The 141,708-nt window shown below is 34.2% G+C and overlaps 16 protein-coding genes, 1 non-coding gene and 2 pseudogenes across 19 annotated transcripts in view; 6 read left to right on the forward strand and 13 right to left on the reverse strand.

The window, feature by feature from the left end:
- Nucleotides 1-5,537: 5,537 nt before the first annotated feature.
- LOC120154101 (F-box protein At5g07610-like) lies at nt 5,538-26,302 on the reverse strand. The gene is made up of 2 exons (XM_039165928.1): nt 26,168-26,302; nt 5,538-6,892 (listed from the first exon to the last, which is right to left on the reverse strand). Exons 1-2 carry the CDS (start codon nt 26,300-26,302, stop codon nt 5,549-5,551), a joined length of 1,479 nt encoding a protein of 492 aa, XP_039021859.1. The 3' UTR covers nt 5,538-5,548.
- A 4,909-nt stretch (nt 26,303-31,211) lies between these two features.
- LOC120153904 (S-sulfo-L-cysteine synthase (O-acetyl-L-serine-dependent), chloroplastic-like) lies at nt 31,212-36,126 on the reverse strand. 2 transcript variants are annotated; one of them, XM_039165768.1, is made up of 10 exons: nt 35,876-35,967; nt 35,149-35,278; nt 34,841-34,898; nt 34,413-34,676; nt 34,167-34,304; nt 33,935-33,986; nt 33,780-33,829; nt 32,874-32,933; nt 32,519-32,599; nt 31,212-31,393 (listed from the first exon to the last, which is right to left on the reverse strand). In XM_039165768.1, the coding sequence occupies exons 2-10, from the start codon at nt 35,238-35,240 to the stop codon at nt 31,304-31,306; spliced, it is 885 nt and encodes a 294-aa protein (XP_039021699.1). In that variant the 5' UTR covers nt 35,241-35,278; nt 35,876-35,967; the 3' UTR covers nt 31,212-31,303. The 2 variants fall into 2 exon arrangements, with proteins under 2 accessions (XP_039021699.1, XP_039021698.1); XM_039165767.1 differs by having other exon boundaries at nt 31,213-31,393; nt 35,149-35,258; nt 35,876-36,126.
- Nucleotides 36,127-43,322: 7,196 nt separating this feature from the next.
- Nucleotides 43,323-54,214, forward strand: LOC120154102 (transcription factor MYB105-like). Its single transcript, XM_039165929.1, has 3 exons — nt 43,323-43,755; nt 43,844-43,969; nt 53,820-54,214. Exons 1-3 carry the CDS (start codon nt 43,326-43,328, stop codon nt 54,212-54,214), a joined length of 951 nt encoding a protein of 316 aa, XP_039021860.1. The 5' UTR covers nt 43,323-43,325.
- A 1,127-nt stretch (nt 54,215-55,341) lies between these two features.
- Nucleotides 55,342-60,077, reverse strand: LOC120154103 (annotated as a pseudogene).
- A 1,854-nt stretch (nt 60,078-61,931) lies between these two features.
- LOC120153659 (5-methyltetrahydropteroyltriglutamate--homocysteine methyltransferase-like) lies at nt 61,932-66,623 on the forward strand. Its single transcript, XM_039165570.1, has 12 exons — nt 61,932-62,082; nt 62,967-63,319; nt 63,431-63,518; nt 63,869-63,996; nt 64,087-64,478; nt 64,586-64,749; nt 64,911-64,991; nt 65,109-65,275; nt 65,364-65,469; nt 65,565-65,815; nt 65,935-66,136; nt 66,226-66,623. The coding sequence occupies exons 2-12, from the start codon at nt 62,970-62,972 to the stop codon at nt 66,592-66,594; spliced, it is 2,298 nt and encodes a 765-aa protein (XP_039021501.1). The 5' UTR covers nt 61,932-62,082; nt 62,967-62,969; the 3' UTR covers nt 66,595-66,623.
- A 6,526-nt stretch (nt 66,624-73,149) lies between these two features.
- On the forward strand, nt 73,150-78,820 carry LOC120153946 (double-stranded RNA-binding protein 1-like). 2 transcript variants are annotated; one of them, XM_039165806.1, is made up of 6 exons: nt 73,150-73,469; nt 75,105-75,233; nt 76,390-76,631; nt 76,755-76,974; nt 77,552-77,734; nt 78,435-78,820. In XM_039165806.1, exons 1-6 carry the CDS (start codon nt 73,241-73,243, stop codon nt 78,722-78,724), a joined length of 1,293 nt encoding a protein of 430 aa, XP_039021737.1. In that variant the 5' UTR covers nt 73,150-73,240; the 3' UTR covers nt 78,725-78,820. The 2 variants fall into 2 exon arrangements, with proteins under 2 accessions (XP_039021737.1, XP_039021738.1); XM_039165807.1 differs by having other exon boundaries at nt 76,390-76,625.
- Nucleotides 78,821-81,039: 2,219 nt separating this feature from the next.
- On the forward strand, nt 81,040-81,905 carry LOC120154104 (blue copper protein 1a-like). The gene is made up of 2 exons (XM_039165930.1): nt 81,040-81,202; nt 81,322-81,905. The coding sequence occupies exons 1-2, from the start codon at nt 81,040-81,042 to the stop codon at nt 81,903-81,905; spliced, it is 747 nt and encodes a 248-aa protein (XP_039021861.1).
- Nucleotides 81,906-83,315: 1,410 nt separating this feature from the next.
- LOC120153968 lies at nt 83,316-83,935 on the reverse strand. Its single transcript, XM_039165827.1, has 2 exons — nt 83,798-83,935; nt 83,316-83,729 (listed from the first exon to the last, which is right to left on the reverse strand). Exons 1-2 carry the CDS (start codon nt 83,883-83,885, stop codon nt 83,344-83,346), a joined length of 474 nt encoding a protein of 157 aa, XP_039021758.1. The 5' UTR covers nt 83,886-83,935; the 3' UTR covers nt 83,316-83,343.
- Nucleotides 83,936-84,430: 495 nt separating this feature from the next.
- Nucleotides 84,431-87,084, reverse strand: LOC120154105 (probable glycosyltransferase At5g03795). The gene is made up of 3 exons (XM_039165931.1): nt 86,717-87,084; nt 85,325-85,892; nt 84,431-84,926 (listed from the first exon to the last, which is right to left on the reverse strand). The coding sequence occupies exons 1-3, from the start codon at nt 87,039-87,041 to the stop codon at nt 84,431-84,433; spliced, it is 1,389 nt and encodes a 462-aa protein (XP_039021862.1). The 5' UTR covers nt 87,042-87,084.
- An 8,671-nt stretch (nt 87,085-95,755) lies between these two features.
- Nucleotides 95,756-96,453, reverse strand: LOC120154157 (gibberellin-regulated protein 9). The gene is made up of 4 exons (XM_039165968.1): nt 96,380-96,453; nt 96,247-96,297; nt 96,105-96,165; nt 95,756-96,020 (listed from the first exon to the last, which is right to left on the reverse strand). Exons 1-4 carry the CDS (start codon nt 96,422-96,424, stop codon nt 95,839-95,841), a joined length of 339 nt encoding a protein of 112 aa, XP_039021899.1. The 5' UTR covers nt 96,425-96,453; the 3' UTR covers nt 95,756-95,838.
- A 446-nt stretch (nt 96,454-96,899) lies between these two features.
- On the reverse strand, nt 96,900-99,178 carry LOC120154158 (annotated as a pseudogene).
- Nucleotides 99,179-100,129: 951 nt separating this feature from the next.
- Nucleotides 100,130-103,377, reverse strand: LOC120154156 (eukaryotic translation initiation factor NCBP-like). Its single transcript, XM_039165967.1, has 6 exons — nt 103,155-103,377; nt 102,086-102,181; nt 101,904-102,008; nt 101,706-101,783; nt 100,514-100,633; nt 100,130-100,421 (listed from the first exon to the last, which is right to left on the reverse strand). The coding sequence occupies exons 1-6, from the start codon at nt 103,317-103,319 to the stop codon at nt 100,290-100,292; spliced, it is 696 nt and encodes a 231-aa protein (XP_039021898.1). The 5' UTR covers nt 103,320-103,377; the 3' UTR covers nt 100,130-100,289.
- Nucleotides 103,378-106,024: 2,647 nt separating this feature from the next.
- Nucleotides 106,025-106,180, reverse strand: LOC120154239. Its single transcript, XR_005518865.1, has one exon. It is a non-coding gene; the product is annotated as a 5.8S ribosomal RNA (ribosomal RNA).
- Nucleotides 106,181-109,919: 3,739 nt separating this feature from the next.
- LOC120153982 (FRIGIDA-like protein 5) lies at nt 109,920-113,762 on the reverse strand. Its single transcript, XM_039165838.1, has 4 exons — nt 112,220-113,762; nt 111,104-111,673; nt 110,635-110,810; nt 109,920-110,558 (listed from the first exon to the last, which is right to left on the reverse strand). The coding sequence occupies exons 1-4, from the start codon at nt 113,619-113,621 to the stop codon at nt 109,956-109,958; spliced, it is 2,751 nt and encodes a 916-aa protein (XP_039021769.1). The 5' UTR covers nt 113,622-113,762; the 3' UTR covers nt 109,920-109,955.
- A 2,941-nt stretch (nt 113,763-116,703) lies between these two features.
- On the reverse strand, nt 116,704-118,830 carry LOC120153790 (trafficking protein particle complex subunit 6b-like). The gene is made up of 4 exons (XM_039165667.1): nt 118,660-118,830; nt 117,657-117,774; nt 117,361-117,580; nt 116,704-116,919 (listed from the first exon to the last, which is right to left on the reverse strand). The coding sequence occupies exons 1-4, from the start codon at nt 118,809-118,811 to the stop codon at nt 116,891-116,893; spliced, it is 519 nt and encodes a 172-aa protein (XP_039021598.1). The 5' UTR covers nt 118,812-118,830; the 3' UTR covers nt 116,704-116,890.
- A 4,556-nt stretch (nt 118,831-123,386) lies between these two features.
- Nucleotides 123,387-125,655, reverse strand: LOC120154107 (superoxide dismutase [Cu-Zn]-like). The gene is made up of 8 exons (XM_039165932.1): nt 125,582-125,655; nt 124,825-124,913; nt 124,637-124,738; nt 124,392-124,487; nt 124,188-124,219; nt 124,018-124,093; nt 123,565-123,618; nt 123,387-123,400 (listed from the first exon to the last, which is right to left on the reverse strand). Exons 2-8 carry the CDS (start codon nt 124,898-124,900, stop codon nt 123,387-123,389), a joined length of 450 nt encoding a protein of 149 aa, XP_039021863.1. The 5' UTR covers nt 124,901-124,913; nt 125,582-125,655.
- Nucleotides 125,656-129,272: 3,617 nt separating this feature from the next.
- On the forward strand, nt 129,273-129,812 carry LOC120154108 (disease resistance protein RGA2-like). The gene has a single exon (XM_039165933.1). The coding sequence runs from the start codon at nt 129,273-129,275 to the stop codon at nt 129,810-129,812; it is 540 nt and encodes a 179-aa protein (XP_039021864.1).
- A 3,747-nt stretch (nt 129,813-133,559) lies between these two features.
- LOC120154031 (acyl carrier protein 2, chloroplastic-like) lies at nt 133,560-135,757 on the reverse strand. Its single transcript, XM_039165887.1, has 4 exons — nt 135,611-135,757; nt 134,567-134,677; nt 134,005-134,127; nt 133,560-133,842 (listed from the first exon to the last, which is right to left on the reverse strand). The coding sequence occupies exons 1-4, from the start codon at nt 135,662-135,664 to the stop codon at nt 133,714-133,716; spliced, it is 417 nt and encodes a 138-aa protein (XP_039021818.1). The 5' UTR covers nt 135,665-135,757; the 3' UTR covers nt 133,560-133,713.
- Nucleotides 135,758-138,100: 2,343 nt separating this feature from the next.
- Nucleotides 138,101-141,708, forward strand: part of LOC120154109 (translation initiation factor eIF-2B subunit epsilon-like) — a gene marked incomplete at its 5' end in the record, with an annotated part of 7,942 nt that continues 4,334 nt past the window's right edge. Inside the window, 6 exons of the mRNA XM_039165934.1 lie at nt 138,101-138,245; nt 138,379-138,641; nt 139,385-139,514; nt 139,793-139,845; nt 140,075-140,335; nt 140,405-140,481. Coding sequence (XP_039021865.1) covers nt 138,101-138,245; nt 138,379-138,641; nt 139,385-139,514; nt 139,793-139,845; nt 140,075-140,335; nt 140,405-140,481 — 929 coding nt within the window. The remainder of the gene's footprint in view (nt 138,246-138,378; nt 138,642-139,384; nt 139,515-139,792; nt 139,846-140,074; nt 140,336-140,404; nt 140,482-141,708) is intronic.

Consider the following 141,708-nt stretch of genomic DNA (forward strand, 5'->3'; position numbering starts at 1 on the left):
TGATTGGTCTAAGTTATTGCTGGATGCAAGTGGACTTCAGGGTAGACACATACTTACATTGAAAATGGATTTTTGTTCATTTTACTGGCGTTCGTTAATTTATGTTCATGTTATGCAGAAAAAGATTATTATTAATATATTTGTATAAACCCTAAAAAATAGTTTTAGGTATACCACGGGTCAAAGGACTCATAATGAATTAGTGCATAATAAAGCTACTCTTGTCAGTATAATTGCCTCTTCTTCATTGAACTCGTACCCCAACCTTGGATCCACCAACTCCATCAAGTTTTCCTTTCGTTGTAGAACAAGAGCCTGGAGTAGATTGAGGAGATTTTAAAAAAACCTTAAAAGATTAAATTAATTAAAAGGATAAAAGCATTAATGAATTTGCAGAAGTTTAATGCACCTATGGATATTTATATGATACTCAAATTATAACTTGAAGCCTGGATTATATCTTTACCCGATCCTGAAGGCATTCATAATCCTCTTCTGGTCGATATTTAAGCGCAACGGTTTTATGCATATCAGCTTAGCTCATGTTTGAATGAGCAAGGGTTGGAGACTTTGATCTTATTTTTAAAGGTTATTGTTAAGAAGCTAAGTTTGTTATTTATTGTAACTAATTATCAGTTAGTTAGTTAGATTAGAAGTTGTATATATATATATTTGTAATATTCCTATTCATAATATACGAGGTATTATACATAATTGTTTAGCAAATTTAACATGGTATCAGTTTGGGTTTCTTCACTTGGGTTTCCTGTTTGGCCCATACCTCGCTAAAACTTTGTGGCCCGTTTATTTTAGCAGCAGTTCTCGTTTCCTCTTTGTGTCCAGTTTAGTTTTCTGCTTTCTCCCCAAATTGTTCTCTTAGGGTTCATGGCCATCACGGTTGATCCGAATCACCCCCTCTTTCTGCATCCTTCAGATACGCCGGGCGTTCAGTTGGTGTCACAACAGCTCACCGGTGTCGCGAATTACAGTTTGTGGAGCAGATCCATGCGCATCGCGCTTCTAGCCAAGAACAAGCTTGGTTTCGTCGATGGAAGCTGTCGAATGGATGATTATGAAGGACTGCTGCAGTCTCAATGGGAGCGCTGTAATGCTCTCGTGCTCTCGTGGAACTTGAACTCTGTTAGCCAAGATCTATCTGTTGGCATAGTGTTTGCTTCGAATGTCGAAGCCGTCTGGAAAGATCTCAAAGAGCGATTCGATAAAATTGATGGATCTAGGGTTTTTTTCCTACATCGCTCGATTGCAACTCTTGTACAAGGTGACTCTTCTGTCTCCGCCTATTTCACTCGTCTCAAACTTTTGTGGGACGAGTACACGGCACTTGTTCCCTTCTCCTTTTGTGACTGCGAGGCTGCTCAGCAGAATTCGATTCACATGGCTCAACAACGGTTGTTCCAGTTTCTGATGGGACTCAATGAAACTTATTCTGCAATTCGAATCCAACTTCTCATTATGAAGCCCTTGCCTACTGTAAATCAGGCATACTCCATGATTGTTCAGGAGGAGTTGCATCGAGCTCAATTGTCTGCCTCGCCCATTGAAGCCTCTGTGATGTTCACAACCGCTTCCAAAGGTAGTGAAAAAAGACGTTTTAGTGGAACGTGCGATTACTGTAAAATCAAGGGCCACAATCGTGATCGTTGCTACAGACTTATTGGCTTTCCACCAGACTTTAAATTCAACCGAAAAAAGATTTCTCAGGCTGACGTGGCAGTTAACTCTATGCCTGCCGTTGATGGAGAAGCTGAGAATGGCTCAATGGTTTCTCCTGCTGTCTCAGCAGTGCCTTCTTTCACATCTGAGCAGTATCGTCAAATCTTGGGTTTGCTGAGCAAAAGTTCAACCTTAGATTCCAGTGCGAATCTTGTAGGTAATGTTGATCGTAATTTACCTGCTTCCAGTAACTTTTGTGTTCGTTGGATAATAAATACTGGTGCCACTGATCACATTTTGTCTGTTTTCAAGAGCTTGCAATTTCCTGTTTTATGTCCTGCACATCGTTTTGTTCATCTACCTAATGGTCATACTGAAATTGTAACTCATACATGGTCTCATAGGTTAAATTCTGAACTAGTTCTTTCCAATGTCCTGTTTGTTCCCACTTTTTCTCATAATCTGATTTTTGTCTCTCGGCTTGCTAAAGATCATGCTTGTGTCATTTCCTTTTATCCTGACATTTGTATCTTGCAGGATCTTTGCAATGGCATGATCAAGGGGATTGGTAGAAGGTGTAATGGATTTTACATTTTTGAGTCTAAAGGAGCTACTGGTTTGGTTTCAAATTCTTTGGCTAGTACTGGGGATGTTTCTTGTGTTCATTCTATACATGATATTTCTGTTTCTAATAAAACTAGTCTTTGGCATGCTAGATTTGGGCATGCCTCTTTTTCTGCTATGAGAAAGCTTTCCTCTTATGTTTCTGATAAGTTTATTGTTAATTCTGTTCCCACTTGCAATGTTTGTCCTTTAGCAAAACAAACTAGGTTGTCGTTTCCTCTTAGTTCTACTCGATCCTCAACACCCTTTGAACTAATTCATATAGATCTATGGGGTCCTTATAGAATATCCACTCATAGTGGTCGTAGGTATTTCTTAAATATTGTTGATGATTGTACAAGAATGACTTGGGTTTATCTCTTGAGGGTTAAAAATGATGCTGTCGTGTTTCTTAAACAGTTTCTTTCATTTACTTCCACTCAATTTTCTTCTGTCACTAAAATTATTAGAAGTGACAATGGTACAAAATTTTTTAATTCTCATTGTTCTCCTTTTTTCTCTTCTCTTGGCATTTTGCACCAAAGTTCCTGTGTTCATACTCCACAGCAAAACGGAGTTGCAGAAAGAAAACATAGACATCTCTTAGAGGTAGCTAGGGCTTTACGTTTTCAGTCAAAAGTTCCTATTAAATTCTGGGGTGAATGTGTATTAACAGCTTGCTTCATTATAAACAGACTTCCTTCCTCTGTTTTACAATGGAAAACTCCTTACGAACTTCTTTATCATAAAATACCTGATATGTCTGTTCTGAAAGTTTTTGGTTGTATGTGTTATGCTACTGATCCTAAACCAACTGACAAATTTGCCCCTCGAGCCTTCCCTTCTGTTTTCATGGGTTATTCTAACACTCAAAAAGGTTATCTCTTATTTGATCTTATCTCTAAGAATTTTTTTGTAAATAGGGATGTTATTTTTCATGAACAAGTGTTTCCTTTTCACTTTCCTGTTCAAACAAGTTCTTTCTTTCCTTCTACTCCTTATATTCCTAATTCTGAGTTTTTAAACATTTCTTTTGGTCAGCAACTTGTTCCTGATGTCCCACCTGTTTTTCCTTCTAATATTGAACTTGGGCAATCATCACAACAGTTAGAAACTTCTATAGTTCCAGTAGCTCCAGTCTTGGTTAGAAAATCTACTAGGGTTCCTAAGCAACCTCAATAGTTAACTGATTTTATTTGCAATTATGTTTCCACCTCCAATTATCCCATTTTAGATTTTATTTCTTACAGTCATCTTTCTTGTGGTACACAATCTTTTGTTTCTTCTATTTCGAAATCTGTTGAACCTAAGTCTTACCATGAGGCCGTTCAACATCCTGAATGGGTACAGGCCATGAAGGATGAAATTCTTGCTCTTGAAACAAATAAAACCTGGTCAGTTGTTTCTTTGCCTCCTAGAAAAGTTCCCATTGGTTGTAAATGGGTTTATCGGATTAAGTACAATGTTGCTGGTGCTATAGAAAGATATAAAGCTCGTTTGGTGGCCAAGGGATATAGTCAAAAAGAGGGTGTGGATTATGTGGATACTTTCTCTCCAGTAGTTAAATTGGTTACTGTCCGTTTTCTTCTTACCATTGCTTCTGTGTTTGATTGGCCTCTGTTCCAGCTTGATGTCTACAATGCTTTTTTACAAGGTGATTTGTCTGAGGAAGTATATATGGAACTTCCTCTTGGTTTTTGCAGTCAGGGGGAGAATATGGTGTGTAGACTGCAAAAATCTCTTTATGGCTTGAAACAAGCATCTAGGCAATGGAATTTAAAGTTGACTGAGGCTCTTTTAGGGGCTGGTTATGAACAGAGTAAATTTGATTATTCTTTGTTCACAATGAGGAAGGATAAGAAGATTGTAGTTTTGTTGATTTATGTTGATGACTTGTTTATTACTGGCAATGATAGTTGTTTAATTAATTATTTGAAGATTCATTTGAACAAAAAATTTAAGATGAAGGATCTTGGTGAGTTGAAGTATTTTTTGGGGCTTGAGATTATGAGGTCAAAAGAAGGAATCTTAATTAATCAGCGCAAATATGCTCTTGAATTGATTGAGGAATCAGGAATGAGTGGTTCAAAGCCTGCAAGAACTCCTCTTGAGCAAAATGTTAGGCTTACTACAATAGAGTATGATGAGCTGTGCACAAAGGGAAGTAATGAAAACGATGAGCTATTAGTAGACAAGAGTATCTATCAGAGGCTTATTGGGAGACTTATTTACCTCACACATACCAGACCTGATATAACTTTTGCTGTGCACTACTTGAGTCAGTTTATACAACAACCTAAGGAGTCTCATTTACATTATGCATTGAGGATAGTGAGGTATATAAAAGGAAATCCTGGACAAGGGATAATGATGGACTCAGACAGCAGTTGTGAACTCAAGGCATATTGTGATTCAGATTGGGTTGCATGTCCTATTTCAAGAAGGTTTGTTTCTGGTTTTTGCATTAAGCTTGGAAATTCATTGATTTCATGGAAGTCTAAGAAGCAGAATGTCATAGCCAGATCATCTGCTGAAGCAGAATATAGAAGCATGGCTGTTACAACAACATAATTGACATGGTTGAATGGTTTAGCCAGAGAGCTTGGATTAGAAATAAATAATCCAATCAAGTTATATTGTGATAACAAGGCTGCCCTTCAGATTGCAGCAAATCCAGTTTATCATAAGCGCACAAAACACATAGAGATCGACTGTCACTTTATAAGGGAGAAGATACAAGAAGAACTTATCAAGACAGAGTTTGTTTCTTCTTCAGAATAGTTAGCAGATATTTTAACCAAAGCATTAGGAATACAACAACATAAATATCTTGTATCCAAATTTGGAGTAAAGGATATCTTCTACCCACCAACTTGAGGGGGAGTGTTAAGAAGCTAAGTTTGTTATTTCTGTTATTCAGTTGTAACTAATTATCAATTAGTTAGTTAGATAAGAAGTTGTATATATATATTTGTAATATTCCTATTCATAGGTATTATACAGAATTGTTTAGCAAATTTAACAGTTATTCATACCATTTTAGACGTATCATTACCACATAAGTTTGTTGTGGTGCTGGACAAAAGGATTTTTTTTATGTAGGGTGAGTGATTCATTTTGATTATTTATTAATTTGATTTTATAATTAACGACAGCAGATTTTCATTAAAATTTATATATATTTACAATTCTACACAAATGTACGAAGGACACTTATGTCACAGTTGCTTTAGTTTGTACGCAAATGTTTGGTTTTGGTATAACCAAAAAGTCATAAACAAGAGAGGTTCTCGAAGTATTGATAAGCATGGAATCGTTCGTGGTGTAGATGATCATCTTCTCCAAGATACAGCGACCCAATTTTGATACCCGGCCCGAGATCGTAAACCATTTTCCACGCCCCTTGCCTTAAATCAAAGCAAACTATTTTCCCATCGGCCCAAACCACCACCATCGGCTCATCTTCTTCCTCGGATCCAATCACACAAACGCCGGAGAATCCAGGACCGTACTCCACGCATCCTAATTCCAACTCCGGGAAAACTCTCACCGCATCCCCCAGATCCACACGTTTCTTCCAAATCCACTGAGAATAATCTCTTGCCATCTCGAAGATATCCATCTCTAAACAAACCGGCATACAATAAGTCACCGTGAGATACAGGACTCCTCTAGACTCCCCGAAATATCGACATTCCTCCAGCGCGTCCATCTGAACCGGCAACGCCATCGGCATTGTTTCTAAACATTCATTCTCCACATCGAAAAACAATGATTCGCTTCCGTATCCGCACCAATGAATCCTTCCATTACAGAAAACCCCATGGTTTAACTCTATGGGCTCTTCTTCGTCTACCTCGAAACTGATTACGGATAAATCCCAAGATCCGGTCTTTGATGAATATAAATCCAGATTGAGCTTACAGGGTTCCCTGTAACTTTCCCACACACAGATGATCTTGTAATTAGGTGATCTTAGAGGGTCAAAAGCTAAACTAACACAAAATCTGGAAAGGAAATTATAACACGAGTTACTAGGACAGTAAATCTTCCTGAATGATTTGGTCGTTGGATTGCAGATCAAGAAACTCCTTCTATACGATTCACAGATAAGCAATCCGTTGCAAGATTGGAGAATCTTGACATCGGAGTCGTTGATGTAATGAAAGAAAGGGACTTTACTGTAATGCTTCAAAGGGACAATGGAGAACTCAGAGGGAGGGGTGAAACGTTCACCTTTGAGGAGGAGAGCGGTGGGGGAGAGGAACCCATGGCGGTGGTGACGGCGGGTGTGGGATAAACAGAAGTCGGGGTCGGAAATGATGAACCGCCACTGCCTTGAAACGCACTTGAACTTGATGAGAGATTTGGTGGGTAACCCGAGGAGGATTAGAGTCAAAAGGTCTTGATTATGAGCAATCTTGTCAGCTGCTGAGACTGAGTCGAACACCATGGTAATCTTAATCTCCTTGAAGTTGTTGTTGCTATTTGCATAAGTCCAAAAAACGGATTTATAGAGGAGAAGATGATTTGATATTGACCCGTGTTTCAGCAGGATAAGAAAGCCATTAAAAATGGACTTCAGGTTTTGTCCGGCGTGATGCCTCCATGGGACCTGTTAGTTTCCAATGTTCATCTTATGTCATCTATTTTGTCGTTAAATATTTGACGTTTGGCCGACATTCTTGTTGTTCTTCATTCTTATCTACCAATTACACTGCTCTGTTCATTTTACTGCGTTTAAATTGCATAGTTTACTGTGCATATCCACAAGTTAATGTTCACCATTCATCCCAACTAGTCGTTTATACGAACAAGATGTAGTCCAAGTCGATGCCGACACCGTATGTGTGGATCATCTTACTTTTGTCTTCTTTTTCATCTATATGACTGTACTATGTTCTGACAAAATTTTGATAACATTAGAATAGATTTTGATAGTTTACATATTTGTATACCAAAAAAATATTTTAAAATATTATCTTACACTCCTAAAATTAAAAATAATTTAAAATTTATGTTTTTATTAAACATATGCTTCTCTATATTTGTATTATATATATTTTCTCCTCTCTTCTTTTAATTTTTTTTAAGTTCGTTTACATGGATGAAGTGGAAGAAAATATGGCATTATAATACGTATGTAACATTGAAAAGGAGGCTTTGCTCTTATATTTAAGGATGTACATTTGATCTAACCTCGATTTGATAAGGCTAATTTTTCTTAATAAAAAAATTGAATTTAGTTCGAGTTCATTTTATGCTTAAAATTTTTAATTTAACTTAATTTAATCATAAAAAATAGTATAATTGATTTTATATTTTTAGACATATTTGCTATAATATTTCTTTTTAAATATTATTTTAATTAGATATATATTTTACCTAATAAAAATTATATATATTAATATCGATGTAGTCAAATCTATTCATATTTTTATTGTAACATCCGCAATACCGGGTTAGTGACTAAATTGAAAAGTTTTAGAATTTGGTGACTAAAGTAGAAGAATGAAATAATTCAATGATTATTGGAAATATATGATGAAGATTATTTAGTAATTATTAAAGGAAATAAAGGGTAAAATGATCATTTAACCAGAAAGATTTTTATCTTTCTTTTAAGGTTATGAAAACGTGGAAAGGGTGAGAAGAAAAGAAAGATCTGGAGCTTGGGTTATCTCATTCCTCCTCTCTTCCCGTAAGCTCCATGGCAAAGGTAAGTTTAATTTCAGTTGGTTAATTCTTGAGTTTTAAGCTTAGTTTTGATTCTTGGGGTGCTAAGAAAGATTATTTAGAGATTAAAGTAGGTTGAAACTTCAAAATGGATGAGTTATGAATGATTAAATATGAAGAGTTTTTAAGTGAATTAGTGAAATATAAGGAGTTAATAGATTTTGAAGTTGAATTTGACTTGTCATATGGAAGAGTAAGAAGTTATAAGTGTTAGAATTAATTTTGGATAACATGGAAAAATTGGTATGATTCTTGAATGCTATGTGGAAGAGTGAATTTTTAAGTTGAAGAGATATTGAATGAAAATTTATTGGTTTAAGTATGTGTATAAAAGTTAGGAATATTAAAGGGAGTGAAGTATGAAGTGTTGAGCTGAAAATGAAGTGATTTTCGAGCTCAAAATGTGATTTCTGGGCAAGGGGAATCGGTACCCATTCAAGGGGAACCGATACCCCCTCAAACGAACCAGAATTTACAGAATGTCAAGGGGGAACCGATACTCCCACAGGAGGGAACCGATTCCACCCTAAAGGAAAATTGTGAATATGAGTTTAATAAGTTCGTTTAAGTCGCTAGTATCCAATTACAAGGTGTAGGTATCTAATGATTGCCTTAAAATGTACATTTATGTAGATTCTGCGCGTAAAGCAATTCCGGAACATTTGGCAAGTAAGATCGTTCAATGGAAAAATAAGAGATTGGAATTGACTAGTGAGGCAAAGGTGAGTGCATACTAGTGACATGTAGTGTTTAATGGAAATAAGACTTGCGATGAGTCTATTTCCTAGAGTAATATGCATGAAGTCATAGACATGATTATGTGTTGGTTATAACTATATGTGATTATATGTATTACATTGATTGTATGTATGCATGACTAAAGATAATGATATGCTTTGTATATGTTATATGGTTTATGTAAAACTTTATTATGTAATAATGGAAGAACATGGAATAAGTTATATGATAGAGTCATAAGAAATGAAATGAACATGAGAGAATAAGATAATCAAGTATAAGTCATATGATATGGTATAAGTGATTATACGAGAAATTTTAGGAGACTCTAAGAGAATAGTATAAATTCGAGGGCATAAATAAGGATACATAAGTTATATAGGGAATATTGATAAATTAAAGGAAACTATGGTTTATGTATTAGAGTGAAGAACTACAAAGTTTTATTAAAGAGTATTGTGGAAGTCATGAGAAATTGAACTAAATAAATAGATGATTTATGTGAGTGAAAAGGGAAAATGATATAAAATAAGTGGAAATTATTTATAGGATAGAATGATACTAATTAAACCTGTAATATAAACTTTATAAAGGAGTACTTGGGCAAAATCATTATATGATACAGTTATAGAATATTACTATACAAATTATATTAAAATAGTATATATGAGAAGAATATGAGTAAGTTTATAGGTTATTGATAGGACATATAAGAGTATATAAATGTATGATAATATGAAAAAGTGAACTAAGTTTAATGATGTTGAACCCTATGAGTAGAAGTTATGTGATTATAAGTAACATGATTATATGATCACAAGATATGATACATGATATGAGATATATGAAAGAGAAAATATATGTTATATGAAATATTATATGACTATGCGATTATATGAAAATGTTCTACGCGTAAGTGAACCATGTGTTTATATGTATATGGGATATGTGATTTCTATGACGATGAGCTATGTGAAAGAACTACATGACTATGTGTATATGTGAATGTATGTTAACATAAATATTAATGCCCATGTTATGTGTCATGAGAGCTAGGGGTATAGTTGGCATGCCAAGAGTCGAGGGTCTACGCGGTCCTTCGGGACATATATGTATTTTTTGGAACATGTGTGAAGTCTGGTGAGACACATACTTGATCCATGGCATATGTATATAATTCTTAAGGAATGATATGTGGTCATTCGGGAGATATATGTATTCTTTGGAACATGTGTGAAGTATGGTGAGACACATACTTGATCCCTAGTATATGTATATGATTCTTAAGGAATGATATGTGGTCCTTATGGACATTATTATATGGCACTACGGTACAATTCTACGCGGCACTCTGGTGCAATTCTACGTGGTACTTCGGTGCAATTAGACGAGCTGTGGTGACAACATAGTGCACAACCTATATAGACTCACATATCTATAGTTCTCACATGTGTACATGGGCTTTGAAAAGAGAACATAATTTGATATAATGATATGTGTATTTCTCGTGACATGGTAGAAGTGCATATATGTCATGGTGATATGAGATGCTATGCGTTTATGTATTATATGATTATAGAAATTAGTAATGTATTGTGGCATATTAATATATATATAATATGCTTATATTCATTATATGCTCATATGACGGAATTGAAGTAATGACAAGGGAATTAGTAAGGATAAACATGTTGGTGATATAAGAACAATGTATGTGATATATGTATATGATGTGTGATATGAATTGCATGATATGATATATGTGTGATAGGGGTTATGGTATCTGTTACATAATATACATGAATATATGTTGATGTATATGTAAATGAGTTGTATAATTTGATAGCATAAAACAGTCATGCATGATTAGTGGGTATGAATTCCATTAGATGTGTTTTCTTTATGCCTCACTAAGTCATCGACTTAGCGTGTGAGTGTTTTACACGCAGGTTACAAAAAGTGAATATAGAAGCTGTGAGGAGCAATTCAGGTCAGCATCTCCCTTACAAGTTTTCAGATCAGAAAATAGACGAGTTAAATGATTTTTGTTATTTTGAATATAGTTGGCATGTACTAATTGATTGAGTTAAATATGCTCTGATCGATTTTGGTTATTGTGGTCAAATTATGTAACTAAAATGCTTTTACTTTAATGAAAGTTTTAAATTTTCTTTGAATTTTGTCAAGAGTCAAGGTTTGAAAAGTCAATGTGACACCTCAGACTCGTATCCGGGTCGGGTACGGGTTGGGGGTGTTACATTTAATGGTATCAGAGCTACGGTTTAGTCGATTCTCGGCATAAACCGGAGTCTAGAGTGTCGTATAATGTATACATGCCAACAAAATAGAAAAAAATTTATGATATGAAATTGTAAGGAATATATTGTCTTGCTGATAGAATAAGTTTAATAGAATACAATAGAAATGTGATTATAAGAAATGACAAAGTGAATCGATAACTGACAAATCTGATGGTGATAGCAATTCACCTGCCTTGGCCAGGCAGGATGAAGAGCAGAAACCTCAGAAAGTGTCTTATAAGATTAAAGGTTGATTTCAGAAATTGAAATCATATTCGAATAGTTATAAAAGGTTCTCACTGTTTCGAATCAAAAAAGTGATACGGAGAAGTTTTTTTATAAAGTGAATAAGATAGAACATGGTGAGCAAGTGTCACCATAAGGACGTTAAAAGATTTAAGGATGTGGTTAGAATTTGTGGAGAGTTCAAGAATAAGTGCATCAGTGACAAGCGTATAAGATATATACAGTCAGAGTTGATGAGTTTGAAATAAAGGAATAGTACTTTGTATTAACAAGAATGTGGATAAAATAAGGGTTTGTATTTTGGATGGAAAGAGTTAGTGTTGGCTAACCAGATTATGTGATGAAAAAAGTATAGAATTTAATATTTTGAGATGTTGTCATGATAAGACAACCAAATATGAAATGGATCTGGATACAATTGTATATTTGGATCATAGTACTGTGGTATAGTAAAGGGAATAAGGATTTGTATATTTGAGTAAAACTGAGGATTGATAAGAAGAGTTTAGGAATGGGTCCATATCGATGATCAGTTTATAAGACAAAGTAAGTCAGAATGTTTAGTTGAACAACGGAAATTATAGGATGTATGAGAATGGAGGTGAAATTGACAAGTTAAGTAAACGAATTTTGAGATAATTTCAATTGGAAAGGATGTATGTGATTGGTTGATTAGGGTTTGTGTTCTAGATTGGACAGATGTTATTGATTAACTGTCAGAGTAAAAGTGATAGAGTTATAAGATTGGAAGAAAAGGTAAAGTTGAGTTAATCAATTATGATGTGAATCTGAATATAGTTGGGTATTCTGATCAGATAGCTATGATATAGAAAAGGAGATAAGTATTTGCATGGAATTTTAAGAAATGAAAATACAAGTATAAGAAATGATAAAGAACAAAGTTCTGTATAAGAAATAGGTTATCAAAGTTATGAGGATGCAATGAAGATTGGTATATAGCGATGAATATTGGTGATAAGACAAGAGTATGTGAACATGAAAGGAAATATATGATTTGTGTATAAGGAATAAATAAAGGAAGAATGGAATAAAGAAATGAAATGGGATTGAGTTAAAGGATCAGACACGATAAAGGTTATATGGAAGTGTATGTGATAATTTTGGATATACAAGTGAGAAAAGAGTGATTGGTGAGGTGAAAAGATTTTATAAAGTGTATGTTGAATCATATTTAAAGAAGATTTAAGGTCGTGTTCTTGGTTAAATGATGATGGAAAACGAATTTGGTTATTATTATAAGGTAGTTAGAGATGGATTTATGATGTTGATTGATGAAAATGAATTGAAGTTACTGGTTGTTGTTTAAGTGATAAGTGACATGATATGAATGTATAAAAGAAAAAGGTAATTGAAAAGTTAAAGGATTGAAAAGTATGTTTCCTGATGATGACAAGAAAGAGTAAGTAAATGAAGCAACATGAGAACATTAGAAGATATGTTTTATCAAAATGTTCAGTGAAAATTCGAGGGCGAATTTTCTTAAAAATGAGGGGATATTTGTAACATCCGCAATACCGGGTTAGTGACTAAATTGAAAAGTTTTAGAATTTGGTGACTAAAGTAGAAGAATGAAATAATTCAATGATTATTGGAAATATATGATGAAGGTTATTTAATAATTATTAAAGGAAATAAAGGGTAAAATGGTCATTTGACCAGAAAGATTTTTATCTTTGTTTTAAGGTTATAAAAACGTGGAAAGGGTGAGAAGAAAAGAAAGATCTGGAGCTTGGGTTATCTCCTTCCTCCTCTCTTCCCGTAAGCTCCATGGCAAAGGTAAGTCTAATTTCAGTTGGTTAATTCTTGAGTTTTAAACTTAGTTTTGATTCTTGGGGTGCTAAGAAAGATTATTTAGAGATTAAAGTAGGTTGAAACTTCAAAAAGGATGAGTTATGAAGGATTAAATATGAAGAGTTTTTAAGTGAATTAGTGAAATAGAAGGAGTTAATAGATTTTGAAGTTGAATTTGACTTGTCATATGGAAGAGTAAGAAGTTATAAGTGTTAGAATTAATTTTGGATAACATGGAAAAATTGGTATGATTCTTGAATGCTATGTGGAAGAGTGAATTTTTAAGTTGAAGAGATATTGAATGAAAATTTATTGGTTTAAGTATGTGTATGAAAGTTAGGAATATTAAAGGGAGTGAAGTATGAAGTGTTGAGCTGAAAATGAAGTGATTTTCGAGCTCAAAATGTGATTTATGGGAAAGGGGAATCGGTAACCATTCAAGGGGAACCGATATCCCCTCAAACGAACCAGAATTTACAGAATGTCAAGGGGGAACCGATACCCCCACAGGAGGGAACCGATTCCCCCTAAAGGAAAATTGTGAATATGGGTTTAATAAGTTCGTTTAAGTCGCTACTATCCAATTACAAGGTGTAGGTATCTAATGATTGCCTTAAAATGTACATTTATATAGATTCTGCGCGTAAAGCAATTCCGGAACATTTGGTAAGTAAGATCGATCAAGGGAAAAATAAGAGATTGGAATTGACTAGTGAGGCCAAGGTGAGTGCATACTAGTGACATGTAGTGTTTAATGGAAATAAGACTTGCGATGAGTCTATTTCCTAGAGTAATATGCATGAAGTCATAGACATGATTATGTGTTGGTTATAAATATATGTGATTATATGTATTACATTGATTGTATGTATGCATGACTAAAGATAATGATATGCTTTGTATATGCTATATGATTTATGTAAAACTTTATTATGTAATAATGGAAGAACATGAAATAAGTTATATGATAGAGTCATAAGAAATGAAATGAACATGAGAGAATAACATAATCAAGTATAAGTCATATGATATGGTATAAGCGATTATACGAGAAATGTTAGGAGACTCTAAGAGAATAGTATAAATTCGAGGGCATAAATAAGGATACATAAGTTATATAGGGAAGATTGATAAATTAAAGAAAACTATGGTTTATGTATTATAGTGAAGAACTACAAAGTTTTATTAAAGAGTATTGTGGAAGTCATGAGAAATTGAACTAAATAAATAGATGATTTATGTGAGTGAAAAGGGAAAATGATATAAAATAAAATTATTTATAGGATAGAATGATACTAATTAAACCTGTAATATAAACTTTATAAAGGAGTACTTGGGCAAAATCATTATATGATACAGTTATAGAATATTACTATACAAATTATATTAAAATAGTATATATATGAGAATATGAGTAAGTTTATAGGTTATTTATAGGACATATAAGAGTATATAAATGTATGATAATATAAAAAAGTGAACTAAGTTTAATGATGTTGAACCCTATGAGTAGAAGTTATGTGATTATAAGTAACATGATTATATGATCACAAGATATGATACATGATATGAGATATATGAAAGAGAAAATATATGTTATATGAAATATTATATGACTATGCGATTATATGAAAATGTTCTACGCGTAAGTGAACCATGTGTTTATATGTATATGAGATATGTGATTTATATGACGATGAGCTATGTGAAAGAACTACATGACTATGTGTATATGTGAATATATGTTAACATAAATATTAATGCCCATGTTATGTGTCATGAGAGCTAGGGGTATAGTTGGCATGCCAAGAGTCGAGGGTCTACGTGGTCCTTCGGGACATATATGTATTCTTTGGAACATGTGTGAAGTCTGGTGAGACACATACTTGATCCTTGGCATATGTATATGATTCTTAAGGAATGATATGTGGTCCTTCAGGACATATATGTATTCTTTGGAACAGGTGTGAAGTCTGGTGAGACACATACTTGATCCCTAGTATATGCATATGATTCTTAAGGAATGATATGTGGTCCTTATGGACATTATTATATAGCATTACGGTGCAATTCTACGCGGCACTCCGGTGCAATTCTACATGGCACTTCGGTGCAATTATACGAGCTGTGGTGACAACATAGTGCACAACCTCTATAGACTCACATATCTATAGTTTTCACGTGTGTACATGGGCTTTGAAAAGAGAACATAATTTGATATAATGATATGTGTATTTCTCGTGACATAGTAGAAGTGCATATATGTCATGGTGATATGAGATGCTATGCGTTTATGTATTATATGATTATAGAAATTAGTAATGTATTGTGGCATATTAATATATATAATATGTTTATATTCATTATATGCTCATATGACGGAATTGAAGTAATGACAAGGGAATTAGTAAGGATAAACAGGTTGGTGATATGAAAACAATGTATGTGATATATGTATATGATGTATGATATGAATTGCATGATATGATATATGTGTGATAGGGGTTATGGTATCTGTTACATAATATACATGAATATATGTTGATGTATATGTAAATGAGTTGTATAATTTGATAGCATAAAACAGTCATGCATGATTAGTGGGTATAAATTCCATTAGATGTGTTTTCTTTATGCCTCACTAAGTCATCGACTTAGCGTGTGAGTGTTTCATACGCAGGTTACAAAAAGTGAATATAGAAGCTGTGAGGAGCAATTCAGGTCAGCATCTCCCTTACAAGATTTCAGATCAGAAAATAGATGAGTTAAATGATTTTTGTTATTTTGAATATAGTTGGCATTTACTAATTGATTGAGTTAAATATGCTCTGATCGATTTTGGTTATTGTGGTCAAATTATGTAACTAAACTGCTTTTACTTTAATGAAAGTTTTAAATTTTCTTTGAATTTTGTCAAGAGTCAAAGTTTGAAAAGTCAATGTGACACCTATGACTCGTATCCGGGTCGGGTACGGGTTGAGGGTGTTACATTTATTTTGTTCGAATTTTTTCAGATGTGTTTTTAGCGTTTTCCTTGTATGATCATTCTAAGATCTTAAGTGGCTAGTTCCTGTCAATAATTATAAGAAACATCTTAATTGTGTAGTTATTGTACGCTTATAGTTATAAATTGTCATTGCAATTTTAAAAAATTTCTTTTCAATAAAACTAACCGTTTCTATTTACAATAAAATGTACAGGATTTGAGAGAAAAAGACTTCGATTTTAATTGTATCCTTCAGTAAATATTGGTAAGGTTGAATCTGAAGGGTATTGGAATTTTAATTCTCATTTTCTTTCTAAAGGCTGAGGACGCATTAACAGTTAAGTCGTTCAGATTATTAGGTGTTTATTCATGACGTGCCACATGAATATGTTAGAAAAAGATTACGCTTTATTTGGGAAATTTCATCACATCATATATCGAATATGATGCTTCTACTATATCACTTGGTTACAACTTGTTTATATAGATACCATATGATCACCTAACACACGAGAAAATTCTTTTCCATAAATGGTACTACATAATATTATGTTCACTTTAAATATGATTGTACTAAAACAGAACACATATCTTAAAATCCAACATCACATACAATACAAACAAATATGATTTTTCTGATATTTGTACAAGTGTCCATTTTATCCAATATTTTTTTCTAATATTTGTTACTAAAGACCCAAATTTATTGTTAGGGGCATACTCTTATAATTTATTTTTTCTAATATTTGTATAAGTGCCCATTTTTCCAATATTTTTCCAACATTTGTTATTAGAGGTCCAATTTTTTCAATACGTATTATCAGGGACTCAATTTTTTAACATTTGTTATTAAGAGCGTACTTTTAAAATCCAGTTTCTTTTCTAATATTTATTTGTTATTATGAGTCCAATTTTTTAGTACTTTTTATTAAAGGTCCAATTTTTTTTCAATATTTGTTATTATGAGCATACTCTTCAAATTTATTTTTTAAAATAGTTGTTATTAGAGACCTAATTTTACGCAAAATCATTCATATTTTCGATACGGGATTTGTTTTAAAAGCTATAAAGAGTTAAAGTTCGGTATAGAAATCAGATGATCAGATCAAACCGAAATTTTACGAAAATTTGAAGGATGTTAGATAATGGTTTGAAATATCATTTATATATTTTAGATCAGAGAAGTTTAACTTAGATCAGTGTAATTTTTTCAGATTTGGCCGAACAGTAGAATTTTAGTGACTAGAATGTAATTTTTGAAAATTACATGGCCAAAATAGAAAGTCAATGCCGAGTTGATTCATCTTTGACTAAGGGATGTTTTAATGGAAGATAATGCAATGGCATTTGGTAATTATCATGGTTCATTAACTACAATTTTGGGATTTCTCATTAATTGAATTTAAAATTCAATTATATTATTAAGACAAGTGCTTAGACTAATTAACACTAGAATAATCAAGACAATTAGAATATTTTCAGCTTGTTCTCTCTCTTGGATGAAACCACCATTGTTGCTAAGGTAAGAATTTTATTTTGATTTTTAAGCTACATGATTAATTTTTGGATCAAACTATTAGATAGAGAATTAATCTACATGAAATTATCTATCATTTGGTATAAATATTACATGGTGAAGATGCTTGTATGTTGAGATTGAAAAATAGGGTTTTGTGCTTTTGAAGAATTGATTAAGGATTTTTATGTTTTGGAGGTTGGAGATTAATTCTAAGGCATGTATGATAATTAAAATATTTGTACATGCTTATATAGTGGTCGGCCATTTCTAGGGTTTATTTAGATTGATTGATTTTGGTTTAAATTGATATTATGAAGGTTAGAATAACATAAATTTGTTGTGAAGAAGTTGAATTCATGCTTGAAATTGAAAGAAAATTAAGCTTTATTGTACTAAGGGTATTCGGCCATACAAGGAAAAGTTGGGGATTTTTTTTAAATTTCCTACGGTCTAGAATTGGTATTAAAAGTGTTCTATATGTTTTGGAGATTAATTTGGAGCCTTGAGAAAGTAGAAGGGCTAATTTACAAGTTTTGAAAATTGTGGATATTATTGCATAAATGTGATAGTTAAAGTATTCAAGGGTGAATTTTAATATTTGAAATGCTGGAAAAATAAGTTTTAGAAATTTTATTGGAACCAAATTGCAAATTTGGTAAACTTTGGGGTGGAATTTGAAAAGTCTTTGGAAATTGGGGATTTGATTGCAAATTATTAAATGTGAAAGTATCATTTGAGTAAAAATATGACTATGTTGGAAAATTTATTAATATGCTTATTTTTAGAGTTTGATTACAAGGTTGGAGCAATTTGCAAGTTTATTAAAGTAAGTGCTTGAAATTGAAAAGTCTAAGAAAGTTTAGGATGAAATTGCAAGTTTTTGAATGTTAAAGTATTGATTTGAGTATTTTGTTAAGGTGCTGGATTTTTTTTCAGTATTTAATGTGAAATGATCATAATAGTGAAGGGCTATTATGAATTTAATGGAAAAATTAAGGTGAATTTTTGAAAGAATTCATAATTAGTGGCTTGATTATGAGATTAGTAAAAAGTTGAAGGATGAATGATGAAAATATGATTTAGCTTGATATCGATTTTATTTTTATAGACTTTTATTTTATTAAATTTAGATTATGTTAGTTCGATACTAACATATAGTTGAATATTTTATGTTATTATATGACGTTGTCAGATCACGATAAACATAGCGATCCGAGCAATCTGAAAGGAAAGGAAAAGGCACGCGAGTAAAAATTTAGTATATAAAAGCTCGGTAGTGAGGCAAATGTGAGTGTAATTTATTTATTTAATTATTAAGATTGAAGATGACTTGTGATAAATCAACCTCATTTTATTTTCAAGTATGATTTATAACTTTTAATTATGGATGATTTCTATAGTATTTTCAATAAGTTTTATGAGTGATTTAAGGTATGAACTATCCAAGTGTGATTTTTATGATGATGAACTTTTAAGGTTTATAATTTTCAAACTTTGATTAATTAATGATTCTATTATGATATATAAGCTCATTGTATATTGCATTGAGAGTCATAGGTACATTTGACATGCCATTAAGTTGAATACATTTCAGTTAAGTTACGGTACATTCATGTACATTATGATCTGCACCGTTGGTGTTCATGTTATGATTGCACTTGGAGGGCATTATATGTTTCAGTTAAGATTGACACTGTGATGTACCCAGTGTGCACCTTATGTTCTACTCACGTGCATTGTGTTCTCATAAATATGCATTGAGCTATGAAAATGAATATGAAAGTTATGGATGACGTCAAGTTAACAGAAAGTATGATATGGTTATTTTATCTGATATTAATTATCAGGATCTTTATGAAATCATAAATTAAGATGAATTTCATGTCATAATAAAGAAATTGGCTTGAATAAGTCGGTTTGCAAGTTTAATTTTTATTTAAATTATTTTATTTAAATTATTTTATTTATATTTATGATATTTTCATGTTTTATCTCGCCTTAGCTTATTACTGCCTCACTAAGTTATACTTGGCGCATGATGTTTTTCATGCGTAGGTTCTGATAGAGATAAGAATAAGCAGTGAGGAGCCTCTCAAGTATCTTTTTGGAAGTCATATATATCATCAGTCAGTAAGACATCTACGATGTTACTTTTGACTTTTAGTGACATGTATAACTATGTTAGTAGTTTTATTTATCGGATTTGTTTTTAAATGGTTTGTAATAGTAAACTATGACTGTTTTATTTTGTCTAGACTAGTGTTATCAGTATTATGCACGAGTAGAATAGTTAGTATAATTCAAGAAATTCTAAATGATTTACGAAAAATACACTAAATTGTATAATCTCTGCTTGAAAAATGATTTTGTTTTCTACAACAAACTATTAATTTATAATTATAAGTTTTTTAAGGAAATAGAGTTAAAGGATTAAAATAGGAGTATTTTAAAATGAAACAAAATTTTAAGTATTTATGTTCCGTGAATGTTTGTCAATTTGATGTAACATTTATGACTCATATTTCGAGACGTATACGTGAATATTTGTCAAGTTGAGCATTAGAGTTATAGTCAATCTCCTCATATATCTTCAGTTGTTGAGGCTAAAACGTTAATATTTCGTTTATAGAACATGATCTTGGGTTACATAAGCCAATATAGAAATATCCAATTAATCAACGAGATAAAATTTGACGAGCGTACTTAAATACAAGTCTGTATCAAATTCATCTCTCTAATTATCTATTTTCTCAAGAAAAAAAATCATATGCCTTATCAATATTATTGGTTTACTCAATTTTTTAAAATGGCCCCTTGATACATGCATCACAAGGCTCACATCAAAGGAAGAAGTAATAACTCTTCCAAATGAGCCACTCGTCCAAGCATTGGAAAAGAAGATCAGAACAGAAGCAGACTTACGACGACTTTTTGAATGGGATCCTGATCTTATTTAGTCAAGATTTCTTTGATCAATAATACAACAAGAGTTTGTTTTTGCAAGTGCTGATTGCCTTGTGCCTTCAAAGCTTCTTCTCCTGGAGTTCTTTCAAGTTCTTGTGAGGGAGATTAATCTTCACACTCCAATTTGCCTTTTCATCGCGACTATGAGGGTTGGTTAGAGCCATATTATCGTGTTTGCCTTTTCATTGCGACTAGGAGGGCTCGATAGGACATTATCCATCGATTTTCCACATCCATCCACGCCATCAATCATCTTTACCGTTCACTTTCATAAGGGAGATCTTTGATTTCTTGGTTATTTTCTCTATTCTTAATTCCTTTATCTTTTGTTTATCTTATTTTAATCTTGTTTATTTTCTTGTTTCTAGCACTAAAAGAAACCCTAAAGAATCCTAGCTATTGCCGCCACCTTCCTCATTCATTCCTTATTGTTCTTCATCGAGTCTAGAGCTTTTCTAGGTTTGATTCTTCAACAAGAGCAACGTTCATCAACCCGTCACCGCTTCCCTATCAATTGGTATCAGATTTGGGCCGATTCTTGGAAAGAAGCAAGCAATCTTGTTTGTTCTTGCACACAACACCGTCAAGGTACCCCAACGGAGCTAGTTCAGAGAAGATTCATTGTTTCAGGTTATTTTTATTTAATTTTAATTTAGATTCAAATCCTTCTTGTTAGTTTGCTATTTTTTTCAAAAACACAAAAACAAAAAAGGCAAAAAAAACAAAAAAAGCTAAAATTTCAAAAAAAAATTGCAAACGAAGGTATTTAGGGCTTATTTTTTCCATATATCATATTAATCTTAAGTTTAATCTCTAGTCCAAAATTCACTTCAATCAGAGTTCATTAGAGCCTTCAAATACATCATTCAAGTTTTATCGGCAGATTCGGTCTAGAATATTGTCGAATTTCTTGAAAATTCTACAGGAGGAATTTTGTGGTGAAAATTTCCAGATTGAAACTTCATATATTTGATATCATTCACACAAAAAATCAGAATTTTTGGAGATCAAGAACAACTTCGAACAAAGCGATCAAGAAAAACAGATTGTTTGAGGACTCACCGTTTAACAGAGTCTACTGGATACTTCTGAAAGTATTTGGTTCTGAAATTTTACAGGTGATTTCTTGACGCATCGAAAGACATTCAAGAATTTTTCCATAATTTTTGGATACCGGTAACCCGCTCAAAAATGTTGCTCAAGTTGATCCAGCGTTTTCCAGGTTTTCTGGTTTGGTCCTTTTTTCTTTGACTCTTAGTGCTTTACGTTCTTTTGTTTTTTCTCTGTTATTGTTCTTTTGCATTATCTAACACATTATCTTCCTTGTGTTAGTAGGACTAAAGAGTTTGCATACTTCTTCCTTCTTTGCATTCTCGTTCTCTTGGAGTCTAACCTTTGTTTGGCCTCTTAGAACTTTTAAGTTTTTTCTTATCGCCTTTGCTAGTAATCAAACTCCGATACGAACTGTGGAAAACTACTTGGTAAAGTGAGTTTTAAAGAGTACAAGATTGGCTTACTTGCCTCTCGTTGTGTTACTTTCTTGGAGTGACTTGTGAGGTTTCTTGCTTTGTTGAATTTTCTTCCTTTTATTTTTATTTTACTTTAAAATTTTCTTTTGAGTGTTATGATTTCAGGATGGGCGACAATAACAACAAGACACTTACGGCTATCTTAGCCACACTTACCCGACTCACGACTCAAGTTGAAAGATTTGATGAAATCGTGAGAGAACGACAAAAACCACAACTGGATCTACCAAACCAGAATCCAAGACCAAACAATGCTGAACTTTTTGTACCCGGGTGAGAACAACCACGTTTTCAAGCACCCGAACTCTTTGCAAAACCAAAGTTCACGATCTCGTCTTTCAAAGGAGACAATGATCCAGACAGGTACATCGAATGGGAAGAAAAAGTTGCTCTCATGTTCGCATATCATGACTGCCCCCAAGCTAAACAAGTTCACCTCATCACCACACAATTCGAAGGATATGCTCGAACGTGGTGGATGCAAACAAGGAAAAAGATCCAGAACTTCCAAATTCCAACAATCACTTCTTGGACCGACCTTAACCAAACCATGAGGAAGCGATTCCTACCGACACATTATACACGTGAAGTTAAACTACGACTAGACCGACTTCGACAAGGTAGAAGTTCAGTTGAAGAGTACTATAAGGAGATGCAATCCTTACTCAATAGGGCTAACATAACCGAAAAAGAAGAGGTCACCGTGTCAAGATTCATCGTCGGCTTAAACTCAAACATCATTGATCTTCTTGATCTACAAGGGTACGAAAACCTTGAAGACGAACTAAAGAAAGCAATGACAATCGAAGCACAAATCCAAAGGAAATCTCGATTCAGTGAACATTACCAAGGTACTTCATCCTCTTATCAAGGTAATCCTTCAAATCCTTCCTCATCTTCTACTCCATCTTCTCAAAAAAAGCCAAGAGATGAAAAACCTGACAAGGAGAAAGAACAACTAGCAAAGAATGACACACTTCCAGTCCCTAAAGATCAAATGATAATTTGTGAGAAGGTAGGGAAAGCAAAAAAAGAAAAAGCTGAGAAAGAGGCAAAAACAAAAGAGGTCACTAGTTACAAAAGCCAAAAGAATAATGACCCATGGGAGGTGAGTGAACCTAATTGTGAGAAGAAAAGAGTGACTCAAAATCAATGTGTGAGCACAAAAGAATTGAGAGAGAACCTTATTTACAAACAGCCTTCCATCCTTATTCACTTTAGGGAATCAATTGTTTCGATCTCTAACATTAACAAGGATTTGCCTAGTGTGTTTTCATCTTTGTTACAGGATTTTCAAGAAGTGTTAGGTGATCCACCTAACGAATTACCACCGGAAAGAGGAAAACAACACCAAACCAATCTAATTCAAGGTTCCATCATACCTCGTCAAACATACAATATCGAAGAAACCAAAGAGTTAGATTTGTTACGAAAAGGCTACATCCAGGAAAGTCTTAGTTGTGATGTCATCTTAATGACGAAACAAGATTCGAACAACTCCAAAGGCTTTATATTTCGTGCACCGGGAATCCATGTAAATGATGAGAAAGTAAAAACAACACGAGACTGGCCCACACCATTTTCCATCGCTAAGAGTTGTCGAATAGTGCTAGGTGACCCTCCTGATGGGTTACCACCTGAAAGCCCTAATCACTATGCCATATCAATGAAGAGCCACCAGTTACTAGAGTCCAGAGATTCGAGGACGAATCCTTTTGAGAAGTGGGGGAATGATACATGCACCAGAGTCCATAATACATGCTTCTTTGGACTAATGTTTCTACTCGAACCTATTAGAAGAACAAAGTCTCGAAGATTCAAAGCATATCTATTCGGTAAGTATAATGTGAATAAATCATTAAACGATTCTAATGTTGCTCCCTTTAATGTTTCAGATTCGAGGTCGAATCTTTTTGAAGAAAGGGAGAATGATACATGCATCACAAGGCTCACATCAAAGGAAGAAGTAATAACTCTTCCAAATGAGCCACTCGTCCAAGCATTGGAAAAGAAGATCAGAACAGAAGCAGACTTACGACGACTTTTTGAATGGGATCCTGATCTTATTTAGTCAAGATTTCTTTGATCAATAATACAACAAGAGTTTGTTTTTGCAAGTGATGATTGCCTTGTGCCTTCGAAGCTTCTTCTCCTGGAGTTCTTTCAAGTTCTTGTGAGGGAGATTAATCTTCACACTCCAATTTGCCTTTTCATCGCGACTAGGAGGGTTGGTTAGAGCCATATTATCGTGTTTGCCTTTTCATTGCGACTAGGAGGGCTCGATAGGACATTATCCATCGATTTTCCACATCCATCCACGCCATCAATCATCTTTACCATTTACTTTCATAAGGGTGATCTTTGATTTCTTGGTTATTTTCTCTATTCTTAATTCCTTTATCTTTTGTTTATCTTATTTTAATCTTGTTTCTTTTCTTGTTTCTAGCACTAAAAGAAACCCTAAAGAATCCTAGCTATTGCCGCCACCTTCCTCATTCATTCCTTATTGTTCTTCATCGAGTCTAGAGCTTTTCTAGGTTTGATTCTTCAACAAGAGCAACGTTCATCAATCCGCCGCCGCTTCCCTATCACCCCTCCAATAAATATTGTTGAGTTTCGCCATTGTACATACACTCGAAAGAAAATATAAATTAAATCATATGCATTATCAATATTATTGGTTTACTCGATTTTTTATATTATTAAAAATAAAAATATTATTTTAATAATTTAAAATATAATAAATAATTATAAATATATTATTATAAAGTACATTAGTTTAATTATTTAAAAATATTAATAAATTCTGATCGAACAAGATCGGAGTTATAGATAGATACACGTGGGAGAAAAATTTTGAAAGCTTTGAAATGCAAAGACGTAGGTTCTTAATTCACATGTTCAAATAAAAACAAAAAATATTGTTGACAGCTACACAGGTTTGTGACTTCTAGAATCAGATGAAAGTTTTTATCAAAAATAAATTAATACAGCGAGTGAGAATTTTTTATACATAACTAATGGTTTGGTTGAAAGGATAATTAATTTGATATCGGTTAAATAGATATTGTGTTCGAGTTATTGCATATGTAAAAAAATTGATGGAAAACTCATTCACGAAAACCAAGTATCGACTTTGATCGGTTCTAATTAATCAGGACGAAATCTTGGAGCTAAAAGGATAATAAAAAAATAAAAATTGATAAAAATATTAGTTTCTAACATCATGTTTTACATAATTATCAATTAAAAAATGATAGATATTTGCACGAATCAAAGTGACTTCCGTGGTAAATAAATTGTTGTTATTCTTTGAGCATTCGGGTTCGAGCACTATAGGTACTAGGGATGTGAGCGATTAATGTCGAAATATTGAGAGTGTTCTTTGAACAGATATTAACATGTACTTACCCGAGATTATTAAAAAAAATAGATATTTGACTATTAGTTTGGCGGTTTACCTATATTTATAGATTAAATTATATCAGTATTGTATCTTTAATTATTTTTTATTTCATATTTGATATTACGAATACATTGAGATGAAGAAAATTAACGTATGAAGGTCTCTATCCCTTTGGTAGAACGAAGTGCATCTAGAAGATAAATTAATAATGGCAGATGACTCCCCCTTCCCCCAGGGAACTATATGTTAGGAATTATTAAACAGGCACTCAAATTTTTAATACAACTGAATTATATTACAAAACAGGATTATCATTAATTAAGATTTATATTAGGCTTAAATATACCAAAGCTGTCCAACGTATGTTTTTTGTTTCAATTTAGTGCATAATGTTTATTTCATTTCAAATTGGTAACTAATGTTTCATTTCGTTACTCATTTAGGTGCTCGGGCCATCAACATCGTTAATTTAGCCGTTAAATGACACGTGTCACAACTTGATAATTTTAAAATTTTTATTTAAAATTTAAATTTAAAATTACATATATTTTAAAAAAGAATTTTTTTTTGAAATAAATCCAAAATTTTGAAAACCTTCATTTTATTTCATAAACCCACGTCGGCCGTCGCCTTTTGCCGTCGACGAAGCTCTACCTGACCTCCCCTCCCCTCGATGACCAAACCCCCCATGAAATAGTGATTGATCGACTGTCGATCGGCTGTCGGAATTGTGTGGGATTGCGGGGTATAAAACGCTGATTCGTCATCTATGGGCCATCGATCAGTCATGATTTTATAGGGCTTTTGGTCGCGAGGGGAGAGGAGGTCTGGTGGAGCTTCGTCGACAGAAAAAGGCGATGGCCGACATGATTTTAAGGGTTGAAATGAAGGTTTTCAAAGTTTTGGATTTATTTCAAAATTTGTGTTTTCTTTTAATATATATATATATATAATTTTAATTTTAAATAATTTTTTTAAATTATCGGGTTGTGACACGTGTCATTTAACGATTAAAATGTCATTGACTGCCCGAGCACCTAAATGAGTAATCAAATGAAATGTTAGGCATTACACTGGAATAAAATAAATATTAGGTACTAAACTAGAATCAAAGGCATATGCTAGGTACCTTTTGTATATTTAAGCTTAATATTAACCCAACGTTTTGATTATGATTTACGACTTGAATACAACCATAAACAAAACAAAAACGACGTAGCACATAATCTGAACAAAACAGCAACAAAAAAAAGAGAGTAAAAGTTGAGCTTCCATTAGTATTTTTAATTACAGTAAACTGCCAAATTAGTCGCTTAACTTGTAGAACGTTCTCATTTTAATCACCTCAAAAACAAAATCTTTTGAATCTAACGAGCACCAACAAGAAAATAAGAAAACACCAGTTCATCTTCAAGTCAAACAGAACGAGTGGAAGCTTCTATTCGTATTATTTCTTGTGTTTTCATTTCTTTCTTCCAACCCTGAATTTGACAAAGTAGCAGATTTAGATGTCGTTTTTTTTATAAGTCTATATTTCCTGTTTGAATCAAAGCCAAAATCCCATCCTGAAATTCTCCAAAAAACACTTCCCTCATGTTTTATCCATTTCTCTGTGGAGCTTTCCATCACCAAGAAGAAGAAGAAGGTGATGAAATCTGGTCCACCAGCCCTGCTCGTTCACCGGGAAAATCAAAAAGAAAAAGGGACACCAAGAATCCCTATTCAACACGGGGACTCGACCAGTTTTCTGCACTTTTAGCAGAACTCGAGGAGAAAAGGCAGAAAATCTATTCACAAACGGGATCACAAAGCGTAGTTCGGTTCGTTTACAACAAGTCAAACGATTGTGTCCCGGTTGTGATAAACCTGCAAGACAACAACGAAGAGAAAACCAAGCAAGAAAACACCAAACGAAGGTACGTCTCTGAAGCCATTAATAAGGTTCAAACCCCATCAGAATCCGATAAAAACATCAACTTGAAGTCGAAGAAGACGACGAAGGAGAAGAGGTTTTCATGGAAGATTGTCCAGTCTCAGAATCTGAGAAAGCCGTCTTATTACATCCCAGTAATTATAATCCTGATTTTGTTGTTTTTGATGTTTGTTGGAAGACCAGTTGCAATATTGTGTACTTGTGTCGGATGGTATATAGTTCCTACAATCAACGGGGAAGCATCAAATTTAAAAAACGTCAATGAAAAAGAAAGATTATGTGAGAAGAGAGAGTGGAAATAAATTGGTTAGTGGGAAATTATCTTTCTCCAAAGAGTGATAAATCCGGCCACATAGGAATGGCTAAATCTGTTTTCTTTCTGATGTAATTTTGATTTTGTTTCACTGATGATGTAAATTAATCAGAGTTTGTAGTGTACGGAGTATTGACAGCAGCCTTGTGATTGTATAATTTATAGTGATATGAAGATTCTTGCATGGATATGACTTCTTTGCTAATGATTCTTGCATGGCTAAGCATACGAACATCGAAGAGTTTATTGTTATCGACTTAACTGGAAAAAAAAATCCAACTCAACCTAGCTGTACAAAAAAATCAAGTGGTTTAAGAATTTACTGGTACAAGTTCCTCTAGGAAAATCAAGAAAATAAGAATGACAACGATAACACTTAAGACTTGTAAGAGAGTGTTGAATATAATCTGGAAGCTTCAACTATGCCAGCTCAGCTAGTTAGTTAGTTGGGTCTAATAAACTTGAAGCAGTTACTGCCATCACTGTGTATATAGTCTGTAATGCTAAGTGTAAAAGTGAAGCAATCATAAACAAAGTTCTTCTTTCTATCTTTCTAATATGGTATCAGAGATAATGTCTTTAAGTTTGCTAGAGCCAATGATGTATTTTTTGAGTTTCATGAGACAAGGTGTTTGGTTAGAGATGAGAGCACTGGTGATGTGTTGCTTCGAGGGTAGGAGAGTGGAGGTTTGTCTCAGTTTGCTGCTGATCAAGACGTTGTTGGCTGTGGCAGTAGCGGTGCACGTGTGGAGATAAACTGCATTTTACGTTTTGATGCTTAAAAAAATGAAAGAAAGCAAACGTGAAGCTAGAGAACCAGAACTTTTCTTTTTTATTTCTGTTTTCAGACTTACAAAATGGGGGCCTTTACATTCCGCTTTTGATTGGCTTTTAGAGCCCCCAAATTACAAATGGTAATATTACAAGTTTAGTCTCTGGTTTTGTTCCCTATTTATTTTTAGGACAAAAATAGGGTATTACATCCTCTATTTCTATCTATTGAGAAATGGCTTCTGGATGAGAGTTCTTCAGGTCAAGTTGAAGAGATGAACCAGATGATGGAACATTCCACAATTTTCTAAGTCTTTTAATAATTACCCCTATTTTCCCTTTTTTTTAATCTTCTTATTTCACCTTCTTTTAGGATTTAGTTTAAAACCAACGCATATAATTACGTCCGTAACAAATATTATTACGATAGAATTAATAATACAAAGATTTAAACTTTTTTTATTCTAGTAATTGTATGATAATATTTATTTAAAAATAATTTTTAGCCATTTGATAGTGAATTAAACGCTTATATCTCTAATATTCATGATGTTTAAATTCGAGACTTCAAAAAATAACAATAACACTTTTATAACTGGGATTGTTTGATTTGTACCACAAAAATTTAAAATTAAGTAAAGAACAATTTCCATATTAATACTAAAAACATGTAGGGTTTTTTTTTCTCAAAATAATATATGTTATAGATATTCTCAATCATTTGACAATAAAAGCTCAATCACTCTGTTACAGTCGTTGATGTTCGAATTTATAATATCTAAGAACAACAACGATTAATTAAACCACGAAAATAAATTGATTCGTGCTATAGGTTGAGCATAATAATTTTGAAATAAGTAAATTAGACGGCCATGCGGTGTTCAATAATTGGAAGTAAAACTGAGTTTTAGTGTATATATGGAAGCAGAAATTGAGTTTAGAAACTATTTGATTTTTCATTATCCCCAACATTCAATCTTTTCCTTAAAATTTATTGCGCGAAAATAAACTAAATCTTTTAAAGACGTCTAAACACAGAGACAATGTACTTATTAACAAATTTTATACCTTCTTCGCAATATCTTATATCACTATCAAAAATATTATAAAGAATATAATATTTTAAATTATATATGATTTAAAATAATATAATTTTATTATATTTCGATCGTATTTATTTTTATGTTTTTTAACTTTAAATTATATTATTTTTAGAAAAAAATTTAAAAAAAATCTGTGATTTTTATGGATCTTTCTCGATGTGAGAATCCCGAAAGAGTTTTATTTAAGTTATAATTTTTTTAAAAAATGTTTAATTCAGACAGTGTAAATAATATTATATAAGAAAAATGTCATTTTATATATACATTTCTTAAATTACCTTTAAATATTTTTTAGAGTCCAAACAACATATATTCAAGTAAGATGAAATTGACTCAAACCACCGATTTTCTTAACGTTGAAACTAAAAAATGGATTAAAAAGATTTGAAAGGACAATTTTCACGAAAGACCTCGTTAAAAATTTCCCTTCATAACTGATATTTCGCCAAGGCTCGTATCATTAAATTTTCAATTAAATTCGATTTATTTCAAATTTCAAATAGATTTGAATCATCATATTTGGATCTATCTTATGAATTGTCCATCTAGCTCAATTGGTAGAGCGCAAGGCTCTTAACCTTGTGGTCGTGGGATTGAGTCAACAAAGATCTTTCACAGAAGTTGCTCTCAACCTAGCGTTAAGGTAGCCTATTACCCTATCTCCCCCTTATCCCATTACATATGGGAATAAGATCAGCTAATATTTGGATCTATCTTAAAACTCATATCAAATAAATCAATTCCAATAATCAGATTAAGGTCAGATGTAAAATGGGACTCTTCCATAGGTTTTTAATGTTCATTAATTTGTTAGGTTTGTACATACATACATACATATATATTTGCTTTTATGATCCTTTTAACTTGTTAGGTCTACTCTTTTATGTAACCCTCACATAAATAAACACTATTTTGCATTTCCTCCGTTATGAACTATTGGATCATTTCCTTTACCTGTGCAATATTTAAAGAGCTTTGAGATGTACTTTTAAATTGATGGAAAAATAAATAAAAACCTTTTATTTTTATTTTATTTATCTTGAAATGCCTTTGAGGTTACTTAATCTAAATGCAAAATGAAAGAGCTTATGAACAGATACATGACTTCTCAAGTACATATTTTACCCAAAATATGTGACAAGTTTCAACCAAGAATGGGGATGCAACAATAGACAAAGTGGGAAGAACCATGTTCTCACTTATCCAGCCAATGGGAAGGAAAAGGAAATTCCAGAACAAGGATTACTGAATTCATGATTTTTCAAACATCAATATCAGTCCCACATTCTCTACAGAATTACTAAATCCGGCAACCCGACTACGGTTTTCCCATCTTCAAATTGACTTGTTAACTCCGACATCATCGTACAATGGTATATAATCAACGTGGTACGCACAGCGTATGCCAAAGCATTCTGGTTAGCAGTACCATAACATGACAGAAGGATGACCAGGAAGTTGATTACCGAGAGAGATGATGTATGAACTCCTATGCTTTTAAGAAAATTGCACCTAAAAAACAATGGATAAAATATAAAGCAACAGTAACCGATCTTCGTACACAGATCGAAAAGTTAATGAAGAAAAGATATCTTCCTGACAATTAGTTTTCACAGGAAAGAAGAGAATAAAATCCCAAGGTTGACTGAATCTCCCAGTACCAATATATGCTATCTTGCTTCCATTTGTTGCACCTCTTCATATATAGAACGAAAAAGGACGGTTGGAATATACCTCTCACCAAAGCTCGGAAATATAACCTACATTGTAGCAAACCGTTGAAAGATATCTTAAAAAGGTAGTGTTCCAGTTATTCGTAGTTATCAATGAAACTAATGTTATGCAAGCTGACTGTTCAAGGTTTGAAGGTTTAACTGTATGCCGTCTGCCTCAATGCTAGGGTAAATGGGAAACAAGAGCTAAAGTTGGAAGCATATTTAGATCAGCGACTGGACTCTGCTTGCTTTCTAAGGAGCTTTAACGTGATTCCTATGTTGCTCAAACTCAGGTATAAGTGTCAAATAGAGGAATGTGTAGGACACAAGTATGTTCAATTTTTCTAAGTTTCTCAAAGAGGGTCCTTAGAGGGTCTTGTACCCTCGTCGAAGTATATGTTGGACACGAGTAATTCAAGTAAGTGAAGAGTCTAAGCAGCAACATATAATTATGAGCTTGATCATCACAGTGAAGGTGTGTGAAGAGATCATGGGGAGACTTCGTAAACAAACGAATGGGAAATTTAAGGTTTACGCAAACAATTTATTATCCCCACTTGGACCAAATATATTCTTTATTCATTAATCTACCCACATATGGAGCAGACGAGATCAATATCTTGTTTCTTAATCTTTCCATTCCTTGAACCACAACCAATGGCATACGAGGAATCAAGTATGCACCAGGAACATTTCCTAGTTTTGAAACAATTACCTTGTTCAAAAGTGCGATGCCCTAAAAGTGTAAAAGGTGTTATGTGAGCTTCCCAAACCTTTTACAGGTTCAAAATCATCCAATACTTTTTGAACCAATAAAAACTAATGCCTATGTTACTCAGACGCGAGGGTTAGTTTCTAATAAGCATGGAACATAAGGGTCGGACATGAATACTTACAAGAAAAATGAAGTGACAGAGTAGCATAGACTAATGCAATTATCATTGTCGTCTTTTCTAAAGAGAACACATGTAAAATGGTGAAATGAAGTATACTCGGTGATCTTTCAAATTCAGAATAATCTTTTACCTAGCCTTCAAAGAGAAGTTCTTTTTTCATTCAATCAATTCTTTTAAATATGCAGCAAGATATATACATCAGGCGTAGGGTATTAGGGGATAATATTGGGTTGCTACCTGAATCGCTTAGAAAATGTAAAGAAAATTTTCTCACCACAATAAGCTTTCCCGCATTCTCATGCCTTTTTGCCAAGCTAATTGCAGCAGCAGCCGCAGCTCCAGAGGAAATGCCAACCTAAAGAGACAGAAAATCCCAAACCAATTAGTAAAACTAGCAGGTTCTGAAACATGGTATTTAATGTAAATTATAAGATCACACTGTATTGTTTACTTTCATATTTGACACACATGTGAGAAAAGCTTTTCGGTTGAAACTAAATAAGACCGTCTCTAGTTTGCTAGCGGAAAACTTTAAGCTAAATCACAAATAGACCACGAGATGTGAAGAACAAAAGATTTGAGGAAATACTACTAAAAGGATCTACACTGAAAATATCATTGCATATTACCAGCAGCCCTTCCTCCAGTGCTAATCTCCTTGCCATATCAACAGCTTCATCATTGCTGACCTACATTTTTATGACAACAAAATCAATATCTAAAATTTCATGTAACATATTAGCTAAATTACTTGAGAAAACCACATGCAAGAAACCCATAGGAACCAAATGCAATGGTTAATCCACATTATTACCTTACATGGATATCCAACATCTAGATCATCTCAAAAAGCATATTGCCTTATGCGGGATATGCCAGCAAAAAGTAAGATTATAGCCAAGCCAAAAACATACATTGCCTTACACAGAGAAAGGAAAAGTACAAGCATATAAGATGCAGATGTTTAATATAATATTGGAACAAGGACCACCCCTCTGCTTTTCTGGATAAATTGCTCAAAAGTTATATGTGATGTAATGTCAAGATGCCCAGCATAAACTTGCACCACTTTCAAAAGCTAATGGTATTAATCATCAGTCAAGCTTTCAAGTTGATTGGTTGATATTCCCCACCTCTTATGTGCTTCTCTTTCACTCTCCAGAAATTTCTTGTTTATTTATTTGTGCACTCCTCTAACAACTCGAATATATAGCTATCAAAACTAAAATGTGAAATGACGCCAATTCTGAGTTATAAGCTAACATGTATTTGACATTTCTTGTTCAGAGGTCGGTCAAGTCGTTGGAAGAACGACTAAGAGAGTTGCAGTGAAATGATGAACACCTATATACTTGGAGAGGAAATGTCAAACAACCGACTAGAAAGAACATGGCATAACCATAATAACGTTTGCTATATAACTAGTTTTGTATGGAACTGAAAGTTTGAACTGCAGAAAAACTAACAAATCCTGGTAATATTCCTCTACATCCAGAAATAAGAAGTGTGAAAATAGAGGGAAAGATGATCTTCACCTTGATAACTTCATCAAGTAAGTTAACATCTAGGATGCTTGGCACATAACCTGCAGCAAAATCTTTTATAATATTAGCAGCAAAGCCAAAAAAAAATCCATCGAGTGGAAACAGGAAAGAATATTTTTATTTTGTGAAAATAAAAAGATTCTGACCTGGGTTTTCTCCAGAAATTATACTCCTCTCAGCAGGTTCCACACCAACCACCTGAGTAAACACTAATATTACATAAGAAAGAATTGCACTAATTTAATGTTCGGGAAATTTTTCGATACGAACGAGAACATTCCTAACAACTAATAACAGTTACAAGCTTGAGAATTCCAGTGAGCACTAAAGCAGTTAAACTGAAATGAACTTCATGACAAGCTTCAATATCAAAGAGACCTTAATTTCTTTGTTCATTATTTTCAAGTAACGTCCAGTGCCCGTGACAGTGCCACCAGTTCCAATTCCAGCAACAAATATGTCGACATTACCCAAAGTATCCTCCCATATTTCTGGTCCTGTAGTTTCAAAATGAATCTGCACTTCATGCAAGAGTATCTTCATATAACCATCTCAAAATAATATATCAGGAATATTAACACACTTCCATTTACGCATTTAGGTGAAATGTGAAAACAACATTACCTTTGTATTAGCCACGTTATCAAACTGTTGAAGCATGAAAGCATTTGGAGTGTTGAGAGCAATTTCTTCAGCTTTATCAACAGCCCCTTGTAAGCCTTTTTCAGGGTCTGTCAGAACAATCTCTGCTCCAAACGCACGTAAAAGGATTCTCCTTTCAAGGTTTATAGAAGCAGGCATAGTTACTATAAGCTTGTAACCCTTAGTTGCTGCAACAAAGGCTATTCCGAGTCCTGTATTTCCACTTGTCGGTTCCACTAATATGGTCTGCAGTGGATATAGCCCACAAAGAGTGTATATGCGATCATAAGAAAAGGAAAGGTATTTTCTACTATGTAAACATGTCTAACTCTGAGCCCAAGAATTTTCAAAAATCAGATGCATATTTGCTGAGGACTTTTTTCATTAGAAATAAAGAGAACAAGGCTAACCTTCCCAGGAGATATTGCTCCACTATCTTCAGCCTCAGATACCATACTAAGGCCAATCCTAAAATGTCAACAGTTGGAAGAAAAAAACCGTCATTTTTAACATATTTTCAATAGACCTACATGAAAACCAGCCAAGAACTTGCATAATATAGCACATATTTAAGTCATCTGCAGCTTCTGAGAGACTCCGGTTCTATTGTTGACTTGAAGCACGATCAAACAAATGATTCATGTCCCAATAAAAAAGATTACGTACAAGGTTCCATATGGGGAGTAACTACAGACTTCAAAATAGAAAGAATACGTACCTGTCTTTTACACTACGACAAGGTTCCATGGATTCAAGTTTTGCAGCAACGTTTGCGACGCAACCTTTTATTACCTTGTTGAGATATATCATCGGAGTACTCCCGATCAACTATATCAATTTTGTCACAACTGCTCAAAATCAGTAAAAGTTTGAAATATAAGCAAAGCATTATCAAAGCAGACAAACTAAGGCAGGCATACTAACTACTACGTAATACCAACATGATAAGACATTATTTATCCTAAAGCCTAAGGATAATGTTTTGAAACTAGAGAATTATAAACAATAAATTATGTAGAAGTAATGTAAAAGTAATTATGTAGATGAATAAACAATCTCTTAAGTAAATTATGTAGAAGATAATTGAAGATTTTAGAGAAGTATATTGTCTGCATCAAAGCTTCACCCCCCCCCCCCCACTTTCTCAACAACCAAAAGAAATGTTATCATAGTATAAAAGTAATCCACTCTTAAACAACACCAAACATTAATATAAATGCAATACACTCTTAAACAAAGATGATCTGATTCTGAATCTACACCAAGCACTTCTCTGAGTTCTCTGTTCTCCCATTTTAAGGAAAATAAAAATAAAACCATTAAAAATCTTAGCCTTACACCCCCCAACACACAAAAAATATGGTGAGAAAATGAAGTTTAAACATAAAAAAATACAAATACTTTTCATGGAATTGATGGGGGAAATGGAGTAAAGAGACTAGAACCTGGGTTACATCCTCAGCAATGTTAACAGCTTCAAATTCCTCTTCTAGTTCTTTATCTACTTCTTCTTTAACTACTAAAGTAGAAGCTCTTCTTGTTGCAGCAAAGGAGGCGTTTTTTACATTCCGCTTGGGTTTATCGTGCAATGAAAAGTTAAAAGAAGCTTTGAAGGGTGGAAAACTGTGGCGTTTAGGTAGAGAAAGAAAGGGTTTTGAAGGAGGAAGATGAAGCGGTGAAGATAGCGCCATTCTTGCTGAGGTTTTCCCGAGGTTTAAAGATGGCTTCTTTGGTTTTTATAGACCCATCCTTATCTTCGCTCTTCGGTAAATTGGGCTTAAGACCCTTAGCCCACAAATTTTCTAACTTTATATTTTTATTTTAAATCTGGATATTAAACCCGTAAGATCACCATAATATTTGTAGTAGTTATTCTGCCACACTTCCTTGTCCATAAAAAGAAGTATTGAAGCTTCTTGCTCTTCTTACTATCAAGTTCCAGTTACCTTAAAAGGAGTATTTTTACACGCCTCAAGCAGATCCAGTTACCTTCCATCTCCCATATTTCATACCTTTTTCCTATCCTCTTGAGCAGGCAAGATTTTAAATTAGGAGACGAACTTGAATTTATAAAATTTTGAAAACATATTTTCAATCGAAAATATATAGAAAAAATCTAAAATATATAATAATTTTAAATTTTTAAGGAGCGAAAAATTCCATCACTGCTCATGAATCAACTTTCTTTTTCTTTTTATTATAAAAACTAAAACAAAAACCATCGCTAAACTCAACAATGATAAAGAAGACAAGCGAAAGGAAGAAGTTTTCATTTTAAGGTACTTTAGAATGAGAATTAGATTAGATTATTATAGAAGTAACATCGACTACAAATAACAAAAGATTCAGAAAATTAAGATAAATGATTATTTTATTTTACTAAAATAGTTTGAAATTAAAAAAACTTAATTATCTCCTACTTATTCATATAAATTATTTATTTTTCTAAGAAAAAACACCCTAATTATTCAACAAAAAGTCTATAAAAATGATTTGGCGACATATCACATACACTAGAATTTTATCAATTTATATTATACCTAGTAATGGACTCATAAATATTTTTTTAGTGTGGGAACATATATGTTAATAACACAATTTTTGAATAGGGTTAACAAGAGCCGTTTTACTCGTCAAAAATAAAATAATCCTCTTCAAATAAATAATTAAGTAGTATAGTAAAGAGGGTCGATCCACGGGAAAATTGAAATTCTTGATGCAAATGTAGGATTATTTCAGTCTATGAGGCTATAACAAAAGTAAAATAAAAAAGGGTAGGCGAGATCGAGATGAAATAAATAAAAACAAGACAAAGGCAAAGTAAATAAAATTAAGGAGAAACAGTAAATCAGAAAAATATGAAAATAAAGTTGAAAAATAACAATGAGAAAAAATCGCCTCGAGCTAGTTTTGTTTCAATTCCATAAATCATTGAAATGGATTTTTGCTTAGGGATTCATGTCAATTACAATTTACAAGGCTCAACCCATTTTAGCTTGTCATTATCTCATGTAACTGATCTTCTTAAGTATATCATCAAAAGATGACTCTTGAGTTGATTAACCATAGTTATTGTAGTTAAAACAATAAGATTAAAAACTGGAAAGTTCCAACTCGGATTGTGTTGTCTTATCGAGAATCGAATCCGATCTCGTTTTCCCTTAACGGACAACCACTAAGTGTGTTCACAAGAAGTCAAATTGTCACATGTCGATCCTTCCTCCAACTATATATTTAAACAACGTCCATACCAATGAGTTTCTTTTAATTTGAAAGTGTCTAAAATTTGTAAGTAAGGCCGATTGCCAAACAAATAAACCAAAAAAACGAGAATGTATCCCAAAGGGAATTAAGTATTGTTCAACTCTCACGCATGAAATTGATTCATTACTAGCTCTCGGCCAAAAGAAAATTAGCTAAACATGATAAAATTGATCATACTTAGCATATTTTTGACAAAAACAATTGAAAGGCGTAAAGTAAAAAAGAAAACAAAAATGAAAGAGAAAGATAAACTTCTATTAAAACAAAGTAACAAAGCAAAACTAAAGATAAAAACTAAGATGTCTAAGCCTTACCCAAGAAAGGGTATTTATCAATGTTTTTAAAATCGGACCGGACATTGAATCACTGAAGGTACTAATTCACTGGTTCATTGATTCAATCGGGTTCAACCACGGTTAAACCGAATTTTATATAAAATGATATTTTTTTAATTTTACATAATATTCAAAGCAATATTAATATATATGTAGCACTTTTTTTAAGTTTACAATATTAAAAGGTATAAAATATCATAAGTCATAACATATATAAATTAAAAACCATAAAATCAAGTGAAACAAAATGATTTAAACAACTACAACATAATATTTAAGGTAAAACATATTAAATAATAAATATAATTATATAATTATAATAAAATAAATAAAATTAGGGCTTAAAAATCATAACAAATGATGTCATTTGGTTTGATTTTTTAAAAAAAAATAATAACACATGGCTAAGAAACATAGAAGAGCATCCCAAAAGTTTAAAGAGTAAAAATATGAGAACAAAACAATCCTACATGGCTAAGAAACATAGAAGAACATCTCAACTTACTTCTATAAATAATAGAGGTAATTTGACATTCAAAATCATGGAGCCTTTTGGTGAGCACAGAGCAAACTATTCTTTCGCTTCAATTGAGCTCAAATTTTAGGCTTCAATCGAACTTCTAAATTTTTTTGAGTTTGAGCCTTTTCGAGTTCAAGTTTTAATATTATATTTCGAGTTCGAGTTGAACTTTATAATTTTTAGCTCGTGAGATTTTGAGTCGAGTTGAGCTTACTTTTAAAGTTTTTGAGTTTGAGTCAAGCTCAGCAATACTCGAATTTGACTTGGCTCGTTGAACAAACGACGTCGTTTAGTTTAATTTTTTTTAAAAGAAAAAAGTGAACCGACGGTTCAAACTGGTTTTGCCGATTTTCAGCCGGTTCACCCCGGTTTTACCGGTTTTTAGCCGTTTCTACCGATTTTCAGTCGGTTTATTACCATACCGATTTTGTGAAGTAACCGGACCGGACATGCCACCGGTTCACGGTTCAACCGGTTGAACCGACTGGTCCGGTCCGATTTTGACAACCATGGTATTTATAGTTTTCTAAATTCAAAAAAATAATAAGAAAATAAAATGAAGATAATCCAAAATAATTCAAATGTTGTTTAAATTCAAACTGGATCTTCGAGAAATTGTCACGTCAGACCCGCGTTGTGCCCAGTGTCGTGTTCATATCTCCAGTCGCGACTAGAAAATAAAAAAAAAATTGAAAAATTTGTCATTTTACTGTCAATTCCAGTAAACAAGTCACTGCACAAAAAAGTAAACGAAATACATTCAAATCAGTAGTGAAAAATTCATAAGGCAAGAGAATTAGCAAACAAAAGGTGTCAAATTTCAAACACTCATAAAGGTTGAACACAAATTAAATTTTAAGGTAAACACTATTAATAAAATAGATAATTGATCAAATAAAATTTGAATTTCATAATAAACACGTGAATACAGTCGGACAGATACATATCCACCACTAACTATACCGACTATTATACACTCAATACTATACAATGAATTATAAATAAGATTATCGTGGTTTCTTCAAGTATATAAAATTTGTTCTTTCTAAGATATTATCTTTCTTAGGTGAATTTAAGATATGATTTAATTGTACTTAATGAGATACATATCTATATAATGTATAAGTAATAATTGATTCTAGTAGTTCTGTCAAATAAAATATCTTAATCAACTAACAATGGTTGGTTCAAGTGATAAGCATTATGATAAAGCAATGTTTTGAGTTCGAGTCTTTGTGTATGCAGAAAATTCCTATTGAGAGATTCAACGGGTCAGTCCGGATTAATTAAGATGAAACCTTAGAATGATGAGGGCAACCAAAAAAAATCTTAATCAACGAAATATGTCTTTATAAACGAGTTTTTTCTTATGATCCTTCTCTGCTTAAATATGTTGATCCACCATGTTGAATAAGATACAAACATATTTAAAATATAATCGTAAATATAATTTATTATTTTACTTTTTAAATTTCGTTTATTGGCTATTGTTATTGAGATTTGGGCAATGAAAACGACATCTTTTTTCTTCCTCTTTTTTTTCTCACTTTTCCTTTCTATTTCGATCTTTTCTTTGCATCACACAAATCTTTTCCTTATTTTTATAGTTTCTTTATATGAATGTCACCTTTCAAATATTTATCTTTTAAAATAACATATTTTTTAATTATTTAAAAAATATTATTCAAATTTATCAAATATTTCATTTCGTACGTGTTTCTAGAAAATATTTTTAATAAAAACACGTTTTTCTTACTAAATAATCTCATGTTGTTTGAATGGTTAAGATTTTTGTCGTTTAATTTTTTAGATTTTTTAAACCCTATTATAAATATTTTTTATTTTCTTAAAAACAATTAATTAAAAATGTAAAATACTACTATTCTTAATATAAAGGGTAAATTACACCGTTCCTCACTAAATTATACTCTCCCTCCTATTTTTCTCACCAAACTTTCAATTTTTATATTTTGCTCACTGAACTTTACAAATTAAATCATTTTGCTCACTCCCATGTTATCTCCCTAACATTTTGATGATGTGTTGTTTTTTTAAAATTTTTAATATAAAATAATTGAAAAAATAACAAAAAACCATAAGGTGGTCGAATGCCACCGTCGACCGTCGTAGATGGTGGTCGTTCGGTCCCAAATTTCATGATTTGCTTGTCTTGACATCGTGATTTTGAATTCGACCTCCATTTTATCAGAACTTGCTTTAAAGTTCACAAATTTGAGATTGAAAATGAGGGAGCCGAAATGTTTCAGCCGAGGTTCACGGGTTTTGGGACATTTTTGGGTGAAACAACCACTAGATTCAGACTTTGGGGTCGAGATGAATCGACCCATGAAATTTGGGATCAAACGACCACCCTCAATGACGGTGGACGGTGCTCGGAATAAAAAATTGTGTGGTGGTCAGTAGAGAGAAAATGAAGAAAAGGGAAAAAGGGTAAATTACACAATTCCTCACAGAACTTTACACTCTCTCCCCCTATTTTACTCACCAAACTTTCAATATAGGATTTGACGACGTCGTTTTGGTGTATATTTGAGTTTTTCAAAATGACATCATTTTGATGATTATGCCATGTCATAACACCGTTAAATAGTAAACGATAGAGTGAGCAAAATGATTCAATATGTAAAGTTCAGTGAGTAAAATAAATAAATTGAAAGTTGGATGAGAAAAATAAGAGAGAGAGTATAGTTAAGTGAGGAACGGTGTAATTTAACATAATATAAAATATAAAGTATATGGGAGCCTTAAAGGATCATTGATTTTCAACGGTCAAAAGGATTTAACAAAGAAGAGTATAATTAACAATAATTGTTAATTATTTTATTTGTTCAGCTAATTAAGGGAACAGTTCCTTAGTAAAGTATAAACAAAAATAATTAATTACTATTTTAATCCCAAAAGTATATCGCGGAACACCATTCAAGCACTTGAGTTCATCGCTTTCTTCATGTGCATGCAAATCTACCATCTCCTAATTAACCACTAACAAAAAGAAATAAAAGGACCTTTTCTTCATTCCTTTAGTGTGTGTTTGGTTCAAAGATTGTGGGATTCTCACATTCTCATGTTTGGTTGGCCGGAAATCTCATTCCTGATAATATTTTATTACCAATAGTAGATTTTTTTGGGGTATATTATCGGGAATGTCATTACCTCCATTCCCTTAGGTATTGTAACATTACCAGCATTTTGGACTAAAATGTCCTTAAATTTTTATTTTTTTAAAAAATATCTTTCTTCTGTCATTGAATAATAAAAATTCTACGAATGTTAAATTACAAATTTATCCTTAAATTATTTTAGATTTACAAAAAAAAGTTTATAATTAAAATTTTATATGAAGTTCAGGGGTTAAAAAAAATTTACCCTTTCATTAAACCTTTTTTATATTTTTAATTTTGTAAAAAAAATTATATAAATATTATGAATTTAATTTTTTAAAGAAAATATATAAATATTTTACAATTTGTAATATTATACAAATATATAATAAGAACAATTTGGTCAAATATACATTCCAATAATCTTTTATTCCTTTAACCAAACACGGTAATCTTACATTCCTGCTAAACCAACCAAACACAAAATACAACAATCCCAGTAATCCTATTCCTTGATAATCTTTTATTTCCACTGGTAATCTTACATTCCGTGAACCAAACGCAACCTTAGGGTAAATTATAGAGGTGGATACTAAAGTATGGAGTTTATTCTTTTAGGATTATCAAATTATTTTTTTAAAATTAGATCACTGAAATATTAAAACGCTATTAATCAAGTAACTAAACCATCAATAAATTGATTGATATTATTTTAACTAATAGTTTAGTAGTCTAATTGAAAAAATAGTTTAATGGTCAAAATAAAATTAATCGCAGAATGTAGCGACTATCAGAGTAACATGGCCGACTCTAAGGAGGGGAGCACCTTGAGCAACTGCACAATGCTAAGGGTGTTCATTCGGTTAAAACGGTGGCCGATCGAATCGAACCGAAATACTCTTAACCGAATAAATCGAACTTTTTTTTCTTTAACCGTTAACCGAACCAAACTTTTTTTTAAAAAGTATTAACCAAACCGAATAAATTTCGGTTAATTCGGTTAATTTTCGAATTAACCGATTTTTTTAGAATTTTAGAATTTAATATTTTTTAATTTAAAAAAAATAATAATTTACAATTAATTTAAATTATATCTAATTATAAATAATATCTAATTAATTTGATTCAAACATTTTACATTTAGTATTGAGATTATTTTAATTAATTAATATTGATTTAGGTTTTAAATGGGCCTTAATATAATTATATTTAAATGGAGTTCAATGACTAAATACCCCTTAAATCTAGTTTATACACTATATTAAGATTTTAATATTTTAATGTATGATACGATTAACATTATATTCTACGACAACGCCACGCTCGCTCACCCACCCACCCACCACCCACACGAGCGATTCTCGAGCTGCATGCAAAATCCACTGCCTTCTTTTGTCATTTTCTCTTTATTAAATCAGTGCCTGTCCTCCCCTGATACAGAACCCTGCCCCTGCACTGCCCTTTTTTTCTATCTTAAATCCATTAAGAAAATCAGCAATGCAAGAAAGAGAAAATTGAGTGAAAGAAAGAAATCAATAATGTTGTGCCTTCTTCATTCTCTTCTCTTCTAGTTTTTTTTTTAATATATTTTGACTGAGATTAGCTAAGCTTCTTTCTTATTTTATCATCTTTTTCTGGGTTTATCTGGTTTTTTATGACAATGAGTTTACAAAACCTAAGCAATGATTTTGACTGCAATCACGGGATGGTTCAGGAGAAGAACTTTTTAGTTCATCCTCCTCCCACTACTGTTTTTTTAAATTCCATTGAGGGAAATACGATGAACTTTCAACTGGGTTTTCATATTTCAACCGCTTTAATGGATCGAAGCAATAAATGTTCGAGCTTTGAGCCATCTGAAAGCAGGGAAACCGCGAAAAATGCTGCTTGTGATGAAAAAAAGGGACTGTCTTTGAATTTTAATGGTGAAAAGGGGACTACTAATGGAACCAAAAATGGATACACTAAGCTTTGTGCTAGAGGCCATTGGAGACCAGCTGAAGATGCTAAGCTAAAACACCTTGTAGCTCAATATGGTCCTCAAAACTGGAACTTGATAGGTGAATATCTCGAAGGAAGATCAGGTAACTCTCAGTTCTTTCTCGCTTTGAGCATGATTGGCTAACTGATCATGTTTTGCCCTTTTTTTTTTCTTTTGTATGATTTTGACAGGGAAAAGCTGTAGATTGAGATGGTTTAACCAGCTAGATCCAAGAATCAACAGGAGAGCTTTCAGTGATGAAGAGGAAGAGAGGCTCTTAGCTGCACATAGATTGTACGGTAACAGATGGGCAATGTGTAACAACCCGATTTTCAAAATAATATTTAATTGAAATTTTAGAGGTTAATTGTGAAAATTGGTAAATTGTTGGTGACTAAATCAAAATTTATGAGAGTTTATAGGCCATTTTAGAAGTGAAGAAAATCCAAGGACCAAGCCTTGAATTTACCCTAAAACTGTCGGCAGCTTTGATTATAAGCGTGCATTTGGTTCTGATTTTCAGAACCAAAAGGCTCCCAATTTTCCTTTCCCATACGCAGTTTCCAACTCCGATTCCGACGCCGTCCAAATTCCGATCATCGTTTTAAACCCACCGTTGTGTTCATCATCGAGCGAGGAACAAACCCTTCAAATTAATTGAAGCGAAACGCGGCCAAACGTCGGGAATTTCCAGTCAAAGTAGCGACGGTTTTGTTAGCTCTATCGCCGAGGAAATCTTAAATTCACCGCTGATCGTTGCTCCGTTTACGACACCTCCCGCACCATCGTGTTCCTTGTGCCGTTCCGAGTTCACCGGTGTCAACCTTGTCCGCCGTAGACGGCGGAGCGTGAGGAGGTGGTGCAGTCAAAGATTCGGCCGATTTGAAATCGAGCTCTCCGCCGTTCAAAAATTTGAACCGATCGTTGTAAGTATCTTGAAATCGCTCAAAATAATTTTTAGAAATTTTTCCGGGATTTTTAGGGCCCCGGAGGACGCCTCACGCGCCACACGCGCCGCCGCAGGGCGAGTGGCTGTTGGAAACCGGTTTAACCGGTTTTCAACCGGTTCTGACCGGTTTGACCGGTTTCAACCGGTTCGAACCGGTTTGACCGGTCTGACTCGGTTTGACCGGTCTGAGCCGGTTTGACCGGTCTGACCCGACCCGACTGTTGACCCGACCCGACCCGACCGTTGACCGTTGACCGTTGACCGTTGACCGTTGACTTTCTTTTATCAAAACTTAAAATGGCTTTGACCGAGCATTAAACGACCGTTAATATTTTCCGAGTATACATATCCTGATAGTTTTCGACGTGCCGAATCCGTTTCCGTTGTCTGTTTTGTCAAATTCGAATCCGAAGGTCTCCAAATCTACGGTCAAAGTGGTTGACTTTGACTTTGACCAAGAATATGAATTTTCAAAAAGTCATACTTTATGTTTTTCGACGTCCTGATTCCGATTCCGCAATCCGTTTGGCCAAATTCAGACTCGAAATACCCCAAAATGATAGTCAAACCCGAAAAATGCTTATATACTTAAGAATTCTAGCTTTGAACAATTAAGTAAAATTTGGGGCTGATTAATTATTATTGTTTGAAGGTACAAGAGACTCTCCGGATCGTTCGATAGCTCGACCCAACTCTTCTAGATCAGTTAAACCACGTATACCAGTATTCACTCGTAAGACTCGTAAATTTTATGATTTTAGAGATTTATTTATGTTACCCATTAGTAATATAGTGATATTATAAATTAGGTTCGAAAACTGTAGCAGAGCGTGGTGAAACCAGCAATCAGTAGATCCACGATTTGAACCTATTATCGAGGTGTGTTCCCTATTTATTACTGAACTGTTTTATTTGTTTTAATATGTGGTACACTGAATTCTTTGGTTTCCGTATTGTTGATGCACCGATTTAATGTGATGATTTATGGATTATGACTGTTATCTGATATTTGTTTTGAAATGGTATATGATTACCATGTTTATGGATTTATGGAATTTATAACACGGTGCAATTAAATTTTTGGAATACGAATTTATAAAGTACAGCTCTGATCAAGCTGGAAAAATTTACGGACCTAATGTGACTCTTAGGTAGGCTCTGCGGCCCTGAGATCATTCTCGGGTAGGCCCTGCGGCCCTAAGATGTGTTCTTAGGTAGGCCCCACGGCCCCGAAATCTATCTTGGGTAGGCTCTCAGGCCCTAAGATGTTCCCTTAGTGTAACGCTTTGTAAAGAGATTTACTGCAGTATAAATTTTATGGGACTTAATGGACTATGATTTGTTTAGTGTACCTATTGAAATTTTATGGTAATGTTGGGACACACTGAGCCTAGCTCACTTTTCGAAAATGTTTTCCCCCTTTCAGATACTGTTGGTTAGTTACCCTGGATTGAGCACTTGGAGGATCAACATATCTCTTGAAGTATATTTGATTGTAATGTTTTTACCTTGCAAGTTGTCTTTATTTTGTTAACATGGACCTTATTTTAAAGTATGGTATTTTAATATGATGACACTTTTGCTATTACTATTCGGTTTATCGTGATTTGATTTTTAAGATATGTTTTAAATAAATTTATTATTTATTGGTATTATATTTACAAGTTAGGTTTTGATAGTATGATTTATTATAACTTCAGGTCATTTATAATGTGATTTTACATTGATTGAATAACGGTTTCGGAAGAAAAAATGTCTTAAAGAATCATAATGTGATCCACTAGACTTAGTCGAAACGCATAGGCCAGGTTTAGGGGGTTACATTTATTGGTATCAGAGCTTTTGGTTTTTAAACCTCGGATTGTGTATGAGTCCAAATTGAAAATACGATTTTGAAATATTTACAAAACAAGTTACTAAGGCCATGTCACAAAGTTATTAAGATTTTAATTGTGTTTAGAGACTCCAAGTGCTTGTCTAACCATAAGTTTTATCTTCTGTAGTAAACTTGAGATCCACCAAAAATGAGTGCTAGACGTGGTCGTCGAACTAGCCGTGGACGAGGTCGAGTGGCTAGATTTGCAGATCCGATCGATGAGATACGAGTAGATCCCCCACCTCCGATAGGTGATCCTGCTCCTACGACCCCAACGAATCTGCCTCCTACCGATGGTATTGGCATGACTACACCGATCATAGGAGCGACAGATATTGAGTCAGAATCTACCGGAGTTGCTTTGGATGAGACTTTTAGTAGACAATTTCTGCAGTTGATACAGGGAGCAGTCAGAGCTGCTGGTGTTGTATCTGAGGTTCCTATTTCGCAGACTCTAATTGCTAATGGGGTCAGGACTTTTGGAGGACAGCTTGGAGGAATTCCTACTGAAGCAGAAGATTGGCTACAGGATACAGAAAGACGCATGGATCAGTTGGGTTTGGACTCAGCAAAGAGATATTTGGGGGCAGTAGCGATGTTAGATGGAAATGCCCACACATGGTGGGAGTCAGTGACCAGTAGTGTTTCTACTGATCGTTTGACATGGGATTTCTTCAAGGAACGCTTTCGGAGCCGATTCTTGGGTGAGCGCTACTTAGTCCAGAGACGACAGCAGTTTCAGGACTTGGTTCAGGGTGACATGACTGTTTCAGAGTATGAGATAGAGTTCTTGAAATTGTTAAAGTATGGAATCAGTCTGGTGCCTACCGAAAGAGATCGATGTCGTAAATTTGCCTTTGGACTCAGATACGAGCTACGTAGGCAGGTGGTAGCCCTTCAAGATGAGATTTTTGATGTGCTGGTAAGCAGAGCCAAGGATGCTGAGGAGATGGAGGCGTTAGCTTCTGGTAGAGAGCGTGTTGATCAGGAGCGATCTAGGAAATCTTTTGGCCCTACTGAATCATCCGCACATTCCGGTAAGAGGACTCGTACTTCAGCCCCTCAGAGGAGCAATACCCGTTTCAGGCCTACTGTATCATCACCTTCAGCTGTTAGTAGAGGTGGTTCTTCGGTTCCGGTTCTAGTGCCTCAGTGTGACTTTTGTGGGAAACGGCACACGGGAGAGTGTTATAGGAAGACCGGAGCATGTTTTCATTGTGGATCTAGTGGACATTTTCGGAGGGATTGTCCTCAGCTAGCTTCGTCTGAGCGGATCGCTACCCAGACTCCTGTGCGTTCTCAGACTACAGTACAGACTCCAATTAGAGATCGTAGCCAAGTAAAGGCTCGTGGTTCAGCGTCCAGGACAGACAGTAGAGCTCGACCTCAGCAAAATAGAGGGCCAACAGTTTCTGAGGCTAGACAGCCAGCTTTGGTTTATGCCACTAGACGACGTGATGACAGAGATGAGCCAGAGGTTATTGCAGGTACATTTACTATTTATTCTATCCCATACTTTGCATTACTGGACAATGGCTCCACTCACTCCTATGTATCGAGCTCAGTATCTCGAAACCTTCAGATTCCGATAGAGAACACTGAAAATACTGTTACAGTTACAAGTCCAGTAGGACAAGCAGTATTAGTGAATAAGGTATTTCGGCATTGTCCTTTGGAGGTGCAGGGAGAAATTTTTCTCGCTGATCTTATGGAGCTTCCTCTAGAGGAGTTTGATCTAATTCTTGGGATGGATTGGTTGAATAAACACAAGGTAAATCTGGATTGCGAGTACAAGCGAGCTACCCTGAAGACTTCAGATGGTCGGACTGTTGTGTTAATTGGTGAACGGCGTGGCTATCTCTCCAATATAGTTTCAGCGATGGAAATTGATCGTATGATCCGAAAGGGATATGAGACGTTCATTGCCTGTATTTTGAACACTAAAGGTGTATTGTCCACGATCGAGGAGATTCGTACAGTTAGCGAGTTTCCTGATGTTTTTCCTGAGGAGTTGCCTGGGTTACCTCCTGATAGAGAGGTAGAGTTCGAGATTGAGACTTATCCGGGATCTTCACCTATTTCTATGGCACCTTATCGCATGGCTCCAAAGGAACTTAAGGAGTTGAAGGTCCAATTGCAAGAATTATTCGATCGAGGATTTATCCGACATAGTACTTCACCATGGGGAGCTCCAGTTCTATTCGTGAAAAAGAAGGATGGGTCGCTAAGATTATGTATTGACTATCGGAAATTAAACAAGATGACGGTCAAGAATAAATACCCATTACCCAGGATTGATGACTTATTTGATCAATTGCGAGGAGCTACTGTATTCTCTAAGATTGATCTTCGTTCGGGGTATTATCAATTGAAAATTAAAGGATCTGATGTTGCAAAAACGGCCATTCGCACTAGATATGGTCATTATGAATTTTTAGTGATGCCTTTTGGTTTGACGAACGCTCCTGCAGCTTTCATGGATTTGATGAATCGGGTGTTCCGACCATATTTGGATCAATTTGTGGTGGTCTTCATTGACGATATTCTGATCTATTCTCGTACTGAGGCAGAGCATGACGAGCATTTGAAGATCGTTCTGCGGACTTTGAGAGAGCATCGTCTATATGCCAAACTAAGCAAGTGTGAGTTTTGGCTTCAAGAAGTGTCATTTCTGGGGCATATTATTTCTGCGCGAGGTGTTCAGGTTGATCCCAGCAAGATAGAGGCTATTATGAATTGGAAACGACCTAAGAATGTATCTGAAATCCGCAGTTTCTTGGGCTTGGCTGGTTATTATCGACGTTTTGTTGAGGGCTTCTCGATCATTGCTTCTCCTTTGACAAAGTTGTTAAGGAAGAATGTGTTGTTTGACTGGGGCGAGGCACAACAGGAGAGCTTTGAGAAATTAAAGGCGGTTTTGACTCAAGCACCGGTGTTGATTCAACCGGAGTCCGGGAAGGATTTTACAGTGTATAGTGATGCTTCACATTCAGGACTTGGTTGTGTTTTAATGCAGGAAAGTAAGGTGGTGGCTTATGCATCCCGTCAGCTGCGGCCGCATGAGAGTAATTATCCTACTCACGATTTAGAGTTGGCAGCAGTAATTTTTGCCTTGAAGATTTGGAGACACTATCTTTATGGAGAGAAGTGTTACATTTTCACAGATCATAAGAGCTTAAAGTATCTTCTGACCCAGAAGGAACTTAATTTGAGACAGCGTCGCTGGTTAGAGCTTCTAAAGGATTATGATTGCGTGATTGATTACCACCCTGGTAAAGCTAACATTGTAGCAGATGCTTTGAGTCGGAAGACGGTATCGGAGTTGAGGTCTTTAATGGCCAAGATGAATTTATATGACGATGGCACTTTGTTAGCAGAATTGCAAGTTAAGCCGACCTTGGTTGATGAGATCAAAGCTAAGCAGCCCCTTGATAGCTCCTTGCTTTCCATCTTTGAGCAAGTAGAGCAGGGGACAAACACAGATTACGCAATTGATCAGGATGAAGTTTTATGCTTTAAAGGTAGATATTGTGTGCCTGATGACGCTGAATTGAGGCAGACTATCCTTACTGAGGCTCATAGTAGTCCATATGCTATGCACCCCGGAGGAGATAAGATGTATCGGAATTTGAGAGAGAGGTATTATTGGACTGGTATGAAGAAAGACATATCTGACTTTGTGGCTAGGTGTTTGACTTGTCAGCAAGTTAAGGCAGAACATCAACATCCATCAGGTTTGTTACAGCCTATCAAGATTCATGAATGGAAATGGGAGCGTATTACTATGGATTTTGTTACTGGCTTGCCTATGACTCCTTTGAAAAAAGATTCAGTTTGGGTGATTGTTGACAGACTTACAAAGTCAGCTCACTTCATTCCTGTGCGAGTAAATTATACTTTGGATAAGCTGGCAAGATTGTATATTTCAGAGATTGTCAGATTGCATGGTGTTCCATTGTCTATTATTTCTGATCGAGATCCGAGATTTACTTCGAGATTTTGGAAGGCGTTACATACGGCTTTGGGAACAAGATTGGATTATAGTACATCCTTTCATCCACAAACTGATGGTCAATCTGAGAGAGTAATTCAGATTCTGGAGGATATGTTGCGGGGTTGTGTAATCGATTTTCATGGTAGTTGGGAGAACTTTTTGCCGTTGGCTGAATTTGCTTACAATAACAGTTATCAGACCAGTATTCGTATGGCACCCTATGAAGCACTCTATGGGCGTAAATGTCGCACTCCGATCTGTTGGACTGAGTTGCGTGATAGGAAAACGTTGGGACCTGAGTTAGTGCGAGAGACGGAGGACACAGTCAGATTAATCCGTGACCGTCTGAAAGAGGCATTTGATAGGCAAAAATCTTATGCAGATCAAAGAAAGAAGGATATACAGTTTGAAGTGGGAGATCGGGTCTTTTTGAAAGTTTCACCTTGGAAGAAAGTATTAAGATTCGGGCGTAAGGGTAAATTGAGTCCAAGATTTATTGGACCATTTCGTATCTTGAAGAGGGTAGGACCTGTTGCATATCAGCTTGAGTTGCCTTCTGAGCTAAGTCGTATTCATGATGTCTTTCATGTATCAATGTTGAGGAGATACCGTCCAGATCCAGGTCACATTATTCAGGTTGAAGAAGTAGAGCTGAGACCTGATTTGTCATATGAAGAGGAGCCCATTCAGATCTTGGAGAGAGATGAACGAGTTCTTCGGAATAGACGAATTCCAATGGTCAAAGTTCAGTGGAGAAATCGAGGCCCCTCAGAAGCCACTTGGGAGACATTGGAGTCAATGGAGGCTCAGTTTCCTCAACTATTCTCATAAGGTAAATTTCGAGGACGAAATTTCTTGTAGAGGGGGAGAATTGTAACAACCCGATTTTCAAAATAATATTTAATTGAAATTTTAGAGGTTAATTGTGAAAATTGGTAAATTGTTGGTGACTAAATCAAAATTTATGAGAGTTTATAGGCCATTTTAGAAGTGAAGAAAATCCAAGGACCAAGCCTTGAATTTACCCTAAAACTGTCGGCAGCTTTGATTATAAGCGTGCATTTGGTTCTGATTTTCAGAACCAAAAGGCTCCCAATTTTCCTTTCCCATACGCAGTTTCCAACTCCGATTCCGACGCCGTCCAAATTCCGATCATCGTTTTAAACCCACCGTTGTGTTCATCATCGAGCGAGGAACAAACCCTTCAAATTAATTGAAGCGAAACGCGGCCAAACGTCGGGAATTTCCAGTCAAAGTAGCGACGGTTTTGTTAGCTCTATCGCCGAGGAAATCTTAAATTCACCGCTGATCGTTGCTCCGTTTACGACACCTCCCGCACCATCGTGTTCCTTGTGCCGTTCCGAGTTCACCGGTGTCAACCTTGTCCGCCGTAGACGGCGGAGCGTGAGGAGGTGGTGCAGTCAAAGATTCGGCCGATTTGAAATCGAGCTCTCCGCCGTTCAAAAATTTGAACCGATCGTTGTAAGTATCTTGAAATCGCTCAAAATAATTTTTAGAAATTTTTCCGGGATTTTTAGGGCCCCGGAGGACGCCTCACGCGCCACACGCGCCGCCGCAGGGCGAGTGGCTGCTGGAAACCGGTTTAACCGGTTTTCAACCGGTTCTGACCGGTTTGACCGGTTTCAACCGGTTCGAACCGGTTTGACCGGTCTGACTCGGTTTGACCGGTCTGAGCCGGTTTGACCGGTCTGACCCGACCCGACTGTTGACCCGACCCGACCCGACCGTTGACCCGACCCGACCCGACCGTTGACCGTTGACCGTTGACCGTTGACCGTTGACCGTTGACTTTCTTTTATCAAAACTTAAAATGGCTTTGACCGAGCATTAAACGACCGTTAATATTTTCCGAGTATACCTATCCTGATAGTTTTCGACGTGCCGAATCCGTTTCCGTTGTCTGTTTTGTCAAATTCGAATCCGAAGGTCTCCAAATCTACGGTCAAAGTGGTTGACTTTGACTTTGACCAAGAATATGAATTTTCAAAAAGTCATACTTTATGTTTTTCGACGTCCTGATTCCGATTCCGCAATCCGTTTGGCCAAATTCAGACTCAAAATACCCCAAAATGATAGTCAAACCCGAAAAATGCTTATATACTTAAGAATTCTAGCTTTGAACAATTAAGTAAAATTTGGGGCTGATTAATTATTATTGTTTGAAGGTACAAGAGACTCTCCGGATCGTTCGATAGCTCGACCCAACTCTTCTAGATCAGTTAAACCACGTATACCAGTATTCACTCGTAAGACTCGTAAATTTTATGATTTTAGAGATTTATTTATGTTACCCATTAGTAATATAGTGATATTATAAATTAGGTTCGAAAACTGTAGCAGAGCGTGGTGAAACCAGCAATCAGTAGATCCACGATTTGAACCTATTATCGAGGTGTGTTCCCTATTTATTACTGAACTGTTTTATTTGTTTTAATATGTGGTACACTGAATTCTTTGGTTTCCGTATTGTTGATGCACCGATTTAATGTGATGATTTATGGATTATGACTGTTATCTGATATTTGTTTTGAAATGGTATATGATTACCATGTTTATGGATTTATGGAATTTATAACACGGTGCAATTAAATTTTTGGAATACGAATTTATAAAGTACAGCTCTGATCAAGCTGGAAAAATTTACGGACCTAATGTGACTCTTAGGTAGGCTCTGCGGCCCTGAGATCATTCTCGGGTAGGCCCTGCGGCCCTAAGATGTGTTCTTAGGTAGGCCCCACGACCCCGAAATCTATCTTGGGTAGGCTCTCAGGCCCTAAGATGTTCCCTTAGTGTAACGCTTTGTAAAGAGATTTACTGCAGTATAAATTTTATGGGACTTAATGGACTATGATTTGTTTAGTGTACCTATTGAAATTTTATGGTAATGTTGGGACACACTGAGCCTAGCTCACTTTTCGAAAATGTTTTCCCCCTTTCAGATACTGTTGGTTAGTTACCCTGGATTGAGCACTTGGAGGATCAACATATCTCTTGAAGTATATTTGATTGTAATGTTTTTACCTTGCAAGTTGTCTTTATTTTGTTAACATGGACCTTATTTTAAAGTATGGTATTTTAATATGATGACACTTTTGCTATTACTATTCGGTTTATCGTGATTTGATTTTTAAGATATGTTTTAAATAAATTTATTATTTATTGGTATTATATTTACAAGTTAGGTTTTGATAGTATGATTTATTATAACTTCAGGTCATTTATAATGTGATTTTACATTGATTGAATAACGGTTTCGGAAGAAAAAATGTCTTAAAGAATCATAATGTGATCCACTAGACTTAGTCGAAACGCATAGGCCAGGTTTAGGGGGTTACACAATGATTGCTAGATTGTTTCCCGGTAGAACTGATAATGCATTGAAGAACAATTGGCATGTGATCATGGCTAGGAAACATAGACAGAAATCAAGTTTTTATAGAAGAAGAAACCCTTCTTCTTCTTCTTCTTCAACATTTTCTGGAAATGGGGATTTTGACAAATATTATATCAATGGTAATGGTGTAAGTTATGAACAAGGACTAATGGTAATGAGTGTAGACCAATCTGTTCATTCATCAGATTCAAACTCAGAGGCTTCAGCAACAGAGTTAGTGGGCAGGAGTCAGAACAACCACACCATCATGTCTGGGGAAAGTGGAAATGCTGCTAATGAAAAGATCAACAACAGACCCTTCATTGATTTCCTTGGAATTGGCCATTAAGTAGGTTTTTCTGGTTTAAAAAAAAACTTATCTAAAGAGAAATTTTGAGAGCTTTTTGTATTAATTTGAAAGCTCTATTTAATGTACAAAAATAGGAGCTTTTGCGGTATCATCACTTTATTCCTGAATGTATAGTTATAAATAAATAAAGCATTGTATTTTACTTGATGGATTCCCTTTCATCAGATTTTTAGAATTTTTTTTTATCTCGATTTAACTACGATTTTCTCATTTTTTTTACTCAGTTTTGATATCTGATGTTAGTATACAAACAATTATGTGTTGACGAACGTTGCATAAGTTTTTACTTTTTTGGATGAATAATTATAAAATAATATCTATTAAAAAAATCAAATTGATAATACGCACACATCATGTAATCGCATCTATAATTTCGTGAAAATAAAATTTAGAGTACGTTTAAAATCATTTAAAGTATTTTATTAAATGTAAAAGTTTCAGGAAACTGATATTTTTGTTCCTATTTTAGTCAGGGCTGAGGAGAGGAGATAACGTGGGATCATGTTTAGGGTTTGGACCAGTCCCTGAATAATCATATGTGCTGCGCATTAGCATCATTTATTCCTTCAATCCATCTTCCCCCGCCATTTCTTCAGTTTCACTCCATTCTCTTACATTCTGCAAAATATAACCAAACACATCCTTAAAACACTCAACCAATGTATTATTTATAGTTTTGATTTTATATTATATTATATTTGTATTTTTTTTGCCTTTAAAACACTCAACCAATGCATAATACAGTTGATTGCTTCCTGAAACTTCAAAATTGGATTGCATTCTTAAGACGTGTTCTTCACAGGTTACAATTTAAGGTTCTGGCTTCCTCCTTCTCAGGTCGTACAATGAAAAAAAGGTTTCTTTAGTTTAGTTCGTATCAATACATCTTATGGATGCATGTCTTCTATGATCATTGCAGATATTGTGAATGATATGATTTCTGTTCCTCTTGAATTGCATTTCACGGTATATGTACAAGTTACAACTTTGTAATTTAACTTGGTTCTTAAGATATGCTAGATTAGATTACTTGGTCTAAACATGGTTCCTTTATGATCTATATTTCTACTAGATAAACCTTCATAACCTACTGAAACGTGAAGATATCAAAAAAGTTTATGGGGTCCCATGAAGTTTGACTCGTAGCCGTACTGATCTTTTATATACGATTTAACAGAGGGGCTCGGTACAATATCTCCATATTGGGACAGAATGAGTCCGTAAACTGTCCACGCCAATGGGCAAATCCAGTAATACCAGATCCACCACTTGGGGATTCTCTGAAATTTTCAGCAAGTATTGGATTTGTATCAGCTTTGATCATGGTTAAAACTCAATGATTGCTTGTGAAAGAGGTAAACTTACCGGTTTCGGAATGAAAAAGCCGGAGAAAAGATCAAAGATAGCATAGAAGGCGGCCGCGAATACAGCCGCTATTTGATGATTTGGTGTAATCGAAACTGTCATCATTCCATAGTAAGTGAAGTAAAGGAAGGAGAAGAAGTTGACAAAGAAGAACCAGAAGAACTTTGTTGCAGTCCATTGAAACCCCACCATAGCATTCACTATAAGGATATAGTACGCTGTTTGGAACAATTCGTATGGCACTTCACATGCAACCTGCAATTAAGCAATTTATGTAGTTAGTTTCGAGATTAAACAACCGAAATATACCGAATGAGTGCAATAAACCTGTTTTCACGCACCTGAGCCAGGGCATATGGTAATGCAGAGTACATCCCGACTGCTCTTTCGCGATAAAACACCGTTCTTTCAGTGGCCACGAGCGGTTGTACTGTAGAGCAATTAGCAAATCCAACGAACAAGACTGCAGCATACATTGCCCAGATTATCATTGTAAGATCGGTTGTAGTATCCCTGAACCATGAAAATATTAAGCCTTTTGTCAAACATTGGATAATGTTGCAGACATGAAAAGTAAGGGGCAAGAACTTGAGCTTTGTAAGCCGAAGATCGGTACCGACCTGTTAGTGCCGACCTGCCAAAATATAGTGCCGATCATGAGGGCTGAAACTAAAGTGAAGAAGTATCTAACGAGGTTATAGTCCGGACTTCTCCAATAAATCCACCATTGTTTACAAAGGAAAGATTTGAATTGACCCCATGTAGATTGTGAGTACTGAGAGGCAAAATAGAGGTCTTTAGCTCCTGCAGGCGGTGTGCTTAACTCAGTTACTAAAGCCTTGTTTCTCCTGTTTACAAACATTTTAATTTATTAGCTGAAGGCAACAAAAATAAGTGAGTGGTGTCTGGACTTACTGATATAAGAATGAAGATTTATAGTGTTTGGCAAAGTCCATTCCGAGTCGGATTTCAGCTGCTCCAGAGCTCACTTCCAGCATCCATGTAGCTGGATTGTACTTCTCTTTAATTTTAGGTACTCCAGGGATTGACTGCAATGGAGAACAAGAGGGGAATGAAATGACGATGATTTCTTTTTTGCCTCTTTGAATTAGTGAAATAGATACGAGAAATCTTGTTATAGTTGCATACCTCGAAATATTCGATATCTTATGAGAGTTTCAGCCTAACGGTCCAGAGTAAATCACCTGGTCTCCTCTTTTCATCAGTAGTAACTCGTCAAAGGCCTCGAAGATATCGATACTAGGCTGACGAATAGTGCAGACAACTGTTCGTCCGGTATCCTTCATGTTTCGAACAGTCCTCATTACAATAGCTGCTGCCCTCGCGTCAAGGCCTGACGTTTTTTTCCGAATATTTCGACCTCAAATTATGCCATTTTCCCTTCCGAATCACTAGATTTAGATATTTTTTAATATTTATGGTAATATTTCGATTGTTAATTAGGAAGTCATTTTAAATCCGATTTCGGCCGGGTTTTTTTTTACAGATTGCTTATTTTATTTTGAATTTCAATTTAGAGTGATTTTCGGGATTTTGCTATTTTTGGTAAAATTCCGATAAACAAGATTTTTGGCTATAACAGTACGGCTTGTGGACTGATTTTGGACAGTTTTGATTTTTTAATATTTTATTAAACTCTGGAGACTTTTTTTCTCTGGTTTTTGGGCGAATTTTCTCTTGTGAATCATCTGTTGAAACTAACCTACAGGATAATCGTTATTCTGTATGGCGTCAATACGTTAGAAGAACACATTATCCCGAAGGATTGTTGAAACTTACAGTTTAGGTATGTGAGGGCGAAGGTGAAGAGAACATTAAAAAGCACTGCGAACCCGAAAAGAGCACCTGCTCCAATCCATTAACAATTATCATTATTTGGAACATCATAGTTCCTAAGCAGTTGTACCCCCAATGGCGTGACAGTGTCTGAAGCCTGCATTGTAAACAAAGTTTCGGCTCGTAACTAACCCTTATTTAAATGAAATAATGTCTTTCCATAATCTAAGAACAACCGATATCTTACTGGACAAGAAAGCTAAATAACATACCCGTTTGTTCATCCGCCTCGGCGCGAATACTTCATTCACAGTGAAGGCATTGTAACCATAACTCAATGGTGAAACCCAGTAAGCCCATTCCCACCAATTCGGAATTTCACCTGTCGAAATATAACATCACATATTCGGATTTCCTATCGGAATTTCACCTATTAGTTAACTTTAACAAATAGGGAGAAGTCTTCCTTTTTTATCGTTTTATGCTTACGTTTAGGAACGATGAAGCCTCCCAGCAAGAAAACGAGGAGGAGTGTGAGAGCTCCTCCAGTGTTAGCTATGACAATTGTTCTATATAATCCGGCGATGAGCCTAAAGAGTCCGGCTGCCATTTGTTGTGCCAGAAACACCAGCAGAAACTGCTTGAAAAGCCTGGCAATAGGTTTGAAGGATTTTAACTTGTTGATCACGTAAAATGATAGCTATGATTAGTACAACGACAATGTGAAAAATTTGCTACGATTCAGTTTACCTGCTGGTCTCTGGTGCAAATCCGATGGTGTAATATGTTACAGCCATCCATACAACAGATTCAAGCATCGATATCGGAACCTTGAGCAAGAAACTGGGCAAAGTAAAAGTCCAGGCAGGGTGGAATAGAAGATCCCTTTGTTTGTAGAACACTTGAAGCCTATTGATCATCATGGAGAGCTCGGAGAAACCGTTAAACATGTTTATGACCATTCCAAATAGAAGTGCACCAACATAGGCTGCACCATCTTGCTCGTTCCTAGTGTTCAGTTCAGTCCGCAGAAACACTGTCAACGCGATGACTGCCATGATGATAATTTGAACACGTAAATGAACGAATTCCTCTTGATCAATAGCCATCTTTATCCCAACAGGCCTGAAGAAGTTCCATTCTAGAGACCAAGTATTTTTGGAAAGCCAATGCTGCTATGTGTCCTCTCGACTTGTCGAAAGGCACCGAGAGCTCCTTATGGAGCTGCACTCCGACATGGAAGCTCTTGAACCTACTTGCAAATTCACTCACTGAAATATATCTGTATGGCTTGCTTCTATCTTCCCAGTATTGTTCTTGATCCTTCTTCGAAGTAACCTGCAACCATTTCACCGGCAATTGTGCGCCAGGCATGGATGTCAGACACGGATTCTTAAAGCAGAAAAGGAGAGTTGTACACTGCAGTCCATGTTTTTGGTTTTCGTTTTACCTCTTGTAAGAAGTCAGCAGTGCCTTTCCTTTCAGGGCATTTGAAGCCGCAAGTCTCAAAGAACTCAACAATATGCTCACGTGGACCCTGATAAACAATTTGACCTTCGGACAATAGGATAATGTCATCGAACAAATTGAAAGTCTCAGGAGCCGGTTGGAGCAGGGACATGAAAATCGTAGCCTCGGTTAGGTGCCCAATCTGCTGCAAACACTTCACTATCTGGTATGTTGTGGAACTATCGAGACCGGTTGATATTTCATCCATGAAAAGTGTCTTGGTCGGACCAACAATCATTTCCCCTACATTTAACCAAATTCTTACATTATCATATGAAAATGAATGTCAAAAGAAGGTATTGTGGGGATTTAGAAATAATCAACCTGTTGTTACTCTTTTCTTTTGTCCACCAGAAACTCCCCGATGCATTTCATCTCTAACAATGGTATCCTTGCATATGTCAAGCCCCAAAAGCTGACCAATTCAACACAAAAATGATAAGTTACGGAATGATTGGTGATTAATGGTTCGGATTAACGATTTTAATTATCTTACTTTGAGGGTGTAATCAGTGATAAGGCTGCTTTCAACTCCTTCCATGGCAGTTGCCTGAGAAAACAAAAATCATAAGTCAAACAAGCAAAATCATAGATTATTTTATGAATATGAATAGTTAAAGATTCTGTAATTTATACCTTCATGAAAAGGTCAACATCAGCTTCTGGGAAAATTCCTGCTTCTTTTTCCCTTTTGGCAAAGCTCTTTCAAAAGATCTTCAAGTGAAAAAGCATTCCTCTACTTTAGGGTAAATTACACCATTCCTCTACTTTACTTTCTCTCTTATTTTGCTCACCGAACTTTCAATTTTTTTAATTTGCTTACTGAACTACTTTATAAATTGAATCATTTTGCTCACTCTCTCGTTTTCTCTCTAATGTTTGATAATGTCGCTAGATATCATCGTCGGCCACCTTTGACTGCCATAGATGATGGCCGTTTGGTCCCAAAATGGGATGGGTTGCTTCGCCTCGACGTCGTAAATTTGAATCCGACCTCCATTTTGTTGAAAGTTGCTCCGAAGTTTACGAATTTGAGATTAAAAGTGAGGAAATTGAAAGGTTTCAGTTCAAATTCACGGTTTTTGAGACATTTTCCGGTGAAATAACTATAAAATTCGGACTCAGGGGACGAGACGAATCGACCCATCCCATTTTGAGACCGAACGACCATCATCTACCTACGGTGGCCAAAATGAAAATAAAGGGCGGCCGGAGCAGGGAAATTGAAGAAGACAAGGAAAAAGGATAAATTACACCACGAGTCATTGAACTTTACTCTATCTCATGAAGGAAAATGAGTAAATTACACCATGAGTCATTTAACTTTACTCTATCTCATATTTTACTCACCAAAACGTCATTTTAGAGTATATTTGAATTTTTCAAAACTAAATCATTTTGATTCCTGTGCCACATCATAATAAAGTTAAAAAGTTAACGTCAGAGTAAGCAAAATGATTCAATTTGTAAAGTTCAGTGATCAAATTAAAAAAATTGAAAGCTCGATGAGCAAAATAGGAGAGATTATATTGATAAACTTGCGTCATACAGTTTGCAAATATTGATTAAGCTAAACTTAATTAGGTATCTGATAAAACAAAACTTGATTCGGTAAAGTATATATTAAAGTAGTAACATTTATCAATAAGAGATTATATTTGTTAAAAATTAAAATAATATTTTTAAATGAATGGTTATTTATTTCTAAGATAAAATGCCTTAAATGTCATTAAACTTTAAGGTTAATATTGATTTTTTACTGAATATTAAAATATTTTAATTTTAATATTAAAATTTGATTTTAATATTAAAATTTGATTTTAATATTAAAATTTGATTTTAATATATATATTGAACCATTAAATCATCAATGATACGATAATGTTGTATCGCTTTTATCATTAAAATTTAAGACATTTTATTTTTAGACATAAAATTTTAGTTTGTATATCATTTTGATCCTTACAAACAATTGTAACTCTTCTAGTTGCCGTTGTCTATCGATCATTGTTTATCATTGATTCACTCTAACGGAATATATGTTAGAGTCTTCAAGGGAATTTTTGAGAATATGAATTCCGGAGTTTCAAGGTTCACTTTGACAAAGGTTCGCCTTGAGCAAAGAATCTTTCAAAGCAGAGGTTGAATCATTTGTGCGAAAGATCTCTTGAATTAGGGGATAATAGGATATGGCACTGAAGTGACGACTCTCTCTTTCTCTCTCTATATATATATATATATAATAATCATTTTATTAAGATCTATATAAACAATATTTTTAAGATAATTTTTTCTCGATGTTTGAGAATATTAAACATCTATTCTCTAGAATACAACAACAACCGTTCACTGGAAGTAGCACTACTCTAATGAACAAATTAAACTCAACATTGTCCTTTTCTATTACCGTAATAAAATCAATACATATCATTGATAGTTTAAAATTAACATGTTTGATCATAAATTTCTCAAATTGCACATTATTTATATATAAATTTTGTTCAAATATTTAAATATAAAATTTTAACAAGTATTAATTGAATCAGTAAAAATAAGATTAATATTGTATGTTGTCACTCTACTTGAGTTCGTGTTCATACAAATACATATATTCATCGTGGATATAAATTGTTATATGGTTATCATATCATCATTAATAATTTAAGATTTTACTTTTTTTAAGTTGATCATTAAATTTAGTTAAAATTCATGGTTAAATTGAACGAAAGACAACGAGAACATTGGGATAAATTTGTGAATATGCCCAAGAAAAAAGATTTGATATGGTTAGAATCAGTCAGTTGATTCTGGCAGTAACCACCATCTGTGGGAATAAATAGGCATAATACTTAATAGACTCCTCCACCTTCTAAAACCGTGCCGCTTCTTCCTCTCTTCGTTTCGCTCTCTAATTTAGTTACTCTCTCCGGTTCGTCCTCCGTTCACTACGGCACGGTTCCGTTGCCTCCTCCTCTCATTTCTCTCCTTCACTCATCAGCACTGTTTTCCTTAATTCAAAATCTTCTTTCACACCTTTTCCAACGCTCCTATTCATGTTTCCTGTCTGGGTCTTTTTTAAATTGATTTAAAATTCTCTCAAAGCTCTTAAAACCTTCTTTCTTTTGTTTAAAGTTTATATTGTTGATCTCTTTTTTTTTTATTATTAAGATTAACTGGTAAGTGTCAGCATTTCTACTTTTCCCGGTGATTTTCTTACTGGGTTTTCATCAATATGATTCGGACTTCTCATTGTTTGACGTGGGTTATTCAATTACATTACAAAAAAGATGTACTTTTTTTTTTATTGAGATCCTTTTGTAAGTGTTAGTATTCCAACTATACCGGTTGATTTTCTTTTCGGGTTTTCGTTACTAGAGTGTAGTAGAAAGTGAGCATTGATCAGCTCTGTTGGTTATTTATCCAACCTTTTCTAATTTGATTTTCTTCTCTGATTTTATTACTAGTATTTTATTTTTAATTCGAGGTTTTTTGGAATTATTGAAGAATCTTTTTTTTTCGTAGTGTGACCTATTGGTTATCGTTAGCATTTGATCAAGTTTTTTGTCTTATCTTTTCTATGTAGTCTTTATGAAATCAATCTAATAGATCGAATCTTCTGAAATTTTGGAAATTATAGTCTAGTGCTTAATCATTGGTTTCTTTCTAATCTAATAGGTCTAAACTGAATTGAGCAGTCTGCTTTTGGTTTCCGGCGTAGTGTTATCTTTCAGGCACAGGTGTAAGATCATATTCTTTGTTAATCAAACTTAGGACTATGTTGAGTTTGTTCTTGCCAAGGTTTTGCATTCATATGCACTTCTTTTGGGCATATAATCTCATGCTAGACAAATATTTGGTTTCTTTTAGCTCAAAACCTTCAAAATATGTTCATATGAACTTTTGATCTCAGTCCATGCTGAATTGCATATGTATCATGATTCTTAGCTTTGATTCTAATGATTGTTTAGGAGTATAGGACATTAAGGTTGTAATCTTATGTATATATATATGATTTTATATCATAAAGCTGATATTTGTCTGTTTTTTTTATTTGGTTTAGAAAATGGCTTCCCACATTGCTGGATATCCCCGCATGGGACCAAAGAGAGAGCTTAAATTTGCTTTGGAATCTTTCTGGGATAAGAAGAGCAGTGCTGATGATTTGAAAAAAGTTGCAGCTGATCTCAAGTCATCCATATGGAAACAGATGTCTGCTGTTGGGATCAAGTACATCCCCAGCAACACTTTCTCATTCTATGATCAGATGCTTGATACCACATCAATGCTTGGAGCTGTTCCGCCTAGATATGGCTGGAATGGTGGTGAGATTGGATTTGACACTTACTTCTCCATGGCCAGAGGAAATGCCTCTGTACCTGCCATGGAAATGACCAAGTGGTTCGACACCAACTAGTAAGTTGTCATTCTCGGTGGTACTTTGTTAGTGCTGTTGTTGTTGTTGTTGCGAGTTCTCTGATACTAATGCTTTTATCGTGTTGTGTTATGTGCCATGTGTTGTTTCAGTCACTTCATTGTTCCTGAACTTGGACCTGATGTTAAATTTTCTTATGCATCTCACAAGGCGGTGGACGAATTCAAGGAAGCTAAGGCAGTATGTTTTTGGATCTAGTTTATGTGCACGTGTGTGTTGTGATGGCAATAAAATGATTTATAACTGCTTGTAATTGCATGGAAATGCATGATGGTCTGAATTTGGGTTAGGGTTCTGGGAATGGTTTCATGTTTGTTGTTCTGGTGTCAGATTTGTATTATAGTTTGTAGCTCTCTAGTATTATAATTTTATACAAATCCATTTATTGAGAATTCCCCGAGTGAGTCTTGGAATACTAATTAGATCAACTTGATTACTGTGCCGCGCTTGTATCCTATTTTTCATTTTTACTATTTGATGTTTTTGTCTTACTGTGAAACCTGGAATCCCATTTTTTGTCTCACTTGCAGCTCGGAGTTAACACTGTCCCTGTCCTTATTGGTCCTGTTTCGTACTTGCTGCTGTCTAAACCCGCAAAGGGTGTTGAGAAGACCTTTTCTCTTCTCTCTCTCCTCCCAAAAATCATCCCTGTCTACAAGTAAGAGTTGGTTCTCTTTTTCTCTTCTAGTTATTTTTTACAAATATAACTGCCTTAATTTGCTATTATGACATTCAATATCTCTTACAGGGAAGTTGTATCCGAGCTTAAGGCAGCTGGTGCTTCCTGGATTCAGTTCGATGAACCCACGCTTGTCTTGGATCTTGACTCTCAACAATTAGGATCATTCACTACTGCTTATTCTGATCTGGAATCGACTCTTTCTGGCTTGAATGTTCTGATCGAAACTTACTTTGCTGATCTTACTCCTGAGGCGTACAAGACCCTCACTGGATTGAAGGGTGTCACTGCTTATGGTTTGGATTTGGTTCGTGGAACGCAGACTACTGAATTGGTCAAGAAGGATTTCCCCAAGGGAAAATACCTCTTTGCTGGAGTTGTTGATGGAAGGAACATTTGGGCCAATGATCTTGCTTCCTCTCTTAGCACCTTGCAGGCGCTTGAAGCTGTTGTCGGCAAAGGTATTCAACTTTATTTTGCCTTCTATTGCCTGTAATTGCATGATGAACATTACAGCTTTGGTATTTATTATAGGCTAATATCTATGAATTAATTTTCCAATGTGCAGACAACCTCGTGGTGTCCACCTCCTGTTCGCTTCTCCACACCGCTGTCGATTTAGTAAATGAAATCAAGCTTGATGACGAAATCAAATCCTGGCTTGCATTCGCTGCCCAGAAAGTTGTTGAAGTTAATGCACTTGCCAAGGCATTGGCTGGTCAGAAGGATGAGGTTTATGTCCTTAATTTGCTAGTTTTCTAAGAACTAGGATGATATCTCTTGATCCTTATGCCGTTGGGCTTGGTATTTTGATTCTTAATATTTAGTGCTTTCTCTAGATCCGGATGATGCCGTGTCAGTATGTCACTCATGAGTTATTCATCTACTTTTAGGCCTTCTTCTCTTCCAATGCTGCTGCTCAGGCTTCGAGGAAATCCTCCCCAAGAGTAACCAATGAGGCTGTTCAAAAGGCTGTAAGTGTTTTGATAGAACTAAAAATTCCTGTCTTCCAAGTGACTGCTCTGGAGTAATATCTTTTGCCATGAAACCCCGTCTTTTCTTATAGTGTTTTATGGTGCTTGCATTTCCAGGCTGCTGCTTTGAAGGGCTCTGATCACCGTCGAGCAACAAATGTTACTGCTAGACTCGATGCGCAGCAAAAGAAGCTTAACCTACCTATCCTCCCTACCACGACCATCGGTTCCTTCCCTCAAACTGCGGAACTCAGGAGAGTTCGTCGTGAATACAAGGCTAACAAGTGAGTTATTCTGGAAAATTTATCTGATATCTTTCTTATAAAATGTCAAGGTGGCCATTCTATTAACTAGTGCTCTCATCCCCTTCAGGGTCTCAGAGGACGATTACGTTAAAGCCATGAAGGAGGAAATTAAGAAGGTTGTCGACCTTCAGGAAGAACTTGACATTGATGTCCTGGTTCATGGAGAACCCGAGGTAAGTATTTGTTTTAGTTTTTCCCTTTTTCAGTAAATTGGAAATATGTTTTTGTTTATTTGTTGTCAAGCGTCCTAACGATTGACATCGTGTAGAGAAACGATATGGTTGAGTACTTTGGCGAGCAGTTGTCTGGTTTTGCTTTCACCGTTAATGGATGGGTGCAATCTTATGGATCTCGTTGTGTCAAGCCACCGATCATCTATGGCGATGTTAGTCGCCCCAAGCCAATGACTGTTTTCTGGTCATCTGCGGCCCAAAGCATGACTAAACGCCCTATGAAGGGAATGCTTACCGGTCCTGTTACCATCCTCAACTGGTCCTTTGTTAGAAATGATCAGCCCAGGTATGAACGACATGAGAAATCCGAATTGGGGGAAAATGATGATAACTATTGTGTTTCGATCGACATTTGTTTTACTTTGCAATATGATTATCTATTGACTGCAAATGCCAACTTTTCAGATTCGAAACCTGCTACCAGATTGCCTTGGCAATCAAGGACGAAGTCGAGGATCTCGAGAAGGCCAGTATCAACGTTATCCAAATCGATGAGGCTGCTTTGCGAGAGGGGTTGCCGCTTAGGAAGTCTGAGCATGCCTTTTACTTGAAATGGGCTGTCCACTCCTTTAGGATCACCAACTGTGGTGTCAAGGATACCACCCAGGTTCGTATATAAACTCACTCACTCATCGAAACATTCATATCCACATAATTTCCATGATTGTTGTATTCTCAAAAAAAAAAAAATGACAGATCCACACACACATGTGCTACTCTAACTTCAACGATATCATCCACTCAATCATCGACATGGATGCCGATGTCATCACCATCGAGAACTCACGTTCAGATGAGAAGCTGTTGTCAGTATTCCGTGAAGGTGTGAAGTATGGTGCTGGAATCGGCCCCGGTGTGTATGATATCCACTCTCCTAGAATACCGTCGACAGAAGAGATTGTCGACAGAATTAACAAGATGCTGGCGGTGCTTGAGTCGAACATCTTGTGGGTTAACCCTGACTGCGGGCTGAAAACTCGCAAGTATGACGAGGTGAAACCAGCACTGAACAACATGGTTGCTGCTGCCAAGCAGCTCCGCACCAAACTTGCCAGTGCTAAGTGAGAGTCGCTTATACGAGAGCTTGGAGAGATCCTATCCAAAAAGAAGGAAAATGAAGCCGAGTCCCCCTCCCCAATTATATAAATAACTGTGGTTTTTTGATGAATTTTTGTTAAGACCAATTGATTCCCATGGTTATTTATTTTCTCCTTTTATATCAATAACTGTGATTTTCATTCTTTACTCAATCACAACCGCAATTCTAGACAGCATTCTTCATTCTTTAAGATGAGAATTATAATTTTTCAGATATTGGATGATTTTATAATGGGTCTTAATAGATGGCATTGAATGCATAGGTTAATGGTTGGATATTATGGTGGGTCTCAATCGTTGGCATTGAATGTGGGTTTAGCTTTGTTATGGTTAATGGTTAGAATATACTAGTATGATTTATATATTCTTACATTAAAAAAAAACATGAGAGATTGATAAATGCATAACTCCAAAAAAAAACTTGATTTTCTTTCTTTACTAACTAACAACTGCATTTCTAGATTACATTCTTCATTCTTTAAGATAAGAATTATATTCTTTTAGAGATTTAAAATAAAATGTTGTGTAACATTAGATTATAAGTTCCGATGGGGGTTGAAACAGGATTTACGTTTGAAACATTTTTCTCACACCACACGAATCTGATTTGTGATTTGTCAATCGTCTTTCAGTTGCTTGATCTCTTTTTTTGTGATTCGTTTGTCAATGCGATCATATACGTTCGTATTTCTCTTGGTTAGATTTTTTTTTTAATTTTTTTCTTGTATGATCATTGTGTGATTATAAGTGGTTAATTTATCATGTTAATGATTATAAGAAAATATTTTTATTATGCTTTTAGTTTACGATTATGATTGTAACATTTATTGTAATTTTAGATATTTTTTCAGCCAACTACTTTTATCCAAAAATAATATTATGTTATGAGTGAAAATATATAGGGTAAATTACGCGTTTAGTACTTAAACTATTAATTTTGGTCCATTTTAATAACTAAACTTTTTAATTTTTTCAAAATCATATCTAAACTTTAGTTTTTGTTTCATTTTAGTACCTCCATTCAAATTTTAATGTTAAATTTTGATTTTTTTTTGAAAGTTTAGCTATTAAAATGGATAAAAACTAATAGTTTAGGTACTAATTGCATTAATTTTTTAAAGTCGGGGTATTAAAATGAAATAAAAACTAAACATTAGGTATGATTTAAAAAAATTAAAAATTTAAGTACTAAAACATACCAAAACTAATAATTGGATACTTAATATGTAATTTACTCAAATATATATATATATGAAAAAATATTGTACATCTCCACCACTCCTTGAAAAACTTGCTAAGTCAACCATCACATACGGAGACTTCATTTAATCAATTGTCAAGTCAATAATATTTAGAGTATATGTTTGAAAGTTCTCGGTTGATAAATTTCTTCTCTCTTAAGTTATAGGTTCATTATTTAGTAGAAATAAAATAAAATTCTTCCCTCAATTGAAATTATTAAAAAAATGTATTATGTCCTTATTAATTTCAAGTAAAATGAATTAATAAGAAATTGAAATTATTAAAAAAATGTATTATGTCCTTATTAATTTCGAAGTAAAATGAATTAATCTTTCTTATTCTTTAATTTTGATCTTGTCTTTAAGAGTAAAATTCATAGAACAATGTGTTGATTTAACATTAGATAAATCTATTTCTATTGATTATGGTTAAGGTTATTACATTTACTTTTAGATAGAAATATATTCTCTTTATTAACTCGAATAAAATAATTATATAAAATTTATATAAAATTTCTGGGTAAACTACTATTTATATTGTGATGTTTGGTATTTGATATTATTATTATATAAAATTTTATTTAGTTATACATATAAATCGTGTATGTAACATCATTCTACGTCAACTTCTATTTTTAAAAAGTAAAACGAAAACAATATTGTATTGATAACTATATAATAATTTGTAAATTTTAATCAAAATTAAAAAAAAAAATCAATGAAAGAAATATAAGCTAAATCAACAACAGCCTGTTGATCAAAGCAAAAACTTCAGCAGTCATTTCCAAAAGGGCATCACGGCATTCATCTGGTGGAACTTGCAGCAGCACCAAACCAAGTTGGTGACTCCACGCCAACTTCACGAGCTGGTCTGCAATTGAATTACACTCACGAGGCACATGATTGACATAGATTTCCCAATTTTACTGACAGAGATCAATTTGATGTGACACTAAGGAGGAAACACCTTTTGCTACAGAGGTGTTCTTCAGTAAAATCAACGGCCTCCTTGCAGTCTGTCTCAACTTTAATCCACCGAGCTCCCAAGCTCCATGCTATATGTAAACCTTCAAGCAAACCCCATAATTCTGCATCCAAAGTTGTGCAACCCCCAATCATCTTCATGAACCCCGAAACTCAATTACCCAAATGGTCTCGAATTACCCCGCCGCACGTAGCAATTCCTGAATCCAACTTACGAGACCCATCCATATTAAGCTTAAACCACCCATCAGGAGGACATTCCCAACCTCTAAACCTATCAACGGGTAAACACGCTACGACTGTAACCTCCTTTCTTTTCTCCCTTGCTCGCGAAGCCCCGGTAGTCAAACGCCAACTTTCATGGAGGACACTTTCATGGAGGACACTTCCAGAAAAAGAACAACTGAATCAAAGATCAAAGCATTCGTTCTCTTCCAAATTCACCAAACAATATTCCCAAATAAAAGCTTTCAATCCTCCGTAACCAATGGAAAATGAGGATTACCTCTTAAATTATCCGCAACCTAGTCAACCATGTTAAGCTGCAGAAACTCCCCCCATTAACTTCGGTTTAATGACATAATTTCACGTTCCACGAGCAACCACACACTCCCTAATGATAAGAGAAGCAGACTCCACCACCGCCTCACAAATTGCACAACTCTGGTCCGATGCCATACACATGCGCACTCTTTCTTCATTCGATAGAAGCCGATTTTTACAAATGGTCCAAAGTAGTGATTTAACTTTAGGTAAACCCGGATACTTTGCAATAAGACTCCATATTTTTGCCGTTCACCAGCTAGTGAATTCTGCAAATAAGCGCGCTTCGTTGTAAATCGTCTTTTGCTATCCCATTTCCAGCCGAAAATATCCACCCCTATTTGACAACGGTTGTTTGACAGCCGCAACATTAAGAAGTAAAGGAGGAAGTGTTGCTCTCAACCAATCCCACTTCCACTCCCCATGCAAATCAATTAAATCAGAGACTTTAATATTTTCTTCCATCGGGTGCAAAGTGACCGACCGATACTTTGCAAGGGGACCTACATCACCCAACCATGCATCAGTCCAGAACTTAACCGTTTCCCTATTCCCAAGCGTCCAAACAATGCAATCGCACATATCTTCCCACACTGTAATCAATCCCTTCCATAAGCGGGAATCACACTTTCTTTCAATCGAATTCGGAATAACCTCAGTGTAATTTATACTTGTGCCGAAGAACCCTCGCCCAAAATTGGTCACATTAGAAATTAATTTAAAGGCTACCTTCATTCAAAATGCATCATTCTGAACACGAAGCCTTTTAACTCCAAGTCTTCTGTCAGCTTCCGGCAAGCTTACCTCCTCCCAACTTACTAAGTGTATCCCTCGCTTTTCATCCGTTCCTCCCCAAAGAAATCGGTGAATTAGCTTCTCCATTTCATCACAAATACCTTTAGGCATGTAGCAAGTCTGAATAGCATATGAAGGCAAAACACCCAGCATCGATTTGACTAGAACCACTCGTCCAACAAAAGAAAGAAACATGGCCTTCCAACCGGTCAACTTGTCCCTAATCTTTTGAATAATTAATTGATAGGTAGCCTTCGTGACCCGAGCATGCAAGAGTGGAACCCCCAAATACTTACGCAAATCCTCGACCCGAGAGAACCTAAAACCATTACTGATATCCACCATGATCTCCACATCCACGTTCTTGGAAAAATAAATGTTAGTTTTGGCAAGACTAACCTTGTGACCAGAACTAGCACAATAATCATTCAAAAAATTTTGAATAGTTTCTCTCTGAGAAGTAGAAGCCTTCGCAAATAATATCAAGTCATTAACGAAAAATAAGTGTGAAATAACCAACCCATTTCTTGAAAGCCGAATAGGTTTCCATAAACCCTCCCCAACTGTCTTATGGATGGCTTAACTAAGACGTTCCATGCACAGAACAAACATATAAGGTGACAATGGATCCACTTGGAGATACCCCGAGAAGGTACAAAAGAGGTCATACGGGAACCATTAAATAAAATTTGGGTAGAGGCAGAGGAAACACAATTCATGATGATCTGGCACAGCCGGATTGGACACCACACATCCCTCAAAGTATCGTCAATGAACAGCCACTCAAGCCTGTCATAAGCTTTCTCCAAGTCAATCTTTATTGCCATCCATCCTACCTTACCACTCTTCTTGCTCATGTAATGAATAACCTCCTGAGCAATTATGATGTTATCCGAAATACTCCTACCCGACACAAAACTCGTATGATTTTCAGCTATCCAACTCGGAAGGAACGACTTCAATCTATTCACAATCAACTTCGCACAGTCTTGTACAGTACGGTACAGAGACTAATTGGCCTGAACTCAGTGATCCTCTCAGGACCTTGAACTTTTGGAAGAAGCACAAGCAATGTTCTATTGATGTCTTCTGGTATGTAACCATTGGAAAAACAATCTTGCACAAAACGAGTGACACTAAGGCCAACAATATCCCAATTCCGTTGGAAGAAAAAAAGCTTGGAAACCATCCACCCCGAAGACTTAGAAAGGAACATCTCGAAAACTACTTGTTTAACTTCACTTTCAAACACAGAAGCTTCCAATAATCTTGCATCACAATCATTTAACCCCGGAAATAACTCACGGATTTCATAGTGGCTATAATCAGCACCGCCACTAGTAAATAAATTCGAGTAAAAGTCCACTGTTAGCTTCTGAAGAGCATCAACATCCGAGCACCAAGCTCCATTATCTAGGCGCAGTGCAATAATTGAATTCGTCCTCCTTCATCCTTTCGCGCACGCATGATAAAATTTAGTATTTCGATCCCCACTTTGAAACCACTCACACCTCGATTTTTGTCTCCATATAGATTCTTCTTGTTCTAAAAGGACATCCAATTCTTCCTTCAACTGAGTCTCAAGTGCAACAACAAGAAGCTTTGAATCTCGATTATTTAGGAAATTGTCAATTCCCCGTAATTGAGCGAGAATTTGCTTCTTCCGCTTTTCAATTTCGCCAAAGGAGTTATAATTCCACTGAGTTAGCACTGATCGAATAGAATCCAGATTGTTACGTATGTCCGGTGACGGATCCCATTTTTCTCGCCTCAAATCCTTAAAACCTGGATGCTCTTGCCAAGCAAAAACAAATCTAAACTGCCGCTCGAATGGCCTGGAGTGAACCTTCTGAATTTGAGCAAGGATTGGTCTGTGATCGAAATTAAAATTTAATATATATAATTACACCAAATAACCAAGTTAAAGTTTCTATGTATATTTTAGTTTTATTCCTATATAATATGCATTTGAAACAAGAATTTGATCATATATTTTTTTTGTTAACCAATTTGATTGACCGAAATAATTGAACTAGATTTTATAGACGAGTTTAGGATGTTAAAAATTAGAGAAAAAAAGGTGGCTTTTTGTTAATAATTATCCTGCTTTAAGATTTTTCTAGAAAAGTAAGACCTATTTATATACGGAAAGAAAAACTAAAAAAATTATGTCTTTTCAAAAAAGGACAATTTTTTAATTTTATCACTCAAGCTTTTTTTTATTTTTATTTAAGTCATTAAATTTTAAAAACTTAAAATTTTATTATATAAATTTGAATTATTCATGTTTAACCACTTTATCATTAAATAGATCAATATGTTATTATATGATAGACTCTATTAAAACGACAACGTTTTAAAAAAGTTAAAATTTATATTAAAATAATATCATTCTGTTATCTTATGATATATATATATATATATAAGAGGTTCTTCATCAACCTCCATCTTCTTTACCTTCCTTTCTTTTAATTCCATTCTTCAACCATGTCCATTGTTCTTCCACTCCCCCCCGATGAGAATTACTCAAGTGGGTTGAAGAGTATCGTAAACAAAATGTATTTGAACTTTTAATGATTTATGTGTGAGTGAGTATTCGATTGATAATTAGTTTGAAACGACAGATGATAGATTAGGAAAGAAATCTACTAATAATAGAATGATTGATGGAGAACTTAATTCAATTTAAAAATAAAAAAAATAATATTAATAAAATATTAATTAATAAAAATATCATGTTATCATAAAGTTATAGGTATAACGGGGGAGTGAAAAAAGTAGTCTTTAAAATTAAATGATTAAATTAAAATTTTTTAAAGTATAGTGACCAAAATAAAAGTAAAACAATGTAGCTGATGAATTTTGCACTTTACCCATTTCGAAAAGCGCTCACGTGTTTGTCAATGTATCAATCCCAAAATCATGAGATATTCTGGAAAAAGAAACAGAAGTCCAGCTTTAAGTTGATCTGTCGACGAACTCCAATTTTTTCAGCTTATAAATTAGTTTTTCGTACGTTTGAATTAGAGAGAAAGGGAAGGAAAGGAAAGATGTACAAGTCGAAATTGCAAGAGCTCTGTCAGAAGAAAGCATGGAGGTTACCGGAATACAACGTTACAAAGAAAGGACAAGATCACAATCCTAGTTTCGAAGCTACCGTCGACGTGAACGGCATGTCGTTTCAGTCTCAGAATCCGGCCAAGTCTTCCAAAGAAGCCCAAAATAACGCCGCTCATCTCGCTTTCCTTCATTTCACTGCTCCTCCCCTCGTTGATCATGGTACCCTCATTTAACTTAACAAAACCCAAACCCAGATTACGCTTATTTTATAATTTTTCTGTTAACAATCAGTTGTTTTTCCATTTTTATGTTAACTTTCTTTTATTTTATTCGGGTTTTTGTTGGTATTTAGTTTGATGTTTAAATGTCCTTTAGAGTAAATGCAGAGCTGAGCGAAGTAATCGATGAAATGAATTTCATCATTTTCTTTGGTGGGTGAGGTAAATGGTTGATTTTGTAGACAATCATATGCTAAAATTGTGTCTCTCTCCATGAGTTCTTAATTTCAAGGAGGTGGGAAACAAAGCTTGAAAATTTCAAAGTTTTTCATTTCGGTAATTTAAAGTCTGAAAGATTATTTTTTTTACTCAAGTAAACAATAATAAGGATGGAATAACTATGTTCACAAACTGATGTTCAAATTATTGACTGTCCGGTAAGATAGAATAGTGTAAAATAAATGAAGATAAGATTTTCTTCTATGAAACTTTCACCTAGTCCTAACCAAGGCTTGCTTAGCTTATAAGCAGTGTAATTATCAAAATACCTTAGGTCAGTTATGCATATAGCATTTGCTGCGCAAAGACTGTTATGTTCGTTTTCTGGGGCAAAGACCATTAGGTCTATTATGCATAGAACATTTGCCGCGCCAAGACCGACATGCATATAGCATTTGCAGTGCAAAGACTGTTATGTTCGTTTGCCGCGCAAACACCATTATGTTCGTTTGCCGCGCAAAGACAGATAGGTCAATTATGCATATAGCATTTTCTGCGCAAAGATCGTTAGGTCGATTATGTTCGTTTGTTTGGTTGTGCAACTGTTAATCAACTATAAGGTTACATTGAAGATTTTTAGAGGTATTATTAATTGCTAGGCAATTTTTTTTTTATAAAATGTAGCTTGTTTCAAAATTTTAATTAATAATTGACAGTTTACATAAGCTCAAACTTTGTAAGTTGCATTATTTTGTTATTTATTTGCCCTAGGTTGATGAATTATTTTCTTAAATTAGGTAAGTTGCCCAGTTCTGACTGCAGTCATTGAACAAAGAAATAAGTGTTAAAATTTTTAGAGATTCTATGCTATCAAATAAACAAAGTTTACCATTTTCTTTAAATGGTGATATAAATTGTAAATTTTGCAGGGAACTCTATGCTAAATTTGTTTACTTCAATGAAGTGGGAAAAAGAAAGAAACATGAAAGTTTGAATTTCCTGATTTTGGGGAATTTGGAGTCCGACAGTTGTTTTATTCGCTTGAGATGAGCATTATAAGTATAAAAGAGAACTATGTTCATTTATAATTTTTTGATTGGAGGTCTGAACTTAGTTTTGATAGATATTTATAATTTTTGTAATGGATTTTGATTTGAATTTCAACTTCATAATAAACTTGTTTTTCTCTTTTAGGAAATATTTTGATAATTTTCTTGCGTTTAAAACAGTGTGGGCTTTTGAAGCTCTTCAATTCTTTTGCATGACTTAGGGAACCAGTACATGTACATGTTTTACTTCTTTTAAACTTTTTGCAGATTTTTTCCTTCGCCTTCCCTTATCAGAAGTTTGTTTAATTTAGGATGCATATGTACAAAATACATTATCTTTCCATGTTTGGTTACTTTGATTATTGCAGGTTCTTCAAATGCAATTACAAATTTTGATGGTGATATTGCTAACAGAAGGGTACAGCAACTAGAAGCAGATCGAGATTCTCTTGTCAAGGAACCTGCTTCCATCTGCAACAATAATGAAAAATTTAAAGGTCTGAAAACTAATTTTGTACCCTAACATATTTCCTACTTGAACCAAAAGGAAAACCGGATAGCTTGTTTGTCTAATTATTGGCATAAAAGCTTATCTGTGGTATATGTTCCTATTAGAAGCCTTGTGCACTTCCCTTACATGTGAAGTAGAATTTATGACCTCGGACAGTGCTCAAAATTATGCTTTTCTAAATCTAGATTTTCTTTTCTCCCCAGTTTTTATAAAAATATATTATGCGGTACAACAGCCAAAAAATGAGCCAAACACGTCTATATTAGGTTCCTTGTTAATTAAAACCTATGTTACTCTGATTTGGGTTAGAGTGTTGGGCATGGGTATGTTAATTTTTTTTTATATAAGATTCCCATGTATTTTGAGGATCCTTGGGAGATCTTATCCCTATTACCCATATCTGGATATGTGTCGGGCAGGCGGGCATGCGACTTCAAGAAAAATGAAGAGTCGGAGCAATATAGATTAAAAGTAAGCCTTAGGTTAGGTCATACAGGATTTGCAGGATGTTGCTAGCTATTTTCATTCATTTTCTATGCTAGTCAATGCAGCTTATGAACTTGCTTATATTAGCTTGATAATGTCTTCATGAATAGCTTTGAGGCTTATCAATTGAAAAAAAAAGTTCATTTTCCCAGCTCAGACATGGTATCAAATATCAATACAATGAACTGAGCACAAGCTTCCTCGAAAACGATTTAGATCTAGGTAGCTAGTTGTGTCATTTGAGCCGAATTCATTGACTTTGCTGACTGACTTAGGTTTATTGGGTCGATGTAGAAAGTCTGCTATTCTGCTTTAGAATGCCTGCGGTACGTCGTTGAAAACTCTGGAGTCAATTAGGAGTTGAAAGAAAGCAAAAATACTGCCAGATTAGAATGGTAGTATCCATGGAACATTAGAGTCTGTTAGATTCAGATTGCATGGCATTCAACATATTGCTTATGGTCCATTAATAGATTTCTTTCCATATTTGGAATCTTGATGAACTAATATTTGTTTTATTTGTGTTTTGATTTTCATTTTTGTTTACTTGTTCCGTTCGTGTAGTTTCATTCTTCTGCTAACTGTTTCCTTAACCCCTTGGTTACAAGGAAAAGCACATTTAGCCCTTTTTCTGATATGGAATTGTTGGGTTACAGATATGCAACATTTTTACAAAAATGTATTGCAAAATTATGCTCAAAAGAGAAACCTTAGCCGGCCTGTGTATTATTGTGAGTCTGAGGGTCCGCCTCATGCAAGTCGCTTCAGGTGCAAGGTCACTATCAATGAAAAATTCTATGAGAGTTTGGAGTTCTTTCCAACGATAAAGGAAGCCGAGCATGCAGCTGCAAGAATTGCATTATTGTCTTTGGCACCGGATACCATTGAAGAGGTCCAGGTTACTGATTCATTTTTGTCTTTGTTGTTTTACTCTCGTTTATGATATTTGTGAAAACATTCAGTTGTTGCAAATTTCTAGGGCTTGAGTTTTTGTCCTTTCTATGTTTTCGTTTTTCCTCAGGAAGACTCTAGCTTATACAAGAACCTGTTGCAAGAATTAACACAGAAGGAAGGTTGCCTTCTACCAGTTTACACTACAACAAGATCCGGTGAAGCCCATGCATCGATGTTTGTTTCCGTTGTGGAGGTAAAGGGAGAGACTTTTACTGGGCAGGAAGCAAAAACCAAGAAGCAGGCTGAGTTTTTGGCAGCGAAAGTTGCATATACAAAGTTAAAAGAGTGTGTGTTCTCTAAAATCCCTCATTTCTGGTTTTGTTTTCCTAAAAACAGAAAGAGGAAAAAGAAAGATCCCTGTTTCCCTATCCTGTTGACAATTCTTTTCATGTCTCCCTATCTCTCACGCTATGTTCTAACTGAACTGTAAATGGACTTTTGGAAGACACAGGCAAATACAACTTGTTTGACATGTTTACCCTAAGGGCATAAAATTTTGAGTGCCATGGCATGCGATTCTCATTTTTAATTGTATTGGTTGTAGATAAAGGTGATCTATGTGTATCATGTGCTTACAAGTAACAAAATGAATCTCACATCTATAACACTGGGGGAATTTTCCTGGACTGGTATGGGATATGAAGTCTAAATTGGATCATGGTTAACAAGTTTCTGAAATCTAGGTGTTCCCTGTGCTGGGGCCAAAAGATTTTTATGAGATTTGTAGTCATGTCATCTTTCTGAATTTATGTCAGTATGTTAATCTATGGTCCCTCTATGTTAGCTGTGTTGTGATTAGTTCTGAAATTTTCCCTCCATTCATGAGTAAATATAGAGGCCTTACATCTTTGCTTTCATTTTCAGGCAAGTCAAATAGGTGCTCTGTGGATATTACTCCGGCCTACTGTGGACCAGAAGTGCATGTGGTCTCAGCTTCTCACTTGCCAACAAACGTCAATGCTGTTACCCAACAAAATTTTGGATTCGAAGCCGGCATGTTGCTTAATTCTAGCTCAACTTCAAGGTCTGATATGCAGGAGGATCGAGGTGACTTTTTACTATGGAAACTTCTATCATTTAATATTGAATTTCAATTTTGCAGTATACGGTTGTTCCTGAAATTGCATGCAAAATATCTTTTTATTTGCCTCCTTTCTTGGTAAGGATTTATCTTTTCAGGAAGTTTTTTGTGTTTGCTAAAGGTGAATGGTTGGGTTGGATATATGCTAATCCTAACCAATCAACCTGAACTTGACTTGACTTGGACCCGAAACAATCTGACCCTGAAATGACTTGAACACAGCGACCAGAACCTGCAACAAAATTAACTCGAAATGATGCGAAACCTGAAATTGACTTGATCTGAAATAACCCAAAAATTTTGTGACCCAAAATGATCCGATCCAGATTGAACCAATCCAAAACCAACTTGACTCACCCCAAAACTAACCCGGCCAGCCCAATTTACAAGTCTCCTTGGATGTGATTCTCCAAATTGAATTTCTGTGTCTAACAGACGTATACTCGTATCTGATATACTTAAATCTGAGTAACATGCTGCAGTGCATCATGCACAGATTCTTTGTTTCCTCGCATGGATATATTCCCATGAAAAGTACGATTCATTTGAGTGCATCTCTACATCTTTGGTAGTCAAATTGTTTGCAAGCTATCTGAATGCTAGCTTCTGAGATGTATTTTCTTAAAGCCATGTTCCTCATATCATTTTCATGTGAATTTGTTGCAGTTAAGGTAACATTTCTTGATCCTGTTCGGCCATCCTCACCTATCCTGTCCGAACATCCTCAGCCGGAGGATAACCTCTGTATTTCTAATATTCTGTCTAAAGGCTTGGCTACTACGAATCCAGTTGACTGTTCAATCATACATCCTGTTGAAATGAGTACCTTATCCTGTAACAGGGTCATAGTTCATCCACGCGTGCCGAACATGAAGTTTCCTGCAGGTAGCACTGTTCTGCCGATGAGTGACGACGATTGGGTTGCCGTTAAGGTTGGATCTGAACCTAACCAGTGACTTCCGACATATTTATGTATGTTAAAAACAATGGAACTCGCATGAGAACTCCCCTATGTTATTTAGGGCTTTCTTTTCCGTTTTAAAACTGTTCTTGTTTGAACTCACAGCTTACTCATTAATGAACTATTCCTCATCAAAAAGTTTCATGCTTAGGGGTGATGATTATATATATATATGTGCGTGTTTGTTCGGAGTTATTTTTGGGTAAACTACACAAATGATCACTGATGTTTGAGTAAGTTTTCGTTGTCCTAACTGAAGTTTCAAAAATAATAAATTGGTTACTAACGTTGTCAATTTATAACAAATTAGTAACTTGCCGTTAAGAGCCGTTATTGCAGTTATTGCAGTAATGGAATGCTGACTCAGCACATTGGACTCTTCTTCCTCCTCCTCTTCACTTTAAAAGATTCTTGAATTGATTTAGATGTTTTTTATATAATGGTTAGACTTCTATAAAAAAAAAATTCTCCACGAACCGCATTGGACTGGTGTGTCGAGACCAATTAGATTCGAGCGTACTGTCATCGCAAACTAACTTTGAAGCTATTATCGTGCTTATCATTGATGATAGTAAGTTTAATTTGTTGAGAAACAACAAAGGCAGTAGGAAGCTGTTCATGGTTTTAGGGGTTTCACGTTTTAATTCATTTGCTTCGGTTACATAAATATGATGACAATTTGCATTCTTTTCTGCGTCCATCCTTTTTGTAAATAGGTAAGGTATACCTGACATCAGAAAAGAAAACCAGTGAGTTTTTTTTACGAGAACTATGAGCTCGATTCTCCCATATGCTGTGTTCGTGGTATTTGCACGATGTAATATTGTGTATTTTTCCACCTTTAGCTAATGAGATTTCATTGAGTCTCCTCATGCATAAATGTATGAGTTAGGCCGCATATGAACATTATGGATTCAAAGGAATAGATTAAATTTCGATGTGGATTTTACGGAATCCGAAAGCGTTCTTCAAAGGAGTATTCGAATGCAACAGGAGCTCCTCCGACTCCATTTGCAGCAGCGAAATAGGATGCAATTGCAGAATCGGCCAAAGTGTTGGCAGGCCCCTCAGCATGGATGGTATAAGCTAAATACTGATGGCTCCAGGCAAGCAGACTCGGGACTAAGCACATGAGGTGGAGTTATTAGGGACTCAGATGGTAATTGGGTGGCCGGATTCTCCGAAGCAGCTGGTGTTTGCTCAACCTTAGATGCTGAATTGTGGGGAATATTTGAGGGGATGAAGATGGCTTGGGAGTTAGGTATTCAAGCATTAGTTGTTGAATCGGACAGCAAGCAGGCGATTTCGGCAATTGATCCTTGTCAAGGCTCGGATTTAATTCCCCGATGGTGATGTGTATCCGAGAGTTAGTTGCTCGGTCTTGGAACACTGTTATGGCGTTTATCCCTCGTGAGTGCAACAAGCTTGCAGATGAAATTGCTCAAACAGCCTGGTCTCTGCCTTTCGGATTTCATCCGTTCCATACTCCCGCTGCAGTGGTCTGCGAGTTGATCCAGACTGATCGTGTGGCCTCCTCAACAGGCTCTTCGTAACCTTTGCTCTGGGATGTTATCTCTTTGTACTCGAAAAAAAAAATACTTACATTCAAGAATATTTTAAAGTTAAGAAGAAGAATACATAAATGTATGAGTTAGTCAGCATATGAACATTTAAGTTACTTATATTCAAGAATCTTTTAAAGAGAAGAAGAAGAGTAAAACATGCTGGTTTAATGTGTCACGTCAGCATTTCATTGCTGCAGTAACGGCTGTTAATGGTGAGTGACTGATTTATTAAAAATCAATCATTAATGACCAATTCGTTACTCTTGAAACTTCAGTGGAGAAAACAAAAACATACTCAAACATTAATGACCGTTTGTGCAGGTTACCCTTTATTTTTTTCACTGAATTATTTGCATTCATTATTTGTGTCTTATGTATACGACCGTCCGACCTTAGGAAAATCAAAAGATACTCTTTAGTTAAAAACATCATAAAACATTGCAGGCTAGCGATTTGAACTTTTCTGTTCAATTTTAGGACACGTTGAAGTATCTCATTAAAGGAAAGAAACAAAAAAAATAATCAAAAGATTATCTTAAATTGTTACGAAACATGCTCATTTGGCACCCCCTACGTATAACCCAATGTTCATATGCCGATCCTGGCCGGCTTATTACCATCTCAAACCCATCTCCTCGAAATTGCAATGCCTAATGAATCATTAAACTATAAATACGTACTTAGCCAAACCAGATACATTTGAAAAAAGGTAACAGAAACAACAGAGTTTCTTGAGCTTCCACCGATGGCTTCTAACAAGCTTTTCATGCTCGCCATTGTTGTCGTATTTCTTCCTGCGATGGCCGTTGGAACGGAGTACATTGTCGGGGATGACAAAGGATGGACGATAAATTTCGATTACCAAGCTTGGGCGAAGGACAAAGTATTTCATCTTGGCGATAAGTTAGGTATATGTCGAGACTAGGAAGTTTTATAAGTTCTACGATGGTTTACAGTATACATATGATTATGTTGAACGTATAGCTTATAACATGATCATATAATTTTTTTAATCAAAATTTTGCAGTGTTTCGATACCCTGAAGGATATCACAACGTGTTTAAAGTAAACGGTACGGGCTTCAAGAATTGTGATATTCTGCCTGGAAATATAGCTCTCACTTCTGGGAACGATACGGTTGTTCTTAAGACTCCGGGAAGGAAGTGGTACATCTGCGGTGTTGCTAACCATTGCTCCAGTTATGGCCAAAAGCTTGCGATCTTTGTCCAATATCCAAATGGTTTGGCACCACCAGCCGGGGCTCCAGCTGCACCTTCGGTGCCAATAACACCAACTGAACCTTGGGCTCCAACTCTTACACCGTGGGCACCAGTTACACTTTCGGTGCCGAGATCGCCAATCGAACCTTGGGCACCAGCGCCTGCACCATGGACACCTTGGGTACCTGCAACACCAACCGAACCTTGGACTCCAGCGCCTGCACCACAGACACCTTGGGTACCTGCAACACCAACCGATCCTTGGGCTCCAGCTCCCTCACCATGGACACCTTGGGTACCTGTAACACCAACCGAACCTTGGGCTCCAACTCCTGCACCTTGGGCACCAGTACTTACACCTTCGGTGCCAGCAACACCAGCTGAACCTTGAGCACCGACCTCATCTCCCTACCCATACTTATGATTCGAGTAATGAGTTTGAAGCCATATCATTGGAGAATGCTTTAATGACACATGGGAAGTGCTCATTTTAATAAATTTGATTTTTGAGTGTCCCAAACATTTATTGTTTGATGATAATAATTTTTATATACATGTAAGTTTGATTTACAATTAATAAATATAAAATTCATTGAAAGTTTGATTTTTAAAAAAAAAATAAAATTATGTAAATTTAAAAAATACCATATATGAAACACTTAAAATTCATTGAAAGTTTGATATTTTTTATAATAAAAAACATGTAAATTAGGAAAAAAATTATCACATAAATACATGTAAAATATCGATGAACTCGTCTTATTATATCATATGAATCTATATGTTTATTTTAATAAAATCATGTAAACTTAAAAAATTTCATCTATATATCACTTTAATGTCTTCTCCAACCACTTAAAATATTGACGAATTTATCTCTTCACTCTTGATCATTTTATCAATTTAAATTTTTTAAAGATCTCTTTAAAGCTTGTAGAACTCAACATAAAACCTAGAGAAAAACATTTTGAATTTATAGTTTCCACCCTTTAACAGTACATAATCATAATATATAATTTTCCTCTTTATTTTTTCAATTCTTTTATTATTGAGATTTGAAATAAAATATTTTAACACTGAAAATTTGAAGAAAATTTAAAATGTTAGTGGTAAATAAATTAGGAAGAAAAATAATAAAAGTAGTTGTGGATTAATCATTATAGTCTAATCTATTTTTTGGTATTTGAACTTCTCAATATTTGCGATTCCAATCTTAATCCATATGTAGTTGTTAAGTTTATTTAGTTAAATTTTATCATTAATTCTTATATTATGCCTTTTTTGAAAATTTAATTTTAATTCTCTAATTTGGTCATTTAAATCCATGATATTTAGTTATATTATACATGTATATTTAGGCATGATAAAGCTATTTGAACCTGACCTTACTCTATAGAGTCATTTATAATATAAAAAAATCAATTTTAGATTACACTTTATGAAAGATAAAATCAAGTCTAGGTTAGGTTCAGAGTGAAAATTTCTCGACCCGATCTAAAATAATAATAAAAATCTCTTGGATAATTAGTATATTTCTCCTATATATAAATATGTATATTGATTTTCTTCATATTATTTTATCGAATGAAAATGGGAGAAAAATAAGGATGTTTACTATACAACCTCTGTATATATTTTCAATAATCTTTTTATTTTTTAAATAAAAATGAGAAAAAATATTTATTTATTTTAAGTCAGATTAGGTTGGGGCGATCAAAATTCAAATCGGGTTAAAAAAAATATATCAAATGTCGGATCGAGTGAATTCCATCATAATATCGTTTTATTTTGCGCGTAGATTTTACAAATTTTAAACAAGGAATTACTTCTCAGAAACCATAACATTCTGTATAATACTTATATGCAAACAGCCCACTGGCCATTAACCCTAAACCAACCGCTGCGATATTTGCCTTTGAATACGAATATTGAGCGGCAGAAACAATCTGATTCTTCATATCTTCCGTTGCTTCTTGGAAAGTCTTCTTAATTTCCAATCTCGGCATCGAGATTTCGAATTTATTACCTTTCTTGGGCAATTCTAGATTGAGATTCCCATTCGAAAATAATGCACGAATCTGCTCTAAATTGTAATAATCGCCTAGGATCTCGATCGCCTTCTTCAGACGCCTCGGAGATTCCGCGGTGATTGATATTTCATATCTGTGTTCTTCAACGTGTTTAAGTCTGGCTTTCACGTCTTCGATTTTGAAACCTAAGAATCGTATTTTAAATCATTAGATATCTGAAAATTTTCTCAAAGAGAGGAGTAAAATACCATACCATCAAGCTCGATATGAATTGTATCGTAATCTTTTCCTCTCTTCCACCGGCAACAGGGCTCAAAATAATCTTCCGTCACTGTTTCCATGGCTGCTTTTACTTTTTCTTCACCAAATGAATTTAGATTCTAAAAGTGAGAAATGGTAATCTGTGGAGTTTGTTATGTAAATGAGGAAGGGTTTGTTAGGTTTATATAGAGAAATGAGGTGATTGTTGAGTGGGATTGGTATAAATTGTTTCTTAGGGGTTTCCCCTTAGAATAGAATCATATTCTACATTTTGGAGTTCATTCCCAATGTTACTTTTAGATCATTCATTCCTTCCTCAATCTAACAAACCAAGTGTCTTCGGTAACAAAAGAATTGTTATTATTCAGTTCAAGCATAAAAAATATCCGCAGTTTAAATATTCAATATTAAATGATTTCGTACCATTAATCCATCATTTTTGCCATTTGAAACCACTGTGAATTAAATTTTTACAAAAACAACAAAATCATACACAATACGAAAAGAAATATAATTTTATTTCAAGAATAATCGAATTAAACACAAATTACTATCAAACGCTAACTTTAATTCCACTACATCAATAGGTAAACAACAACCTCAAGGCCTTCAATTCGACACTTCATTAAACGGAAGAAATTAGTCGGACCTTGATGGAACTACGGCGGAGCCATAACTCATACATGGTCATGTAAAACGCATCAAAATCCAACGGCGGATCATTCCACTGGAAATGTCTACGAACCTTCAATGTATTACTTTGTAATAATGAATACTCCTCTAAGCTAATCCTTTGAAGTATGTTCTTCAAAACGGGGATGTCCAAGTAATGAACCACAACCGAGAAGCTTTCCCAATTTAATACGTCCACGAATGGGAGGTCGTAATGATTTGCCAGAATCACCGGAACACAGCCATAATATATCGCATCCGCTACACGAGCGGTGTTCACTTCGAAGCCTTTGACATGGAGGCAGAACTTTGCGTCCAGCAGTTGGTCGTCATCAGGTGTTCCGAGCCGCCCGAAGTGGGCGAAAATGGCTGTGTCGTTTCCCCAAAATTGGAGAAGAGCTACTCGTGCGGGTGAGTTGATTGTGCCGGCAAAAAACGCCAGCTGCTTTCTACAATTTCAAACATATAATCATGTTACACGTTCAGGTGCAAGTATGTATGTTTTTTTATGTAAATTACATATTAATTCACTTAATTATTTACTCAGTTTCATTTTGATCACCTAACTATTTATTTTTTTAAAATCATACTTAATGTTGCATGTTTGTTCTATTTTGATCATTCGCTGTTAAAAAACTAACCAAACTACCGAGGTGACATTAACTTATGATGAGGTGTCGGTGTCACCATTAATTTTTAACAGATGTTGACCAAAACGAGACTAAAATGTAACGTTATAGATATATTTTTTTAAAAATAGTTGAATGACGAAAACGAAACTACGAGAATATGTGGATGGCTAAATATGTAGTTTACCCTATTTTTTAAGACTTTTGATGAAATGAACCTTTTTAATGAAGCAACGTCGGGAGGGCTTCCCTGTCGAGGCCAAATTTGCGGCATCGAAGCATCCTTGTGAGGAACATATCCAGCAACAAAATACGACGAAGAACAAACGACTTGAATCACGTTGAATTTAGCTTCAAACACTTCATCCATGGCGAAACGCCCGATGGAATGACAGGCAACGTAGAAATGATCAGCCCCATCGGTTCGATTCCAGTAAGGATACGTTTGAGTGATATTGTAGATGTACTGTTTGATGAAATTCCCCATCCCTTCAGGACCGATCCTCGGGTCATGCCTCATTTCGACGATGGAGAATGGCATAAAGAAAAGGTCTGCTTCGCTGGGGTTCTCCGTGATGAAATGGCTGCCGGAGATTACTTTTTTGAAGTATAGTTCGCTAGCGTAATGGCCCTTGGGATCGTAATCCGCCGGCAATAATACATTAGCATAGGGATCGTCTTTGTCGTGTGGATAAATATATATCTTCAAGCTTCTATTCATTTCCTTGTAATCTTCTTCAAACAAATCTTTATCATGGTATATCTCTGTGTTATTTGCATAGTTTCCTGAAACACAGAATCGAAGAGATTCATCCTGAGAATATAACCTAAAAGCTAGCATTTCTCATAGCAACTTAACACTAAATTTAAAAATGAGGATCCAAAAATTTTAATACTCTTTTTATCAATATAATGGACATGCAAACTATCATCTTCCTTTAATAAATTGAACTATACTTAATATTTAATCTAAAACAATGGGTATGCATTTGACCCTTATGAGACCATATGCATCAGCCCTTGCTGACCACTTGAGTGTAAATGAACAGAATGATTCCAAATTGTTTGTAAACTATTTTTATAACATATATTTATATTTGTTTATTGAGATAAATAAACATTATGAATAAAGTTTTTATATTCATTCAATAAACGAACGAACGTGAATAAAAGTGTGTTCGGTTCGTTTATGTTCACAAACAAACTTGTTTCTCATTTATAAACTCATTTAATTGGTTCTCATTTACCTTTTTTTTTGCATTTTAAAGATGGGTGAAGATAGAAACAAAATGAACAAGAGATGAACTTTGAAGCTGAAACTATGAAGCTTAAGGAACATAATGACTTAATTTCATCATTTTTCTTTAGCTTACAAATGAAATGATAAAACGATATATATTAGTTTATAAGCTCGTTAAATGAACATATTTGCGAATGTTAAAAGAATATATTCATGAATATTAAATGAACGAATACGAATATTTTTAAAAATAAATGAGCGAACACAAACACAATATTAAAAATTTAAACAAATACGAACCGAACATAAACAAACAACCATGAACATAATATCATTTGTTAAAACTCGGTTTATTTACGCCCCTGCTTACCATATAAGCCAAAAAGTTTTCCCGTAGACCACTGGTTCCCTTTTGACGGAGGAGATCTGGGTGAAAAGAACAGTTCATCGGCTGCATTTTCAAATGAGAATGGGATCATTTGTTGGATTAAAGAAGATATGGGGGAAGATTCTTGGTAAAGATTGTTTTCATTATGGGTGAAAACTTTTGATGTTGTACAAAAATTGTAGAGAAAAATAAGAACAAGGGTGGAGATTGCTAAACTTAAAGGTAGGAAAAAGAAAGAGCCCCCAAAAGATGTTGAGCAACGATGCTGGGATATTTGGTGGCACAAGGAAGAAGAAGACTTCGCCATGGAAGCAAAGACGAACTTAAGCGATGGAGCTTCAAACTACAATCATTAAGCATATGTATGCATGGGTGCACTAAATGGTGTCAAGATCATGAGAAATTAAATGGAAAACGCGTATTATTAAGAGCTGTTGTCAAATTATTCAGTAGTTTTCAGAAATAAAAAGGCCATTAACTCATTTATAAAGACATTCGAACATGTTTATATGGAATATCTTTGCTGATGTATGTAGCCGCTTTCACGGGCGGAGCTAGAAAAAAATATTGAGTGTCAAATTTAAAGAAAATTTATTTTAGAGTGTCAAATTTAGAAATTATACGAGGAGATCTTTTAAAGTAGATGAAAATAATTAATGATGCCAATTATATTTAAGGGTGTCAATATCGTTTAATAATATGTTAATTTTGGGTGTCATATAAGCTTGCTCTGCTAGTGCTGTCACTAGGGGTGCTTCATGAAATGAGCAGCTCCAATTTGATTCGGCCAAAAATCGACTCGATTTGAGTTCTTAACGAGTTGAATCGAGTAAAGTCCAACTTGATTCGATAAATTCTCGAGCAACTTGTTAATTTTTTTAATAACTTTTTAGTAGTTATTTTAAAAAATTCATTTATTCAAAAAAATTACTAATTTACTAATAGATAATAAAAAAATATATATAAATAACCAATCCATTAATTTTTTAGTAAATAATTAAAAATGCTAAAGTATTAATTAATAATAATTATTTTACTACACCCAATAATCAAACCCTAATTATTATTTTAATGTATCTATGGATTATTGTTTTGATGTTTAGGCTTTTAATTTGTTTTATACACTCTTGATATAAATTTTTCGTTAAATTTATTAATTTATGTTAATATTAAGTTCTAATATTAGTAATTTTATTTATAGTTAAAATAAAAAAATAAAAAAATCAGTGAGCTTAATGAGCACGAGTCGAGCAGCAAATTTTCTTAATGAACATGAGTCGAGCAAAATTTTAACGAGCTTAACGAGTAGCAAGTTAAGCAATAAAATATTTTAATGAGCACAATTCGATCACTATCCAATTCACAATCGATTCGTTCGATAAGCACCCCCAGCTGTCACCATGTTTTCATGTTTGAAAGGTGGATAAAACATGTGATAATGACCTAATAGAATTTTAAAGGGTAAACTACGCCAATGGTCACTCATGTTTGGGTTAGTGTTCGTTTTCACCACATATGTTTTAAAAGTCACAAATCTATCACTAACGTTATCATTTATTACAAATTGGTCATTGATTGTTAACCGCCATTAACAAGAGTGACAGAATACACAGTTGGACTGTTTAAAGCTTACTTGGACTAGGTTGATAGCTACATGGAGTGTCAAATGTCTGGAAATGAACATGAAGAAGATGAAGAAGCAAAAGAGGTTGGAAATGAAAGCAAAGTGAAATTAGAAGAACAAGATGCGCTAGTCCGATACTGTAACACTCATAGTCTGTATACATTTCATAATACGAACTAAAGATGTCACATCAGCTTAATAGATATTTGCTGAACATAAATGTTTAAAATTTTGTTGCAGTTTAAAATACCCTTTTCTTACAATTTAAAATTTGTAATTTCTTTAGCATGCATAGTTATAACATAATAATTTATTGTTCCAAACAAGGCTGATTTTTATGCAACAATTAGACAGTTTCATGTTGTTTCATACCTATATACATATGCCTAATATTGCCTGATTTAAATCTTTTTTAAAACCATTTATAATATTCATTCATAAAAACGATTATAGCTAAAATTATCCAAAATTAAAACAATCCAAAATTACTATTACAAACCCTTTATAAAATAAATCTGATAAAGCAACCCAATGGTTATAATGTACATGCCACTAATAATTCAAAGTTAGGATATCTTATTGATATTGTCGGTAGGTTTGATTCCCATAAGATGCTGGCAAGCTCCTCACTTCACGTCATCTACTGTATTCGAACCTACGCATGAAAACCATCACATGTTAAGTAAAACTTAGTGAAGCAACTACATAATTAAAATTATATAAAATATAAATTTCGTAAAGAAACATTTAAACTTTCAAACCGAGTTGATCAAACTGATTTTCCCTTGAAACCTGAAAATCATCCTCTCATAATTTCATCAAAAATCATGTAAATCAATATCAAATAACATAAACAATTCATATCCTAGTCATTCATACATATTTCAAAACTTTTCATTTCATTTTCATATTATGTCTGATAAAATAATAATATCATGATTTATGTTAACTGAAACGTCGTTCATAACTTTCATGTTTATTTTTATAGCCCAATGCATATTTATGAGAATATAAGGGACGTGAGTAGAACTGAAAGGCGCGCACTAGGCACTTCAGTGCCAATCATAACTGAAATTGAAACATATAATGCACTTCAATGCAATCATCACATGAGCACCAAATGTACAGATAACTGGAAACTGATTACTGATAAATACTCACTTAGTAACATGTCAATTGTACCTATGACTCTCAATGCAACATACAAGAGGCTTTAAGATTGTATCTTGTTCGTTTCATAATCAATATTTCAATTCAGAATCATTTTCCAATCATTCTAATAAAAATCATAATTTAGGTAATTCGCACCCTAAACATTCATAAGACATATAAACATTATGAAAATAATAATCCATGCTTAAGATAGAAAACATACTTCAAGTAATACGAGGTTGACTTATAACAAGTCCAAGTCGTCCTCAATCAAAATAGCTAAATAAGTAAATTGCATTTACTTTGACACTTGAGTAATAAATCAAAATATAAGTCTCACTAAGCTTTAGAATTAATTCTTTGTTCTCAAATGCTTCAACTATCCAATTTTATCAAAATTCCATGTTATGGCAGTTTGCACTACCTTTAAAGAAATATTATTCTATATTAATATACATACTTTAAAATTATTCCGTTAATATAAATGGAAACTAGACTCGAATGCAAATCTAACCATATAAGACACTTCTTCTAGTTTAACTTGTATAATTTATAACGAATTTTCAAAGTTGACTTACATAAGTTGTTTTGAGCAGAATCTGCTTCCTGTTTTCTGACCTATTATTGATTAAAAATTCATATTTTTTTGTATACACCTCGAAATCAGTAGTCGTTTATTTTAGAAAATAAACTATACTGAATACGAATCCAATGGTATAAAATTCATCCTCTAATCATTCATATATAATTTATGGTGAATTTCTAAACTTACTATTTGAATCATGAATTTTTAGACAACTTTCCTTAATTTGCATCCTTAATTCTTTTCCGTAATTCTATAAGCTTAATAAATGAACATATAGGCTAGAATCACAATTCATATAACATTAGGAATCATTTTTATTGTAGTAATTCCGACACTTGCTCAACGCAAGCCAATGTGTTCGATAACATAAATACAAATTAAATGCACTCACATTTGCCTTGCCATCAAACATTCTCCACGATAAACTTCTCGATCTCAAACTTTTTCCTTCCCTTTCGAGCTACTCAAATCACTAGATTTACCGTGGTATGATGACGTCATATAATAACATAGAATGTTCATGCTACATGTTAGTATCAAACTAACATAATCTAAGTGCAATTATAAAATTTGATATAAATAAAATTGATACTTAAATCATACTTCCATCATAATTTCAAACTTCTCAAAATATTTCTTTAAATTTCATAAGTATTTATTTCCATTATCAAGACTTCAACTTTTTCCAAATACAAAATCAAGCCACTAATTATGAATTCTTTCTAGAATTCGCCTTAACTTTTCCATTAAATTCATAATAATCCCTCACCATTTAGATCATTGCACTTTAATTTCTAAAATTTCCAAAACTGTATCAAAATTCATAAATCAATACTTTAACATTCAAAAACTTGCAATTTCATCCTAAATTTTCATAGACTTTTTGAATTCGACCATCCATCTTTATAAACTTAAAATTTGATCCCAACTCAATATATGAACTTAAACGTCAGAATGTCCATAAAATTTCTATTATTTTAATATTTTACCCAAATGATACATTCACATTTAATAAACTTGAAATCAAGTCCCTATAATATTGAGACCTTTTGAATTCTACCTTTAAACTTTACCAAACTTGCAATTTGGTTCCAATCAACTTTCTAACTTAAATTTCCAGCATTTCAAATATTATAAATCAGCATTGAACCCTTCAGATATCTAATTCTTGCAATAATGTCCCACAATTCTCAAAACTTGTATATTAACCCTTTTTCTTATTCAAGCTTCCAAATTGATCTCCAAGTCACATAAAACACTTCTAATATCAATACAAGACCATAGGAATTATTTCAACATTTTCCCACTAAATTGTCCTAATGGCCGAATACCCTAAGTGAATTAGGGCTTGATTTCCATTGAATTTCAAGCATGAATTCAACCTCCTAACATTAAATTCATGCATTTCCAATCATCCTAACATCAAATTAAATCAAAATCCTTTCAATCTCCATAAACCCTAATTTGGTCAAGCCTAACATAAGGCTTTACACATGATTTTAATCATCATATATGCTTTAGGATTAATCGCTAACATAAAAAACATAAAAATCCTTCATCAATTCTTCAAAATCCATAAACCCTATATAAACTCTAACTTTCAATCTCAACACATAATCATCCTCACCATGAAATATTAGTATCAAATGATAGAGAATTTCATGAATTTTAATTCTCTATCTAATAATAGCTTAATCCAAAAATCAAGTGTATGATTTAAAAAATCAAAATAAAATTCTTACCTTGGTGAGCTTGGTGGTTTTGGCCAAATGAAAGAAAATGGCTGAAAATAAGTTGATTATCTTGATTATTCTAGTATTTAATAATTAATGCACTTGGCACTAAACCAATTTAATTGAATTTAAAATTCAATTCTTAAGAAATTTCATTTTTACCATTAATGAACCTTGATAATTACCAAATGTCATTGCCTTATTCTCCATTAAAATATTCTTTAGTCAAAGATAAATCAACTTGGCTTTTACTTTTCACTTTGGTCATGAAATTTTCAAATATTGCATTTAATCACTAAAATTCCATTGTTAGAACAAATCTGAAAAATTACACTGATATGAGTTAAATTTCTCTTATCTAAATATGGGAATAATATTTTCAATCATTTTCTAACATATTTTAAATTTTTGTAAAATTCCGGTTTGATCTGATTATCCGATTTCACTACCGAACTTTATCATTTTATAGCTTTTAACACAAATCTCGTACCGAAAAATATGTTTCCCACGAAAATTCTTGTTTTAATTCAAAATTTTCATTTACGGTCTAAAATATATAAATTTTTAAAATTATATTTTTAGTCCCTAAACTCTTACAAATGTATACTTTAGCTACCAAACTTTTAAAACTTACATTTTAGTCACTACCCATAATTTGAGGTTACAGACATTGTAGAAGCTAATGGAAAATGAATAAATGGGTGAAGCAATGAAATGCATGTTTTCTTGTGAAGCAAAAGAAGAACAAACAATTCTAGAAATTGAAACTGGGGTTGAATATATTTTGATGAAGGATGAAAATACTGAACTTGAAAAACAAATATAGAATACCAAAATGAAGACATGAAAATGTAGTGAAAGAGACCCAACAAGAATCAACAATAAAACTGCAAATTTTAACTAAACTTTATGATTTCCCCATTGAATACATGCTACAACAAGAAACTGAAGCCGATGAGTAAGAGGAAGAAAGAAAAGCTCAAACTAGTTGAAGAATAAGAACTCTTTTTCAATCTTATTCTTCTTCCAAAATAATTTATTTCTCCATTTTCACACTTTCTTTAACCTTATTCTTCTTCCTCATTACCAAAGCCTCCAGTATCGAACTATCTTTCTCCATGATAAAAGAAGAAATCTTGTCTGTTTTATTCTTCGGGTTCAATTTGATTGATGAGTTTAAGAGTGAAAGGAGAAAGTGAAACAACCTATGGGTTCAACAATGGAGGTATCCAAGAAGGCTTGGGTGTGCAACACGAATTTCATCAAATGGTTACCGGAGAAAAGGCAAGAAACACTAGTTCCCCTCAAGTATTTCTTCTCAGGAATCTTCATTTACATGCTCCCAAACACCATTACCACGAACCAAACTACCCAAGAAATGGGAGCTTGTGTTTAGGACTTTCCATATTTAAACCAAGCCTTATCTTCAATTCTCGATATTGAAATCATTCGCCAACGTATCTTCTTTCGTCGATGTAGAAGGTGAGAAAGAGGAAGAAGATGAAGCACGAACCCATGGTCAAGGAGTCTTCCTTTCTTTATGAAGTCTTTAGGTCAATGAGTCTTCCTTTCTTCTTCTATTGCTTTTAAATGGTTACTAGAGAAGAGGAAGCAACCGATAGTCAAACTAAAGGACGGTGGAGATGAATCCATGGGAAGAAACATCGTTGACTTGACTCACTCTTGTTAACGGTGGTTAACGGTGAGTGACCAATTTGTAACAAAAATAACGTTAGTAACCGATTTGTAACTTTTTAAAATATTAGTGACCATTGGCGTAGTTTACCCTATTTTAAATGCATGTTAAATTTCAAGCGTCACATCTATTCATATTGAGAAATAAAGGAGAATATCAAACTTTTTTTTCAGCTATAACGTGTCATGCCGTTGTGGTTTTGGTTTCATTTTGGCAGAATAACCTTTTTGACCATCTAATTTTGTTCATTTAGTCATATTAACCCTTAAATTTTTTATTACATCTCTTTTTACCTTTGTTCTTTTATTAAATTAACCCAAATATAACAAAACAATATCAAATTGTTAAGATAGGATTACTGTTTCATCTTTATTGAAATACTGTCATTAGCTATTTTTTCTTCTTTTTTTGTCAGGCCATAAAAAATCCAAATTTATTAAAATTTGTTAAAAAAATAGCCGAATCAGTATTTCAATAATGTCAAAATAATTATTTTTATTTTTTTACATGATGAGACAGGAAAAGATAAATGGAATAAACATCAGCTTTACAACTTCATTACTTTTAATCACATTTAAGTCAATTTGAAAAAAATAAAAGTTTGAAAACCAAAAGAGAGAGAATAAAAATTTAAGACTAAAATGGCTAAACTAGTCAAATTGAAAATCCAAAAAGTCATTCAACAAATAATTTTTATAGTATAAAAATATTTTTTTAAATGAAAAAAAAAAAACTTTAAAATAATTTTACACTCTCTAGCCTTCATCTTACAGAAACATCGAGCACTCAAATGGTATATATCCTGGCATTTTTACCAAAAAATTACCCTGAAATAAATTAATTATTTGTCAAGTATTGTTTTAAAAATTTTCACATATGGCGTCAGCTCGGGTAAGTTGCGTCGAAAAAGTACTAGATCGATAATTTTTTTTAAATGATACCTGACAAGTAATTAATTCATGTTAGAGTGCTTTTTTAGTAAAAAGGCCACTAATGACATGAAATTTTGTCTGCACGGGTCTCCTTCTATTCTCTGCTTTTATTATTATTATTTTTTTGAGAAAACAACACTGTATTTATAGGGTAATTTCACTTTGATCAACTTTAAAATTCATTTGACCATCATTAAAATTTTAATTTATTTTTACTTTAATTATTATATTTAATTATTGTTAATTATATATATTAAAAATTTTGATAAATCTTTTTAGATTTCAAATTGACATCCATAATAAATGTCAATTTTTCGATAAACAAAATGATTTTTTGAAAAATTTTATTTGATTTAAAGATTAACATAATTATAAGAAGAAGAAAATAATTGGGCGATCTGTATATACATTAAATGAAATAATATTCTCTTATTAAATATATATTGTTATTACGTATTTTCATACTTCTAATTTATTTGAAGCTCGATAAAATTTATTACTTAATTCTTAGTTGCGACTTCATTCTTAGTTGCGAAATTAAGTTTTTTTTTTTAATTCCATAAATGATTTTAAAAAATCTCATGTCATTATTTAATAAGTAAAAAAATAATAAAATTAATTTTATCTCACTTATAAAATTAAAATTTTCAATATCAAATCATAATGGTACATAAATATTTCGTTGGTGCTTCTGTTCAATGCTAATTCGTTTTACTATCAAATAGTAAATTAATTAAACGTTAATCACAATGTAGATTTGGCAAATTAAGCAGTGTTTTAATTGACTAAAACACAGCAATGCAACATACAATGTAGTCGCCCCCTGATTCTATCTGAAAATCTTAGAAAAAATGCAGCAGATAACACCCACTTGGCCACTTGCACTTCACATTGTCAAAAGCAATACTTCCAAAGAAAAAAAAAAAGTAAAAAGAGAAGAGATTTTTCGGACAATAAATAAAAGGAGAATTCGCGGTTTTATAAATAAATAAAAAATCACTACGTCAGTGAAATGATGTTAGATTTGTAAAATTTTCTGAAACGGTGCATGAAAAATAATTAATTCCTGTTAAGTTGATTTTTTAGGTAAAAACGCCATATATCCTTTCCCACTAAACCTAGACAAGAAAGAAATTAGACATAACAGTCCTTTTTTTATAATAATAACAATGATAAAAGCAAAATTAGCAACTGAAACACTACAAAATATTAAATCCATCTATTTATAAAGCAAAAGCAAGCATGAACTTGATCATCCAAAGGATGAAGATGGAAGCAATGACAAATCAACGAGTTCAAGAGGTAGAGTCTTGGGAGTAGAATATCGATCCCTTAATTATTACAAACGAAATATATAAATATTTAAGAAATCGAATAGAAATTAAGGGCACTTGAGCTTATTGCCATGAGTTCTGAGTTTCGCATAGCAAGGACAGGCACTCTTGTGGCCGTAAGTCCCCGGAGGAACGCACTGGCATCTCTTACAGCACGTCCCGCATGCTCTGTAACAGACATTCTTTCTCGATGCCTTCCTGCACCGCCTGGAGCATGCATATTTGCAATCTGTACAATTCAATTTCAATTATTCTAATTAATTAAAAACTAAGGGTTTAGTTACACTTACATAGTTAAGAATATAACACTTACTGATTCTCTTGTGATAGTGATACTTTTTGTTAAGAGCCACCATGTCACTTGCTTCATCCATCTGAATTATAACAAAATGGGTATATATCCATGCATATGTAAATACAAGAAAAATGTAGGAAAATAAGTACAGAAGGCTCACATTTGCCAGAGAGTTGGCATTGCTGCTAAATGCAGAAGCCTGCACCAAAGCCTGACACAGAAGAAATTACTAGATAGATTCAGTAGGAAAATTTGCAGTGGAAAGGAAAACCATTATTATCAGTGAAGCTTACCTGTATAAGGATGGCAAGTAGAAGAAGGAAGAAGAAGAGCTTCATTTTGTATCTCAAATGGTTGCTGGGTTGGATAAAATGATAGGGTTATTGATTGTTGAAACGGAGACACAAGTTTTATAGGCATATATTAAAGATGTTTTTGTTGCTTTTTGCCACTATCTTTTGAGGATCACGTGTAAAGATTACTGGGAAATCACAGGCATTGAGTTGGGTGAAGCTGGAAAATGTTTAGGGCAAAAAGATTAGTTTGCACTGCTGTTTTTGGAAGTTGTTTCTGTTCTGCCCTTTTTTATTAATGTGCGTTGGTCGTATATGGTGTCTGTCTTTTCGCTGCACTGCTGTGCTCGTGTTCTTCACGTGATTTTATTTCCTTTTATTGGTCATATTAGTTTATTATGCAGCCATGCAACGATAGATAATCACGGAAGCATAGTTCAAGTTGAAGCCTACTGTCTTTTTTCTTTAATTGACTTTCAAAAATAAATAAAATAAATAATTATATAATACGACAAACAATCTAGTAATATTCTGGTTCCTCTTCGTCTTCAACGCCTTCTGCCCCAACTTCCTCGTAGTCTTTCTCTAGAGCAGCAAGATCTTCACGGGCTTCCGAGAATTCACCTTCCTCCATTCCTTCACCTACGTACCAGTAAACGAATGCCCTCTTGGCATACATGAGATCGAACTTGTGGTCGATTCGAGAGAAAACCTCGGCCACAGCGGTGTTATTGCTGATCATACAAACTGCGCGTTTTACTGGATCATGATCACCGCCTGGTACCACCATCGGAGGCTGATAGTTGATGCCACACTTGAAAGCTGTAGGACACCTAAGAGACAAGACGCGTCACAATCATTTTAATAACAAAACCGGCCGAAGGCAAAATTGACGTTTCCTCGGAAAATTCTACCTAATAGGGATCATCAAATTGTTAATGCGTAAATTTTGGACCTATAACGTAAGATATGGATACTAATCAGTATACAAACTGAACTGCCCGTTTAGTTTTGATGGTAGCAACAGCGCCATTGACATCCTTCGGTACAACATCCCCAATGTACATTAGACAGCATGCCATGTACTTGCCATGTCTCGGATCGCATTTTGCCATCATGCTTGAGGGTTCAAAGACGACGCCTGTAATCTCGGGAAGTGACATCTGCTCATGGTAAGCCTTTGCAGCAGAGATTACCGGGGCATACGATGAAAGCATGAAATGGATACGAGGATACGGCACAAGATTAGTCTGAAACTCTGTAATGTCCACATTTATGGCACCATCAAACCTCAAGGAAGTGGTCAAAGAAGAGATAATTTGGGATATCAAGAGGTTCAAGTTGGTATAAGTAGGCCTTTCAATGTCCAAGGATATCCTGCATATATCGTATATAGCTTCATTGTCAAGAAGCACAGCAACATCAGTGTGTTCAAGGAGAGAATGAAACGAGAGCACGCTATTGTAAGGTTCCACGACTGCCGTAGAAACCTGCACACAATCGGGATAAAAAATTGCCCATGAACTGCAAGCCTAATAGTTTCAGTGTATGATAAAACTTGGAAGTCCTCAATGATACCTGAGGAGAAGGGTAGATAGTGAACCCGAGTTTTGACTTCTTTCCGTAATCTACGGACAAGCGCTCCAAAAGCAACGATCCCAAACCTGAACCGGTTCTACCACCAACAGCATTAAATACCAAAAATCCTTGCAGACCAGTGCAGTTATCAGCCAATTTTCTCACACGGTCAAGGCAAAGATCTACAATATCCTTACCAACTGCAACATATGACACCGATAAGAAGTTTAAGCCATTGGTTAGGATCCGATAAAATCTTTGTATTTTGCAAGACGAAAAGATGCCCGTACCCGTATAATGTCCTCTAGTTAAGTTATTAGCAGCATCTTCCTTGCCGGAAATAAGTTGCTCCGGATGAAACAGTTGTTTATAAGTCCCGTTTCTAACTTCATCAATGACAGTGGGCTCTAGATCTACAAATATAGCTCTTGGCACATGCATGCCAGAGCCAGTCTCACTAAAGAAGGTATTGAAAGCGTCGTGGCTAGAACCTACACTGGTGTCACTGTAAGAAAACTCAAATGAATTTTGCCATTCAAATGGAATAACATAGGGAAAAAACAATGAAGGAAGTGATACATTTACGACACTCATTCCATGTTCATCTCTGTTTTCGACAATTGACGAGCATTTGTAGCTATCAAACCATACTATACAATTTCAAATCATGAGCATTCATTGTAGATTCAAGGAAATTATTTGCATTTCAATACATAAAATTCAACCAAATGACCCTATCTCTATAAGATTTACCGGAAATCATAAACATTACAAACAATTTGTTCCATATCTAAATTGGAAATGGAAATGCAAATGGAAGATCATAATATTTTCTATAGAAGTTATATACCATTTCCATGAAACAAATAATAAAAATAACAAGAAGAAGAAGAGACTCGACAAGATTCAGTCAACACATAAATGATGATGATGATACATGCAAAAGCATACATAAAAATAGTAGCATATGCATATACAATACTCACCTAGCCATCATCTCATCGGGTTGAATTCCATGTTCAAGACAATAGAGCTCCCAACAAGAATTTCCAACCTGAATCCCAGTTTAACCAATATGAGTGCTGATAATCTCCCTCATTCTTTTCTCTTTCTCAAAACCCAAATTTCAAACAACCCTCTTTTTCTTTATCAACCCTTTTTTCTCTACGGGTATTAAATGAAGGAAAAGTTTTATGGAAACCCAAAAGAGAAAATGAATGAAACGTTAGAAGTAGAAAAGAAAAGCAAAGATTATTAAAGAGGGACAAAAGAATGTTTAATTAATGGAGAAATTAATTTAGAGTCCGTTGGATGTCCCGCCAACTGCATGGACAAAAGACTATTAAATGTTACAAAATGATAATAGATTATAAAACGTTGTTTTGTTGAGTCATGTACTATTAAAAGTTACAAAATGGTCACTCGACTATTCATTACGTTGCAAACTCGTATTTTTCTGGAAAAAAAATTAGAGTATTCTGAGTTGAACGTTAATCTATTAAGTGTGATATGATAAAATCTAATCCTAGAATCTCAAGCGATTATCATATCCCAATCACCATGTTAATATCCAGCTCAGACAACCGCCAATTTTTAAAGTAAAATGACAAGTTTGAAATATAATGAATAGTCGGGTGATCATTTTGTAACTTTTAATAGTTGAGGGACTCAACAAAACAACATTCTATAGTCAAAAGATCATTTTGTAACTTTTAATAGTCGATGAACTTAATAAAACAATCCCCTATAATTGGGAGACCATTTGTATACTTAACCCAAAAGAAAATTTGGCCAAATATTAACTCCAATTGTTGTTTGAGCCTGTGATTTGCTGTGTATCTTTCATATTATTTATTTTTTATATTTATATAAAATTTACTTCAAAATATATATATCTAAGATACTACGACCAGATGCATGAGAGGGCTTAATTTAGAATTATGGGATGCTAATTTTGAGAGAAGTAAGATGCATTATTTGTTCTTAAAGTATCTTAATTTATACAATTTCGTTTGCGAAAAAGGGTCCTAAAAGAAGGTTCTTAGATAAAATAATATATTTATATCAAATTTATGTTATTTTTATTATATATAAATAAGAGGCTTCTACAAACTTCTAGCACAAGTTCACACTAATAACATATGCAATAATATTATAAAACAAACATCGAATTCCCTCTAAATGGTATCATTTTATAGTTCAACTCAAAAGGTTTCACAAAACCATGATATTCAATAACGGTTCTTATGTCAAAACACAGGATTAGTGAAGGAACATCGAATGAAGCAGAGACGTTCGACGGCCTAACTGTTTTCCTTTCTCATCTGCTCGCCTAGCCTCTCAACCACGTGTTTCGATATGACGAGTTGTCACGCAAAGAAGCATCGTGGGGCTTGTACTCCATTACATAGCTGTGCGGAAGCTTTAAGTGCCGTTTGATTGAATCTCTAAGGGCCATGACAGCCTGGTACGAACAAAACACGATCAAAAACTTCTGACCAGATAGAAATGCAGATACACGAAATAGGAAAATCAGTACGATTCCTAATAACAAACCTGATGATCTGACGCATTACGATTCCATACACTCAATATATCCTCGTTGAAGCGAATGCTCAGCACTGCACCACAAACATTATCTCCATAATCAAGTTGATCCCCAAGCAGGGCAAGAACCTGCAAATGTAAGGAGGAATGAATAATATATAACGAAAGTAGTATCCAATAATATTAAATGTGCATCATCTAGTGCCCAAGACAAGGCACCATTTCAAACAACCAACAACAAACTAATTAGAAATTCAGAACATTTCACGCGGACCCAAAGGCAAAGATACATTTAAGAAGGGCCCAAAATTTCACCATTTACGATACTTCTAACAAAAGCACAATAGCAAATAATAATGTCCTGCACTCAATTTATTTGTTTATTTTATAGTTTAAACCAGGGATAAATCTTTAAAAGAGGAATGAGATTAACATTTACGCCAAGGAAGCCTAAATGCTAGTTTTGAAAAAACAAGATGGCTAAACGTGCTTCTGGGGAAATTTAAATCAGGTTTCAGGATCTTTTCAGATCAAAGGTTGGTGGGCAGTATGACCAATTTCTTCCTCCAATAAACAAACAAAAAATGTACATTATAATCAATTAATCATTACATTCATAATTGGTAATTTCAGGCATTAGACGGGCACCAGTGTAATCAATAGGGGAACATACTGGCTATGCACAGAAATGACAACCTCTATTTGTCTTAAGACACTTATGAAACTGTAGCTCTATATTCGAAAACATTCTATCATTGGTAGATCATAGATGTCAACAAGGAAGCATAGCTCATATGGATATGGAGGCATCAGAGAGAGAGAGAGAGAATAATCAACTCAACAATTTTCAGACTCAACAAAGTAGGTTTTACTGTTAATGAAACTCCATACATGGTATTTGTGTGGGACAAGGACTAATAATCTGAACCTCCATCTTCAACAATGGTATCACTGAACCTCCTATGAAATAGTCTAGAGAAGTTAAATAAACTGTAGAAACTTTCATTTAGTTATAGAATATGTCAAAATCAAGCATACGCTTAAATTAAGGTGAAGTTCCCATATTCAGATTAGAATTCAAAGATCTGGTTAGAAACCATTGCAGAAAGCTGATTTAAAATGGACATTTGATCTTCTTTGTACAACAAAACCTAACTAGAATATCAAAAGGGAGATTCTTATATACAGTATTCGTTCTTACCAGATCTTCCCAAAAGCGACCTGAAACAACCTTTTTGAATCGAATTATCCACTTGCCACCATTGCAGTTTGCAGAGTCCTGGGATAATAACATATGAAATCACAAAGGAATCATAGTAAATGAAATATTAATTTTTATACAAAAAAATAATGGCAATATTGGTACAAGCAGTTCGAAGTTAAGATCTTCAACAATTACCTCCCACAATGGACGGATTCCCTCCTTGAATAAATGCAAATCTGTAGGGCTTGGCAAAGTAGAGGGACGGGCAAAGTGGCAATAACAGACCCAAAAGCCTTCAACCTACAAAGAAACGCTTATACCAAGGTCAGTATTAACAATCAATCATAATTATTTTATGCTCTTTAAAAAGAACTTACCGTGCTGAAATCCACAATTTTCTTTATATTGTCCTCATAAGCTGTTTGAGTTCGGACTCCAGGCGTCCGACGAGTGTACCAGAAGACAAACTTGTGCTGTTAAAAGGAATATGAGAACCAAATAAAGGAACTAATAATAGGCAACCAAATTCGTACTTAACAAGCTATCCATGTCAAACCAAGAAAATGAAGAGGGAAATATAATATACAAACATTATAAAAATTGAAGACCTAAAGTTAGTCGATCACAGATTTATTTAGATCATAAAACATGGACTAGAACATAACAGGTAGCATAGAGGGTACAATTATGTTTTCCCTTCAATCTTAGTGAATTCATTTTAAAACCTTAGTTAATTAGGATTAATTGTAGAATGTGTAGAAATTGAGTTGTAGCTATACATTACTCTACAATGTAGAACCATAGTAGGCTCTCTACAGCCAAAAATAAGAGATCCATTTCAAGGTTTGCTTTCACTTTTTCATTGTGTCTTTTCACACTTCGATTACTGCATAATCCAATATTACATCCAAAGTTTTTCAAGTGAATTATGGTAACCTAAGGCATCGCCATGGCAGTATCTAGGAACTCATTTTCCAGTTCTAGGTGGAAGCACGCAATTTTGCAACCAACATTCGAACTTAAAAGTTACGCACTGTAAAGTCTCCGAGATACTTTAATATAAAAATTCAAATAATCACATAATTCTTCAAAAAGGAATCTACAAACGAATCAACATTTCAGTGTATCAATTGATTAAATCATTCCAAATGTTATAACATAAAAAGGGAATCAACATTTCAGTAAAAATACGCGAAAATTGAAATTACGAACAATTACTCAGCAACACGAAATAAATTTCCCATAACCATATTTCTTGTTTTAGAAGACTAAAGACAGATGATATCTTCAATATATTGAGGGAGAGAAAAATGGGTTATCTGAATCGAAATAAAAAGCTACGGTCCGTCATAAACCTAACAATTTAAAAATCAATATATTGAAATTGCAAGCATATTTCTCCACACGAAAAATCACATACTTAAAAATCATGGAAAATAAAAATACCTTCAGAGGATGCAAACCAGCTTTGAGCTCACGGGCTTGGCGTTCTTCCGCTTCTTTACTATCAGAATCTTTCAACTCGTTGTTAATATTATTATTGATCAAATCTTTGCTGCTGTTATTGTTCTCTCCTTCCTTTTTCTCCGTAATATCAATTTTTGATTCCATTTCCCCTCTTTTTGCAGATCAGAAGCCCTAACGTTTTTGTTTTCTCCCTGTGCTCATTTTCTCCTTTTAATTTTGTTTTATAGTACCATTATGACCATCTAGATCATCAATTATTCTTAAAATAATCATCTGAAAGCTAACTCCTATTATATTAATATATGATAAGTTAATAAAATGAGATGAATTTTAACTTAACCCTTGAATTTTTATTATTTTCTTTAAAAAATACATTTTAATTAAAAATTATAAAAATGAGAAATAATTAAAAAAAGAAAAGAAAATAACCTCAGTGACAAAAAATACCTTATAATATACGATTTTAACCAATTTTTTTTGGATTTACCAAAATGACAAACTAAATCGCAATGCGATCGATAATACGCAACGCGATCTCCGGTATCGCAAATCAGTTTCCAGATTCGCAACGCGAACTTCGACTATAACAACGCGAACTTCGACTATCGCAACGCGAACTTGGACTATCGCAACGAATTTGGAATAAATCGCAAAGCAAACTTGGACTATCGCAACGAATTTGGAATAAATCGCAACGCGAACTTGGACTATCGCAACGAATTTGGAATAAATCGCAACGCGAACTTGGACTATCGCAACGAATTTAGGTTAATGCGGCTCCTTCAGTCAGTGTCATGGCATATTTAAGACCTAATTATGATTTACATAGAAATTTACAGATTATCAACCAAAGGTAACAATAGTAGAATTCGAACTTGACTTTAGAAGCTCAAATTCCTTAATCTCAATCACTTGTGCCAACACTCGTTAGTACATTCATGAATTATTATTAAAAAATGAGATTATAATTATGTCATTTCATTTAAAGAGATATTGGATAAATAAACGATAAGCAGTGACGAATTAATTTAATGATTCAATATTAATGAATTTCACACCAACTCATTTTGTTTCAATCAAGGTCTTCTCTTTGATCTTCAACAATGTTAGATGTATAAGTAAATAAAAATTTAAACATATATGAATTGAACATGAATATATATTTATTTGTTCAACTTTAGTTCATTTATACCCCCTAAGCATTACTAATTTTTAAAGTAAAATATGTTAGTAGAAAATTAATTAAAGTGAGATAACATTGAATAACTTTATAAATATTTTGTATATATTTTTATTTTTTTAAAATTAAAATTTTAAATAATTTTTTATATTTTTCATTATTTTTAGAATTATGGTGTAAAATTGTAAAATATATTATATTTAAAATAACTCATGTTCCATCTAAATGTCTTCCTCAATACCCCAAAACATAAGAACTTTCTAACTGTTAATACCAAAGTAAAGGAATACAACTATGTAAAGTTATAATATAGAACAATAATAGGAGGAATGAAGAAAACATTGCCAAAAAGGAGAGAGTTTAACCTTCTTTTTATCCTACTTGGGTCTTAGAAGAAACTTAACGCAGAAATTGAAGTCCCTAAACTCTCTCTCTCACACGCACACTAAACATCACATTATTCACAAATCTACTAAAAAGAATCTCAAATTCAATTCCAAATAACTCATTTTCATTGCAAAATGCCTTCTTCAATGCCCCTAGAAAGGCAAAGGCAAAGCTTATAGTTAATACGTTTCGTTTCATTGAACATATATCTAACCAGATCCTCAATATTTGTTTAGAGACTAATAAATTTTCGTAGAGAAGAGAAACAATAGAAACACATCAAAACCAAACTTTCCAAAATTATAAAAGAAAACCAGAAAACAAAAATATTTCCAAAAAAAATTTCGTTGCTTGCCTCCTTTCTTCGCAACCAAACATAAATAACAAAATGAAATTACATTACAAAAAAAGGGGGAAAAAGGAAAGAAAAAACCTGATGTCTGATTACACAAACATGTTATGGCTTTTGAATTCGAGAAAGTTAAATCTTATGCCTAATGGTCATATATCTAAGGGTGTGTTTGGTTCAAGTTATCTCACATTACTGGGAGAATGGAATGTCATTCCCCCGTTTGGTTGGCAAACATTCCCAACCCTCGATAATCTTTTATTCCCAATAGTCGTATATTGGCGCATCGTCGGCCCCCATCCGCTTCCCTCCCGATAATTTCAAGCACTCTTTGACTCTCTTTTCAAAGTCCTTTTCATCTTTCCCTCGCGGTACTTGTTCGCTATCCGTCTCTCGCCCGTATTTAGCCTTGGTCGGAATTTACCGCCCGATTAGGGCTGCATTCCCAAACAACCCGAGTCGTAGACAGTGCCTCATGGTGCGACAGGGTCCGGGCACGACGGGGCTCTCACCCTCTACGGCGCCTCTTTCCAGGGGACTTGGGCCCAATCCGTCGCTGAGGACGCTTCTCCATACTACAATTCGGATGCCGATGGCGACCGATTATCAAGCTGAGCTCTTTCCGGTTCGCTCGCCGTTACTAAGGGAATCCTTGTAAGTTTCTTTTCCTCCGCTTACTGATATGCTTAAATTCAGCGGGTAGTCCCGCCTGACCTGGGGTCGCGATGCCAAGAGGGTCATAGAGTCCAGATCGACGAGCGCGCACGACTCAGAACGAGGCTGCTCAAGGCATTACCACCGATCGTCGCGGCAACGTGACGTCGTGTACTCAATTTTAGACCAATCGTGAGCGTTTTGTGCACGGGAGGCCAATTTATGCTTACACCTCGATCGATACCCTATGGTTCGGGTTCGTATGGGGGCAACGATGCGTGACACCCAAGCAGACGTGCCCTCGGCCTAACGGCTTGGGGCGCAACTTGCATTCAAAGACTCGATGGTTCACGGGATTCTGCAATTCACACCAAGTATCGCATTTCGCTACGTTCTTCATCGATGCGAGAGCCGAGATATCCGTTGCCGACACCGCCAGCATATTTAGCTTCCTCGTCGCCGTTCGCTCAAAACCCAACCGGTGGGTCACGTCGTAGTCGTCGTCTTCCGTCGTGGGTAAGCTTTGGTGTTAGGATTTGGGCTTTTTTGTAATTTAAAAGAAATAAGGGTTTTTTATAAATATAATAATATTTTTAATATTTTTTTAAAAATAAATTTTTAAAATTATCAGACTGTGACACGTGTAACTTAATGGAGAAAACTAATTGTCTGTCACGGCGTGACCCATTTTGAGTAACAGAATGAAACGTTAGGCACCAAACTGAAACGAAAAACAACGTTAGGCATTAAAATGGAAAAACGGGCATACGTTGGGCATGTTGAAAAATTATAAATCTTTGAAAAATACTTGATGAAACGGATTTAGAATCCTGCATGCCCTTTACAGTGGTAGGTGGAGGCAGATTCTCAATTACTTCCACCTTGGCTTTGTCAACCTTGATGCCTTGGTGAGAAATTTTGTGTCCCAACACAATTCCTTCAGTCACCATAAAGTAACATTTCTCCCAATTTAGCACAAGACTGAACTCCTCACATCGCTTCAGCACTTTAGATAAATTGTCGAGGCATCGGTTAATGTCATCACCTGAGATGGAAAAATCATCCATAAATATTTCCAAGTAGTTCTCCACCATGTATGAGAAAATGGCTACCATACATCTTTGGAAAGTTGTCGAGGCGTTACATAGTCTGAACGACATTTTTCGAAAGGCATAGGTTCCATATGAGCAGGTGAAGGTGGTATTCTCCTGATCTTCAGGTGCTATGGCTATCTAGTTATACCTAGAAAATCCATCAAGGAAACAGTAAAATTTCTTGTCTGCTAACTAATCAAACATCTGATCAATGAAAGGAATGGGAAGTGGTCTTTTTTGTCTCATTGTTAAGATTTCTATAATCCATACAAATTCGCTCGCCTATGATGGTTCTTGTAGTTAAAAACTCATCATTTTTATTCTTTACCACAGTCATGCCACCTTTCTTCGGTACGCATTAAATCGGACTAACCCAAGAGCTATCGGATATGGGATAGATTACCCCAACATCGAGCCATTTTATGATTTCCTTCATCACCATTTTTTCATTATAGGATTAAGTCTTCTTTGGGGATCCACTAAATTGCTACGACACTCATCTAGCTGGATCAAGTGCATGCATTTGGTAGGGCTGGTTCCCTTCAAGTTTGTCATAGTCTACCCGAGATGTTTTTTTACTATGACAAAACATTACTACCCTCATGCCACCAAGGGAAAATCAATTGTTGTTATCTTACTTAAGCCGGTCTTGAATGCTTTCATTTATTGTCTTTGGGAGTAAGAAATAGGAGAGTTTTTGGTGGTTTGCAAAGGAGGGTGGATTATGTACCGGCTACTATCAAGGAGACCATTCGCTCCAAGCTTCACGGGGTTACGTTTGACAAAACTGTGTATAGGAATTTGTATACAGATTGGGGATTAAACTGATTATCGGGTTTTGTGTTTGATGCTCTTGTTTCTTGTATCAGTTTATTTATCATGTGCGACAGTCTTATAATACGATTAAAAAAATCGTTATGATTTTGTTGTTATTTAAATAATAAAATCGGTAAAAAAATTATCGAAAACATTATTATTTTTATCGTTTTGTTATTATTGGACGTTTTACCGATTTTGTTATTGTTTGGCACTTTACCGGAAATGTTAAAAAATATTGATATTTTAAGTAGAAATAATAATATTTTAGGAAATTTTTTATCGATTTTGTTATTTAAATAATATAACACAACCGATAACGTCTTTTTTAACTATTTTTCTTAGCTATAATACATACATTTTATCCGGTTTAAATAATTTTGTAACCAATAAATAAGTAAAACATAATTTTTTTCAAGTTAAGAATAATAGGAAAGATCAACGGATAAGACAAAAATCGGAAGGCCGAAATGCTTGCCCTTTTAAATGGATTGGCGTGAGTGCACTTTTGATCCTATTTTATTTCAAATTCAATTTAAATAAAACATTATCTTATAAGTTAGGTTGTCGATTTTGAATTTTGTTGTTATCCCTACGCTAGACCAAACAAATTTAAAAATGTCTGGAATACTATCATGTTTAAATTAGGGGGAAAACATATGAAGACAACTTACACATCATGTTTGGTACTTGGGTAAACTACACGTGATCCCTTATATTTTTGTTCCGTTCGATTTGATTAACAGTTAAAAAAAAGATCGATTTTGATCTCTTATATTATTGATTTAATATATCTTGTTCATTATGTCGTTAATTCTCATTATCTAGAAATAGAAGTGACTTGACATTAAAAATAAAACTCACCTAAGTGACCTATTTTAATACACGTGGGTGTGTATTTCACTCTCGGATAGAGTTAAACATCAGCTCAAATTAATTTCATGAAATCCAAGAATAAGAGATATCGGATTTTTTCCACTAATTTGGGAAGATTATAAAGTAATATACGACAATGTTTTCCTTTGCACTCATAGTTGTAAGTTAAACTCCTCTCTTCCTAAGTTTTTGATTGACTACAAGTACATAACCAACAAGTGGTGGTTCAAACTAAGGCCCATTTCCTCTCTATCTCTTTGATTGGTGATTTATCTTTGATGCTCCCTGTGTTTATGCAGGTTGGTTTTCAATTTCGTCTTATTTATTTGTACAAGGGTTTTCAACTGTTGATTAAATTGTCAATTATCTGGCTTTATGATTCGCTCCTTCCTTGCTGGTTTGCCTGAAGCTGGGATCTTAACCTCTGGTTTAAGGCTCATCACGAAAGCAGCCTTTGAAAAATCTGAAGATGGCGTTCGTAAAGAACTTTCTCTCGGGGTGAAATACACATGCATAAAGTTAGGTGACTTTTGTTTTATTTGTCTTTTTGACTCACTCGAATGGACTTCGAGTTGTAATTTCATAAACTCGACTCAATTCGGAAAATTTCAAATTCAAGTTGAGTTATAAAATAGAACTCAAATAACTCGAATAGTAATTTTATTTTTTTAGTAATTAATGATTGATTTTCAAGTTTGAGTCGAGTCCCTCGACTCTGTATGACATATGTATATCACATATGAAAAAAAATATTAAAAAAATATATATGTATTATTTATGATTATAACAAACCGTTTAAACCACAATCAAATAATATCATAATATTATAAATGTTTTATAATTAAATTTAAACAAAAAGTCGAACAACTCGACTCAAATTTTAAAATTGACTTGACAAATTTCAAATCAAATTTGAGTTATAAAATAGGACTCATTAAATAACTCGAAAATTTTTTACTCGACTTGATCGAACGCTCACCACTAGGACCAATAATGTAGGGACCAAAACCAATCTTTTTTTTGAATCGATGACCAAAATTGAATGGACTAAAAATATAAGGGACCACCCGTTTAGTTTACCCGAAATATTTCATGTTTTCACATTAAAAATGTATAATGTAAAATTTATAAGTGACCACCCGTTTAGTTTACCCGAAATATTTCTTATGAACATATTAAACGAAATTATTATTAATATAATAGTGAATGTAAATATTTCCATTTAATTGGTTGAAGAGTTATAGAGAGAATTTAGTTTATTTTTTCTTGGAGGACCAAAAATAATATAATCAAAATTTTAAACGTAAATTACTATAGTCATAAGTGCAAAAATTATCCAAAATTCCAATAGACATGAAGACAGGGTAAATATATAGGTGTTGGGAGAGTTCCATGGTCCTAGATGAGTTCAGCGGTGGCCGAATCTACGGCTGCCTGGGCCTGTTGTGAATCAGGTTTTGCCCGGTGGCTGAAGTAGATGAATGTTCTAAGTTAGTTGCCGAACGGTAAAAGTTTATGCCTGGATTAGGCTGAACCCCTATTCCATGCAGTGAAGCTGGATGAATATTGGGGTTAAGTGTTGGTACTTGAGGTGTATAGGAGTTGGTAACTAGTCCATCAGTCCGAGCACGCTTATTGCTTGGCCCGTGCAGTCGAGCCACCGGAACGGAACCATGGATCATACCTTGGAACTGCTGTGGAGGTCGAGTCATCGGACTGGAAGCATAGGTAAACTGCTCATGCCATTGAGTACCTGTAGTGAAAGTATAGTTCCCACCGTGAAACTGCTGTTGGACAGGAGGAACGGGACTCGAATGATTCCCCGGGACAGACGGGCCGGTGTTACATGTTGTCCTGCCATGTACATTCGGTTGAACTGCAGAAAATGTCAAGTTCAGCTTTTGCTTTTCTAGCTCGGCAATGGACTTCTCAATGACCTCAACCGGCATATATGATTCGAGCTTACAATCCTTGACACATTCGATTACAGATTTCAATGAAGCGATCCATTCATCTATGGCCTTCTGCTGTGAAAGATGATTTGTATCATTTAAAAACTGTCTTGAGGAAATATAAACATGTCGATGAATCATAAGACATTACCTGAACTTCGGGCGAATTCTTCCCGATCTTGCAGCGATCACAAGCCGCTCTATTTATATCCTCCAAGAATAGTTCTAAGAGCCGTTTTGGTGGGCACTTATCCTTGCAATCAAGTGCACAGACAAATCTAATTGCTTCAATATATTGCTTTCTTGCAATTAGACTACCAACGAAGTCTGTTACATAAAAATATATTAGGTTGCTTAACTAGATTCTCCGAATCAACTCTAGTCGATACATGTTCGGAATTAACTACAGATGAAGAGCACGGTACTTCATATGCATAAAAGATGAGAATTGTTAAGACAGACAATACATGTTCATAACTTCATATGTCTAAGCACCTGCCTATGCATAGTCAACATATAGCAGATGCCTACATGCACAGACACAAAGAAAATGGTACTGTTAATGTATCGGTTCCTATACGCAACCAAACAAGGAAATGAAAAGGATTCAGTAAATTTACCAGGAATCATATCTGTAAAACCAAGGATCTGGCATACATTTCGAGCCTGTTGGTGTTGAGCTGTAGTAGCAAAAAGTTTGAAGATTTCATCTCTATTGAACGAGGGTGCTAACCCAAAGGCAGCAACAAACTGCAAAAAACACAACATTTCGATGGAATTTTCGGCACTCGGTTTCAGCTCCGTTTTCCACTCCTTTGCCAATGTCAATGCATCTGATTTCACCTTAGGTTGTACATGGGATGAGACTTGAAAAAGTTTCTCCAACATAAGAAGAGATATCTTGAGAAAACTTTCTTCAAATCCTGTCCCATCCTTTTTCTTATGTTGAGAAGATATCCCAAGCATTAGATCCAGAACAAACTTGGCTGGATCCGGTGACATTTGAAGAGCACTCAGAACTTCATCCTTTCTCAAACCAGGCTCTTCTAGATGCTCATTGAGGACACTTTGCAAAGCCATTCCATCCATTGTAGCACCAACTACAAGATCAGCAGTTGAAGCTTCACTCACATTGCAAATGATAAAATTTTCCCGAATTTCTTTCTTGATTTGATTAGTGACTGTGTTCGCTAAGCACAAGCAATATAGAAAAGAAAATAAATGAATTTAATAAGAAAGTAAACTTTCTAAATTCTCAATTGCAATTCCTAAGACATTTATAGCAATGTCACATTATTTCTATACGAGTTTTGCATACTGAAAGTACTTTAATGGTGTTGAAAGGAGGGGGAAAAGCAGAACTTCCATACTAATCATGTCACATACAAGCCACCAAGATTTCTCATTTTTCATGTTGGCCACAGGTAGTCAGTTTAACTGTGACTTTGATCCCTTCAACAAAAATAAACTATGGCTTTGATATAGTAAACACGGTGAGATAAAGAAACTGAAAGAAACAGAGGAAGAGCATGTCCTATGATGCTCCACAACCACATTGAGAGAACGAAACACATCTGTAAACGGGAATGGACATAATTTTTCAAAGATACTCCAAATAAATGAAATGACTTAGAAAAAAAAATTAAACATACAAGAGTCAGCAATATATCAATACCTGAAACTCATGCAAAAGTCTGAGTAACATAGCTATCAATGGATCGAAATAGAGAACATACCTGATTCTGTGTTAGTGATTCCAAGGGCATGTGTGTCGAAAGAACGAGGATTCTCACTGCTTGCTTGAGAGTGAAGGGCATTAGTTAGTTTCTTCTCTTTCAATTCAAGTTCTTTACTTCTCTGTTCAACAGATTTTTTGACTGAATCAAATTGTTTTTCTTTGAGTTCAAACTCCTTGACACGAGCTTCAAATTGCCTCTTTTCTGTTTCTAATCCATCCAAACGTTCTTCCAATGATCTTTTAAGTGATCCAATATGCTCATCCTTCACACCAGCCACCTGTAGGCATTCACCACCTACATTTTCAACTAAATTCAGTGGCTTCTCTTCGGATTTAAGCACACAAAGGAGTTTCTCCAGAGATTTTTGAATTTCTTGAAGCTGCTGTTGTTTTGATTCAAGTTCCTTGGTGCACCCCAAGATTGTGTTTTTAATTGAGGTAAGTTCACCCTCCTTTGCTTCAAGCTGCTTGGTACATCCTTCGACTGACATTTGGACTGAGCTGAGTTGTTTCTCTTTTGAATGGAGCTCTTCCTCCTTTGCTTCAAGCTGCTTGGTGCATCCTTCAATGGATATTAGGACCGAGCCGAGTTGTTTCTCTTTTGAATGGAGCTCTTCCTCTTTTCCTTGGAGCTGCTTGGTGCATCCTTCAATCCATATTTGGACCGAGCTGAGTTGTTTCTCTTTCGAATGGAGCTTTTGCTCCTTTGCTTCGAGCTCCTTGGTGCATCCTTGGATCAACATCTGGATTGAGCTGAATTGTTTCTCATTCGAATGGAGTTCTTGACCACGTTCTTCAATGCACATTTGTACAGCACTGAATTCTTGGTTTTTCAATTCAATATCCTTGGAATATCCTCCCAACCTTGCTTCGACCGATTCGAGCTCCTCCTTTGTTGATTCAAGCTGTTTTTCATTCCTCGCAATCAATGCTAACAGTGAATCAAGTTCATCATTTCTTGAATTAAGCTCTTGCAACCGAGCACAAACTTTTTCATCAATCAACCTCAGTTTCTTCTCGAAACAATCGAGTTTAGCAGCATGAACTCCAACAACATTTTCAAGTGCTTCATAGTTTTCCTTTTTGGCTTCAAGTTCTTCCTCGTAATCCTGAATCAAGGACTTGATGGAATCCAACTTTTTCTCATTCTCTCCAAGTTCATTCTGTTTCACATACAGTTGATTAGTACATTCATTGATCGAGTTTCGGAAACATGCCAACTCCAACTCCTTCCCTTCCAGCTTATTGCAACATTCACTTATAGAATTCTGCACTAAACACAATTGCTCCTTCTTCAAACAAAGCTCCTTAGAACAATCATCAACCGATTTCATAACCGAATCCAGCTCGCCGCTTTTCGAGTTAAACTCCGACGAACAATCCTCGAGCAATTTCCGCATCTAATCGATTTCCTCTTCTTTAAACTTAATCTCAACATTGCATTCTTCAACCTTCTTACTCAACACGCTTAATTCACTTTTCTTCAAACCCATCTCTTCTTCTCTTTCCCTCAATACTCCCATCCTACTTTCCACCTCCCTTTCTCGAAACTCAACAACATCCAATCGTTTCTCAATACTCTTCTGAATCGAATCGAAATGATCCTCTAATTCTTTCCACTGTAAAGTGAAAAACAGAACAGAAGACGCTTGAGAACTGGCTAGCTCAAGCGACTTACGAAGGTTCTCCCTCTTCAACTCACCGAGTTCCCGCTCTTTCTGAAGATCCTCCATTAAAGCAAAAAAAAACCCAAACACAGTAACCTTTCCACAGTTCAAAAGAAAATGTAAAGCAAATGCAAAAACATAGATATACTAAGATGACAAAGCAAAAGCAGATTTGAGGCTGAAAAGGACAAAGAAAAACAGAAGGGACGAACCGAGTTGAGATTCTTCGTGAAGTTTAAAAGAAAGGGAGAGTTTTGTTGGGTTGCATGCATGCTTCTTCAGTGTAGTGTAGTGTAGTGAGTGGTGGGCGAGTTGGACTCTGGAACTTCTGTAACCGACCAATTCATATCTATCCATCTCTAGTTCTGTACCCTTTAATGTTTCAAATGGCTTAAAACAGTAAATTTGGTATGTTTACTTGATTGATTTGAAATCTTTTACCAAAACTGGAAAAATTAATTTAACTAATCCTTAACCTTTTTATATTAAATTAACTCCTATATTTAGAGGTGGCAAACGAGTCATTTAGATCGAATTTTGATCCGGTCATTTCGAGTCTAGATTATATTCAGTTTAATTTGTCCTTTTCAATTCGGACCAACCTTTGGATCGGGTCAATTCGGGTTGAATCGAATATGAGCCCAATTATATATAAATAGAATTATTGATATATTCTTGTAAAAAATATGTATATTTATTTGTCAATCTTACCATTTAGGCTCAATTTCAACTTTTAATTGTCCAATATTTTGAATTAGACCATCCTCTAGAGATGATAATTTGACCCAAACTCGATTTTATAACTCGTGTTAAAGTTTGTAATTTGAATTTTATATTGACATGATTCGAAAAATTTATAGTGATAACTATTTGGTAAAAAATCTATTATAAATTTTATTCTCAATTAAAATTTTCAATTATATGTTTAATTATAAATTTACTATTTTACTGAATTTAAAAAAATAATACCCAAGTAAATTTTTTAAATATTTTTATTAAACTATTAATATTGTTTAAATTAATTTATCATTTGAAATAACTTTCATCTTAAGTGAATATATATATATAGAGAGAGAGAGATTGAGATATATATAGAGCTTAAGATTTGTATTTTATGTTAATTTATGTTCGTAAAAAATAAAATTTCTTTTTTAAAGTTAATTATAATATATAATCTAAGTGATCGATAATTAAAATTAATCATATAAAATAAAATTTTGGTAGTACCTTGACTTTATAATCCTTCATATCAATTTTTTTTTAATTTTTTAATAAATTATCATATCAAATATGGAAATGACCTTTTAAATGAGAGAAAATAATATTAAATCATTAAATTATTATCAAATGAGATACTACTAGTCATTAAAATATTATCAAAGGTGATGATTAACTAGTAATATAATGTAAAAAAAGAATAAAACATGCACCATTTTATTATTCATCATATTATTAGTAAATATATAAAAACAATAAATTATTTAGTCACTTTTACTCATTTATCGTGTTAAAAATAGGGTCAACATTCGGTTCGGATTGGATTTGGATAAATTAAATTAAGATTGTTTTCGGTTTGAGTTGCTTTCGGATAAGGTTAAATTTAGTTTGGGTTCTTTCAGTTAGGATTAATGTTGGTTAGAGTTTCTTTCGGTTTGGGTTGTTTTCAATTCAGGTTAATTTTGATTTGGGTTATTTTCGATTCGTATCAAATTGAATATGTGTCTGTATTGGGTCAACTAAATTTCGAATCGGATATGGTTTGGGTTTCAGATCAAGTTTAGTCATCATATTTAGGTTAATATCACGTATCAGGTCGGGTAAACTGGTTCAAGTCAACTTTGTCGGATCTACCTATATTTAATAATAAGTTTAACCAAATTAATCCTTTGCTTTTTATAATAGTTTATAATTTAAGGCTAGTTTGGTTCTATAAAATTCATAGTCAATTTGATCAAATTGTTAGATTTAGACTATTAACTCAAAAAAATTAAGCGTTACTCTAGTCAAGTTCATTAAATTTAGGCTTAATATAAAAATATGTGCCTAAATTACACTCAAAATGACTTTTGGGTCTAAAAAATTTCGTTAAAATATATATCAATATTTTCTTGTACACTTTTAAGTGTTACCATTCAAAAAATTGACACGTTCAATTTTTTTAAATTATTTTAAAATAATATTTTATTTTTTAAAATAAAAAAAAATTGACATGTGTCACTTAACGGATTTTTTAAGGTAGACACATAAAAGTATAATAGAAAAAAACATTAGACACGTATTTTTGTTTAAGGTAAACACCTAAAAGTATGATAGAGAAAACATTAGACACGTATTTTTAACAAAAAATTCTTTAGACACCACAAGTGTCTAATACTTTCTATTTTTTAATTGCCAACTCAAGTTTTCGTTAACGAGTTAATGGGAGTTAACGACAAAAGGACTAAAATCAAACGAATTGCTAACATAAGGGGTCAAACACACTTAATTTTTAAACAGGTGACCAAAGTCTATCAGACCGAAAACAAATGAGACTATTTGTATAGTTTACCCTATTTATTATTGTCAAAGTTATTTAATATTAAAATTTTCCTTTTCACACAACTAGCCCGTTGAACGGGTTACGAGAGGCCTCCCCGATTAGACCTCTACGATTTTTTTTAACCATTGTTGATATGCCTGGATTTATAGATCATCAGTTCCTGGACGAACTAGTTGAACCAGTCCGATCATCGGTTCCTAGTTGTCCGGGCATTGTTGAATGCCAGTTCAACACAGTGAATGCCCATTGCTGAATATCACAGTCAAATATACAGGAGAACTCAACAACAAAGGTTTTTCTTATACCCGAAATATCCCATAAATTTCTTCAAATAGTATTTCTTGTACCTGAATTTCAGATAATTCTGAATGGGATTCTGTTACTTCTCATCATGCTTTAGATTAGCACTTAGAGCATGTTCGAAACCCGGATGATTGGTGACGCATCTCCCGTAACGTGCTTGTCAAGCCTTTATCCGAACCACAAATGAACCTGGAGTAAACGCAAGATTATAGTTATGAAAAAGTTCATATTAAATCTGTTCAAACATCCAGCAATTATGTTTAATTTCTACCAGAAACATGTCAAGATCGTTGATTAAACTACAAATAAGGGCAAAAAATCAAAAGATGTATTCAAAACCAAAGAAAAGTAAATGTCAGGTTTTCATGGGCTGGCATTATCGCTTTTGCTCATTCCGTATTTCTTTGTCAGCAACACCATTCCTTTTTTTCTAATTTCTACGTTAGAACTTAGAATATGTAAGGTTTATAAGAGAACTCAAAACTAATTTGCTTCATGTATTAAATAATACCGGCTAATTTCCTTAACCGAATCAAAATCATTTACAATTTGAGTTTCTCAAAACATGGTTAATAAATGTTTGGAAAAGGGTAATAAATTTTATCAGCAATAATCAAGTAGGTAACTCACATGCAGGAAGGTTGGACATATCGGCAGAAACCGCACAAGGTATTCCCAAGTTTGAAAGAGCTCCCCTTATGATTCCGCATGGAAAATACAGATGCATGCTTTGCACAGCCTTGTTGTCAGCCATGATAGAAAGCTCCTCGGATGTTCCATTTTCAGGTGATTGCTCAATTGACATGCGTGTAAGCCAACGAAAACGATTATCTTGCAATACAAAAGTGCCCTACAAGACAAGTGTAAATCATTTCTTAAAATTCCATTATCACACAGTTTTGGTCCGTTTCAGTTCCTAAACATACCCTATGATTTGTCTTCAAGTTGTCTATTTGCTTCTTGAAGAGTTCAAACCAAAAATCCTTGCAGATGAACTTGATTGCTTCTAAATGATCACTAAAACGTGGCCTCTCCATCGTATACCTGATAACGACTAAACTTTGTTATTACAACTCATATTATCTTAACCTCACAAAAAAATTGAATATCTGGAAGAATCATTTATAACTTATGTAGTTAATCAAGCCCAAAGACATCAAAATGCATTTCATCAAATAATTACTTACGAGCATACTTCTTAAATGGTCATCATAAATAAAATTTTGATGTCGGACAGCATACAATACCAAGATAAAACGTGAAGAGATCATTAAATAAGACAAGAAGTTTAAAAATAAACCGGATCAGACGTTGATCAATACCTTGTTCTATGTATTACCTTAAAATGATCAAACCTTTTAGGATTTGAGTATAAACAAATGCATACAACTTAAGAAGAGCCTTCAAGACTGCAAACCAGATTATCTGAATTTTTAATCTCCATAGCATTTAGCTAACTTTACATCATGACATTCAGGTGAAAATGAAATTGGCAAGATGATCAATGACAACGATTCCAAGCAGTGCCGATACTTATGAAAGACAAGCTATTTCATCCAGTAACAGACACAATCAGAACTTCAAATTCAAGCGTTTTCAGAACATTAATCGATCATAGAAATTTTACTTCCGCACACCAAAACTAAGAGCATTCCTTTCTCTCACATCATAAACTACATCCAATTTAATATAATCAAGCTGGATTTTTTTTTCAGTTCCGCTCAAATTAACTCAATTTCAACAAATGGGTTTTTCTCCAATCCCCCAAATCCAAAAAAGGGACATTACATCACAATAACTTAAATTGGAGCTAAAATTAACAAAAAAAAAATTCAGATGGGCTTCTCAGATTCATAAATCTACTAATATCAACTCAAAAAAAAAAAAGATGAGGAAGATTGGGTTTCGTTCAGATGGGGGAGGGTTTACCGTTCAGATAGCTGGTGGCCGACCTGATATCCAATGGCTTCGATCCGACGGGCAGCGAGTTCAGGCTTGTTGGCATAGAAACGATTGCAATACGTTGAAACCATTTCGGTTAGTAAGCTATCGATACAGCTTTCTGATACCTCTCTCCCCATTTTTTTCTCTCCAAGAATGAAAAAAGGCTTACGCCTTCATCTTCCTCCTTTAAAAGTCTTTTTTATTTTGGTGAAATTATGAATTTAGCCCCTACACTTTTACCAAATTGAGATTCAGTTTATTACTGTAACCTTTTTGTTGTTTTCTTACGACTATAGATTGTTGCGACACATATGGATTTAGAAATTGTTAGCTGTTTGTAATTGATGTTTTATAGGATAAAAATAAATAAGAAATTACAATGACACCAAACCTAGTCTTACATGCTAAGACTAAATATGTACATCTTGATTTAAGTTTTCTCGGAGAAAAGGTCAAGTCTTAACAATTATGAGTCAATTATGTTTATTGTATAATATCAAATTTATGATGTATTAACAAAGCCTTTAACTGTTGAATAATTTTAAAATCTTCAACATCAGGTATGTATTCTAGTCTACAAGAGGTCAAGGCCGAACTAGGATAAAATTATAGGAGGGGCTAAGTTATTTATCTTTGAAACTAACAATGTTCTAAAAGGTAATTAAGCCACAAAAAATAGAAGATTAGGGATTAATTTCACTAATTTTGAAATTATTATATCCTAAAAAGTAATTAAAATAGAAAAAGTTAATTGCAAGACTTAACTTCATTTAACTTTAAAACTGATAATATCTTACAAAAAAATAATTAAACTAGACAACTTTGGGAGAGATTAGGACTTATTTTTAATGGTTTCAAAACTTTAAAAGACTTAAAATACAATTAAACCATAAAAATTGGGTGTGCCACATCCCCACACGTGGTTCCGCTACTGAAGAGGTTCAAACAAGAGAAAACGGAGTGAATATTAAAACGAGGTTATAACGATCTAAATGGATTCAATTTAGGGTTAGTTGATAAGTGTTTTTTATTTATTAAAACCCGTTATATCGATATGATGAATTTTATGTATTATAAATATTATTGTATATTCTAAAATAAAAGTGTTTGTGTCATATTTTACAATTTTTTTTAAGGCTACCCTGTTGGTCAAAAAACCTAGTTGATAATGATTTTAGTTCAGCTAATAAATTGACTATATGTTGGCCTTTTTTGATTCATTTTGTTGAGAAACCTTAAATTGTTGGTTTTTTTTTGCCCAATACCTTAGGTGGGTAAAAATATTAGGGTATTAGGCAGATCTAAATTTTATTTAGCAAACTACGGCATTTGTTATAGTCGGCCTGAAACTCGTCATCTCGATATTATTTTTTAATGGTCCCCATTTAGTGGGCTCCACATGGACCATTATTTAATTGGGGTCATGATGACTCATCACGTTGAAGTAGCGAATCAATTAATTTTTTTTTTAATTTTTAAAAAATAAATTTTATAAAATAAAAAAATCTTAGGAACCCGTCACGTTGAGGTGACGAGTTCATTTGAATTAAAAAAAAAGTAATCATTGGTTAGTTGCTGTACAACGGGCAGCAACGGCCAAGGGCCGAGATAATTTTAAAAAAAATCAATTAAAAGAAAAATCAATTTATTTAAATTTTAAGGAATACAAAGTAAATAAATATAAAAAATAATTTTTTTACATGAAACTTACAAAGTAAAAATCAATTTATCTATGTCTTCTAAGTTCTTAACGAATCCGCGGAGTGATCGAATGATAATGTGGCAGGGCTCGTCGAGTACGCTAAGGTCATAGGCCTTGATCGTCGTCGTCGCCTTGCCGAGGAGGTGTAGCCAACACACTTTGTGATCCACCTTCGAAAGACGGTGATGGATTTATGATATTTGACGCCATCATCGTCGTAACTGCTTCAACTTAGCTTAGGTGACCATATAGGATATGGTCCCACTCACCCACAACCTCATGTTCTGTCGAATATGCTTGAGCGTATTGCGGTGTATCCCATGAACCTCCAATCCAATTCGGTCAAATCTCGATTAAAGTATGAAATTGAGGATTGAAACCGAAACTAGTCTAAGATGCATAATAGTACTCTTCAGCCGCATATGTTGAAGCGGAAGAAGACGAAGACGATGTCTTCTTCTTTTACTTGGACTTGGCGCGTGTGGCCTAATGATGTAGTCATTTTGCCTTCTCTTTCGGTGTTGTGAGATATGGTTTTCCATTTTGTTCGTAAATCCAGAGATAGTGGGAATCGTCAAAATCTAAGTCTAAGGGTGTAATGTCCTGATGATGGGGGAGCGATAGTTCACGCTGATTACATAGGTCGATGTAGTAAGCGTGTCTTGTAGACCAATTTTCATCATGTTTCCCACGCGTATTGATTGTATGGAGCGTGTCCATATCAACCTCTATTCCCGTAGGAATCGGCTGGTGCGCCGCAATGACACATCACTCTATCAGTCGCGTGCCACTCAACAATCGCTTGGTGTAATAACAGCGTCACGACACACCATAAGTGAGCTAAAAATCACGCCAGCAATAAGCGGTTGATCTCCTCGTCAACATATGGAAGCCAAGAGAACTGTAAATATTAAATATCACAGTTAGTATATATAAAGTTAAAAATATTCAAAAATAATAATAATAATAGTGTATGTCATACCGCGAATTGATCGGCGATGTCAATCCTCATCCATTTGTCTCATGCATCGGCACCTGCCAAATTCGTCTCTGTTATTTTATGACACCATCTAAAATATTTTAAAAATATATTATAAACAAATAAAAAATAAATAAAATTTTGAAATTAAAAAAAATGAAATTAAACAATTACCTTGCAGCCAGCGGAAACTCGACCGAGGGTCTGTAATCGACGTCAAAAACGGTAAGCGATACCAGTCCCAGCACTGTAGCAATAACAGACAACCTGCTACATCAGCTTTTCGACCACGCTGGACAGTTGTATCCTGGCAAAGGTCCCATTAAAGAAAGGCCAAAATCGTCGAGCCCCAATTGGTATTCCGACACACAGCGAAGTCTTCCAAATATCGTAGATACTGGGTGTGCACCAAGTTGTCAGATTTGTACGGTAATAATATCCCTTCGATCACTTGGAGAAGAAATGCTCGGGATGCGAAAACAACCTCTGCATTGGTAGACTCGTCCGTGACTTCGAATTCGGACTCCAGCCACATTATCATTACTCGATAGCCCCTCATGAAGTTGAATGGTGGCTATTTTCCCAAGACTTGGAGTATCAACGTCGTGGGGTCGTAAAAGTTATGACTCGCGACAAGGGCCATCGTATTTATAATCATTAATTTCGAATTTTCGGAATTCAAAATTAGGATTTTCTTGATCCATATCTGATCTAATTATCCAAAATTTTTATCGGATATCCGATCCGAGTTATCCGAAAAAATCGGATCGAATATCTAAAAATTCAGATTGAATCATCGGATTATCCGAATAAGATATTTTTGCACACCCTTACTTTTGGTAATGTGGTGATGTGCTTGCCAAGCTAGAAAGCAACTTTTCAAACCCCTCACATTCGGATATTTATTTGATAAAATAGCTTTCGTGTACCGATCAGCGTCCTATGGACTGTTAATTTCCATATTGCATGCCGATGCCGCTGATTATGTGCCGTATCGTGACTGTGTTCATGTTTAAATAATGCTAAATTCCATTTTGTATAGAAAAAAAAAGAGCAAGAAAGAGAAATTAACTTGCATCGGCGAGTTTTTGGTTGAAGGTGCGGGGGTAGCATTTTGAAAATATGGAGCTTTATAGAAAACGAGGTCTTCTGAAAGAAAGAGAAGTGGTTTTTAGTGAAGAGATTGAGAAAATCGAAAGCAGGTTAAAGAATGTCGAAAAGAGGTCGTTTTCATTATGAAGATTCGGATTTAGGAGGCCGAAAAGGTTTTTTCCCACTATATTGTCCTTATCGGGATGAATGCTTATTTCTAAGGTAGAGATTTGCCTCTATCCCCCCTTAGTTCATTGTATACACCTTTTTCATTTCACTATGATAAAATATTTATTACTCTTTAAACAGGCCCACATAGACTAACAAGCTACGCAAGCATGGATAACTAGTGACATGCCTTTTAGCTTATCAGTAAAAAAAATGTTAATTAATGAACAAAAGATTCTTGTTGCTGTTGGTCTATGATAAAATTCTTAATAAATGAATCAAAATGCACACTTTATGTTTTACGATTTTATATTTTATTCGTTTATCAAATTAAAGAACAATTTTTTGTACAATTTTTTTTTATCTCTTTTCAGTAAACAAATCAAACTCCTAACAAAATTTTCTATTGAAATGAAAAAGTCGTGATGGATCAAAAATACAACGCTCAAAATTCAAAGTTCAAACCTTTGAACGAGACCAGGCCTAAATTGATAATTACGTGTCAAAGAAAAATTACTCATCACACAACACTGTAGATAAAAGCTAGCATGCCATGCCAAAATTCAGACCCAAACTCAAAATAAAAGCATGAACTCGTACAACTAAACTCTGGATATTTTTTATCTCGATTCAAGACTTCAAATTATAAAGATAGGACGTCTTTCATGCAAAAATTAGCCACGAAAATTCCAGAATCATGATGACATTACCGGGAGGCAAAGAAGAAGAAAGAGAGAGCAGCAAAATTAAGCATTCCGCAAAAGATGGTTATTATACGATAATACCTGCAAATAGAACAAGAATAGAGCAATCGATAATGAGGGGAAATTAAACAGTATTTCAGAAAATTATTGACATTGTAAATGATAGAGTTGGCCTATAACACAAAAACATTACAATGATGGGTATTAACTAATAAAAGAATTTACTCTAAGATATGTTAACTTACCGCAAGCTACTCTGCCACCAGCATTACCTGTGCTTTTGCTAAGTTCATGCCCACCTGCAAATATAATAGCAGTGACATTTAATGCCTAAATCATTTGATATATATCTTGGTTATTATAAACGAGTAATAAATAAATTATTGAACATGATAATGCCCCTAATATAACTAATCCATTTAATTGTTCTTGCTGGATACTTAAGCTTAGCTAGAAGCAATCCACACACTTGCGGGCATTGCCAGATCAGCTAATCTACACAGACAAAATCATGAGCCATAAGGGTGTATTAACATTTCAAATTTGATTTTTCCATTGCAGCCAGGTAGAAAAGATAGTTGGTAAGCGGATCAATCCAAGAAGTCGACCACTTATTAACCAGTTTTTTCTAGATTAGAGAAGACTCAAGTATAACAACACTAAACAACTTAAGCAGTATCAAAATTTTGAACTATTACCCTTGCCAAGGTCATCAGGATCTGCATGGACAACAACGGCTCTTCCAATAATGGAGTTTGGCCCAGAGAGAGGAATCTGCCAAAGCATAATATCACAACGTTCAAAACTGAACACAAGTGTATAAGGACATTAAATTCACACACACAGGGAAAAGGAGTTGAAAGAGAACCTGTTTGTCGACAATTGAGAAACTAGAAGAGCCTGGACAACACAGATAATATTAACAATGTTAACCATACAAGAAACATAAACACCAATTACAAACAGAAAAAAGTGGAGTTTGAACAATGAAAACAGAACCTAATATAAATATTTTGAATACAGTTACAAACTAGAAAGCTGACGGTTATTTAAATAAGGAAAACATTCATACCATCATCACCAACAGTGACATTTCCAAGATCACCAGCATGGCGATTCTCATCTTCAGGAGCACCGTGCTCTTTTCCAGCGGGATTGAAGTGAGGTCCTGCAAGGAGATCAATCATCAATAACGAGGAATTACATCCAAAATCAAAATAAATCAATAAAGTCAATCTCCTGCCATTTTCCCCGTTTCCCTTCCAATTCCAAACAAAAGGGAAAACAAATCTAACATTCCAACTTTCAGACTTTTACCTGTTGACATGCAACCATTTGTTGTGTCACCAAGGGCATGAACATGGAATCCATGAAGGCCAGGCTTTAGACCAGAAATGTTCCCTGTTACGGTAGTTGGACCTAGGAAGGGCAGAAAAGGTTAAATAACTTCAACAATAAAGGCATAAATACAGAGACCAAGAAGTCTGATCAGGATTGTGATTTACCATCTCCCTCCTGAGTGAAGAAAACAGTTCCCTTAACACCTTCACTGCTGCTAAGGACGGCAACGGCCTTCACCATTTTTCTAAGTGATCTAAATGTTAGATATGGAAGTAAATAAACTTCAACCAAGTAAAAGATGTCTTTAATAAATACATTAATGAAAACGGAATAAAAGACTCAGATTAAAAGATAAGCTCTTATTTGACAAAATAAAAGCATAATGGAATAGTATGAGAGATATTTTTAATTTTTTAGCCTAAATAAAACCAGAAGTTAGTTAACATAATAATAAAAAAAGAAATTCAATAAGTAAGTAAAATCTAAGTAAAGAAAAAGAAGAAATCTATATCGATAAACCATATAAGCTGAAAAACGGCGAAATCAATAATTAAGATATAAAGAAATCAATCCGATCGAATCTTCAAACTGAAAATCACCACTTTCAAACCCAAAAAGAAGGGAAGAAGAAAATTGATCAGCTGCCTTCCTAAGTAGATCTTCAATATGTATTTTGTTTAATATTTTTCTTAATTTCTTCAATCATCAACCAGCAAAAAGAATTCATACTAATTTATCATACAACGAGAAAAATAGAGGAAATCAACAAGCAAGTGAAATCTAGGCAGAAAAAAAAATCTAGAACGATCTTACACAAAATCTGAAGAACAGTAAAATCAAGCTCGAGATATAGAGAAATCAAGCAGATCAAAGCTTTAAAACCCTACAAATCGAAGGAAAAGATAGTCAAAAGATGCTTACCTCAGGGCACCCCTTCAGAGTAAACGAAAGAAAAACACAGGAGTGAGGAATGAGTTGAGTGCGTTTGTCTCCAGCTAGGCAGCTACCAATATGAGGGTACAAGGGTAATTAAACTCTCTGCAAATTAAAATAGGATAAACTACACTAATAGCCACTAATGTTTAAGTAAGTTTTCGTTTTTTCTACTTAAGTTTTAAAAGTAACAAATATAATCACTAACATTATCTATTTATTACAAATTGATCCCTCGACAATAAACCCGTTAAAAGGAATGATGGAATGCACAGTTGGACTGTTTAAAGTTGACCACCACACTGGAGACCGTTGACACTCCTTACAAAAATCCAATCCATTGAAACGGATTTCCTTTTCTCCTTTCTTTTCTAGGGATAGGCATTGGACGAAAACCTGGGAGTTTCGACTTGGTTGAGTCAGTTTTTTTAAAAATTTATATTCGAATCGGGTTTTTAAAAGGTCGTGTTTGGATTTAGAGTGAAAAATATCTGATTCGACCCGTAAAAATATATAATTTTACATTATATATTCGGGGATAATTATAGCAATACCTCTTTATATATTATTTTTCAATTAAATTCCTATTTTATCTAATTTTTTTATTATTTTGTATCGAATCAAATTAAGATTTTGTCTAAAAATCAAGTCATAGAATATATATTTTTTGGGTCAGATCGAGTCGGATAAGAGGTGTGAAAATTTTGGGTCGGGTTGGGTCAGATTTTCCTTCCTTCACATTCGTTTGTCGCTCGAGAAAAAGAAAAACAACAGTTCACATTCCCCTTTAACACCCTTGTCACCATTTTTCTTCACTGTTTTCTTTTCATTTATCTCAATGTTTATCATTCACTAACTTCAATACAAACAATGGGTTGAAATATTTATCCTTTTTTAGCCAAAACAAAGTCGCGGTCTTTTTTGTGTTCCTATTTTTTTTTCATTTGGGTTTTTCTTTAAACAATTAATGATCAATGCAACAGATCAATTTACCACGTCCTCACCGTCGTTGTACCAATTTACGTGGCCATGATACTAGCTTACGGCTCCCTTAAATGTTGGAAAATCTTCACCCTCGACCAGTGCTCCGGCATCGAGGAGCTAAGCTTTTGACCGCCGAACAGTTTCCGGACACTGTTGAATCAATTATTTCGTTTAAAATTGATTCCAATAACGTTTCGCTAGATGAGAAAGAGCCTTTACAAATGGACGCCGAGGTCGGTGAAGATGGAAAACTTCATGGGATTTGAGTGTACGGTAATAATCTTCTGAGAACTAATGGTGTCGCTTATCCTGCTCCGACTACCTGTGATATTCTCTCTCGTTATCGAGAAGGTGCTGAATGGAAGCGGAGGAGATGACAGAGGTGACGTTGGGAAGGATTTGCATATGTTTGTTTGGAGTTCGATTGCTTCCTCGACTTTGGAAGGTGGGATTCATGTCTTTAGAGGTGGAGGTTATGGCAATGATCATAGTGGATTAGCTCACCATAATGATATAATCTTAGTCATTTTTTTAGTCTTTCGTTACATGTTTTGATTATGACAATGATTCATGTGGTTTGATCTTCATGTCTAGAATATGATGATTATGGTATAGATGATTTCACCTTCGGTAACAAGCCGGAAACGAAGGGTGTTGGCCATGAATGACCGGTGCTTGCCAAGCTTGGTTCGAAGTACTCCGCAGCCGAACTCAACCCGAAGGCCGAACTGAAACCGACCGCAATGCCCCCTGCTAGTGCCATGACCAGACTCATACTCATCATGGTGTGGCATAAACTAATTCAGAATCTGAACATTTATTCGAGTTTGATAGGTCTCACATAGTCTCTTATTTCGTTCAAGGGGAATGGGGACTGTTCTTTTTCTTTTCTTCCGGTGAAAAAAGGAAAGTGAAGGAAATGGCCAAATGGGAGGAGAAAAGTTCTGTTTTAATGGATTGAGTTTTTATTTAAAGGAGAATCAATGTCAACAGTCTTCAACGTGGTGGTCAACTCAGTTAATGGCGAAACTTGGTGATAAGTTTGGGGAACGTAAAATTTTAAAATTTTCAGGGTTTAAATTAAATTTAAAATTTTTGAAAGTTGTAGTTTATATTTTTTTCCAAAAAAGTTAAGGTCTAATTAAAAGTTTTGAAATATTGAGAGACTTAATGAGAATTTTTAGAAATTATGGTAGGGTTTAATTAAGAACATTCAAAGATTTTAAAGTTTAATCTGAATTTTTAAAAAATTTGGAGGACCAAATTATTTTTTTTGAAAATGTTAAGGGTCTATATTGTAACTTTAAAATTTTTTGGGGTCCATGGCCCCTACTAGTCCCTCTTACCTTCCACCATTGAACTTAGTCCAGGTAAACTTTTAACGGTCCATATGTACATTCTGTCATGCGGGTTTACGTTGAGTGATCAATCTGTAATAAATTAATAATATTAGTAATTAATTTGTTATTTTTAAAATTTTAGTAGATAAAATGAAATTTTACTTAAAAATTAGTGAACGTTGGTGTAATTTACCCATTAAAATATATTTGTAAAGTCCAAAAAAATTAGAGGTTGGTTTTTATATATTTGGGCCGTTCTCAACTTCAACAACAACAAAATCCTATTCTCATAGTAATCAATTATTTATATGTATTAAATTTATTTTTTATTAAAAAATTGATGATAATTTAAACTAAACGTTAATATGTTAATTGGAGATATGATAATATTATATTTTAATGGTATCTATTGACACCACCGTTACGTTCAAATATTTGCTCGATGACATAATATAAATGATGAATTGATCCATAAAATATATCTCGAACAATTTTAAGATTAAATTTTATCGCATCTCAACTAATATGTTACTGTCAAACTCAAATAATCAAAATAATCATTACTTTTTTTTAATAAAAAATAATAAAATTAAAAAAATATAAATAATTAAATAATTATTTTATAATTTTTAATAATCAAAAATATAAAAATAACATATTATAATATGAGAATAATTTTTTAATTTTTAATAAATATAGACTCAACAAAACACCTTTATTCCGTTATTTGGGGGATGATTTGTATATTTACTCTATAAATAATTAAAAAGAGGAAGAGAAAAAGTAAATAAAAGGTAGGACAGAAGTCAACATTGTTACGCAGATATTAGTTTATGAACAAGAAGAAGATAAGATCAGAAGGGAACCCTACAATATTTCCTCGAGGGCAACTTGGAAAATATTGTTAATAAAAGAATAGTAATATCATTTTTGAGTGCTTCATTTGTCTTGCTTTCCCTAAAAGAAGTCGCATCTCTTCATCCTCAGAGTTCAATCATGGCCGAAACCTTTTTGCTCAATATTGCAAAAATAGTTCTGGAAAAAATAGTCAATCTCTCCGTAGAAGAAGTTCGGTTGGCGGCTTGGCGCTTAATGTCAAAACCGATCTGGGAAAGCTGAAAGAAACCATGAGCAGTATTAAAGCTGTGCTCTTGGATGCTGAGCAGCAGCAGCACCGCAACGAGAAGCTACGCCTCTGTATGTGGAAGCTCAGAGACATCTTTTACGACACCGAAGATTTTATTGATGATTTCAAGTGTTAAGCTCTCCGCAAACAGGACGTCAGCCATCCCAACATTAGTTTCAATGTGCGATTTTTAGCTTCCTGCTCTTTGCCTCTCTCATTCTCTTTAACAATGGGTCCCAAAATCAAACAGATCAACCGGAGGTTGAACGAACTTGCCACTGAGTGGAACAGTTTTGATTTAGGACCGAGCCGCAGAGAGACTCACTCTTTCGTTAACTCTTCGGATGTCATTGGTAGAGACAAGGATAAAGAGAACATTATTGATCACTTGAAGGAACCGAGCGAGGATGGGAATATCCCTGTTATTCCCATAGTTGGAATAGGGGGTCTAGGGAAAACCACGCTCGTTCAATTAGTGTACAACGATGATAGAATTACTGAACTTTTCCCATTGAAATTATGGATCTGTGTTTCAGAGGATTTTGATCTTCCTAGATTGCTCAAGCTGATGATTCTCTCTGTTAATAAAGAAGAAAATTGTGATGGTTTAACAGTTGAGTCCTTACAAACTTGTTTGCGGAGTCTTTTGAATGACAAGAAGTTTTTGCTCGTTCTAGATGATGTGTGGAATGAAAATCGAGCGAGATGGATCGAGTTAAGAGATTTATTGAGATCAATGGATGGCTTGTCTCAAAGAAGATCATTGTGACTACTCGGAGTCTGAAGGTCGCCTCGATAATGAGTTTTTTCCACCCTTATGAATTGACAGGCCTCCCTTGTGAGGATTGTTTGTCTTTGTTTACCAAATTGGCATTTAACGATGGCGACGTGAGGAGACATCCGAATCTCATGAGAATCGGAGAGGAAATCGTGAAGAAATGCAAAGGTGTGCCTTTGGCAGTGTTTTTGAAAACTGACGAATCTTATTGGATCTCTATAAGAGATAATGAAATATGGAGGCTTGAGCAAAGTGAAAATGATATCTTACCAGTGTTGAAGCTGAGCTACAATCATTTGCCTTCTCATTTGCAGCAATGTCTTGCCTTTTTCTCATTGTATAAAAAGGAACACCGTCTATTATAGTGATCAAGTTATCCATTCTTGTATGGCAAACGGATTGCTCGAGCATTGAAAACGAAATCAAGAATGTGAGGATTTTGGTAACCAGTATTTGAATGAATTACAGCCGAGGTACTTCATCCAGAAAGAGGAGGATAATGACTTGTATTTCACCTTCAAAATACATGATCTGATACATGATCTTGCATTAGATGTGTCACACAAAGAGTGTAAAACAGTGAATTGCCAAACTGAAACCGTCGACAGGAACGTTCGACATTAAATATTAATTGAGATTATTAATTGCAAAATATTGTCAGCTCTACCAGAGGGGATGGACCGGCTGCCTGAACTTAGGGAACTAAATATTAAACGATGTCCGGAGTTGAGCAAAAGATACCGACGAGATGGGGGTTCAGATTGGCACAAAATTGCCCGCGTACAAGAGGTTCACATTAAAGATAATATTTTGGGCCTGTAATGATATTTGTTTGATGCGTTGAATGTTGTGTTTGCTTTAATGATCAAGCTATTTTTTTTATTTTTGGATCAATCAAGCTTGCTGTTTTGGTTCAGATGTGATTGGTTTTTCATTCTATGTAGCCAGTTGTTTCCTTCCTGCTTCACATAACTTATCCAGAGTCCTTTTTGCCTGCATGATGGCATTTCGTGCCAATCTGTTCTTCTTAAGTCCGGACATTTTGTAATTGTTAGTTGCAAGCTTGTTGCAATCTTCAATTCTGTGTTTGCTTCAAAGTGAAAGAAAATCCTTCAAGAAGCAATTATGGGAGAAACGTTGCTGTTCAATATTGCAGAAAGGGTTGTGGATAGCCCATCATCTCACCATGGAAGTAGCTCGCTTTGCCTTTAACGAAAACGATTTGAGGAAGCTCAAGGAGACCATGAGCAGCAGCATTAAAGCTGTTATTGACGATTTAGAGCGTGAAGCTCTCCACAAACAGGTGGCCAATATTGATCACCGAAGACAGACCGGTTAACAGTAAAATTGGAGGAAGTGGATTACCAAAGCAGAAAAGAGCAAAATCCTAGGGTGCATTTGGTTTACAGAATATAAGATTATCGGTGGGAATGTAAGATTACCAGGGAATAGGAATACGGGGAATGTTGTAATTTGTGTTTGATTGGTTTAGCAGGAATGTAAGATTATCGTGTTTGGTCAAAGGAATAAAAGATTATTAAAATATATATTTAACCAAATTTCCTTATTATATATTTTTTAACAAGTTAGAAAATATTTATATATTTTCTTTAAAAAAATTAAATTCATAAAATTTATATAATTTTTTTATAAAATTGAAAATATAAAAATTTTTAATGAAATGAATAAAATTTTATTTTAACCCCTGAATTTCATATAAAATTTTAATTATAGATATTTTTTTTAAATCTAAAATAGTTTAAGGATAAATTTGTAATTTAATATACGTAAAATTTTCATTATTCAATGACAAAATAAGGATATTTTTAAAAGAATTTTTTTAAGGGCATTTTAGTTCAAAATGTCGATAATTCAACAATATCTAAGGAAAGGGAGGTAATGACATTCCCGGTAATATACTCCAAAAAATTCACTATTGATAATGTAATATTACCGAGAATGACATTCCCGGCCAACCAAACGGAAGAATGTGTATTCCATTCCAATAGGAATCTCACATTCCCCCAACCAAACACACCCTTAGGATGCGTTTGGTTCACGGAATGTAAGATTACCAGTGGGAATAAAAGATTACCAGGGAATAGGATTACTGAGAATGTTCCATTTTGTGTTTGGTTGGTTTTGCAGGAATATAAGATTACCGTGTTTGGTTAAAGGAATAAAAGATTATTGGAATGTATATTTGACCAAATTGTCCTTATTATATATTTATATAATATTACAAATTGTAAAATATTTATATATTTTCTTTAAAAAAATAAATTCATAATATTTATATAATTTTTTTACAAAATTAAAAATATAAAAAAAAAATTAATGAAAGGGTAAAAAAAATTAACCCTTAAACTTTATATAAAATTTTAATTATAGATTTTTTTTTTGTAAATCTAAAATAATTTAAAGATAAATTTATAATTTAACCTTCGTATAATTTTTATTATTCAATGACAGAATAATGATATTTTTGAAAAAAAATAAAAATTTAAAGACATTTTAGTCCAAAACGCCGATAATGTTACAATACCTAAGGGAATGAAAGTAATGACATTCCCGGTAATATACCTCAAAAAATCTACTATTAAGGGGTTCTTGGTTCAAGGAATGTTTGGTTCAAAAAATCCCATATTCCCATGTTTGGTTGGCCGAGAATCTCATTCCCGGTAATGTTTTTATTATCAATAGTAGATTTTTTGGGTATATTACTAGGAATGTCATTACCTCCATTCCCTTAGGTATTATAACATTACCGGCGTTTTGGACTAAAATGCCCTTAAATTTTTATTTTTTTTCAAAAATATCATTCTTCTGGCATTGAATAATAAAAATTCTACGAATGTTAAATTACAAATTTATCCTTAAATTATTTTAGATTTAAAAAAAATATATAATTAAAATTTTATATGAAGTTCAGGGGTTAATTTTTTTTACCCTTTCATTAAACTTTTTTTATATTTTTGATTTTGTAAAAAAAATTATATAAATATTATGAATTTAATTTTTTTAAAGAAAATATATAAATATTTTACAATTTGTAATATTATACAAATATATAATAAGAACAATTTGGTCAAATATACATTCCAATAATCTTTTATTCCTTTAACCAAACACGGTAATCTTACATTCCAGCTAAACCAACCAAACACAAAATACAACATTCTCAGTAATCATATTCCTTGGTAATCTTGTATTCCCACTGGTAATCTTACATTCCGTGAACCAAACGCACCCTTAGTAATAAAACATTACCGGGAATAAGATTTCTGGCCAACCAAACATGAGAATGTGGGATTCTCATCCCATAGGAATCCCATAATCCTTGAACCAAACACCCCTGAAAGAAAATGAGGTAATAACATTCCCGGTAATATACCAAAAAAAATCTACTATTAGTAATAAAACATTACCAGAAATGAGATTCCCTCCCAACCAAACATAAGAATATAAATTTCATCCCCATAGGAATCCCACATTCCTTGATCCAAACACCCCCTTAGACTAATATGAGCTAGGTTACAAATGAAATAGCTATGCTTACAAGTTAATTGAGTGATTTCAAAATATTTGAATGTGGTACGAACTTAAATCAAGTTTAAATTCATGCAACTCAAATTATTAAACCGAGTAAAAATTGATTATCGTAATACTTGACCAAACGGAAAACAGTTCTTCTAAATAAATCACTACAGGAAAAAAGTGACACAAATATAAATCCCATAAAATTTAACTAATAATCCCAACAACTTTATTACGTGATTCCCTACATATTTAGCTTAAAAGTTCACACAAGATTTCACCGAAATGCTAGCGATTGCACGCTAGAAAATCACATCAAATTTCGGCATATGAACCGTCCGACTTGGGTCCTTTTCTAGGCACTTTGCTTGCTGCAGAGCTCCTCAATAAGATCTGCAGCATCTTGAACAGTTGTGATGCTTTGTGCATTGTCTTCTTCAACAGTGATTCCAAATTCTTCCTCCAGCCCCATCACAATCTCAACCTGAAATGGTATTCAACGATTTTAACACAAACCACAAGCAATAATCTTTCAAGTTTAAAAAACAACTAATCAACAAATTCATGCTCTCCTTGATCCTGCACTTCACTTTTATGTTCATAATATGAAACGGAAGAAAGTACGTCATTAGAGATGAGAGAGTACCGTATCAAGAGAATCAGCTCCAAGATCAGTAAATGTTGATTCACCGGTGATTGGTTGGTCATTTTCTAGAGCTAGTTGCTTCCTTACTACTTTGCAAACTTTATCCACGGTCTCTTTTTTGGCCTGCACAATAACATTTAGCTCGAGGGGTCATCATTATGCTATTCAACTGTCACTTCTACATAGATCTCTAGATCATAACTAGCATATTTACAACAAACCCTGCATATGATGGAGAAGATGTACTCCAAGAAAATCACATTAATAAATATGCAGATACAGAGGAGCTCAAAACTCTTGCAAGGTAGGGAAAAACAGACATGACAACAGATATACTACAGGTGACACACACCATTCCCCATGCCCCTTAACTGTGTAATATCACAAACAGTTAAACGATATTTTCTGAAACTCCAATTGAAACACATCAAAGAGAAAATAGTTATGTATATATATATATATTTTTTCATAGGAGCCCAAAAGTGGATTCTTATGATCACGACCACATCTAATATAGATATGGAGTATTAAAGAAACTACTTGGAGTTAGTGAGAAACATACAGCACAGCTAATCTGCAAGCGAGCATGCATTGGGCGCATCGTAAATGAGAGGCTGCTGCTTCTGTGGTTCATAAATGAACCCAATTTCAAGCCAGAAACCCTGCCTGTAGCCTGTTAAAAGATATTCAATAGCAGGAAAATCAGCCAATAATTTACACAAAAAGAATGGTTCTATAAGAAACAACAATCTTCAAAGTTATCTCAACACCTTATTCTTCCAAGCAGAATAGAAACCTTACTTTTCCACTTCAATCATAGCCTATTTTACAAGACTTTAAAAACAAAATACCAAATGCAACAGCAAACTATTAATACTCATAAGCACTCAAAATATCAATAATGTAACTAGCATTCTATAATGATATGTCAAATGTCACGATATCTGATTCACGTTGTACAGAAGGACCTAACTTTACAATATATCATGCCACTCTTATATAATAATCTATACCATCTTAAACTAAAGACGAATAATACCCAGAAAAGCTATAGCTTTCCTCTCTACAACATAACTGAGATGCAAAACAGATCTTCTGGTTATTGCTTTAGTTGCTTTTTGCTCTCTAAAAAGTTGGTAAAACCCAAAACCACAGTTTATTAAAGGAGAACGAATAACTATAACGCAACATCAAATCAGCATAAACCCCTTTTTCAATGTACAAGTAAAAAACATATCTTAAATTTTAATTATTTACATTCAAATTCAATTTTTTTTTAAAATCGAAAGCAAAAAACAAAAGAAACAGTAGAAACAAAACAAAATAAATAAGGGAAATGAATTAGAAACTTTCAGATCTCAAATCAACCAGATCAAATCATCCTTGAAAGAAGTTGAATCAACAAAATGAGCAGTAAAACCTTAAAAACGAAAGTGAGAATCTCGACATTAGACTAAAATCCATATATAAAAAGCAACACGTAAAAGGAGATCAACTAAACCACAAACAGATCCAGCTAAAAACAACCGAACCAACAAACAAATAACAAAGAATAAAAGAAACAAATGTGTTAGCAGCTACAAAGAAAGAAGGGAGAAGAAAATACAAGGGTGTTGCGAGATCGCATAGCGATGGATGAGGCAGCAGCAACGGAAGCCATTGGATACGATAGGAAATGAGAAACGGCGGAGAGATCGAAGTGAGTGCGGGGAAGGTGAGTGATGTGATCAGAGGTTCAAGACTTTGTCTTTTATAGCAGGCCGTCTTGTGATATTGATTATTGACAAAAACGAGTTTTTTTAATTTTAATTTTTTTTTATCGAAACGTGATTTGTGGGTATTCTATGTTCATTTATTATTGTTGGTAGGTGAAGTTGGAATCTTGTCTTGTGGACGGCACTTGGGAAATGAAATGAATCCATTCCGTCTATTTTATTTTATATCTTTTACAAATATGAATGAAAAATATTGGATTTAAAAAAAAAATAAACGTATCTCTTGGAGAATTAAAACTTGATATTTACTAGATTTAAATAATTAGATTTTTTATTAGCATCGAACCTATATATTATCATATGATAATTGGAGAATTAAAACTTGAGATTTACTAGAATTAAAATAGGTTTGATTTTCATTATAATTTGGTCTATCTCTTTTTATAATTATTAATTAACAATATTTATTTTACAAAAAAATATTTACTTTTATTGAGTTTTAAATTATTATGTCTACCAATCAATAACTGTGTCCAAACTTTTTTCTAAAATGAAAAGAACTATATCGTATAAATATTATTATATTTGAAACATTATTATCTTTTTAGTTTTTATAATGTAATAAATATTAAAAATATTTTTATTAATATGTTATTAATTAATTAAAATTTTAAATAGATAAAACCATTTGATAAATCTCACATATAAATCTTTCGAAAGATTTGATGTGATAAAAAATAATATTCTTTTCTAAAACAATTTTTTTAATTTATTTTTTTAATAAGCTAAGGTGATTAACCCTGCTGCAACCATTAGTGTTCGAATATGTGATTCTTAGGAACATCAACGATTCTTTTAACCACTTAGGTAAGTTGAATCATGCCAAAACAAATATTTTTTATTAATTTAAAATGATTAAGAGTGATAATATTTTTTTTGGAACTGAAATTGTCTCCCATATTATTAACAAACGACGAAAATATTCTTAATTATTTGATAATAAATACTTAAATATCATATAATCGTTAGTTTCAAACTCAGGTCCCTGCTATTGAAGTCACTTTATTGTGTTTTAGAAGAAACATTTAAAATTAAGATGTAACAAACTTCATTTAATATTATATTAAAGTAATATGGAATATTTGAATATAAAACTAAAGAAATATGAATCTATATCTAATATTCATCTTGAATTACATTTTTATTATACTATAAATTATGTATATATATTATTTAAAATTATCTCTTGCTTGAACATAAGATACGATTATTTTTATTATTAAACTGCACAAAATTTTATATGAATAAAATATAATGAAATATTGAACCATTTTATACTCGTCTTGAATAGCATTAAAATTTAAACTATTATTTTTATTATTACACTAAAATTAACTAAAAACAAATAGACTAAAGACAATTAAGATTAAATATTTTTTTTATAAAATGAGTAGATTAGGCTAGTTACATTTTAAAACCTTTTTTTTGTCTAAGTTCATGTTTTACTAAGTTTGATTCGAAAATTTTGAATTATTTTAATTTGATATTTGAAAATACTTTTTTATATAATGAAATTTACATATTTCTATAATTAAATTTAAATAAAAGAATAAATTTTCAACTACTAAAACAACAATTTGAGCCGAATCAGGTCAGTCTAAATCACAAATCGTCTAAAGTTTGATTCGAACAGACAAATCACCGAACCGCTTAAATAACCCAACCCAACCCAACACAACACACATCTTTTGCTAACTTGAGTATCAACAAATTAAACTGTATACGATACATTGCAAAAGCCATCGCGGTTCAGCTTCTCGGGCACCCTCGTCAAAAATACTTTACAAGATGTTAGCGTTTTTTAGAACAACTAGGATCGATGCTTAATACGAGTATTTTTTTTACATGTTTCCTGCAGAGTCTCATTGCAACTGAGATAGACTATGTTCACTCCTTTCTGTTGGGGAGCCAGGAACGAAAGGAACAAAACCCGCGTTATCGAACGTGCGCCAGTTGTAATGCACGACGGTGTGCGTTGGAGTCGTAAGAAGTGAGAGAACGGTGCCTGGCCGCTGAACTCCCATTGAACTATCATCGAAGGAGTCCCGAGCACTTCCTAGAAACGGCGTCTGACTGATTTTGGAGACAAATGTCCGGAGGGCATGCTTGTTGTTACTTTTGAATGAGGTAGCAAGAACCTTATTAATGGTTTAGTCAATAGTCCAAAAACCTGATCAGCCGAACCAACAGAAGATACCTGTTGTCTATTTGTGCATTTTTTTTAATCTTTCAGAGAACTTTAATACTAGGCTTCTATGATGTATGATAAAAAAATGATTTTGTTTCGAGAGAAATACGAGTATCCAGACTTTACCTGATTATATGCAAGTGCCATAGATAACTTTCGAAGCTATGATACCATTATCAAGGACATAATTCAGAGGTGGACTTATCCATTTGTTCCGGATATACTCAGTGGAAGTACTGCAATAAAAGTTGAGAGGCAGGGAACTTACCGAGCATCTGGTATAGGTAAAAGGAATTAATGGTTATTATGTATTTGACTGTTATCATTTCATGCTTCTACTGCCTGTTTGAAATGTTTACTTCAGAAATTTCCCTGGACTTGGTTTAATTACTGTTTTCATTTTTTTTTCAGATGTCACATTGTCACGTTCTGCAGACATAGGTTCGTTCACTTTCATTGGGCAAGGCACCAAAATAGGGAATGACACAAAAATCTCCCATTCTGTTGTTGGAGAAGGGTGTACTATTGGATCAAATGTCACAATAGAAGGCTGTTATATATGGAATGATGTTACCGTTGAAGATGGCTGTCAGTTAAGGCATGCAATTGTATGTGATGGTGTAATAATGAAGTCAGGAACTGTTTTGCAACCTGGAGTTATTCTATCTTTTAAGGTATGTTTCCCTTGGAGCACTTTAGACGTTTTTTGAAGTGTGAAATGTCATTATTATTATCACTGTGATTAGTTTTGAATGAATGTTTATATGCAGTTAAATGGATTTGGATCATGTCCCATGATATATCAATAAACACGATAGACTTAAATTTTATGATATATTATGGTAATACCATTATGGGCTGTCTGCCTGTCTCCCAACAGTAGTAATGGAATAGATTGAACTTGTTAGTTTTGTTGGCTTCTCCTGGTTTATTTCTGGACGTGTAGATTAGAATTTCTTTCTACTATTGACACTTCAAGTCAACCAGATTTTCTCTTTATGGGATTTAAAAGGTTTTTATGTTCTTGCTCGGCCAAACCATTTTACTATGTACTAAAAAAAGCTTATCTCCATTGTTAGTAATTGCTATTTGAATAATTACTAATAGTCATTTCTGTTTTTTTCACATGATTTAATACAACTTCCTGTCTTATTACAACCGTCGTTGGTTCTAACATGCCTACCCCACCTGGAGTCCTAACTACACCCTTTGAGTGCGTTTAATCTTAGGCCTTTCTTGCAACCTTCCCCATGGTCACTCTCACTCTTCCAATGTGTTTGAAAAAGCGTTCCAAATTTTGATCCTTGTATATTTCTTATTTATTCCTTAATTACAACATTTTCTCTGGTTATTAATACTGCTGGCATAGTTCAAAGTTATGTCCTTTGAAAGAGATCTGAATGTTTATTTTGTCCAGGTTGTAGTTGGACAACAGTTCATTGTTCCTGCATATTCCAAGGTTTCTTTACTTCAACGGCCAACCCACCTAGATAGTGATGAGGAATTGGAATATGCTGACAGTACTAGTGGCACTGGGGAGTTTCGATGTAAGTTCCTAGAGATTTTGACTTCCTATATGCTTCTAAGCACGTAGAAGTGAAATTTAGCCCAATGTCGATCATTTATTTATGGAAGAATCCTATATATCAGCACATATATAATTCTTTATGTGTTCATTTTTTGTGTGTGTGGTTCAATGTTCAGTAATTTGTGCCTGCAATCTTTATTCTTTCATGTTTGTGGTAAGCTACCATTTATCTTTAGAAAAGAAAGATGTTCATTATTTATGTCCTTATAGAAGTTAACAAAACAACTATTGGTGCAGCGGATAAATTGAACGGGAACATTACACCCGATTTATCTGAGACAGCATATGAGGTTTGTTGTGTGGCTTGATTCTAGCGTTACTTTATGACATTGCTGCCAATTTTGTTTGCAAGTTGCCTCAGAGTGAATATGGAGAAAATGATTTTTTTATGATATATCTTTGGTGATATTATTAAATAGCATGAGGTTGAGTATGGACGTATCTTCATCTCTCTCTCTCTCATGTTTATCTGGCAAATAAATAAATAACTTGGATGATGAAATTCTTTGCGGTTATCAGCTTGGCACCGGCGGAGTTGGTTATATTTGGTCAGTCTTTGAAGGAGTGCAAGATGAAGAATGGAGGCAGTCAGTTGCGCCTATTCCCACAGATAAACTGGTTAAGCTAATGCTGGAGAAAGATGAGGACGAGGAACAGTTAACTCAAGATGGGAATGTTCTCTCAGCTTCAGGAGAGCTGAAAGCTGATTCTGATGATAATGGTTCTGAAGATGATGATAATGAGGACTCTGGAGATGACTATGTATTCTTTGAGAAAGAGGTAATGTGTTTGACTGTTTTAATGGTTATAATATTTATATCTGTTTACAGTTTCCATTATGGTTGGCAGGTGGAAGCTACCTTTTTAAGGGCTGTTAATGAAAATGTCAAAGTAGACAATGCAGTCTTAGAGGTGAATGCACTTCGGTAAGTTGCATTCATTTTAATTTCTCTGAGCAAGCTAAGGCCATTAACTTAGTTGGTGGACCTCTTGACTGAAGCTTTTTGTAAGCACTTTCCTAATTGTAAAATTTATGCTGTCCTACATTATTTGAAAATAAAAAACCTAAAACTTCCAGCGATGGATAGAGTCCATATCAAATAAATATTGTTGTTAACCAATCTTCTTTTCCTATTGGTAATCATTGTTTACTACGTCCTTCCAATTGATATTTTATCAGTTTGACCGAATCCAGCCTTGCTTACTTTATCCCCTTTAGTTTGATGCCTGATCAGCACCAGAACTGTAATACCTCAAATCCTGGGTCAGTAGTTTGGGTCAACCCGAGACCCATAAGTCGAGCCCATTAGATTTCTTAAACCAAGTTGGACCAGTTTATAAGGGCATTGGGCATAAGTTTGGCCCAAGAGTATTGGAGAAGTGATGATTTTAAATAGGAGTTAAAGGTGAGGGGTCAAAAGTGTAGTTTTCCCATTGTTAGTTTTAAAGGATAAAAACCCCTTTTTAATAGTGATCCACATGAAACCCCTTTCCCCATTTAGCTTACCAAATACTCTTCCTTTTTTCTTCTTCTCTCCATTATCTTATTCTCCAAGGATAGTGTAAAGGTGACAGCTTTTGTTGTTTTAGAAAAGGTAAGAACCTTAATCTTCATCCTTTAAGCTTCATTTTGAGCCCCACATCTCAAGTTTTAGCTTAGGTTTCAAAAATGGGTTTTAAGGAGGTTTGAGAAAATCAAGTGATTCTAGTCCATTATCGGTGAATTCAAGTTTTAAGGAGTGTTCTTAATCTCAATTCAAGTATTTAGTTGTTTTGGGTGATCTATTTTCTTGCTTTGTTTAGAGAAAGAGGTTGGGGAGAGCTCTAAAGCTAGGGGAAAAGAGAAATTAAACCTTGGTTGATTTTGAGAGAGTTTCCAGCAATTAGTTCATCAAGGTAACACATTCATTGTTCATACCATTTATGAGTCATTTTGAATGTCTTATAGCTAGAAAGTTGGGTTATGGAGCAGGGTATAGTATTTCATGGTAGATTCTAGCATTTGATGTTATTTAACTTATTTTAAGCTCTTTATGACCCATTCTATCATGTTTAAATTTATATTGGACAATTGGAAATGTTGGAATGGTTTTGTGAAGGTTTTGAAGTGTTTAAACGTGTGAAAATTTGAAGTTGCAGAAGAGGTTTCGAAA

Source organism: Hibiscus syriacus, unplaced genomic scaffold (assembly GCF_006381635.1).
Source record: "Hibiscus syriacus cultivar Baekdansim isolate YM2019G1 unplaced genomic scaffold, ASM638163v2 tig00111105_pilon, whole genome shotgun sequence".
NCBI lineage: Eukaryota > Viridiplantae > Streptophyta > Magnoliopsida > Malvales > Malvaceae > Hibiscus > Hibiscus syriacus.

Excerpts from the sequence above, each read along its gene's own strand:
- LOC120154101 (XM_039165928.1), bottom strand. The coding sequence starts at position 26,302 with ATGACTGATCGATGGCCCATAGATGACGAATCAGCGTTTTATACCCCG. Across the intron at positions 6,893-26,167 it reads TCGAGGGGAGGGGAGGTCAG|GTCCCATGGAGGCATCACGC; the intron begins GTAGAGCTTCGT and ends GGAAACTAACAG.
- LOC120153904 (XM_039165767.1), bottom strand. The coding sequence starts at position 36,121 with ATGGCGCTATCTTCACCGCTTCATCTTCCTCCTTCAAAACCCTTTCTT. Across the intron at positions 34,677-34,840 it reads GAGCAATATCTCCTGGGAAG|ACCATATTAGTGGAACCGAC; the intron begins GTTAGCCTTGTT and ends TATCCACTGCAG. Across the intron at positions 34,305-34,412 it reads ATAACGTGGCTAATACAAAG|ATTCATTTTGAAACTACAGG; the intron begins GTAATGTTGTTT and ends CATGAAGTGCAG.
- LOC120154102 (XM_039165929.1), top strand. The coding sequence starts at position 43,326 with ATGACAATGAGTTTACAAAACCTAAGCAATGATTTTGACTGCAATCAC. Across the intron at positions 43,756-43,843 it reads ATATCTCGAAGGAAGATCAG|GGAAAAGCTGTAGATTGAGA; the intron begins GTAACTCTCAGT and ends TGATTTTGACAG. Across the intron at positions 43,970-53,819 it reads CGGTAACAGATGGGCAATGT|GGGGTTACACAATGATTGCT; the intron begins GTAACAACCCGA and ends GGCCAGGTTTAG.
- LOC120153659 (XM_039165570.1), top strand. The coding sequence starts at position 62,970 with ATGGCTTCCCACATTGCTGGATATCCCCGCATGGGACCAAAGAGAGAG. Across the intron at positions 65,276-65,363 it reads CGTGAATACAAGGCTAACAA|GGTCTCAGAGGACGATTACG; the intron begins GTGAGTTATTCT and ends CATCCCCTTCAG. Across the intron at positions 65,816-65,934 it reads GTTAGAAATGATCAGCCCAG|ATTCGAAACCTGCTACCAGA; the intron begins GTATGAACGACA and ends CCAACTTTTCAG.
- LOC120153946 (XM_039165806.1), top strand. The coding sequence starts at position 73,241 with ATGTACAAGTCGAAATTGCAAGAGCTCTGTCAGAAGAAAGCATGGAGG. Across the intron at positions 73,470-75,104 it reads TCCTCCCCTCGTTGATCATG|GTTCTTCAAATGCAATTACA; the intron begins GTACCCTCATTT and ends TGATTATTGCAG. Across the intron at positions 76,632-76,754 it reads ATACCATTGAAGAGGTCCAG|GAAGACTCTAGCTTATACAA; the intron begins GTTACTGATTCA and ends GTTTTTCCTCAG.
- LOC120154104 (XM_039165930.1), top strand. The coding sequence starts at position 81,040 with ATGGCTTCTAACAAGCTTTTCATGCTCGCCATTGTTGTCGTATTTCTT. Across the intron at positions 81,203-81,321 it reads TCATCTTGGCGATAAGTTAG|TGTTTCGATACCCTGAAGGA; the intron begins GTATATGTCGAG and ends AAAATTTTGCAG.
- LOC120153968 (XM_039165827.1), bottom strand. The coding sequence starts at position 83,885 with ATGGAAACAGTGACGGAAGATTATTTTGAGCCCTGTTGCCGGTGGAAG. Across the intron at positions 83,730-83,797 it reads AATTCATATCGAGCTTGATG|GTTTCAAAATCGAAGACGTG; the intron begins GTATGGTATTTT and ends TACGATTCTTAG.
- LOC120154105 (XM_039165931.1), bottom strand. The coding sequence starts at position 87,041 with ATGGCGAAGTCTTCTTCTTCCTTGTGCCACCAAATATCCCAGCATCGT. Across the intron at positions 85,893-86,716 it reads AAAACTTTTTGGCTTATATG|GAAACTATGCAAATAACACA; the intron begins GTAAGCAGGGGC and ends TCTGTGTTTCAG. Across the intron at positions 84,927-85,324 it reads GACGTTGCTTCATTAAAAAG|AAAGCAGCTGGCGTTTTTTG; the intron begins GTTCATTTCATC and ends TTGAAATTGTAG.
- LOC120154157 (XM_039165968.1), bottom strand. The coding sequence starts at position 96,424 with ATGAAGCTCTTCTTCTTCCTTCTTCTACTTGCCATCCTTATACAG. Across the intron at positions 96,298-96,379 it reads TACTTGCCATCCTTATACAG|GCTTTGGTGCAGGCTTCTGC; the intron begins GTAAGCTTCACT and ends CTTCTGTGTCAG. Across the intron at positions 96,021-96,104 it reads TCACTATCACAAGAGAATCA|ATTGCAAATATGCATGCTCC; the intron begins GTAAGTGTTATA and ends TGAATTGTACAG.
- LOC120154156 (XM_039165967.1), bottom strand. The coding sequence starts at position 103,319 with ATGGAATCAAAAATTGATATTACGGAGAAAAAGGAAGGAGAGAACAAT. Across the intron at positions 102,182-103,154 it reads CTGGTTTGCATCCTCTGAAG|CACAAGTTTGTCTTCTGGTA; the intron begins GTATTTTTATTT and ends TCCTTTTAACAG. Across the intron at positions 100,634-101,705 it reads GTCGCTTTTGGGAAGATCTG|GTTCTTGCCCTGCTTGGGGA; the intron begins GTAAGAACGAAT and ends TTACATTTGCAG.
- LOC120153982 (XM_039165838.1), bottom strand. The coding sequence starts at position 113,621 with ATGCGGAAATTGCTCGAGGATTGTTCGTCGGAGTTTAACTCGAAAAGC. Across the intron at positions 111,674-112,219 it reads AATCACTAACACAGAATCAG|CGAACACAGTCACTAATCAA; the intron begins GTATGTTCTCTA and ends GCTTGTGCTTAG. Across the intron at positions 110,811-111,103 it reads TTTTACAGATATGATTCCTG|ACTTCGTTGGTAGTCTAATT; the intron begins GTAAATTTACTG and ends TTTATGTAACAG.
- LOC120153790 (XM_039165667.1), bottom strand. The coding sequence starts at position 118,811 with ATGGGGAGAGAGGTATCAGAAAGCTGTATCGATAGCTTACTAACCGAA. Across the intron at positions 117,775-118,659 it reads GGCCACCAGCTATCTGAACG|GTATACGATGGAGAGGCCAC; the intron begins GTAAACCCTCCC and ends AGTCGTTATCAG. Across the intron at positions 117,581-117,656 it reads ACTTGAAGACAAATCATAGG|GGCACTTTTGTATTGCAAGA; the intron begins GTATGTTTAGGA and ends CTTGTCTTGTAG.
- LOC120154107 (XM_039165932.1), bottom strand. The coding sequence starts at position 124,900 with ATGGTGAAGGCCGTTGCCGTCCTTAGCAGCAGTGAAGGTGTTAAGGGA. Across the intron at positions 124,488-124,636 it reads AAATGGTTGCATGTCAACAG|GACCTCACTTCAATCCCGCT; the intron begins GTAAAAGTCTGA and ends ATCTCCTTGCAG. Across the intron at positions 124,094-124,187 it reads TCTCAATTGTCGACAAACAG|ATTCCTCTCTCTGGGCCAAA; the intron begins GTTCTCTTTCAA and ends ATGCTTTGGCAG.
- LOC120154108 (XM_039165933.1), top strand. The coding sequence starts at position 129,273 with ATGGGTCCCAAAATCAAACAGATCAACCGGAGGTTGAACGAACTTGCC.
- LOC120154031 (XM_039165887.1), bottom strand. The coding sequence starts at position 135,664 with ATGGCTTCCGTTGCTGCTGCCTCATCCATCGCTATGCGATCTCGCAAC. Across the intron at positions 134,678-135,610 it reads TGCGATCTCGCAACACCCTT|GCTACAGGCAGGGTTTCTGG; the intron begins GTATTTTCTTCT and ends ATCTTTTAACAG. Across the intron at positions 133,843-134,004 it reads GAGCTGATTCTCTTGATACG|GTTGAGATTGTGATGGGGCT; the intron begins GTACTCTCTCAT and ends ATACCATTTCAG.